We start from the raw sequence: 144179 nt of genomic DNA on the forward strand, positions 1-144179 counted from the left end.
AAACTTCTAAACATTGAATGGAAGTTACATTTAAGATAAGGACAATGATATAAGGACCAGCCACATTTAAATCCAGTCAGGGGCATTCTTCTCCCAGTCAAAACAATTATAATTGAGCTGACTGTATGAAAAATATGAATGCAACTCTACCTTTAAAATGTGTTATTATAAATAAAGCCTGTGATTCAGTTTGCCCTCCATGTGTTTATGTATGTGCAGTCCATGTCTACCATAATCCAAACTTGAACTTTTTTTAGTTGTTCTTTTTCTTCTTCTCCTCCGTGTCTCCAGGCTCCATGCCAGCTGTTGGGTCCGGCTCCTCTGTTTCGTTCCAGGGCAGGAAATGGTAAGACACCAGGGCGGTGAGGAGGTACAGGAGCATGCCGGTGTAGCGGCCCACCACCAGGCAGAGCGGCTGTGCCAGCACAAACAAGCAGAACACGCTGATGGAGGCTCGCTCATCCAGCTCCACGCGGTCCTCCTGGATGCCCCGCAGCACCCCGAAAAAGTACACCAGCGCCACCGCAGGGTAGAAGGCCAGTTCAAACATGGTTCCAGATCCACACTTACACGGGCTAAAACATATGTCTGTGCGCAAAAACGTAAACACTTGTTTGTACAGCACACAATAAATGTCAACTTTTGTCCAGTGGATTTCTTTTCAGGCCTGAATCTTGTTTCTTTGATTGTGGAGATTTTCATCAGAAATAGACTCACGTATTTGTCTTGCAGGTTTGCAAACACTCTCTTGTGCTGTAGAGACACACTGCAATGTGAAGGTGTGTCCTGCAGAGAGAACATTGGACCCTGTGAAACATTAGTAGTCTTTGGCGCCACCAGAGAAAAGATGGGCCTTAACCTGCCTCACAAGCAGAGAGTCTTAATACTACAGTATGCACTATTCTCAGTACTAACCTTGCTTACCATCCAATCTTAACTGAGAATAGAAAGAATTAGAGACCCTCTTTTAGTATATTTGAGCAAGAAAATAATGTAACAATGTTTCCATGCAGGACACCGAGGGTGTTACAGCAGCAGAGATCAAGTGAGGATAAAAAGTAAAAATACAATCAACAAAAAATAAACATATACAGTAATATAAACAATGTGAACATATAAACAATGACAGATTTTCTATAAACAAGGTGCACCTGAAATCGATAAAACAAGCATCCTAGTAGTACATGTGGTTTGTGGGCTGCAATGCAAGACAGTGTCCTGATCCCCAGTAGCAGTTGGTACAACTGTAGGCACTACAAGTACTGCAGGTACTTTAGGCACTGCAGGTACTGCAGGTAATGCAGGTACTGCAGGTACTGTAGGTACTGTAGGTACTGTAGGCACTGCAGGTAATGCAGGTACTGTAGGTACTGTAGGTACTGTAGGTACTGTAGGCACTGCAGGTAATGCAGGTACTGTAGGTACTGTAGGTACTACAGGTAATGCAGGTACTGCAGGTACTGTAGGTACTGCAGGTACTGCAGGTACTGCAGGTACTGTAGGCACTGTAGGCACTGCAGTGTTGTGCACGTTCATACCTCTCATGAACTCGTTCAAAGTTCAGTTCATACAAGTCAATATGAATCGTTCACGTTCATAGTTCACCATTTAAATTCTGAACGGGTTCATAGTTCAGTTCATACAAGTCAATATGAATCGTTCACGTTCATAGTTCACCATTTAAATTCTGAACGCGTTCATAGTTCAGTTCATTTCATAGTTTCAATGCGGAAATTGCAAATTAAAGACTTAACTTGTTTTTTAACACATAGGGTGGCCAGACGTCCTCTTTTACCCGGACATGTCCTCTTTTCAAGACCTAAAAATGCGTCCGGCAGGGTTTTCAAAAACGTCTGGGAGTTCGTCTCGTTGGATGTTTGTGTTTGTCTGGGTCTTGACCACCGTACCATATAACCTACATGTCTTTAACAAACTATTAATTACGCCTTTACAAGTTTTGACAAGTGTATCTCCCTTACGTCCCACCTTCTTGCGCAAGCAAGAAGTGTTGCCAGATGCACGATCATTATCCTCCAAATAGGATAATTAAAATTTAAATTTGAATTGAGCCTTTGGTAGCTACGATACTTCGGCATTTCCAATCTGGCAACACTGAGCACCTTTCCGCCTCCACTAGTTGCATTGTTTATAACAGCAGCCATGCCGAAACGTAAATGTGTCTTTATTTTCTTATTTTAATATGTGGCTATATAAATAATGTATTATTTGTTATATTTATTGCTTTAATATATGGACAAGCCACATAAACAACCACTGAAAGCCACAGAAGCACTGGACTAAATTGCACAAAAAAGATTTGTTTACATTTGTATTTTGCAATTTTGTTAAGGTGATGTCATATAGCCTATGTCATTTGTGTCATTTCATTTGTGACATTTATGCATTCACATGGTCATGGTGCCTATATTGTAAGTTCTAAATATTTCCGACGCTCCCAACCGAGTTAAATATCCGAAATGGAACCTAGCCAGCTTTAGTTAGCTTCCGTTACCTAGCAACCTAGCGTTGCTTGTTTGGTCTACATGTGTGTGGAATGAATCATGGGTAACGTAGTGCGAAGACGAGTTAGTTAGTTTAGGTTAGTCTACATAGCAAACATTTTACGAGCACTGAGCAACTACATGGTGCAAGCATTCGTTTTAGACAGCGTCAGTCCTTAAGAGAAGGAAAACATTCCGTAACGTTTTAGCTAGACCTCCGATAATATGAACGTGTTCACCGTTCAATTCATTATTTGTCATTAAGTTTTGTTCAGTTCATCGTTCTCATAAAAATGAACGTGTTCAATGAATATGTTATCCAGAGCGACTTACAATTCCCCGCGATTCCCCGCTAAGCCAAATTACGTTGTGTCCTTGGGCAAGGCACTTCACCCTACTTGCCTCGGGGGGAATGTCCCTGTACTTACTGTAAGTCGTTCTGGATAAGAGCGTCTGCTAAATGACTAAATGTAAATGTAACATACTCAGGACGGTATGCACTGACAATACGATTCATATATCAGTTCAATGGTCACAATTAATTGCAGGGAGTCAGAAGGCTGAGCGGTTAGGGAATCTGTCTAGTAATCCGGCCGTGCCAAATGATGTTGTTAGGGAGGACAATAGAACGCGTCATTTTTGGCCTAGGCTAACCAACTGTCAAATACTGTGGAACGCCGGTGGCAAACGCATTAAATCGAATGCTAAGTTAGCCTGAATGTAGCTAAGAACGCCACTGAGAATTCTGGCACCGGAATTTTAAGGTCCACGTCCTTTTCTTAGCTCTATAACTAGCGACTACTATCGAGATTTTAAAAACAAACATGCCAGTTAACATGTAGACACTTACCCCTTAATGCTATCAAATGTTGGTTGCAATACATATTGAGGAAGTGTGTGAAAATAATGTTTATACTTTTTGCTGCTTTGGCTACCTTTCATAGAAGGTCGGCACCACCGGGAGACATATCTTAAATGAAAGAGTAGGTTGTTTTCTTCAAAATAAGGTATATTTAGTCAATTTTAAAACATATACATTTTGAGAAAAATCAAGTTGAAGACATGTTGCTGAAAATCCCATAGGAATGCATTGAAATCTGAACGTTCTATCGAGAAAAAGGTTGGTTTTTCCCTTGTAACTTTTTCCCACATGTCGGCACCACCCTGATACTTCCTGGAAAGCAAGGTTACGTAGAAAGACGTCATCAGTCAAATTTTAAAGAAAATCGAAAGACATACATTTTGTGTTTTGGCTCCCTGAATGAGTCTTTCAGAAACCTGTGACGTCAGACGTTTTGAGCCTCTAGAACTCCCGCGCTTGACTCATGCTAGGCTGCTTCCAATGCTCACATCAATTGATTAACAGTATTAGTGTACTACTAGCCTTATTATATATACCCGTATGTGGATGTAAGTATCGGTCATGGTTACTGGTTTGAAAGATAAATATTTTTGACACTTTACATGCATCTTTTCAGTGTGCATAACAAAAAACAAACATTGATGATATAAAAACCACTCTCTTGGTGATTTAAAAAAAAAGAAGTTTCTATCGAAATGATTCATGGTCGTGATATGCAAATGTTGTTGTCACGTAGCACCAATCGGAACCAATCATTACCCTTTTGTCTGTCAGGAAATGCAAATCTATTTTAAAAAAAAGCGCGAATATTCTTTTTTTCCAGCAATCAATTTTGCAAGACAGGAAATTCTATGGCAGATAAAAAGACAAGAACTACTGAAATTGCATTCACAGGTGAGGGGGAGCAACACATGGCCACTTGCAAAAGTTTAGGTATCATTTTAGATCCAAATAGTCTTAGGGTTTGTGGTAAATTACCATTAGAAACATTAACAAATGGGATCATGATCGACATTATCACGCTTTGTCACACATTAGTATTTCAAATGCCAGCGCACCTTGTAACGTTTAATATAATTAAAAATGACTTTAAACTCCACAAGCATTGAAAAGATGTAACTTTACCGGACAAAATGACCAATTTAAATGACCAAATACTGTAGGCCTACTGGCAGGGCCGCCCATAGAAATGGCTGGACCCCTGAAAAGGTCCAGTGAATGAGCCCCCCCTAATAGGTCTTTAGGCTACTTATATTAACGCATGTACGTGTGTGCTCTCTCTCTCTACATTAAACATATGTAAACAGAGAGATACTTACTCAGCGATGGGTGCTACATTATAGAAAAACAAATACATCTTTATACATAAAACTTAAACATAAAGTTTAATAAATATAACTGAGAGGCCTTAACAACTTGTGTGGTGCCGGGCCAGACACACACACATAAAAATAAGAATTTGACATACTGAGATCTGCTACACTCACACCACATTTTCTAGTATAAAATGCAATTTACCTGCCTTCATCTTTGCCTATTATACAGCTATCTTCCTTTTCTTTCTGGATGCAAAGTCTTTTATAATGTGTTTAAAGTCAATTTGTTTAGCCATTTCACACTCAATGGCAAGTATTGTGATTGAGCCTCTCCTGGCTCATTGTGGAGCGCAAGACTTTGAGTTTACTTAAGGACCTTTCTCCTCCTGCCACAGTGAATTGGTTAAGGTAAAGTGCAGAATATCCTCAGAGCAATGAGCAATGCAGAACATGCGCTTTCTCAGTGTCAGCTTTGCTCAAACTAGCTTCCTCTTGGCTAGCAACGTGACTACTGCTGCTCGTCTCTGCCATAGATATATCGATGGTCTCTGCAGCCTGGCTGGGAGCATCTTTTGAAGTTGACTGGAGAGCAAGCAACAACAACCATTATCTAGCGGCTAACTTGGTCTAGCGTTATGTTGTGTAGTCTGTCCTGTACCCTGACTCTGTTTAATAATCAACACTTGGTCCAACCCTGCGTTCGCACCACTCGTTGACTTCACCGGTTAAGTCAACAATACAATGTTTATGTTTGCTTTTTTTAAGTAGACCCTAATCGTGAGTATTTCAGTTCAAAATAAAATTGGTTATAATTTCTTAAAATATTTTGGGACGAACATGATTATTGCTGGCATCGCGGCGTGGCCCCACCACGGCAGGGCCCCAGAAAGTTTTCCCATATATGGGCAGCCCTGCCTACTGAACATGTATTAGCGATGAATGATAGGTGTAGAACGCTTGTTATAAGCTTAGCGAGTGGCAGGCAGACAGCAGGCAGTTTATGAAGGGTCACTCTGTTTGAGGATGTAGACATCCACAGAGGACCCATCTTAGATAAGTTGTTGGAGTCAACGTCAGAGGAGTTTGATGCTATGACTCAACAAGTTCTAGAACTTGTATTTGCTAGTTTAGTGAAAGTTTGCTGTAGGTTGGTAGCGGACCACTTGGAACAAGGACGGTATGATGATGTGTCTGAAGATCAGTATCATGTCCTCAGATCAGTGCCCAAAACAAATGTTTCATGCGAGAGGGATTTTGTGATATTTGATTATTTGATTAGATCAAAGTTCAGGGCAAGTAAAATAGCATTAGAGGGTATGGTCATGTTTAAGAAGAATAGGTCCTGGGAATGGTTGTCAGGGTTAGATCCAGATAGAAGAGCTGAAGTTCTCGCCTCAGCTCGGACATCTGTGAAAGGATTTATAAATAGGTTTGTAGTCTTGCAATGGGTATGTAATATTCAGACTGTATTGGGTAAGTAGTCATTTGTTTGGTTTTAGCATTGTGTTGTCTGATCAAGTGGGCCTGTGCGGCACTGACAGACTTAGCTTTGCAGTGTGTCATTTAGCTATTGGTATGTAATATTCAGGCTTTGTGGTAGCTTGAGGATATTCATGATGGACCATTTTGTGATATGAGACAGGGGGCCCCAGTAGGGGGTGACTCCCTGTTAAGCCAAATGGTCTGCCATAATATCTGATAGCTGCATTGGGTAAGTACTAGTAGTATTTGTTTGGTTTTAGCATTTGGTTGTCTGATCAAGTGGGCCTGTGCGGCAAGGACAGACTTAGCTTTGCAATATTAAAACGGAGTATGTCTATAAAAGTAGATACAGGTAGGATTAAAAGTAAAACAGTTTGGTGATATGAGACAGGGGGCCCTGTAATGGGGTGATTCCCTGTTAAGCCAAACTGTCTAGCTAGTATAGAAGTAATAGATACAAGTTGCTCCCCTGAACCTTCACCATGGATGCAGAGGTGCCCAAGAGAGCTGCCTGAGAGCTATCAACCTGTAGGTTTTTTTCACAGGCAATGACTACATTTTGGACCATAAGTTTCATATCCCTATAAATAAAGTATATTATTTATAATACAATTAGTGTATACTTTTTTTCCATCATAAACAAACAGACGTGTTCAAATCAAGGTATTTGAAAATAATGGGCAATGTCTCAACAAGCACACACAAAAACCCTGTTCAATGTTAAATACACCCCCAAGTGGCCCAATTTACATTACAGCAGTAATGCTAAACGTGACAAACATTTGCATATTCGTGGTCTCGATTTAACATAATTATTTATAGCGAAGTACTGGACACCCCATTAGCTCGCAATGTACAAAGAATGTAAGTCTGGATAAGAGCAGATAATCTGATAATAGCATCTGCTAAATGACAAATGCAAGTCATATTTCCCGCGCTGGCTAGAAGCAGAGCTCTGTGACGTAGAACAATGGCGTTCTTAAAGGGAAGCTTACAGCTTCTCGGTGCCACAAAACTCAAGGCTTAAAGCGGTGGAACGTTTCAAAAAATTACCTAAAATCACGCCTAAAAACTGGATTTGTGAGAAAACTAATAGAGGTAACTGAAATCTGACTTCGGATAAAATTTAAGTTACGTTAGGTTACATACGGAATTGAAAGAAAAACGGAGCAAAACTGATAGGAAATTTTTGGTCTGTCCTCCCTAATGTTGTGTCCTTGGGCAAGGCACTTCACCCTACTTGCCTCAGGGGAAATGTCCCTGTACTTACTGTAAGTCGCTCTGGATAAGAGCGTCTGCTAAAAGACTAAATGTAATTGGACATCCTGAGGGAATGAAGTGACAACAACAGATCTTCGAGATCATTTGAATGGTAATGTTCAGTAAATTAGTGTGCACCGACGCAGGAGATGATAAAAATACCAATGGTTTTCTTGACCTTTGCCACCACTACTCAACTCCCTGAGTCCGGACCTCGTTGTCTGTGTCCCTGAGAGTCTGTTTTGCTTAATTACTCAACAACACAGCGTTATTTTCAGGGGGCATGACGCAAGTGAACAGAAATGTGGCAATTAGATTGCAGGAAGAAGAGCAAAAGAATGGAAGGAACAGAGGAGGGGGCAGTTTCCTGTACCCGCTCATTCGTCATTAGTTGGGGGTGGGAGGGGGACACACTGATTGACCACCTGCTGGGCCACTGTGCGTTGTGAGGAACACGGGCCCCATACGATTCATTTATAGTTCCAAATTTTTTTTAAGTAAATTTGCAACAACAAAATAAAATGAAAGGTGAAAAAAGTATTTTTGAAAGGTGAAAAAAATGAAAGGTTTAATGTTTTTTTGAAAGTTGTAAAATAAAATAAAATGGAAAGGTCTAAAAAATATTTTCTATAAATTGTGTCCTGTGTGTCCTTGTGTCCTGATAAAAATATGGACAAAAAGTTTTGAAAGGTTGAATTTTTTTTTTCGATTTTGTTCTAAAATAGTCTTGCATCATTGATGAGTAATTGATGATGATAAAAAATTGATGATGACTCATCAATGATGCAAAACTATTTTTGAAATAAAAAAAGACATATATTTTCGACCTTTTGAATGTTATTGTCCAAAATATTTGTGATTTTTTTTTTGTCTAAAATACTTGTGATTTTTTTGGGGGGAAAAATATAAGTGAAATTATTTTTCTGCTCTGCTTTACTTAACTCTGTTATAAGCTTCTCTGTTCTCCTCTCACCTTTCATCCTCTCTCCTTTCACTGTGTGTGGATTATTATTATTTTTTTTTAAAAAACTCTTGAATGGTTGTACAAATATTTTAGTAAAAATATTTAAGAAATTACTTTTGAAAGGTAGAATTGTTTTAATAAAAGATGGATGAGACAGAGGAAGTTAGCAATGTCGACATGACTGAGAATATAGACATTCCTGATCACCCATGGCCCATATGAGGGAGCTTCTTCGAAATTGTCGCAGTCAAAAAGAATTATTGTATTAATGTAAGCTATCAATATGATGTGAGGTCCAGTTACCTGCTTGACACTAAAACAGTTGTAGTAATGGAAACGTTTTACTTATATGTCAGAGCCCACACTTCTTTACTTTAACTTGAGGGGAGGGGGTTGGCTTTGGGGGTTGAGCCACGAATCTTTTAGGTAAAAATGTGGGATGTAATTTTAGGCAAATATAACAATAGTCCAACGTAATGTTTATATTACATAAAGCTCAAATTTGCTTTCAAATTAATGCAAAAAAAGCGCTCTCGCATGTGGAAGTTCCGATCTAAGCTCACATCAAACCTTGGTCCTCGGTTGGGGCTAAACCTCTAATGTTTACAACATCTGGCTCCGCCACTGCATAGCCTACTTATTTAAAATAAACCTTCCTATCTGCTACAACTACAGGTGAAACTTCACTGACAATCTGACGGTGTGTGTCTGTGTGTGTGTGTTATGAGGAAGATAGGGGAGTTGTAAAGTAACATGGAGAACTTGGTGCTGATAAATACCAGCGACATATAATATACCTGTTTGTTTGCATGCATGGCAGGATCACTGTTTGCATGCAAATCAAACACCATAGTCTCATGGTTGCATGCAAGGTGCCCGGTCCCGCTACAGAAGCTGCATTCTTACTTCGCAGATCTTTGTATACCTTCCCCAAATGTCAGTCTTCAGGGGTGTGGTTGGATGTGCCGCTAGCGGGGGCTGAGCGAGCGGTGCCGAGATGCTGCGGCGGGTGCAAACACAGTTGCTCCGATGCCAGTTGACGGCTAACTGCTATTAAATACATTAAATGTTTCTACCGATCAAACAGTGGATTGACTAATAAATAAATAAGGACCCTATAGGTTGTCATTATTTCCTGGCTATTGAAAGACAGCAACAGATTAAATAGCCTACATGGCCGATAGATAATTAACTTTTATTATCATTAGTTCATGTCTATATTGGCTAGTGAATTTGGGCATAAGGCGCATACACGCCCTTCTATCAAAACGGATGTCTAGCTATGCATTCCATGATGCATCTTGACCAACTCTGACCAAATGCTTATCGGCGCGTGTCAACTCCAAGCGTTATGGTTGTAGACTACAAACCCTAGCACGAGAAGGGGGGTTAACATTCGTATTTAATGTGTGTGGGAGTGGGTGGAGAGCCTTGACAGCCTTTTTCTCTCCATACGCTTCGCTCTGCGCACAAAGGCGGCGTCGTTCCTGCAAGCTGCTGCTGCTGCTGCTGCTGCTGCCACTGGAATGAAACGTTATTGATCAGTTGATTACAGGTCACTGTTCTGAAGTGATCGGCGGTTTTCTGTGGGCTCTGGTTCCGTTCTAGCCGGCAGGTTCAGGTGGGCGCGCCCGTCTGATTTCATACGCTAGCCTACAGTTTGCCAAGTGCGCTTCTTCAATTCGAAGACGCGATAGTCGGGTCGTCTTGAATTCCTTTACTCTTTTTTTCTCCCCTTTCTCTCTTTCTCTCTTCCCCCAAAGTTTTTGAGGTGGCTGGATCTCCCGGTTGGACCGGGGGCCGAAAGATCTCTGATCTGGTCTCGCGAGTCACCGGGGACACCACGCGCTCAACAGGGGCCAGGCTGTGCGAGTCACGGATCAGTCCGGAGCCTCCACGCGCGCTCGCCCTTGCACTCATGGAGGGGGACGTTATGGACAAGCTGGAGGACATGGCCTCTGTGTACGAGTTCGACCCCATCACGGGGAATATCCCCGCCACCAAGGTGGAGATTACCGTCTCGTGCAGGTGAGTGTTACGAAGACAGTGGTGGCACTCATGCTGATCCCGTAAACTATTCTAGGAAAAGTACAAAAGTTTTCAAACCTGTTACTTTAGAAGTGATCTCGTCATGTATTGAGCTGTGGTCCTTTCATCCAAGAGAACTGGTGTTTGCTTTTGGCACAGTTGAGATTTTTGAAAAGCAAAAAAAACATTTAAGGCATGAAACTACTTTTAACTTCTGCGCGATTCTCACAATAGTCTATGTTTTACGAGGGACGTGTAGTCATTTGAGATTTAGGTCGGATGCAGGCACTGCCCTAACAGTTGGATATAGCTGCAAGTGTAACACTTGTCATGTTATTGTTGATAGTTATAAATATTTTAATGCCACCACCATTATATGCGAAAGGTTTATAACTTTGGTTGTCACTTATTAATGCGCATAAGTAGCCTAATCCATTGTTTGTATTTCACGCGCTCTTAAATAAAAATGTAGGTATCCATACCTCCAATTTGATCATGAAAAAGACTGTCAACGGTTAAATCTAAACAGACGGTCCGTCGCAGAACAGGGGGCCTGCGCTGGGGTGCACCCGCAGTGCGGGAGAGCAGGGGTGTGTGAGAGAGGAGCAGGGTTGAGTGAGAGAGAAGCAGGGGTGAGTGAGAGAGGAGCAGGGGTGTGTGAGAGAGGAGCAGGGGTGTGTGAGAGAGGAGCAGGGGTGAGTGAGAGAGGAGCAGGGGTGAGTGAGACAGGAGCAGGGGTGAGTGAGAGAGGAGCAGGGGTGTGTGAGAGAGGAGCAGGGGTGAGTGAGAGAGGAGCAGGGGTGAGTGAGAGAGGAGCAGGGGTGAGTGAGAGAGGAGCAGGGGTGAGTGAGAGAGGAGCAGGGGTGTGTGAGAGAGGAGCAGGGGTGAGTGAGAGAGGAGCAGGGGTGAGTGAGAGAGGAGCAGGGGTGAGTGAGAGAGGAGGCTACAGTGAACAGTGGCAGGGTTCTCTTTATCATTTGTGTTGTATGGTCAGGGCAGGCCCTGCGTATGGTCTTACACGTGCAAATGTCTTCGCTTTGCTCTTGTCATGGACATGTCTTTTAAAAGTGATGAAAAGATTACATGTTAGATATAAAAATGTTACAGAATTTGCACAGCCATGTCCCTGAATTATATCCGAGCGCCATTCATCATGATTGCTACAACATCTCGTTTTTAGTCAGCACAAAAATGCACGCACAAAAAATGTACTCAAAGGCTTAGGAGGATTTTTTCCATTTGTGTCTATTGAGGGATGTTTAGTATTGAAGGCCAGATTCTTCAGCTACTCTCTCCTCGTTTCTGATGGTGAACTCTGCCTTGCAAGCCTGCACAGTTTATTTTGAGTTTCAACAAGCCAGGTTTTGCATTATTGAACACTATGCCAAAATTGTGCTTTTTAAAAGGATGGGAGTGCTTTGATTCGGTATACGGTCGTTATTTTTTCCTTTGTTCTGTGCCCCTCACAAGAGTATTCACTTGTGCGGCTATATATTTGTTTTTACGCAGGGTTGGGATAGTATGATTTCAGTTAAATAAAAGATCATTTGTAGTCACTTTGCTTGAATGACGTTTAATTTGGAACTACTTAACTCGTACGTTTTTAGACCAAGAAATATTTAGTTCAGTGAAGGTGGATGTATTTAGTCTATAATGATGGGTAAAGAAGCGTGTAAGTGTGTACTCTGTGTGCAGGGGCGGACTGGTCATCAGGGATACTGGGGGAATCCCTGGTGGGCCGACGGGGTTGGGATGATCCAAAATATCGGCCCAATTCTATCACTAACCGGCCTTTCCTCTGACATCGCTAGCATCTCATACTATTCCGTATTACACAGCTTGATAATGTATTTTGCTCTAAGACCTTTAGTAGCCTCCAATCACTGACTGAGATTTATACTTGTCCTCGCAATCTGTATTCACACTCATGGTGCCTATTTTTCGAAAATGTTCTGAAGTGTCTTCTGAAATGTGTTCTTATGGATTTCGGAATTTCAACGTAAGAAATGAAACATGATGTCATTTCTTTGTAATCATCCAAAATAATATTAAGTGTATGGGTATTTTTCCAAGTAGGCCAATGGTCGATACGTGCGATACATTGAGTGGGCAACGCACCGTGTATTGAGTGGACCGGTCTGACAGTATAACTCTCGGGAGTTGAATGCAAGATGTGTGAAGTTAGTGTGCTGGTGTGGGTGGCAGATAATCATATAAAGTTTGTATCATTTGTTTCTGTCAATAACCGGTAACACTTTAGAATAATGGTCCGTTGTTAACAAGTAGCTATGCAGGAAGTAATAGGTAGTTCTACATTAACACCAAATGTAATACTATTAACTAATATGAAACCAAGATTAACTAAGCAGTAAGTAATAGCTCATTTACAACAAATGGTAGTTCCTTGGTAGGTATTTGGTTATTACTATATAAATGTATCTTCTTGTGAACTATGACCAATTAAGAAAGAATAACCAATTAATTACTAATCACTGAAGTAACATGTCTAAAAAGTGAACAATTTGGTTGTTTTCCTCTTAACATGGTCATAACTTTTCAGAAGCTTGTGCCTCAAATGGGTTCTTTATGAAAACCAGTTTATGAATATTATATCCCCCCAAATACGTTAGGTTGAGATTTTGACTACTCTTACCAAAAGGATGGACGTGTGTTCTCTGTTTATTTCAAACTTAAACATGGTATAATACAAATAGTGATAATTTGTTTAACATTTGTAATAATTAGGAAGGGATGCTGACACTCTCATGATTGGATTAGTGTACTATTATGAGCTCTTGAGTGTCAGTTCAATGTTTCAGACTCTAAAGACCTACCTTTATGTTACAGTAGCCGCCTGAGGAGGACTTCTCTTTAGGATATGAATATAAACATTGATGTTCTCTTGTCAAAAACAAATTGCATCCTGCATTTATGTAGCAAAACCACATCTTCCAGATTACAATGTTTGTTAGAATATCACTAGTGCCTCACAGAAATGTATGCCTGTACCGTATGTGTCAAATATAAAATTAGACTTATTATAGGCCTGTTACTTGTGAAAACCAGTATAACTCCTCACTATTTACTCAAGCGTTACCTTGTCATCCTGCAGGAGCTACTTGAGATGTGGACCATTATTTTAAAGTGACAAACATGTTAACTCATCACTAATTACTCAAGCGTTACCTTGTAATCCTGCAGTAACTACTTGTGATGTGGACCATTATTTTAAAGTGACAAACATGTTAACTCTTCACTAATTACTCAAGAGTTACCTTGTCATCCCGCAGTAACTGCAATCTGGACCATTATTTCAAAGTGAAAAACATGTTAACACCTCACTAACATGTCACCTCACAAGATCTACAACATAAAACAACTGCAGTGATTGGATAATTAAAAAATAAATTATATGCACTGGAAGATTTCCATGAAATCGTAAAAGAAAATCCTACATAATGCAAAAATGCACATGGGCATGCAAGAATAAAGCATTTGGTAAAATATGTCTGAATTAAACATTCTTTGTTTGGCACAATCATGAAACCTTAGCCTGGCTGCCAGCCCAATTTATCCCCGCCTACCAAAAAATTTGGTCAGGAAGTTGGGTCTGGAGTAGCTTGGTTGCGGGAAAACTATACCCGAACAGGAGCTGTTCGGACCAATGAAATTGTCAGGGCGGGCTTTATACGATGATGGACAGATGATCAACAGTAACGTAGTCAACCACGTCACCAAAGAGTGCTTGGGTTGAAATTGTTTTCAACAAACAACATATTACGTTGCTCTGATTGGTTGTAGGTCTATCCAATTGAGCAAAGAGGCATCTGTTTTACGAGTTTGGTTGAAACACGCCCCATACTCACAGCCCAACGGAGAGTTATCAGACTCATATTCTGACTAGAATTATGAGTATGACAACGTCAGGCTAATGAAACCTAGCATTTAAACAAAAATTCTGTATTTTGGAATGAAACATTCAACACATTTAACAAACTGTGATGATAAACTGAGTCAAACGTAATGGCTAAATAAGTAATAAGTAAGTACATGGCTAACCCAAATCAACGTATAGGCCAACTCACTACTCACGGGTCTAGCATGGGCCACTACTGCAAAATACAACAGCAACGCAATTCCAAAGGAATAAAAATGATGAAGAGAGCAAATGGTAGGACTGTAAAATAACTTGCTAGATAACCCAATTCAGAGAACAGGAACATGGCCCAAAACGCAAGCTACAGTTGTTGCCAGCTGTATAGCCAGGCTCCAGCTGTCGACTAGCTTGTAAAAAGTCCCTCATACAAACTGTTTAGTATTGCAATCAAAATTGCACTAATTCTACAATTCCAAATTTGCACTTATTATACAATTCAAAATTCTAGTGAAATTCACCCAGTCGTTGTTGACGTATGTTAGCCAAACACTGGATACTTACCATCCATAAAAATGTGCCACTGCCAAATGATTTTGCGCTCCTAACTCACTCATTGGCGTTGCACCAGTATAGGTTTAGGGAAAACATGACATGGATTCAGGACATATAGGTGTCAGTAAGCCATGTCAACTGGATTTGAAAATGGACCGGTCGTGATTTGATATGTTCTGAGCTGCAGAAAGACCTAATAGCAGACACATCGAAATTGCCTGCATAATCATACAGTATGATCAAATATTTGGGGGGACGTGTCCCATAATCATACAGTGGCATGTTATAAAGTTAATATTCATAAACTGGTTTCCACAAAGAACTCATTTCAGGCACAAGCTTTTGAAATGTTATGACCATGTTAAGAGTAAAAAAAACACAATTGTTCACTTTTTAGACATTACACTTGTGATTAGTAATTCATTGGTTATTCTTTCTTAATTGGTCATAGTTCACAAGTAGTTCTCAATGAGGATATATTTATTTAGTAATAATCAAACACCTACCAAGGATCTACCTTTGTACTAAATTCGCTATTACTTACTGCTTAGTTAATCTTGGTTCCATATTAGTTAATAGTATTAAATTCAGTGTTAATGTAGAACTGCCTATTACTTTCTGCATACCTACTCATTAACAACGGACCATTATTCTAAAGTGTTGCCCATAACCTTTTTATTTCAGCCATTGTAGGTGTCACACACTTCTCCTAATGCTCTTTGTGGAACTCCATTGCTCATTTTGGTTCGTGAATACATTGTCCCACAGCTGGCAGAGCAGTAATATTAATACATTGTCCCACAGCTGGCAAAGCAGTAATATTAATACATTGTCCCACAGCTGGCAAAGCAGTAATATTAATACATTCTCCCACAGCTGGCAGAGCAGTAATATTAATACATTGTCCCACAGCTGGCAGAGCAGTAATATTAATACTTTCTCCCACAGCTGGCAGAGCAGTAATATCATTTTTATTGTACCAGTGTCTGGGGCTCCCTTTCTTCTCTTTCTCTCAAGCACACACACACACACACCCTCACTCACACCCGCCCACACACATACACAAGCTCTGCTTCCTCATCACATACACACACACACACACACATACATACACTCAAGCTCTGCTTCCGCACGCGTGCAAACACACGCATACACACGCACACACAGTAGTACTCTGCTAGCTCTATTACTAGTACTAGCTCTGCTCCCAGTGACAGCAGGGTTAGCATGGCTAGCAGGGTTAGCATGGTTAGCAGGGTTAGCATGGTTAGCAGGGTTAGCAGGGTTAGCATAGTTAGCAGGGTTAACATGGTTAGCAAGGTTAGCAGGGTTAGCATGGTTAGCAGGGTTAACAGGGTTAGCAGGGTTAGCATGCTTAGAAGGGTAGGCATGGCAGGTGGTCAGTCTGGGACAGATGTGGAGGGGCCTTGAGATGGGCTTCAGAACATGAACAGGGATAACAGATTCCCTACTTTGATTAGTCAAGTTGTATCCTGTGGGGGTCAGGGTGAGACTGAGCCCTGTAACAATGTTTATGTCATGTCTCTGTAGTGCCACACAGCCCAGCCTGTAGGTCTCCAGTGGAGGTCATAATGATGAGAAATGGTAGTGGCCTTCAGAGTTCTGAGAGACCCCAACCATCCCGGGGTGAAAGCTGAGAAGACGGCCAGGTCGCCTGGGTCATGAGCATTGGGTCAAAGTTCAAACTAATTGAAAAAGGGAGTACCCAATGACATACGTGCATTCCTCTTTTGATCAATACGGAAGTAAGTTGAAACTTGGTTTTCATTGCTCTAACACTAATTGGAGCACCGTTGGCGTTGAAGTGTGATTAATTGAAATGTTTCAGAAGCTCAGACACTGCTGTACACATCGACTCCTGTAGTTAGTTACTGTACATGGAGAGAGAAAGAAGGAACCAGTGGAAGAGAGAGATGAGAAGGATGAGATTTCCTGGGCTCATTTCATCCTTGCACATCGATACAGCTCTTTGATTTAATTCCCAAGCTAAACGCCTGCTCCTACATTAGCATACAGATTTATGCACGGCATATGAGAAGCAGTGCTTCTATCAGATGGCTCCACAGATCTAGGCCAGATTAGAATCAAGTCTCAGCCCTGTCTGAATCAAGTCTCAGCCCTGTCTGAATCAAGTCTCTGCCCTGTCTGAATCAAGTCTCTGCCCTGTCTGAATCAAGTCTCTGCCCTGTCTGAATCAAGTCTCTGCCCTGTCTGAATCAAGTGTCAGCTCTGTCAGAGAGTTAGTTTAGGCTCTCTCTCTCTTCCCGCACGCGCACACTCATACACATGCACACATACGCACATGCACGCATACACTAAATGTTAACAAATATTTTTTTTTAAACTTCTACACATGTTGTACATCATTGGAAAGCTACGATTCTTGTGCCTCCATTGGAATAAATTAATTCAAAATCAAGTCGCAACAGCAAGTACAGTCAACATCTTTGTCCGGTGACCGTTCTTTCAACAAAGCCAGATACTTTTTTTTACTTACCTACCATTACTTTGGAATGTTCCAGGTATGCACACAACCCATCAAAACCTAATCTGCTTACATTCCCAAAGGTCCAAAGTATCTAACCATGTAGAGTAGTTGTCCAAACACTGAATTATATCCACACAGCCACGATCTTGTTGCTTCATTCTTCCTTCGCCAATAACTTTTATTTCAGTCTCTCCCGCACTATCGGTCATAGGAGGAGATGTGGTTCGTAGTACGTAGGAGTGGATAGTCTTGAAATGGCCGCTACACTTTTCCTAGGAGCTTCCATTCCCCGTTGATAGCCCTCTAAAGCCAACTAGGTCTGTGCGTCAGGTAAAGATCTCCAATGTGTTCATGCTTCAGTTTTTGTGTTTCAGTACTACTAATGAGGGATTTAGCTATTATATATGATAGTTCTAAGTACCACCTTTCATTAGAATCAAATCAAATTTATTTGTATAGCCCTTTTTACACGCAGGCATGTCACAGAGGGCTTCACATACGCCCATAGAACTGCCCCTTAACCAACCTAAACCCTCAAGGAAGACAAGGAAAAACTCCCAGAAAAACTCCCAAGAGTTCTATTAGAGATAACAATTATGAAAAAGAATACCTTTTTATCCGAAGAATTTGACCTTGGTTACAAAGGGTCATTCTGGAGTCTCAAAAAGGCCCTTTTAGAAAACGCCTGGATGTACTCTCATAAAAACATGTGTAAAATATGAATATATTGTGGTATTGTGTTTGACTTTTGATTTGAATTGGGTAAAGCTTCAAGCTGTGGTCCAATTCTGTCCTCCAGCTAATACCTACCACCTCTAGGCCTCTTCAGGCCTCTGTTTTCAAAACATAATATAGGCGGAAATAGAAACTTTCACTTTCCTTGTGTTCAAGCTTCTATTACTCAACACCAGTAGGGCTGACAGGGGTCCTGACAACAAGGGAAATAACTTTAGTGTCAGCTTTCAAAAGAGACCATGCATGTACTCCAAATGGTTGAAGAACAGCTTTCCAATTACTTTGGGTATGCTGTTTAAGCGTTTTCAGGCCAATTTAACAGGATTCCTAAAAGGTTAATATATAATACATTAAATATAATTGATTTATCTGAGTGAACGCAACAAAAATCAGCATGGGAAAATGTCAAAACGCGTCAAGAGACTTTGATCTACTCTTTCTCTTGCAATGTCGGTATCTGGTGTAATATTGTGACCCTCCCTCCCTCCCTCCTTCCTTCCTTCCCTCCCTCCCTCCCTCCCTCCCTCCCTCCCTCCCTCCCTCCCTCCCTCCCTCCCTCCCTCCCTCCCTCCCTCCCTCCCTCCCTCCCTCCCTCCCTCCCTCCCTCCCTCCCTCTCCTTTGCTCCTACGCTTTCTGAGTAGGGATGCATCTGGACCTGTCACGGGGGTAATTATAGTAATTTGGCAGCGATTACTGCTTCCTTCATTAAAGCTACTGTCAGAGGAGACAGGGAATCATGACCTGAGAGCAGCTGAGACGAGGGAGGGAGCAGAAGAGAGGACAGAACTGGAGAATGGGGGCGGGAAATGAGAAGGAGGGGGAGAAGGGAAGAGAAAACAGCAACAAAGTGTTCAGATCGTGAGATGGATTTGATTAGAAGTACACAAGGGCTGGCCGAGGGGTTGTTTAAGAGCCAGAAAAACAATCTTCATGAAATCAGTTAATCTAAGGAGGGAGGTTAAATTGGATAAATATTGCAAGACATTAGCCATGATCCCATCCTACTGGAGGGCTGAGGAGGCTGGGATGACGCTGTTGACAGAAACACTGTCACTATCAGTGGCAGTCAATCAAATTAGACAGGAATTCAAACCTTGCCTCTTGTTTCTCCGTGGTTTTGTTTTGTGAAGGTGTACTGTGTGACAGGGTCCGGACCAGGCTATGCACCTGTGCTTTCACACCTGTTCTGTCACACCTGTCCTATCACACCTGTCCTATCACACCTGTCCTCTCTCTTGTCCTATCACACCTGTCATGCCTGTTCTCTTTCCTGTCTCTACTTACCTGCACCTTACACCCTCACACCTGGTTTACACTGTATGTTTATGGACTGTGTGTAACTTTTCAATGAAAACCCAATAACTCTAATGTCTAGAATGTCTTGTGGTCTCTCTCTCTGGCCAGCTAGTGAAGATAAACAGCTTGTTATATCAGAACAAATCCCTTTTGGGTGAGTGATATTCTGAAATAGGCTGCTTTCCATCAGTGAAACAATAACAATATAACCATTTAAAAGTGGTGATATATCTTTAGATCTTCTTTGTCAATCAGTATTTTCATTTTAGCTTGCTCAATAAGATTTTCCTTAATTTGGCGATTATATTATTGCCAATCTCATAGGACGGAAAGTAAGTGCCACATGATCCTACTTAACCTTGTCACTGTTGTAATTACAATAGGATTACAGGTAGGATTAACTCTGTATGATGTCAAATGGAACTGATAGACACAGGTGATAGGAGGCCATTGTGCCTAAACCTAACTGAGTCTCTGAAGTAAAGTCAGAACTCAGATAGTCCTGTTCAGAGTACAGCATGTCGTTCTGGGGTGTACAGATAGTCTTGTTCAGAGTACAGTATGTCGTTCTGGTGTGGAAACAGATGGACAGATCATTCATTATGCTGAGTAGCTGTTCAGAAACCAGCTATCACAAGAGAGACAAACAGCGACTGAGATTTAAACATAGTGTATCTCTGTAAGATCTGAATCAACAATTCGTCACGATTGATCCACTGATTTAACTGCAGCAGTGTGTTAGACGAATCAAGTGCACCAGAGTATTATGTATAAACTGTATGTAGTATATACATGAGGTGTATACATGACTGTATGAGGTGGCAGCCTGACTGAATCTAGAGGGTGTTAGGGTTAGTGTAATATAAGCAAATATATAACCCTTCAACTGTACTTGAAGCATATTTCTTTCAATTCTAGGGACAGCTAAACCATCAAGACAGACATGTTTTAGCTAGTCTGTTTCTTTGGCTGTTTGACTGCTTGAGATAGCCGGCTGGACAGCTGTCTGGGGTGTGTGGTGTTAGTATGTGGGGACACGTATCAAAGATGCCTTCTGTTGCATGGTGTCAGAGGACCATATGATGATAGATAACACTGATGAATGAAGATATAATGTCAATGTGTCAATGATAAAAAACGATCAGTGGCCCATCTCTACCAGCACAGAGACTTTCTGTGTGTGTGTGTGTTCATGTGCGTGTTTGTGTGTGTAGCAATGAGTCAGTTTGTTTGTATTTCCTTTTCTCAGTATGTAGCTGCATGTGTGTATACTCTGTTCTCGTGTGTGTGTGCATGTGCATGCACCCCTAGCTTGGCTGTGTAGGCTATTTATGTCATTTCTCATTCTCACTGTTGAAACATCTTATAAACAGAGTGCCTACATTATGTATTCAACGCAAAGAGGTAAAATAGTTGAATATATATGATTGAATGTGAGAATGTGAAAAGTCTCTTGTTTTACCCTATTGCTGTGAAAGTACCAAGTCAATGAAGTCAGTTGCCAAATACAAGTTAAAGACTAAATCAAAGTATTTATTACATATATGTAAGGTGCAGGTGTCTGATACACTCAAGCTGAGAATCTCAAAGGACTGGACAAAGAATACAGGAATGAAGGCAGTTAAATAGTATCACAATATGGGAGGTCTCATTTCTCATGAGCTAATATAGCAGGATATAGATCAAACATTGTTTATTATATTCAGAACATTCAAGACAGTATAAGAGTCATAAGGTAATCATTAGTTGTAATCTTTAATTATTATTAAAGGATCAATGGTTAATGACAGACCTCTTCAAATGTAAAAATTTACATTTACATTTAGCAGACGCTCTTATCCAGAGCGACTTACAGTAAGTACAGGGACATTCCCCCCGAGGCAAGTAGGGTGAAGTGCCTTGCCCAAGGACACAACGTCATTTGACACGGCGGGGACTCGATCCGGCAACCTTCTGATTACTATCCCAACTCCCTCACCGCTCAGCCATCTGACTCCCCAAAATGACGCAAACACAATTTTAACTATATCCAAACTCGGCCACGTCACACCAAAACAATGTACATGGATAAATAGCATATTTTTCAATGGATAAATGAAACATAAGTATTTTAGATTTTAAGGTGAATTTTCCCTTTACAGTAAATAAATGGGCAGCTATTTTCCCTGTTTCCTTTGTATCACATTGGTGTGCACTGCAGTGCTGCAGAAATGTGTTGGCTGGCACGTTATAGTGGTGGAGTAACTACTCAGGAGCCAGTCAGAAACAAGCCTTGATTCTCTCAGTCTGGTGATATACAATATATATTGTAAGAGTGGACACTTTATTCAAATCAAAAAACAAGATGGAAAAGCAGAGATTTCATGTAACTTGGCTCGAGTCATTTTTGTCTATCCTAGATCATTGTACACTGGATACCCTAAAAACCCAATCACTTCATAATGGTCCTCCAGGTTGTCCTTCAGTACAAGAAACAAGGGAATGTGATAGCTTGAATAAGCTCTTAGCAAAACCCCTTCTCAAACCACAGTCCCCAGCTAATCAGCTCATCCCAATTCCTCTTCCATTTCAGCTGTAATGAAACTCTTCATTTACAGATCTTGGAAACCCTCTTATCCTCTAGTGCCCACTCAATCCACAGTAGAACATACCGTAAGAGATCTCTTAAAGAAGATCATTTGCTGATAAGCGAGACATTTAATGACCTTACAAGCGCTCTATTGGTGGTGAGCAGAGCGCCTGCTCTCTCTGTGAGCGTTAACGAGGGTCTGTGGCCCTGGGGGCCCCGGGGGGGCAGAGCCTGAGATGGGGACAGTGTGATGTCTGCTGGTACTAAGCAGAGCTGTGAGTCTTTGGTGTATGGTGACTTTGGGGGGCAGAATGTGTGTGTGTGAGGTGCAGTGAGGAGGGTGGTTGGTCTCCTCATCAAGGCTGGACACACAATGTTCTGACCGGTGTCAGACACAGAGACAGGCTGGCAGACAGACAGGCTCGGAGAGTGGCAAGATAGATACACCTGCAAGAAAAGAAGAGAGAATTTATAGAGTTGTAAATCATTGGAAACAGAAATGATTAGCGACATAGAGCATCTCTAACCCTCTCTGTGGAGTGTAAATAATATCAGTGCTGCAACAGTATCCAGAGTCTAGAGTAAATATATGCAAAATTGCGTTTGAGAACCTTCAGAGCTCAATGACCTGCATTAGCCCATAAAGATTCTCTGAGGTCACACAATTAGCTTAGCTCTATTGGCTAGCTACTTGCTAACACTATTAGCGTAATTAGCTCGTAAACAGACAGGTCCTTGAAAACTTGTTGAGCTGTCTGAGTCACAGCCATCAGAGTGGATAGCATCTGTCTAGGCCATGTGCTAGCTTGTAATGGGAGCCTAATGTCCTTCTGATAAGGGCTGAGTCACATCTGATAGCTCTTCTACCTGAACCTTCTGTCTCTTTGACAGATTACTCCTGAGGAGCTAATGGGCATTTTTATATAATAAACCCTCTGCAGTCCATATCATTCAGATAACACATGGACAAAACTGAAGAAAAAGGCTAACACAAGGAAGGCTAAGATAATACAACTTTAGGGGAGTAACTTTGGGGCACATCTTAGTGATTTGTAATTCTTAGGGACAAAGACATAAAAATAACTCTATAACTGTGCCTCATGAACTAAAACAATTATCCCTTTTGAGGTTTACATGCTTCAGCTTGATGGTTAAATGAGGAAGGGAACTGTACATGTTTTAACTCTGGGTACATCACAATAGCTATAAACACCGTATTCATACTGAGGAGGAAGAATTGGATTTGTGTTGAGAGACATTTCACCAGCCAGGTGTATAAAAAATGGTGCAAATTAGTCTGGTGAAATGTTCCATGAGGTAATGCAGGAACAGGAATAGGTGAGTACCCAGAGTTCTGTCCTCTTGCAGAAAAATTGTAATTGGCCTTGAAGTTGTGAGGATGTGTGGGAGTCTGCTCTGATTCCACCCAACTGTGAGAAGGCATGCTCTATCTAGGCCAGTCTCCCAGGCTGGCTTTCACACCTTGGAGATGTCTGGTGGTGTGCCCGCGGGGCTGCTGGAACTCTGGCAGGCTGGCGCAGTTCCACCCTGTGTGCCAACTGTGGAGAGGGTGTTTATTAGTGGAGGTAGCGAGTCCACCGTGGGAAGTCAAGTGTGAGATGTGAGGCTGAATGTGTGCGCGACAGCCTGCTGGAAATGACACAGCTATACCTTACCTCCAGGGGGTGTGTGGTATTTTCATGAAAAGTTATCTGAATTTATGGAGATATTTTAAAAGAGGGTGTTTATTGGCGATCAAGCAAGTAAGTAAAAATGTATGTAGGAGAAGGGGAGGGAGGGAAGGACAGCATGAGAGAAAAGAGGTAGTGCGTAACTTTGATCTAAATCCCTAAAGCCGAGATCTGCTGGATCTCATTCAGGCAACCCGCTTGAAGTGGCAGGAAATCGGACAGCGCTGCAGGCAGTACACACACACACGCACACAAAACCTCTTCTCAAATTTGTAACCACACCTCACTAAAATATTCAAACGATGTGTATGACATTGAGTTTTGCCAAACCTGTTAGCTAGCAACAGAGAGTTGAATATGTGCTGTTCTGCCTTGTTCCCTCCCCACCCCAGATCTAATATAGACCTGTAAGGGGAGGATCTTTCATGAAGAGTAGAGTTTAGTGTAGTTTCATGTATAGTCGTTACTGAGATGGGATTTTTCTGGGTGTAAAAGTAAGTAGGAGACACACCAACACTGGACAGAAAAGGCTGATGGTGTCGACACTGCTTTTATAGAAGTGGGAAACGTTTGGGAATGCGTTGCGTCAGATAACACGTAGGTTCAAGTCTCACCAACCCACTCAGAAGTATTGCAAGCCAAGAGGCTAACTTTAGGAAAATGGCTGCCCGCAACATTTCTGCTTTAGAGAAAAGCCCAACAAATTAATAAAATAAAATATTATGAGCAAACATATCCACAGTACAGTATCCTCATACTTAATTTGACCCATTTCTCCTTTTCCTTAACATCTTAAACTCTGTCGAGATATTTTGGAATTTAAGAAGTCCAACTACATATAATCTAGCACCGTGTAACATAGTGTATCACTCTAAGCACACTGAGGGCCTCATTTACTAACATTGCGACCGCAGCTTAATCTGTGCCTTTGCCCAACCGCAAATAGCGCACAGTGTATTTCCGCATTTTGCGTGGTATTTATCAAACCAAATCCTCGTCGGGCAATCAGCGCCTTACTCCGCCCTTTAGTGTTAATTAGCAGGCCGTTAAAAGAAGGTAGAAAATGCCTGCATGTTACTGCCACCATGGGTGATTCGAGGAAAAGAAAAAGAAGGTTCAGCGAACAGGAGATAGAAATATTGGTTCACTAAGTTACAACTAACATTAACATGTTACAAGGAAGAAATACACCTCTCCTCCCATCTCTTTGCGGCACACACCCACTTTCCCTTATACCCTCCCAGCAGCGGAAATCTGCGTTTTTACTCAAGTGCGGTATACGGTTTTATGTCTTTACCCGCTATTTTACGCCCAAAATGGGCACAATCCTGTAAGTAAATGAGGCCCTGAGTACTCTAACACTGGATGGCTGCAACTCAATATGTGCAACCTTACCTAACTGTCCCCTGTTTCCCTCGGTCTGCCAGCTTGGGGAGCCGTCATGTCTGCAATCCCATCAGGGTCTCCCAGAGGAGCACCAGGCCTGGATAATTCAACAGCTGGTGGGAAAAAGGATCCTTGCTTTGCTCTGCCATCAAACCCTATCTGAAACCCCAAGAATGCCGCTGGGTTAATGGGAGAGCGTTGTTAAAAGGATTACTTTAAGGATGATCAGGATAATAATTCTATTGAGGTTTTAGCCATAGATCTACAATGTAGACGGCCTCCCTCTATCAACCCCTTTCATTTTTTTCTCTTTCTTCCTTTCATAACGGTTCCCTCTGTTGTCTTCATTGACAATCTTTTGTAGCCTTATGGCAAGAGCTCCCAGCCCTCCCTCCTCTTCTCCTAGTCTACCTCTCATTCTGCTCTTACCCTCTGAGCAACCCAAATGACTACAGGTCACAGGATTATGCACGTTCAAAGACTCCAAGTATACATTGGCACAGGGATAGCTGATGCGGCTGGGGAGGGCTATGGATAAAGTCCTTGGGGATGGTTCAGGTCTTGAGAGACATAAAGACAATAAATGATCATCTTTCTCTCCTCTTTCTTTTCATAACCCCCCCCCTCCCGATTCGCTGGGAGCAACTCATCCTTACAGATCACAGACCAATCCTCTTGTGTGGAGAACCAGAGGCTAGGACAGTGTAGTGGGAGATTATTGATCGGGGATCTAATTGAAAAGCAGCGAGTCTCTTGTTGTTACTTCAGTGTCCGGAGGGTGTCATGTCCCTGACATGACAGTGTGCTCACTCTGGTGGTGGCTTTGTCTCTCCTCAGTCTCCTGGGATAATAGTAAGATAATAGTAAGATAATAGCAGGGATAAGGTAGTTTTAATGCAAACAGGTTGATGGAATCACCCCTCCCTCTAACACAGGAATAGCCCCCTGCTTCCTTCTCTCCACCTCTCCAATCGTTTTGTTTTTGTGATGTTTAGAAATAATTTCAACACTTTAGACCTTTTGGGCCCACTACACACCTTTAAACATGTTAATATAGACCTATTTAGCCATTTGTCAGGTAATCAAGTCATCAATTAAAAAATTAATTGAACATATTTTGGTATCTGTATCCCCTTTTTAGGACATAGCGACATTGCTTCATGTGGACATCTTCCACCATCTTAGATTCTAATTCAGTGCATGAGCTGTGAGGTCAGTAAGGCAGAGAGGACATGGTGTATGCACCATTCATGTTACACCCATCAGGACATTCAGCTTGTGTTCTCATGGTTAAACTAGGTGGGTGGAAGTGCACTGTAACGACACACATACTGTTGACTTTGGCAACGTCTGTTTTAAGAAACAGTGGGTGCCATTTTGGCTGCAAGCCACAAGAAAATTTGATGACACTGACACTATGATTTTTGCATGTATGTTGAGGGGCTGTTGGTGTTGGAGAAGCTGGTGATGCATGGCACGAACCCCCATGGGGTTCCAGCTACAGAGACCAGGGCCTTTGATGTCAGATACCCAGCTTTCAGACTAGGGTCATCCTTCAAAGTCAGCCAATGACCGACCATATGTTCTAATTATGCCAAAACAAGGTCATGTGTTGACCTGCTGTGCCTGACTGACTGAGAGTCTCCAGTCCTCCTCAGGGTAGTTAGTGGATCATCTCCATGTTTCTCTCACTGGGGCCTGCACTAGGTTTTCATAATGAATTAAAAACTTCAAATTGCTAGTTCATAAAAAGCAGTCTGCATTTGTTTTTATTTGTATTGCTTTCATATAAATTCATGCATGACATTTAACAACATTTTAGTTGCATGCTTATAAGACAGAACTTGCAATCCCAAGGCCCTCCTCTAATCTCATGAGAAGAGCAGAGGGAATTGCACCACAACTGGAGAGGATCTCCCAGCACTGAGCGAAGCATCTCTCCAGAAAGACCATCTCATTATTTCATCCTCTGTCACATTCCCTCTGAACATGCCCCAGTCAACATGCTCTCTAACAACCTCCTGTTTATTTTCAGCATTCAGATACACAGCCTCACAGGGAAACTCTCTCTTTTCATCTCTCTCACTTTCTTCCTCTCCCTCTTATCTTTCAATCTATTTCTCTTTCTCTCTCACTCTCTGTCCCTTTTGCTCTCAATCTATTTCTCTCTTAGCTTTGTTCTAAATTTCCACCAGCTCCTTCCTACCCTAACCTAGCCCAGTACACCAGCTCCCATCCTACCCTAACTTGGCATTCCTACCCTCGCTCACTGGTGACTGCTCCTTGTAGGGTGGATGATGAGCTGGGTTCACCTTACCGTGTCACTGCCCATAGCAGTCATATACAGCTGACACATATATGCATAATTCATTGTGAGTTCTGCTTGCGTAGCATCCTTAACCTACTAGAGCCCCTGTTATAATACTGTCTCTGCCAGGGGGACTGTCTGCCAGGGGTTGTGGGTGCTCCCAGATGCAATGGCTCTACTGCCACCTTTCATAGGTGTTATTTCAAGATTATAGCTGACATGTTATATCAAATATATATGTACACTGAAAGCACAGACAAAACCCTGCTGGAAGTAGGGTCATGAGGTTTTATATATAGTGTAGGCCTGTATGTATGTATTTAAGCAACAAGGTACGAGAGGCAGTACTTTATCATCAATAATGTATGGGTTCCAGGGTTTGCCGGCCCTCCGCGAGTACCTTATTGCTTTTATAATGCGGTTACCAGCGAAATTAGTAATAGTAAAAAATAGTAAGCTGCCTTTCAGCACAAAATAGTTATAGCCAACAAATGTTGCGTATCGCATTTCAGTAGTCGAGAGAAAATAGTCCCGTACGTGTGGTTGTTGCTATGTAACGGACAAACAGCATTGTGAACTTCACGTTTGTTAGCCTAGCTAGATCTTGCACCATCTCATTCATTCTCAATGCTCATTTTATAAAAGTTGCCTTTAAACTAACAACGACAATGGGACACTTTCAATAAAATATTATTTAATTAAATAACATTAATACAATTAATAATAATTAACAATACACAATAATAATTAACATTAGGCCTAAACATTCTAAATAAATCATAAATGTTTTGTAGGCACTGGGTATATGCTAGCTAGCTAGCCTACATATGCTGTAAACTAGTTACGAGTGACTTATGACATTAGGCTGTTGTTAAGGTTAGCTTATGTTGATTTGGATATCTCCATTAATTGTGCAACGCGTTTTTGTTTTAAAACGTGTTGCACAATTAATGGAGATATCCCAATATACCCCATTAAGGCCTATATAAAAGCATCATCAAAACAGCATTTCATGTGACCTTTAATTATATAATAAATATGATATGTTTGTACTGTATATTACAATATTACAGCCAGGGGGGCATCTGCACTTGTGATGGTGTTTCTATAGGAAATGTGTTGGTAGCTTTTGTAGAGTTGAGAAGAAGCCATTTTGCCATTTTGCCATTTTGTGTGTGTGTGTGTGTCATGGAATTTGGATGCGCAGGTTGGGGGAGAAGAGAGTGCTTTGAGGATTTTTCTTGTGACAGACCTCCACACACATACGGCCTGTGGATGAATAATTAATAGTCATGTTGTTTGATGCTCCAGCTGTTGGGTTAGGGTTACTGTTGCTGCAGCCTTTTGTCCTGCCTCAATGTGCTCCAGTTCATGTTGAAACATCCTCCCCATCCAGGCTGGCAAAGACTTGAAAAAGTGTGTGTGTTTGTATGTGCGTGTGTGTGTTTGTACGTGCGTGTGTGCAACCATACACAGACAGGTCCCCTGAACCTCCTTAGACTGGGGTGTTCCTGGGGGTTAGCGGGGGTCAGCCTATTGATGTTGTTGCAGTATGGGTACAATTCCAACACCCACATCCTCCCAGGACTCCTTAATGAAGTCCATTAATGGCAGGGCAACACCTTGATATATTAGGGTTAGGGCTAACCCTAACCCTTGATATATTACTAGCATATACTGTCCAGTGCTTGGGTGCGCTTGATTTAAGATGGTGCTTTGAAACAATAGGTCAGTCCCCTAAGTATGAAGCACATTGAATGAAAAAAGATGACCTCTTTAGTGGTAAACCAAAACAGTATATGCATGAATTCAGGGCCGGCCCAAGCCTTTACGGGGCCTTCAGCAGAATTGATTTGGGGCCCCTGGCATTGTAAATATATATATATTTAAAAACATTAAACTGTAATTTAATGTGCTCTTGGGGGCCCTTTGGTGGCCACGGGGCCCTATGCAGTCGCTTAGTTCGCTTATGCCTTGGGCCGGCCCTGCATTAATTTAATTTATGAAGTAAACCCAGATATGCTGGAATTAATTTCACTCATGGTCTCTCAGGATTAGTTCAGTAGACGGCTGTAGAGGTGGAGAGAGTCAGACACAAGGAGAGGTGATGCTACAAGAACCTTCTAATAAGCAAACAGAAGTTGTGAACCTGCAAAATCTGTGAAACAAGTGTGGAGGTTCTTCAGAGATGTGGAAGAAACTTTAATTTGACAGAACTTTGTGTTAAGTAAAACACATTCTGTTATTTCTTTTAACATCTTCTGTTATTTTGACCACAATTTGACTTGTCAAAATGACTGAGGATAGACGTGGCCAGTTAGCAGGAACACAGACACCCTGTAGGCCTGGTGTGAATAGTGGGGTAGAGGGGTAGCAGGACTCATGCTGACAGGCTGACGGATGGATGCATGTCGATGGAATGAGCCATCACACAGCGTCTTTCATTTCCTCCAGTTGAGCTGCTTATAATGAAATTCTCTGCAAGGCTCCTTTTTACAGGATACAAAACACTCAGTGTTGCATGGCCAGACCGAGGCCAGAGCCCAGCTCTGTGTTGACGCACTCCTCAATATGCAGGATATAATCCCTGAGCCGTAATTGAATCTAGAGTCATGGAAGAGAGTGGGCGAAGAACCAAATTTACACTTGCCAAGCAAAGCATGTAATTTACCAATGTAATCATCGACACCTGCTCCTGTGCTCTCTGGTGTGTAAGATTTTGTGTTTGGGGTGGTAGTGGTGTGTGTGTTTCTGTCTGTGTGTGTCTGTTTGTGTGTCTGTGTAAGTGTGACCAATACTTTTCAGCAGCCCAAGGATAGATAGCATGAAAGATATTTTTAGTATTTTTCATTTCATATCATCACATACTTAATTCTAAGTTCTAAATTCAAAATCCACGCCTTGCTGAATGGGAGCTTAAACACTATTTAAACAGCAACGTTTAAACACACTGTTAACATTTGCAATGTTTTACAGTTTCTTTACACACTAAATCACTATCTGAATCATACATCTGTGAGGTTTTCACATGAAGATGTGAGACCAGTCTAAGCTAGTGTAAACAGCATCCACTGCTTTGTTTGTTTCCAACCTCGTCATTATCTTCCTACTGTTTGACTTGTGATGAATTAGCAAGTGGTTCATGTGGACCTCACCTACTCACACACTGATCCCACTTAAGACCTACTGATTGATGGTGTTGATTTGAAGGGTTAGAACACATCTGGTCAGACAGTGGATAAGCAGCTCTTTGGTGGGGGGGGAGGGGGGAGCCTTCGAAATTCTTGAGCATTACCTTTTCTTGACACGTGCCAAGATGGACAAGTTGCTTCTCAGACAGTATTGTTGAATCTGGGAGAGTTTTAGTCGTAATTCTGTTGCTGTCCTATCTGTTGGTATGGATGAGTATGTATCTGGTGGTATGGATGAGTATGTATCTTGTGGTATGGATGAGTATGTATCTGGTGGTATGGATGAGTATCTAGGGATGATTGTGTTTGACATTTGTGCTTCTCTTTGTCTCTGTTCTCTTAGGAATCTTCTTGACAAAGACACATTCTCCAAGTCCGACCCATGTGAGTATGACTCTATACATTGTAAGCCTAATAAACCAACCCTAATGCTCCTTACCCTTACCCTACATACTAACCCCTATACATACTTACCCATACCACCTCAACCAGGCTTGGCTGCCTCTCACCCTCTTTCTCACTCTGTCTTCCTCTCTTTCTATGTATCCTTTCTTCTAATTCTCCTGACTTCCATCTCTCCCTCTTACTTCACTACCTCATTACATGCCTCTTGCTTCTTCTTTCTCTGTTCCCCCAACATCTCGTCCTCCCTTCCTGTTCCATCGTCTCCTCCAACGCTGTGTCATGGTGATGGTCATGTGACGTGAGGATCGTCTCCTCCCACGCTGTGTCATGGTGATGGTCATGTGACGTGAGGATCGTCTCCTCCCACGCTGTGTCATGGTGATGATCATGTGACGTGAGGATCGTCTCCTCCCACGCTGTGTCATGGTCATGTGACGTGAGGATCGTCTCCTCCCACGCTGTGTCATGATCATGATCATGTGACGTGAGGATCGTCTCCTCCCACGCTGTGTTATGGTCATGTGACGTGAGGATCGTCTCCTCCCACGCTGTGTCATGGTCATGATCATGTGACGTGAGGATCGTCTCCTCTCCCGCTGTGTCATGGTGATGGTCATGTGACGTGAGGATCGTCTCCTCCCACGCTGTGTCATGGTCATGTGACGTGAGGATAGTCTCCTCCCACGCTGTGTCATGGTCATGTGACGTGAGGATCGTCTCCTCCCACGCTGTGTCATGGTCATGTGACGTGAGGATCGTCTCCTCCCACGCTGTGTCATGGTCATGTGACGTGAGGATCGTCTCCTCCCACGCTGTGTCATGGTCATGTGACGTGAGGATCGTCTCCTCCCACGCTGTGTCATGGTGATGGTCATGTGACGTGAGGATTGTCTCCTCCCACGCTGTGTCATGGTCATGTGACGTGAGGATCGTCTCCTCCCACGCTGTGTCATGGTCATGTGACGTGAGGATCGTCTCCTCCCACGCTGTGTCATGGTCATGTGACGTGAGGATCGTCTCCTCCCACGCTGTGTCATGATCATGTGACGTGAGGATCGTCTCCTCCCACGCTGTGTCATGGTCATGTGACGTGAGGATCGTCTCCTCCCACGCTGTGTCATGGTCATGTGACGTGAGGATCGTCTCCTCCCACGCTGTGTCATGGTCATGTGACGTGAGGATCGTCCCCTCCCATGCTGTGTCATGGTCATGGTCATGTGACGTGAGGATCGTCTCCTCCCACGCTGTGTCATGGTCATGGTCATGTGATGTGAGGATCGTCTCCTCCCACGCTGTGTCATGGTCATGTGACGTGAGGATCGTCTCCTCCCACGCTGTGTCATGGTCATGGTCATGTGACGTGAGGATCGTCTCCTCTCCCGCTGTGTCATGGTCATGTGACGTGAGGATCGTCTCCTCCCACGCTGTGTCATGATCATGTGACGTGAGGATCGTCTCCTCTCCCGCTGTGTCATGATCATGGTCATGTCAGTGTGACGGTGAGGAGTATATCTCCATGTTTCTAGCGCTCTAGTGCAGAGCAGTGTGTGTTTGTTCAGCCTGCTGTAGCTAATTCTGTTGTATTGATCTGCACTGCATTTCTCTCTCTCTCCCTCCCTCCTTCAATCTCTCTTTTCTCTTTCTCCCCCCTTTTTCTCCCTCTCTCTCTCTCTCTCTCTCTCTCTCTCTCTCTCTCTCTCTATCTCTTTCTCTTTCCTCCACAGTGTGTGTGCTCTACACCCAAGGAGTGGAAACCAAGCAGTGGAGAGAGGTAAGTGAGTGGTACTTAACAAAAATGCAAACACTGTGTCCTCTGTCTGTGTTGCACTGATAGTGCAGGGTTTCTGCGAGTACTGTGCCTTCTCCTCCTCTCTCTGTTATTTTTATTATATGTTATATAGAGATAAGGTCACACATACACATACACATACACACACACACACACACACAAAACAGACGCCAATTAGTCCCTGGCTGGGCCCTAACAGCAAAAAAGTTTCTCTCTCCTGTCTTCATTGCTCCCTCCTTTGTTTTACCCTTTCATTTATGGTCATCTTTTCTACAGCATAGAGAGTGGGGCCTTTTATGGGGGGTTTTCTTACAAGGAGTTTGGGGTAATTGTAGTTTTTACACGTTATCAACCTATGTTGTTTGTTGTAGATTGTTCTGAACTCAGGAAGATCTTCATGATGTTTCCACATATCAGTGTGTGTCTAGCATACTGTATGCATGTAGGTTTTGGATGAAGACAATAAAGCCAATAAATGCTTCTGATTGAATTGTTGTGTGTGTGAGTGTCATTGTGTGTGTGTGAGTGTATTACCACAAACACACACTCTGAACTGACAAGATGAGAGAAGATCATGAAAGCAGCCAAGCACTAAGAGTTCATCCTCATTGGCTTAATGAGTTTGTCAGGGAGAATGTTTGTGAGGGAGAGAGAGAGATTGTGTGTGTGAGGGAGAGATGGAGTGTGAGGGGGAGAGAGATGGTGTGTGTGAGGAGAGAAGGCCAAGATGGTGTGTGTGAGGGGGAGAGAGATGGTGTGTGTGAGGGGGGGAGAGATGGTGTGTGTGTGGGGGAAAGAGAGATGGTGTGTGTGAGGGGGGGAGAGATGGTGTGTGTGTGGGGGAGAGAGAGATGGTGTGTGTGAGGGGGAGAGAGAGATGGTGTGTGTGAGGGGGGGAGAGAGATGGTGTGAGTGTGAGGAGAGAGAGATGGTGTGTGTGTGGGGGAGAGAGAGATGGTGTGTGTGAGGAGAGAGAGATGGTGTGTGTGAGGGGGAGAGAGAGATGGTGTGTGTGAGGGGGAGAGAGATGGTGTGTGTGTGGGGGAGAGAGAGATGGTGTGTGTGAGGGGGGGAGAGAGATGGTGTGTGTGAGGAGAGAGAGAAAGATGGTGTGTGTGAGGGGGAGAGAGAGATGGTGAGTGTGAGGAGAGAGAGATGGTGTGTGTGTGGGGGAGAGAGAGATGGTGTGTGTGAGGAGAGAGAGATGGTGTGTGTGAGGGGGAGAGAGATGGTGTGTGTGAGGGGGAGAGAGAGATGGTGTGTGTGAGGAGAGAGAGATGGTGTGTGTGAGGGGGAGAGAGATGGTGTATGTGTGGGGGAGAGAGATGGTGTATGTGTGGGGGAGAGAGAGATGGTGTGTGTGTGGAGAGAGAGAGATGGTGTGTGTGAGGGGGGGAGAGATGGTGTGTGTGTGGGGGAGAGAGAGATGGTGTGTGTGAGGAGACAGAGATGGTGTGTGTGAGGGGGAGAGAGATGGTGTGTGTGAGGGGGAGAGAGATGGTGTATGTGTGGGGGAGAGAGATGGTGTATGTGTGGGGGAGAGAGAGATGGTGTGTGTGTGGGGGAGAGAGAGATGGTGTGTGTGTGTGGGGGAGAGAGATGGTGTATGTGTGGGGGAGAGAGATGGTGTATGTGTGGGGGAGAGAGAGATGGTGTGTGTGAGGGGGGGAGAGAGAGAGATGGTGTGTGTGAGGGGGGGAGAGAGATGGTGTGTGTAAGGGGGGAAGAGAGATGGTGTGTGTGAGGGGGAGAGAGATGGTGTGTGTGAGGGGGAGAGAGATGGTGTGTGTGAGGGGGAGAGAGATGGTGTGTGTGTGGGGGAGAGAGAGATGGTGTGTGTGTGGGGGAGAGAGAGATGGTGAGTGTGAGGAGAGAGAGACAGATGGTGTGTGTGAGGGGGAGAGAGATGGTGTATGTGTGGGGGAGAGAGAGATGGTGTGTGTGAGGGGGAGAGAGATGGTGTGTGTGAGGGGGGGAGAGAGAGAGATGGTGTGTGTGAGGGGGGGAGAGAGAGATGGTGTGGGGGGAAGGATATGCAAATGAAGACTTGTTTTCTGGCGATATGACAAGTTTGACCTTTTCCTGCTGTTCTCCACTCGCACTGTCTACTCTACTGGTGATATCACAGAGGCCCGCTCACTAAAGCAGCAGGCCTGCAATGTGTGTGTGTGTGTGAAGGTGTGACTGTGTGTGTGTGTAACCACAGTCCTATTTTTGGTTTGGGGTCAGGAATCATCCATGATGCTGCCTGACATTCCTGAATCATGAGGATGAGGGAAAGAGGGTGTTCACTGCTGTCCAGATCCTTAGCCGTTTATGGGAAAAGCCTGTCTTTGAGTGTGTGTGTGTGTGAGAGAGAGACAAGCCACCACACTCTGTGCACGTCTGTCTGTGTACGTGTGTATGTTACACAGTGAGAAGTTCCCTACAAAGTTTGGCAGGGAGGGGATCGAGAAGGCAGCTGGTGGGTTTTGAGGAATCTGTCAGCTTGATGAACGGTTCAATAGAAATAGGGTTAAAGTGAGTGAGAGCCTCAACATGCAGCATGCTGGGTACAGAGGGAAAATCTGTGTAGATGGCCACTCCTCCAGGACTAGTCTGTAGTTTGTCCTTTATTGCATAGATTTTTTGGTCAAAGAAATCTAAGAAATCATTGGGAGAGAGATCTGAACTAACACTGATTTGGACCTGATGAGGACTTGCTTGTACTCTATTTGGCTGTCCTTCCAGGCCAGGCGGAAAACCTCCAATTTAGTGGTACGCCACTTATGCTCTAATTTTCTAGTGGACCTCTTGACAGTGTCTATATCCTAAGGACTACTGACAAACAGTGTCTGTCTCTTACACAAGCTCTTCTCCTGTCTGGCCCCCCAGTGGTGGAATCAACTCCCCACCTCCATCAGAGACACAGACTGTCTCTCCACCTTCAAGAGAAGGCTCAAGACGCACTTGTTCCGGGAGTACAACGGTACTTAGGAATGGTTTTGCTGAACCCAATGCTAGTTTCCTCAAGGATCACAATGACTCTTGCTTAGAGACTTGTTGCTCTTGTTGGTTAGTGGTAACTGATTTAAACTGTTGTATTCGCTGCAAAATATTCTATTTTAGTTAATTTTATTTTTATTTTTACTGTTGCTTGCTTTTTCTACTGGTAAACTTGCACTTAGATTCATGTTGTTTAATTGTAACTTGCTTAACTACATGCTCTTATGGTTCTTCCCTTTGGCACTTATTTTTTGGTTGTTCACAATATGTGCTTCTTGTTTTTGGCTACCGCAAATGCTTTGGGACTATCTTGTTGTTATTATCAGTGACCTATGCACTTTGTAAAGCTCTCTCTTGGAAGTCGCTTTAGATAAAAGTGTCTGCTAAATGAATAAATGTAAATGTAAATGACTTAAGGACTACAGACAGTTTCTGTCTCCTAAGGACTACTGACAGACAGTGTCTGTCTTTTAAGGACTACAGACAGTGTCTGTCTCTTAAGGACTACAGACAGTGAGAGTGTCAGTGTCTTAAGGACTACAGGCAGTGTCTGTCTCTTAAGGACTACAGACAGTGAGAGTGTCAGTGTCTTAAGGACTACAGACAGTGTCTGTCTCTTAAGGACTACAGACAGTGTCTGTCTCTTAGGGACTACAGACAGCGAGAGTGTCAGTGTCTTAAGGACTACAGACAGAGAGAACTTTCTAAATTGATTAAGTCAGAGAACCATGAACACGTGTGTGGGCATGTGTGTGTGTGTGCATGTGTGTGCGTGTGTGTGTGTGTGCATGTGTGTGTTTATCCCAAGGACTTTGTGGTGGCTTATCATTACATTTCCCACTAGCCCAGGAGTGACTAATAAAGTCCTAATTCAGCCCGCGCGGTAGTTCTTTCCCCTCTCAGACAAATCACACGTCAACTCCTAAGGCACAGTTTACTTTGCTAACATTATTACTGGAGCTTTTCAACATCTAGGATCTGTCTCACAAACAGTTGCAGTGCTCTTCAATATCTATTCCAATCAGTTATAGTTGAAAAAACACATGGACAAGAAATACCCAAATGCCTGAGAGCCTGAACATGACTGTTGTTCCAGGAGAACAGAGGGCATCCCAGCTGAAGATTTGCTGATTGCAAATGTCACCACAGATAATCACATACTGCAGAATCACAAATCACAATTTGTTTTCTTAGAGTGGAATACAAATGAAGCAAAATGCCAGAGAGGAGTTCACCTTCACTCAACTGAGTGTTGTTTCTATGATTAGAATGTTGTCTGTCTGAGTGAAACACATTTAGACACATTTATCTTTTCTTTGTATGTCATTGTTAAAATGACCTTTTTGGTTCAACATAATTTGCATTTAAGTAATGCTGTTAGGGGAAGTTAATTAGTTATCAGTAGTGTTGTTTTTGTTTTAATTTTAGTTTTAGTCCAGTCTTTGGGCCCTATTTTAACGATCTGAAACGCAAGTATCAAAGCGCAAAGCGCACGTGAATTTGTGGGTAGGACTCCGGCGCTGTTGCTATTATACCGGCGGGATAAATGACTTTGCACCTGGCGCAAATCTAAAGTGGGTTGGTCTGAAGTAACTACATTACTCATAGGTGTGGTTTGGGTGTAACGTGCAATACACCAATCAGAGCCTCATCTCACAATCCCTTTAAGAGCAGCGCTTGTTCCATGGCGGATTGCTATTATAACGGCGGATTTGCCAGGCGCACGCCTGGAGCGGTTCACAGCCGAGGAGACCGACGTTCTCGTCAGGGCCATAAAAGATAGAGAAGTGACAATGTATGGGAAAGGCAGAGCAGTTTTCTTATTGCACTAAGTTGCCCACTCATGCTGCTCATTGCTTCAGCATTCCAACCATCGTTCTTTGAATCTTTATTCAACTTCTTAATATTCTTCTATTTCTTCCTTGACGTCTTTCAGCTCCTTCAAATATTCAGCTATTAAAACCCTTCAGCTATCGACAAATTCAAGAGTTTCAGGCTATGACTGCTATGACTTTTCAGCTTTTTACCTCTTATGTTTGAATTAATATAAATCAATATTCCTATTTTTAACATGGTTTTCCAATTGAGTTTTTTTTCCAAGTCCTCTCAATCCTCTTAAACTTCAACTTTCAAATCCTTTTCTTCCTCAATCTTTCAGCTACAGCCACCATTTAAACTTTAAAATGTTAATAATAATCTAAACTATTAAAAAAAAAAATCAGCTTTTTGATATCTATTTAACTTTTTTCAATATCACTGATTATGTTTCATGCAAAAATTGCTATTTTGCAGTTTCAGAAAAACAATTCCGCCACTAACCAGGAAAAATGTAGTCTAAAGTCAGTGGTGCGTTAATCAGATGCTGTTTTAAGGGCGCAAGCTTGGCCCGTGCGCGCTGCTGGCCAGGCCAGGGTCTTCTTTCTGCAAAGATACGTTACATTGTTTTGATTTATGGCGTGTTACATTTCTTCAATGATTATAAAACAAAAATCTTCAGAAATCTCTATGTATGTGAACTTGATTTGTGACAATTTCCTCCCACGCCTGTTTAACCAAAGCTAATTTGGGTGGCTTTCTTCTCCCATCTCCATTAAAATCAGAATTTGGTTTATTCGCCATGTAGCCTATGTTACTTTTTTTAACTTAATTTAAGACCCATATATGTTTATTGTTTGCACCTTCCTGCCAAGGTAAATTCCGTGTTTGTGTAACATAGGCATGGCGAAAAATCAGAATTCTGATTCTGATGGGCATTGGAGAAGAAAGCCACCCAATTTAACTTTGGTTGAACAGGCGTGGGAGGAAATTGCCACAGTTGTTCAAATCAATTTCACATACATACAGATTTCTCATGAAAACTTTTTAATTTAATCATTGACATGAAATAAATGTAACACAGCTAGCCATACAATAAATCAAAACAATATAACGTAGCTTCGCAGGAAGAAGACCCTGGCTTCGCCAGCAGTGAGCACGGGCCAATCTTGGGCCCTTAAAATAGCATCTGAATAATGCGCCAGTGACTTTAGACTACGTTTTTCCTGGTCTGTGGCGGAATTGTTTTTTCTGAAACTGCAAAATAGCACCAGGGAACGTAGGGAGCACAAAGTCATTCCCTAATTTACCGACGTGCGTCTGTGGAGGTAAAAGTCTGCTTTGCGTCGAGTGCAAACTAGGAATGATACTTGCGTCGTTGACAAAGTCAATTGCGCAGGGTGTACAATAGGGCCCATGGTGTCAATCTGTCATTTTAGTTTTTATTATTATTAGCCATGTTCATACTCTATTTAGTCTAGTCAAGTTTCAGTCGACTAAAAGTCTGAGCATTTTAGTCTTATTTTAGTCAGACTTATCTGACTATTTTTGTCTAGTTTTAGTCGACGAAAACTGATGACATTTTGGTCTCGTTTTAGATGACGAAAACTGATAACATTTAGTCTCGTTAATGTTAAAGTTAATGAAAATTTTATTTTAGTCTCTTTTTAATCAAAACAGAAATAGTCTGAGCAGGAGTCTAGGGAGGCATGTTAATGCAAAAAAACATTTGTTCAAATGTATGTATTGGTCTAGAATAAGGTATTCAAAGTCATGTTGTTGATGCCAAATTCAGTTCAGTGTGATTACTATGTGAATGACAAACTAGGTACAGTATTTGGCCAACAAAGGAAACTTAGTACACATGGAGTCAGTCAGTCAGAAAGGAACTAAAAACCCACTTTACACTCTCTTATACTAACCAATATACACACACACACAGTACACACACACAGTACACACACACAGTACACACAATAGTCACACATGTTAACCCACTTTACACTCACAAACAAACACACACACGCTAGTCACACGTTTGTCTCAGTCGTTTTCAGCTCCAGTGGCTAACGGTTAAAGCTAACGTCTAAAGCTAATGTAAAAATGAGACACATTAACCACAGCCTCATGAGTTGGCTAATAATGCTAACGCAACGTTTTTATTTGTCAATGATATTGCATTATACATTTAATTATAGTCATCATCACATGACCAGCATTTACATTGCGTCTTGTTTCGTTTTTGTCACGTGATAAAGGTTTGTTGGTGACGATATTTAGTCATAATATTTGTTGATGAAAGCAACACTAGTTATCAGTTATTTTAAGTTATCAGTTATTTTACAATTTCTTCTATTGATTTGTATGGATTTCATTGTGAATCTTCAGTAGTCAAGACTAAAGTATTACCAACTTTAAGCTAACATTTCTCATATTTTTATTACATACCTTGTTACCATTTTCTCAAATGGCTTTTTGACTGAAGGACACCTAAAAATCATCCAGGAAATAATTAAGTTTCATAGTTTCAAAAGCATTGTATTGGTTGGACCTTCTCTTGAGCTAAACTTTCTATGAAGCAAATGCAATACCCCCTCTGCTTCAAGCTGAGTGGTGAGAGAAGGTTCCTGTACAATTGCAGGAAGTGGTCTGTTATGTTGTGCTGCAATGTCGGTCTCCTCGGCTGTGAACCGCTCCTGGCGTGCGCCTAGCAAATCCGCCGTTATAATAGCAATTCGCCATGGAACAAGTGTTGCTCTTAAAGGGAATGTGAGATGATGCTCTGATTGGTTTATTGCACGTTACGCCCAAACCACACCCATTAGTAATGTAGCTACTTCAGACCAAGCCTTTTTAGATTTGCGCCAAGCGCAAAGTCATTTATCCCGCCGGCAAAATAACAACCAAGCTGAAGTCACGCCCACAAAGTTACTTGCGCTTTGCGTTTTGATACTTGCGTTTCAGATCGTCAAAATAGAGGGGTTGTTGTTTATTCATGCCTTCTGGGATAGCTAGCCATTTTTCTCATACTGAATAATTAATACGTCAACACAAATAGCCGTGTGAACAAACTGTAGCTTCTCCGAGGGCTTACCAAAACTGTAGCCCGACTGGCACATCGTTGGCGTGGAAAGTGTCTTGGGATTGAATGCATTTCCTTGTTAAAGAGTGTTTTCACAGGTCTCCTTGTGTAAAACCATATATTAAATGGAGAGAGTTCTCAGACATCCGCCATGTGTTTATGAGGAGCGCAGCGTCAGTCAGGCTGTCTTCCTTTTAGTCTAGGTGGGGCGGGACTCTTGGGGAAATTCCAGTTCTTTTCTCACTGGCTTTTTTTTCCTGGAACTGTCGCTATAGGAGGGAGAATCTCACAAATTTAGAATGATTCCTCATCACTTCCCCTCTCTCGCTCTCTCTTTTCATCACCTCCTTTCTCTCGCACTCACTCCTTTCATCTCTGCGCTAAGTTTCACTGTTCCTCCCCCCTTCCCTTTACTGAATTCATCCCTTTGCTCTCTTTCTGCCCTCTCTTTCCACCCTTCCCTTCCTCGCCTCTCCCTGCCCCCCCATGCCCCCCCGTCTCTGGATGTGTCGAGTGGGCGGTTTCAGTTCCAGTAATTAGTGGAAGCTGGATACACGTCCTTGGCTTCCTCTGCACAGTGTCACGTCACCTCGGCTAATCAGTCCAGACTGTGTGTGTATGCCGGTGTGTGTGTGTGTGTACGGGTGTGTGTGTGTGTGCGCGGGTGTGTGTGTGTGCGCGGGTGTGTGTCCGGGTGTGTTTGTGTGGGTGTGTGTGTGTGCGTGTGTGATTAGCAATAAAAGTAGAACATCTATAGAGGCAACACTGATCTTGTCCTTTTCAGTAAAGACAATTACATTGTTAACTGTATTTTAATTCCTCCTGCTTTCTGTTTTGTGTATCCCTCCAGTTTGGAAGAACCGAGGTGATTGACAACACCCTGAACCCAGACTTTGTCAGAAAGTACATCCTCGACTACTTCTTTGAGGAGAAACAAAGCCTTCGCTTTGACTTGTGAGTGAAAACCCTTTTGCTGCTTTTGTCCTCAGGAGTCCACAGCAACACATAATCACCCTCCCACGGCTCGCTCTCTCTCTACTTCTCTCTCTACTCTCACTTGGACTTGATGTCCTCACGATTGCGTCGTTTAGAATGGAGAGTAAAGAATCCCCCACTCTTCAACTGAAATAGTAAGGAATATCAGATTAAGATTTCATATTTTTTGTGTTGACCAGATTTCCCATTAGTGTTCACGCTCGATCTCTTGAGTCTTTCGTTTCATCTCTCCCTTGCCCTTTGCCTCTTATTTTCCGGTGCAGTATCTGTTAGCTAGTTAATTGCTAATCTTTAAGATAATGTGTCTGAACTCACAGGAACAAACACACAGACACACAGACAGCGCAGTCAGAGCACTTATGGCCCCTATGATTTATCGCTGCGTTCATAAACCAATCCTGTTTCTTTGAGATGCTCTGGTAAAAGATTCAGCTTTGAACTTCTCAGTAGGGTGACCCTTCACAGCTCCTACTTGTGAGATACAGTAACAGCAGACTGCCCAGAGGGGCAGACTGCCCAGTGAGGCAGACCAGCCAGAGGCAGATCAAAGCTGGGTGTATCTAAGCCCAGAAGAGACCTCTGGCTCCTCTCAGCTGACAACAGCAGCCAGACAGGAAAACATATATACTAGTTGGATACCTCACTCCAATAATGTGAAAACATTTAGAAACATACACACAGAAAAAACTATTGTCCTGATCTTTTCTGAAGAGAGAGTCAACATCCAAGCCGTCTGGGGCTGTAGATCATCCAAGGTTTTGTCTTCACGTAGATTCCCGGTCCTCACATTTTCTGAACCAAGTTTTCACAGTTATATGCTAATATTCTTAGAGACATTTGTGTGGATACATAGACAACAGAATATAATGAATGTCAGATGCCACACACAGGAAATGTTGATGTGTTGGCAAGGACCTGAGATGTTTGCAATATGGTGGAAACATAAAAGGGTTTGAAGCAGACACTTTGTTTAGCTTTTTTTTTTTATATATACTTTGAACATCTAACTGTCAGAAGTCACTGTCTTACTGTTGACTCATATGGTTTTCTCAGGTACGATGTGGATTCCAAAAGTCCAGACCTGTCCAAACACGTGAGTGGTCTCCTCTGGGAGCCAGAGCCATAGGGGAACAGGGCTTGGTCAGCTGATCTCAACAAAAAGCTTTATGATTGGAATTGAAATAAATCTCATTCAAACAAGTGTCTTTTTGTTCTAAGATCTGAGGTACTTCTTTTCTGAACCTATCTCTGATTGGCCAAATTCTTCTTGTCTATGGCTTTGGTGTGAAGGTTGAGCTTGTGGTATGTCACTACTGTCATGGACTTATGCAAATCAATTACCCACAAACCCACCAGGTATCCAAATACACTGAATGTAAAGAATGGTGCCTATGTTGGGGGGTCAGATGGCTGAGCGGTTAGGGAGTCGGGCTAGCAATCAGAAGGTTGTTGGTTCGATTCCCGGCCATGCCAAATGACGTTGTGTCTTTGGGCAAGGTACTTAACCCTTCTTGCCTCGGGGAGAACGTCCCTGTACTTACTGTAAGTCGCTCTGGATAAGAGTGTCTGCTAAATGTAATGTTGTGTCATAATGTTGTTGTAACTTCTGCCTGAACATGTACAGACTAGATTGTCAGTAGCACTTGGCTTGATTCAGTCTCTAACTTGCTCCACCCTCTGAAATGCAATAATATTAGTGGCTTGGTCACGTAGACTAGTATTACACAATGCTTCTGGCCACCAGTCTCCTCTGGCAGCTGGATTGGAACATTCTTCACCACAATTGTTTTCAGATAATTAGCTCATTTAAAAAAAGCATACAAATATGGTGTGCTTGGAGACAGTGGCTACAAAAAGCATTGAGTGAAACATTTTCTGAACAAAATAATCTGTTCCAATGATTATTTTATGTATTTGGATACAGAAGGTTTGCATAACTCCATCAAAAACCAAACTACCTTCTTTCATCCATTCTTCCATCGCATGTTGAGCGTTACTAACACCTGTGACATGGAAAGTTGTAGACTTCCTTCCCAACCTGGTTTGAACTGTGCAAGGTGTATATATAGGTGGGTATGGTGTTTGTTGGTGTGCGTACCTGGTATATGATGTCTTCTGTTGTTGTTGACCCCGCTGCCTGCCCTCCCTTCTGGAAGCCCGCCGACCTCAACGTACGTCTCAGCCTCTCTCACCCTACTACTGTACTCACTCTAGCTGGATTGGCATGTGTTTAAACTCTTGTTCGTCACCCTCTACTCTCTCTAACTAACCACCTTTCCTTAGTGTGTGCCCTCTTCCAGTGCCCTCTACTTCCTCTTTAAAACACCCCTCCTGTTTCTCTACACTGACATCTTCACCACCTTTTGGCCTTTCCAGTCAAGTTTTTAAAACATTTTTAACCATTGCATACGTTGCCTTGTGCTCTCTCTCTCTCTCTCTCTCTCTCTCTCTCTCTTTCTCTCTCTCTCAGGACTTTCTGGGTCAGATGTACTGCACCCTGGGTGAGATCGTTGGCTCGCCTGCCAGCCGACTGGAGAAGCCTCTTGGGTGAGTTCAGACCTCTTGTTGTTCAATTGTCTTGACTCTCTGTTGACAACCTAACAATGGCTGGGTTTAAACATCATCGTGACACTGGCAGTTCATTCATGGTGAACGAAACCTTCCCTCAGCAGCTGAAGTTTAGTTTCAGGTTTGATTGTGTTTTGTGCGTTTTTAAATAAGAATGTGAGCAAACAAATTTAACGCTTAATTCCTAGCGGGCCGAATCTGATTATGGACAAGATGCTGGAAAAGAAGAGAACTATATTTAGAGAAAGTGTGATGGAATTGGAGTTAGAAAAAGACTGAAACTTGGGTGAGAACCTTATAGGGAAAGATAGCTGAAAGAGAAAGAGAGAGAAAGAGAGGGATGAGTGGAGAGACAGACTTATTGACAGACAGAAGGATAGGAAGAGGAGGAGGAGGAGGAGAGAGGGAGGAGGGAATAAAGAGGAGAGGAGAGTGTCTGAGTCCTCCAGATGTTTCCAACAAGATAATAACAGTGAATACAGAAAGGGAGGGGGGATGCTGCAAAACATTGAACCAAATATCAGGATCACACTGCTGCTATTCAGCCAGCATTTGGCCACAACAAAACACTGAGACAACGAACATGACAAGAGTTTAAAGAGATAGGGTATCACCAGTCTTGATATAATCCCTGATTCATGATACACAATCAGACACAGGTAAAGCTTTGCAAAGTAAGCTGATGTAAATAAACAGATTTGTTACTGAGATAACATACTGTAAGAGCAATTCTCACCGACACATATGGAGATGATTGTTGCTTCTCACCGACACATATGGAGATGATAGATGCTTCTCACCGACACATATGGAGATGATAGATGCTTCGCTGCCGGCAAAAAAGTAATCCAGGCGCAAGAGAAGAGCAGGGTTAGGGTTAGTGTTAGACCTAACAGACTTAACCCTCACCCAGTGGATTTCAGAGATAATTATAATTACAGGTACTTTTGCTTTATAACCTTGTTTACTTTTCTGGTGTGTGCTTTTCGTGCTGTCTGCTCTACATACATGTAGAGCAGATTTGGTTTTGAAACTTCTTTAATTATTGGTGCTAGCATGGCTGGTCTGTTAGATGTCTTGGTGCAAGCATGCATAGCTTGGCTGGTCTAAAACATCAGTCTTGAAAGACAAAGGGCCCTATTTTAACGATCTGAAACGCAAGTATCAAAACGCAAAGCGCAAGTGAATTTGTGGGTAGGTAGGACTCCGGCACTGTTGCTATTATACCTGCAGGATAAATGACTCTGCGCCTGGCGCAAATCTAAAATGGGTTGGTCCAAAGTAGCTACATTACTAATGGGTGTGGTTTGGGCGTAACGTGCAATAAACCAATCAGAGCGTCATCTCACATTCCCTTTAAGACCAGCGCTTGTTCCATGGCGGATTGCTATTAAAACGGCGGATTTGCCAGGCGCACGCCAGGAGCGGTTCACAGGTGAAGAGACCGACGTTCTCGTCAGGGCCGTAACAGATAGAGAAGTGACAATGTATGGGAAAGGCAGAGCTGTTTTCTCATTGCACTAAATTCCCCGCTTATGCTGCTCCTTCAAATTTTTATTCTTGTTTTTATATATATTTAATTAGTAAAATTGTTATATTTTTAAATAGTTTAGTTCTTAGAATTAGTTTAACTAATGTACTTTTTTACTTAATTTAAGACCCGTATATGTTTATTGTTTGGACCTTCCTGCAACAGTAAATTCCGTGTTTGTGTAACATATGGCTACATATCGAATAAACCGACTTCTGATTCTGATTAGGATGGGAGGAGAAACCCACCCAAATTAGCTTTGGTTAAACAGGCGTGGGAGGAAATTACCACAATTGTTACAAATCAAGTTCACATACATAGAGATTTCTCATGAAAATATTTTTATAATCATTGAAGAGATGTAACACGCCATAAATCAAAACAATGTAACGTAGCTTCGCAGAAAGAAGACCCTGGCCTTGCCGGCAGTGCGCACGGACCAAGCTTGCACCCTTAAAATAGCATCTGAATAACGCGCCATTGACTTTAGACTACGTTTTTCCTGGTCAGTGGCGGAATTGTTTTTCTGAAACTGCAAAATAGCACCAGGGAATGCGCCTCCTTTTTTCGCTGAACCGCCCCCTGGGTTAACCCTAACCCTAACCCTAGGGTTAACCCTAACCCTAACCCTTAACCCTAACCCCCCCCTGGGGCGCAAAGTCATTTCCTAATTTACCTTTGTGCGTCTGTGGAGGGAAAAGTCCGCTTTGCGTCGAGTGCAAACTAGGAATGAGACTTGCATCGTTGACAAAGTCAATTGCGCTGGGTGCAAGATAGGGCCCAAAGACTAATGCTGGAGATATGCTCACGTTTGATCTGAACAACTGTTAATTACAAATATTTACAGTAACCACTGCTGTCCAGAGATAATGAAAGAATATACAGTAACCACTGCTGTCCAGAGATAATGAAAGAATATACAGTAACCACTGCTGTCCAGAGATAATGAAAGAATATACAGTAACCACTGCTGTCCAAAGATATTGAAAGATACAAACACTGGAACAAAAAGCTTTTCCTGTGTCAATGCCATAAAGTCTGAAATGAGCTTGGATTGATTTGTACAGAGAGATTGAGAGAGACCATTGTTTCTTTCTGCTCAAACACACACATACACACACAGAAACATACACAGACACACAGAAACACACTCTCACAGACAAACACACAGACAGACAGCTTGCACGTATGTCCTGACTCCTCCTAGACTATAGATAGATTTTCTAGACTACAGACGGGTCCTCTCAGATTACAGTATTTCACTCTTGCTCTCTCAATGTATTTCTTTCCTCTCTCTGTCAATCTCTATGTCACCATTGTTTCACCTTTTAACGCACACACAGTTGGAATAGTGTGTCATTTGTTAATCAAACACATCCATAAAAAGCATTGAAATTCTTCACAATGAGTCTTAGAAAAACAGGATGTAGAATGAAAGGAGTTTATTAGGGGGGTGGGGAACAAATCTTACTCTCATACATTTTTTCATTCAAACTCTACTACACCCTAATCTCTCTCCCTCTATCTCTCTCTCTCTCTCTCTTTCTCTCTCTCACACACATACACACACACACACACACACACACACACACACACACACACACACACACTGCACAACACCCCACCTAAGAGGCACACAAAAGCTTTCTGTCTCGTTTCCCCTCCTCTTCTCTTCCTCTTAATTGTAGTGCCTTTAATCTTCAGGAAATTAGGCTTCCCTTAATTAGGAAGCAGTCATTGTGTTTTTCATTATCAAAGAAGAAGCCAGAAGGTAGAAGATAGAATGAGGAGGGAGGGAAGGGGGGCAGAGAGAGAGGGATGGAGGGCAAGAGATAAAGAGGGAATGTGAGCAACAGAGAGAGGGAGTGAGGGACAGGTTGAGTGAGCGAGACAGGAAGCTGGAGACAGGAAGCTGAGGGAAAAGAGAGACCCCCCCTCCGGGAGTACCTTCACCGCCCCAGGCGCCCCCCCCCCCCCCCCCCGGAGTACCTTCACCGCCCCAGGCGCCCCCCCCCCCCGAGGCACTTCGGTATTTGGCGGCCCCCTTTTCATGGCGCCCTAGTTCGCCGATAGCAGCTGCCTAGTTCGCCGATAGCAGCTGCCTAGTTCGCCGATAGCAGCTGCCTAGTTCGCCGATAGCAGCTGCCTAGTTCGCCTAGAGCAAATGCCGGCCCTGGCCACACTACCTTGCCAACCTTGATAAACAGGTGTTACTGATAACTGGTCCCTAGGTGTGAGGGAACAGGTAAATGTGTGAAAGATAGAAAAAAGCCATCTTGCCATTCCATTTTTCAATTATTGCATTGATTCCTTGGAAGATGTAATTACATGTTTTGTGCGTGTCTTCAGAGAAGAGTCAAGAGAAATACTCCTGTAATGAACTCTGCATGTGTAAGCCATGTCCTAACTCTGTGTGTGTTAGCCATGTCCTAACTCTGTGTGTGTTAGCCATGTCCTAACTCTGTGTGTGTTAGCCATGTCCTAACTCTGTGTGTGTTAGCCATGTCTTAACTCTGTGTGTGTTAGCCATGTCCTAACTCTGTGTGTGTTAGCCATGTCCTAACTCTGCGTGTGTTAGCCATGTCCTAACTCTGTGTGTGTTAGCCATGTCCTAACTCTGTGTGTGTTAGCCATGTCCTAACTCTGTGTGTGTTAGCCATGTCCTAACTCTGTGTGTGTTAGCCATGTCTTAACTCTGTGTGTGTTAGCCATGTCCTAACTCTGTGTGTGTTAGCAATGTACTAACTCTGTGTGTGTTAGCCATGTCCTAACTCTGTGTGTGTTAGCCATGTCCTAGCTCTGTGTGTGTTAGCCATGTCCTAACCCTGTTTGTGTTAGCCATGTCCTAACTCTGTGTGTGTTAGCCATGTCCTAACTCTGTGTGTGTTAGCCATGTCCTAACTCTGTGTGTGTTAGCCATGTCCGAGCCCTATGGGCTTTCAACATAGTTGGGGGATTCTTTGTAATTACAGTTTATTCTTAATTAATTGTCTTCAAGTGCACACACACACACACTGCATAAACCCATATACACATACACTCCCCGCACACACACACATACTGTACAATGCTTGCACACAAATACACACACTTGCAGATGTAGGCATGGACACATGCATGGATTTACACTGAGTGCGTCTGTCTTAGTGTATCTGTGTGTGCTTGACCGTGTCTTTGTGTGAGTGTGTGTGTGACTGTGTTTGTGTTAGATTGTGAATTCAGATTGACCATTGGCCTACACACTTGACAAATATCATGAAGGTACAAAAAAAAGATAATGTTGATGAAGTTGGATCTGCCAGATGACACTGGATCAATGGAACACACAGATACAGCATGTGCCCGTGCACACACACATACAAACACACAAAAACAAGCACTAAATACACTCACAGCCACGAGCCATAAACTTTGTCCAACTTGGTCTGAGACAGCTGCCAGGAATTTCAAGTCAATTATAATCTAGTTACAATGTAAATTAGGATGACATTGAATTGGAGAGTAGAGCCAAAATGGTGGATGATGTCTCTTTCTCTGAGGGCTGGTCATCTCTCCCAGCCAAGGGCCTATATCCTTTTGGATGCACAATCACAGCATCCAAACTGTCAAAGCACTCTTGCTCTTTTACTTCCAAAACCAGATGGTGTTGAGTAAGTGCCTGTTCTGACCATGATTCAATTCATTTAGTTTGATAACCGTGTGGCATGATCGATAGTTATTCATCATTACACGTTCGGGTGTTTAGGAACCCACAATTTGCTAAGGTGCTGAACCACTTTGATAACCACTTTCATAACCCCTTGGCTAACTACTACAAGGTGATGACACAGACCTGCTTGGGGGGAAGTTGGTGAAAATTGGAGAGGGAGGAAAACAGAGATACAAAGTTAGAGAGACAGGGATAGTGAGAGATACACAGAGAGAAAGAGACAGTGACAGTGAGAGAGAGAGAGACAGGGACAGTGAGAGATACAGAGAGAGAGACCAAATGAGAGAGAGGTGGAGAAAAACATTACCGTCACAAAAATAATTTGTTTAATCTCAACATCAAACTTCTTTTTACTGTCAGGATTATTACTGCTGTCTTGCTCTGGCTCTGGATGCATATTTCATAGATTATATATTTAAATAGCTGGAAAGAAAAATGTGCTTTGTATGGATTGGTGTACAAAATACATGAAAATATAAAAAATGTTTAGTTTAGAAAATCACAGTGAAAGCAGTGGTAAATAGCATAGTTGAGGTGGATTGTCAACAACACCTCAAAACTCCTCCTGAATAGACCTGAGCAGGTTACGGGAGTAGTGCCAAGGTCTTGTCCTGCCCAACATTATGGAGTACTACCACACAACACCTTGTTTTGGACATCCTTTTCACAGGGTCCGGTAACACGTTCTTTTCCCTTGCCTCTCACCAGCTTTATGTATGACAGAAATAATTACATTGATGTTGGGTTGTGAGGGGCAAAGGTGGTGGTCATTTAGTTGCTTAGTTACTAGGTTAATTAGCCAGATGAAAGCTGCGTTTTCCAACTGTGAGACATCCACAGGTAGCTTATCCATACATAAACACACACACAACAGACACATAGGAGGTGAAAAGGGGAAATTACCCTGTTACCTTGATTACCATTGCTGCTTATTTGCCGAGCTAACACACAGGTACTTTTCAGTATTGAAACAAAAAACTGTTCATGCTTGGGTGGACTGGTTATCTGGAGGGCTCAGGGTGGGCTGTATCTGAGGCAAAGGAGGCGTCGCTGTCAAGTCTGGAAAATCCACCGGATGTTTTCATTTCACAACATGCAGAAGAAACATGAATGATTTTGGTGAACCATCCATGTCTTGATGCCATCTCCCAAAACAGGGGCAGAGTTTCTGAGCTTAGTTGTGTTCTAACCTTGGATGCTGTACATGTAGCCAGAATCACACAGGTGTAAATGACAATCATTCAACAGGTAATTAACCATCTGGGTGATCCTGTCTCTCATTCAGTTACATAAAGGAGGCTAATGACAGTCAGCTGTAAGTGCTGATGTGTAAATAATCACCTTTCTGGAGGTGACTGCGCCCAGGCTGGGTACATGAAGTCAGAGAGAAAGAAAAGATCAGGCTGTGGAACAGCCTGTCTCCATTCAATTACAATTTTCAATTCAATTTTATTGAGAATCAACTCGCAGTGCACAATGTGTCGAGCATGTACCACTGAATTATGTTGATTTTACACAGATTACTACAGTACATATTAAAATCAGACAGTGATAACTAAATTCACAAGTACATAGATACATAGAAATGGGCAGATTCAATATAAAGATATTTATAGATGACTAATGTGTCCTCAGCCATTTGACTCATTGTACAGGCGGATAGCCTGATGGAGGGATGAATTGCTGAGTCTTTTTGTACGGGCTGTTGGAATGGTGAGTTCTGAGCTATTTCTTAGAGTCCGCCCTGTGGCCCTAGTCCTTGTTGGTGGACCGAGGTCATGCAGAGGGTGGCTTTCCTCAAGCATGTCTTTCAGCAGTTTCACTGCAGCCATCTCCCGTCTTTCCTCCAGGGTTGGTAGAGACATGTCTCCATGTCACAGTGCTCTGCATGTTGTATCTCTAGCAGGAGACGTGGACAGTTTTAACAGTTTGAGCCCTCAGAGACGCTTGTCATAGCTTAGTGACCTGAAAGAACATCTGCCATTTTAAGGTGATAGACAACTCTGATCACATGAGATTATCACTGCTGGTGAGGAGACTGAGGGTACATTCAACACTCATGTTTATATATTAGAGCAGAGGTCTTCAACCCTGGTCCTCAAGGACCCCGTCCTGCACATTTTAGATGTTTCCCTGCTCCAACACACCTGATTCAAATGAATGGGTCGTTATCTAGTTATGCAGAAGCCTGTTAACGACCATTCATTTGAATCAGGTGTGTCTCAAATGTCAGGGAAACATCTCAAATGTGCTGGACAGGGGGTCCCCCTAATAAAAAAAAAAGTTTTTTAATTGCCAATTAAAAACAAATAATTATTTGATTCTTGATTAATACTTAACATTCTGAAATGTATTACTAATCCAAGTGTATAACTATGTACCCCTACTGTGCATCTGGGTTCTGGGAACATTGTACAATGTAACGTGACAGTAAAATACCTGTGGACAACTCTTACTTTCAAATATAACAAAATAATTTTCACATGGACACTGAATAGGTTGTCAGTTAGTTTGTTAGAGAGGATGGAAGGAGAAATAGTTTTCTGGCAACATAAGTGACAGAGTATATTGAAGACAACCCGAACAGAGTCCATCCCTCCCATCTCTCAGACGCCACAGGAAACCACGTTTATCACGACTCACCTTTCGAAAGCGAAAATAGACGGGCTGCTCGCATAATTCTGAAATGCTACAAAAAGGCCAAGCTGTCCATAGGCCAGGAGAGGGAGGAGGGTGTGTGTGTTGGGGAGGGGGGAGGGTGTGTGTGTTGGGGAGGGAGGAGGGTGTGTGTGTTGGGGAGGGGGGAGGCTGTGTGTGTTGGGGAGGGGGGAAGGTGTGTGTGTTGGGGAGGGGGGAGGGTATGTGTGTTGGGGAGGGGGGAGGGTGTGTGTGTTGGGGAGGGGGGAGGGTGTGTGTGTTGGGGAGGGGGGGAGGGTGTGTGTGTTGGGGAGGGGGGGAGGGTGTGTGTGTTGGGGAGGGAGGAGGGTGTGTGTGTTGGGGACGGGGGAGGGTGTGTGTGTTGGGGAGGGGGGAGGGTGTGTGTGTTGGGGAGGGGGGAGGGTGTGGTGGGTGGGTGGGGGGAGGGAGGGGGGAGGGTACTGCTGTGATATCATTCAGATTTTAAACCAGGGGTCCCCAAACTTTTTTCTGCGAGGGCCAGATAATTTTTCCTTTCTTTAATGTGGGGCCGGGTCGGTCTGTAACAGACAATTACATGGGCCGGAGTGACTACCAGTATTATTGTGGAGATTTTATTTAGATGTTATGTTGAATTTACCATTCTGTTTGTGGGTGAATCTACCAAATAATTTGTTTAGGTTAATAATTCTAATTCAACTTTCATTATCAAATCCAGATATGATATGATTCACATATATAGGCCTCTGGCATTATATAATATGCCTCTGGCATTGTTTAGAGGGACGGTCCAAATGTGTGGTCGGGCCATAGTTTGGGGACCCCTGTTTTAACTGTCAAAGAACACACCTTTGCTGAGATGTGTTTGGACCCATTTGGCACGTTCTGCGAAAAAAAGCAATTCTAAAATGCCACAGACTATTTGTGTGGAGAGGCAAGGAAATCAGAGTGAAGAGGTGGTGGGCTTCACCTGAAATTAAACCTCTAGAGCTTTTCAGAAGGTGTTAATATCCCAACACCTATACAGGGGGGGCCACCTGCTGGAGTTCACACTGAAAAAGAGCAACACACAAGATTGATTTCCCCTCAAGTACCACTGCTGCACAAGACCAGACGTTTGACAGATATTGCTTTCGTTTTGTCTAATGTGGAAAATAAAGCAGGGTTCACACAGGGGAAAGAGGATATTATACTTTTTGTTCTTTTTTTTCGCCATCTGTCGGCATGAGGACGCTGAAGGTTTTTTCTATGATGGTTTGTACCTGGTGGGCCAGTGTATCAGCTGAACAGCTCTCTGGTGGGCCAGTGTATCAGCTGAGCAGCTGAACAGCTCTCTGGTGGGCCAGTGTATCAGCTGAGCAGCTGAACAGCTCTCTGGTGGGCCAGTGTATCAGCTGAGCTGCTGAACAGCTCTCTGGTGGGCCAGTGTATCAGCTGAGCTGCTGTACAGCTCTCTGGTGGGCCAGTGTATCAGCTGAGCAGCTGAACAGCTCTCTGGTGGGCCAGTGTATCAGCTGAGCTGCTGAACAGCTCTCTGGTGGGCCAGTGTATCAGCTGAGCTGCTGTACAGCTCTCTGGTGGGCCAGTGTATCAGCTGAGCTGCTGAACAGCTCTCTGGTGGGCCAGTGTATCAGCTGAGCAGCTGAACAGCTCTCTGGTGGGTCAGTGTATCAGCTGAGCAGCTGGGAAGCGAAGCTTTGGGCAGAGCAAAGTTACTCTCTTATAGTTCTGATGTAGGAACGTCCTTACCCTTCTGGGCAATGGGATGTGATTTGGTAGTGGCCCAATGGGAGGTGATTTGGTATTGGCCCAATGGGAGGTGATTTGGTAGTGGCCCAATGGGAGGTGATTTGGTAGTGGCCCAATACAGGCAGAGAACCTGAGTGGTCATGCTTCATTTCATGACCACCTTTCTGTCTTTGCAGACTTTCCTTCCCTTACTTTCCTTAACCTGTCCTTCACTTTTCTCAAATCCTCTTCCAGTGTAAAGATCATTTTCACACTGTGTTGCCAGAATTTGATCACAAGTCTAAATTTAACCTTTGACTTTGGTTGAATCTCTGCCTGCAATGTATTAATAGTTGTCTCCTTGATTTCCTTTTGCACTGTATTGATCTGTCTCTTCATAGGGGTCACACCAGCATGCCAAGTCTCAGTTTTAGCAGAGCCTTGGAATGAAGTGACCTCACGTCTTCTCACTTTCTTCTCTCTTCAATTTTCTCTGTTCCTCCTTCCTGTTTGCCCTCAACAATGTCTCTCTCTTTCTCTCATTTATAAATTCCCCGAGGTAGCCTGTGGGGGATCAACAGATACCGGACTCAGACAGGGTCCACATGTAAGGGATTTGCCTTTCAATCTTTAAGGGCAAGAATCTCTCCCACATTCCGACTAAGGAAAGCTTGGAGGGTTTCTTGCCAAGTTACAACAGATGTTGGCACTCTATGATGCTATAAGACCTTAATCATTTGGGGGTTTCTTTTCTGGCCTCTTGTGCATATATACACATGTAAGCAAGACACACACACACAGCAAGCCAACCAAAGGAGGTAAAGATTAAAAGCGCAAGCTGGAGTTGCAAGGCTGCCAATGTGCCCTGGCAAGATCCCACACCACCACTCTGGTGAAGAGGGACATCCCTACTGAATCATATCACCCCCACCCCTAGACACACAAACAAACACATACCAACACAAACACAGATACTCAGTCACACACCCTCCAGCACAGGGTCCCAACAGAGATCCAGAATTGTGACATGATAGAGCTGTCACTGCTCTCTCTCTTCTGCTCTGCTAAACTCACAACACAAGCCCAGCCAGGCTCAGGCAACAACCAAAGCATCTCTCTGCATATTCTACAGTGGGTATGGGCCCCCATGGAGTTGTGACACAAAGTTTTACAAAGACTTCTCAGCAACTTCACATTAAACATGTGCTGACATGATCAACTGTATACAGTTGTCATTCTAGACTTCAGGTGGTCTGCTCAGTCATACGTCTCTTAGCCCTCTGTAACTAAACTTGTGGCAAGGAAAACCAGAGTGGGATGTGCGCTTTCTGTGTTTCGTTCGTACTAGGGATGGTCTGTTTGAAAACAAATGTGGACTGATAACCGATGCTTGTGAACGGTCATTAACCGTTAACCAACAAGATTAAAAATGTAAAATGGTGTCAGTGACCCATTTGAAAAATACCAATACAACACACAAAATTCCCGTAAGTAGTTGATTTTTAAATAGCATCATAGACAACGACAGAACAAAAACAGATTAACAAACACATTGAATCCGAGAGCGCTTGTTGTACCTACTTGATTGGCAGCAATAATAACATGTACAAGTACAGTTATTTTGCTGCTGCTCAACAACAAAAACGGAAGATGCCAAAATACTAGATTAGTTGCTAGTTGTTAGATACAACTTTTTTCACTTGTGGAGGTGAAAGTTGATAAATGTAGTGACATTGTCGCTAAATTGGCAACCACTGTTTGACCGGTAAACATTTGTGTTGTCAATAAACGGTCACACGGTTTATTATGAGCATCCCTAACCCTATCCCTAGGTTCGTACACAACGTTTTCATGTTATTCTGCAGTTTTATAAATGAGCCCCTTGGTGATTTGTGGTCTGTGTTTTAGTAAGGGTTAAATGGGGGGTGGGGGGTGACAGTATGTGTGTTGTGTGGGCCAAAGAAGAGTAATGGCAAAGAGTGTAATTATCACCAGAGGGTCTCTTTTTTACCCCTCCCCTTCTATCTCCCCTCCATCCCCCTCTTTAAGTTGTGTGTTGATGGATGGCCTGTGGTTGTACTGGACCTGTTACATCTCCAGGGAGGTGTAAAGAGAGCAAAATAAGTTTCTCATTCGGTGCTGCAGAGATCAGTGATGGACCTTTAAATTGTACTGTAGAGTGTGTGAGTCCTTGAGGTTTTAGGTTGGTTGAGGGGCAGTTCTATGGGCGTTTGTGAAGCCTTCTGTGACATACTTGCGTGTAAAAAGGGCTATACAAATAAATGTTGATTTGATTTGTGTGTGTGTGTATGTCTCAAGGAGAAGGAATGTTCTTGTGAATAAGGAAGGAGTGTATTAGTGTGTGCATGCTTCAGGTGGTGTGTCTTGTGCACCTGATAGAAGCGGGATGATTTATTCACTTAATGCAGAACTGTGGTACCATGGTCTTGTTGAGGTGGAAAAGAGTATAGGGGTGACCGACAAAAAGATGATTGAGAAAGAAAGAGTTCAACAATTAATGAGTGAAAAAAAGAAATGAGGAATAAAACTGAAAAATACAAATCATTTGCGTATTTGGTAGTGGTCGCGCTTGGCAAGTCAGAGGTCGAGTCTTTGAACCCAGCGAGCGACGAACGATACCTTGTTATGATGGAGCGTGGCTACGTCTGTTTCATACCGTCACATCTGCTTCTCCTCCACCTGCCCTTCATTCTGTCTGCTTCTCCTGCACCTGCCCCTCTGTGAGTCTGCGAGAATGCAGTGACGAGGGGTGACAGGCAGTGAGGGCTGGGTTGTGTCTGAGGTCTGTGTGATCTTCTCTATGAAGTAAATCGGGAGGGACCAGGGTTCAGAGTTCAGACCTCTGCAGAGCCTCTGGGAAGAGAATCAGAACTATCAACATGTCAGCGCTAGCTCTGCCACCTGCCCACCCTTTGGCCCTAATGGGTGATCTGGTTTTTGGCTTTCCTCTGGAAAATGTGTGTAAAACATAAGTGTTCGTATTCCCCCCCCCTTCTCTCCCTCTGTGAAGCTAGCTCCTGAGACTTCTCACCAAAAGAATGAAGGGGAACCTTCGATTAAGACATGTTCGTAGGTACCTAGCGAGAAGTAGCATCAACTTTCCTAGACCTTTAGCTACGGCACTACATTTACATTTATGCATTTAGCAGACGCTTTTATCCAAAGCGACTTCCAAGAGAGAGCTTTACAAAAGAGCATAGGTCACTGATCATAACAACGAGGTAGTCCCAAACATTGCAAGCAGCCAAAACATGAAGCATACATTGTGAAAAAACTAAACTAGTGCCAAAGGGAAGACCCATAAGAGCATGCAGTTATACAAGTTACAAATTAAAACAACATGAATCACAAAAAGTTCAGGACTGTACCTGTAGAAGAACAATTAACAGTAAAATATTTCACAGCGAGTACAAGACTTATCTTCGTTATAACTAACCTACAAGGCACTAATGCTGAAGGCTCGCTGATTTCGCTGTCGGTCTTACTAGAACGGCGTATGTATGCATCGTTGCTAACGTGTGCTGACGTTGTGACTGTGTGCGTATGTGAGAAAGACGCGTGAGACGCATCTCTGACAGTGACGAGTCAGCCTACAGAGAGGAGGTTGACACCCTGACATCATGGTGTCAGGACAACAACCTCTCTCTTAACATCAGCAAGACCAAGGAGATGATTGTGGACTATAGGAGGCGGCAGGAGGAGGAACATGCACCCCTATTCATCAATGGATCGGAAGTGGAGAAGGTCAGCTGCTTCAAGTTCCTTGGGGTGAACATCAGCAATGACCTCACCTGGTCTGTTCAAACGGACAAGGTGGTCAAAGCGGCCCGTAAGCGCCTCTTCTTCCTGAGGAGACTGAAGAAGTTTGGTATGGACTCAGACATCCTCACTAACTTTTACAGAAGCACTATAGAGAGCATTCTGACTGGTTGTATCACAGTGTGGTATGGGAGCTGCACAGACCGGGACCGCAAGGCCCTACGAAGTGTGGTCCATTCTGCTGAGTTCATCATCGGCAGGAAGCTCCCAGCCCTACAGGACACCTACCACACACGTTGCCTAAGGAAAGCCAGCAGGATTCTAAGAGACTGTTCCCACCCTTCAGTCTCTTTACCCCGTTGCCTTCTGGCAGGCGTTACCGCAGCATCCGGTCGCGCACACGCAGACTGGACACCAGTTTCTACCCAAGGGTCATCAGGCTTCTCAATGGACACTGATATGGACATTTTTACTGCACACTAGTCACTTATACACTGCCACTTTCAGCTACTGGTTGCTCTTTCAGTAACATTGCACTACTGTACCTCACTGCACCTCGACACCAGGCTCCTGTTTGGTCATTGACATAGTCACTGATCTGCAAATTTGCATTATTGCACTGTACTCCACTTAGGTTAGAATAGGTTATAGGGTTGAAACAGGTTTTTTGTGCATTAGGGTTAGTACAGCGTACTATTTATTGTTATCTGTAATTTAGGAAGTTTTAGTGTTAGGGTTAGTATAGTCGTTTATTTATTGCTATCTGTATATTTAGGAAGTTCACTTATCTAAGCTCAGCATAGATGTAAATTTGTTCCGTGTCAGAATCAGAATCAGAATGGGATTTATTCGCCATGAAAGTTTGCACTGACAAGGAATTTGCTTTGGCAGGAAGGTGCATACAATAAACATATAGGAATCGTAAATTTAAATATGTGGTCTAACTATACTAAAACTAGCAGTAATAAGTGGAATACACTAAAATAGAATAAAATGTACTTATATGTTATGTTATGCCAGGTGCTTGCGTTGTCTTGTCTTAAGAATTTCAGTGCCCAGTCTAACCTTGTGTTGTTCTGTGCATCTGACAAATAAAAGACTTGAACTTGAACTTGAGTGACAGAGAGACGGAGGGAGAGCAGGGGAAGGAAACGCTGCGTGTTTTAACCTAAATAGTGAAAAAGAAATTGGGGGGGAAACGCAATATGTGGCGGCCGGTGTTGATTCTGTGGCGCACCGCCACTAATTAGTCTATGTGTGGGAAACACTGCACCATTTCATATTTAAATCCCTTAGCACGGACTATTACAATAAATCAAACAGATTTAATTTGAGATTAATTGGAGGGATTGGTAGCAAATTGCTATGGGCAAACTTTCATTTTAAAGCATGGAAATACAGCTGGTAGGAAACATAAAATAGTGTCCAGAAATGCTGACTGTTGGACAGCAGGTTTTAGGGCAGACAGATGGCATACGAATATTTCCCTGCAGGCTTTGCAGAGCTATCAACAGACTGAGGTTTGGTTACAAAGCAGAGCCAATGAGGGCTAACAAATGCTAATATCCAACTGTTATGCTAATTTAGCAGCTTTGCAACATAGTAAACAAAAAAAAGCTACCTCAGAACGATTGTTAAGCTTTGAGGAGTTTGAATGGATGTTAAAAGGGATGAAGGAAATCGGTTGGCTTTAATTAAAGGAAATTAACGTATTCATACATGTGGTAGGGAAATTGTTTTGTTGTTACTTTTTGGAAGAGATGTAATTATTTTAACACATCAAATAGAAAATAACAACATTTACATTTCTTAAAGGTTTCAATTCTTGCTGCTCAACTGTTCAGTTATCGGCCAAGGTCATTTCTCAGTTTAGTTACAGATTGTGAAAGTGCAGATTGTAAGCTTTGAAATGATGTGTCATACATTGAAATCTTAATAGAATTTTATGAAGTGCATTTGCTTCACTACATAGCCATTTGTGTCTAATGTCTAATGTTATGACATTAGCGGCAATAATAATTGTAATGGCCAACTTGATTTATCAAATGCAAATTTCGTCTGCACACAATGCGCTACTGCTCAATGTTACAGTAATGAATAAAAGGACGAATTTCAGAAGAAATTTGAGAATTTCCAAATAAGTTACACTTGCCTCTCATAATGTCTCCCGTTCATAATGTGAGGCTATGCATGTATAGATGAACTGCAGTCTAACCCTCATTAGGAGACCATTGACCCCCCGTTTGCAAATCAAATCACATCGTGCATGACGTGCCCACAACTCAACTGGAAGCATAGGTAAACAAGAACAAATTATGAGTATTCAGTGATCCTAGACTTGTTGTTTAATATTTTCAGTGACTTCTTCAACACTTTAACTTTTGTAATATGCAAGAAAAGGAAAACAAAAAAAACAAAAAAAACAATGGCCCCTTTTCACCAGTGTGTGTCACATAGTTGAAACAAGCAATGCATGATTATTCTTTTACTAACAGTTTTTGTTATGGCACAGGGCATGCCCTTTCCATACCCCACAGACTTACCTGTCTCAGAGCAACATACAATTTCTTCTTCTTAGACTGTCCTAAAAACGAATCATTTTTTAGTGAGGCAGTGCTCATATTTCCGTGCCCTTGTCTGTGCAACCACAGTTCAATCAATCCTCCAGTGGCAGGAAGCTGCTACCTTAACTGAAGTGATTCAGGGGGGTTCTCTGGAGGGGATGTATGGAACATTAAAGGTCTCATCGAGTCACTTCCTGGTCAACCTTTGATCTCTCATTTCAGACTAGACCTCACTGTGGTGAGGGGGGAATGACTTGATCCCAATAAACCTTGTTGATAATCTGCAGATGTTCAGACACAGAGGGTTCTCTTTAGAACAGAAAGCGACAGAGCAGGGCCCAGGAGAAGGAGACAGCAATTTTATCAAAAAGTACATTTTCCTTCAGAACAGCTAATTAAAAAAAACACAGTTAGCACTGACTACAATCAAATGATTCAATAGTTTGGCAGCTGGTTGAGCAGAGCTAATTGTCTGGTGTAATTTTCTTGCAAAAACTGTTGTGAAAACAAAAATTTGCCTTTGAGTCTTCCCTGCTTGTCTGTGTCGGTGTTTGTGCCGGACAGAGTATTGTGTTGTTTTCTGGAACATACAGGGTCCAGACAATAGTATCCTTCATTTGACTAGTTTGGGGATATTTGATTACAGAGTTATTATACATCAAGAGTGCTTTTACTGCCTGGAGGGACAACCCTTCAGACTGGGTTAGGGTTACTGCATTAGCTAACAGTTGGAATAATAAAACACATTAATCTTGGTCATGGAAGTAATTATCTCTCAATTTAATTTGACTGCCTTCACCTCTCAGTGTTAATAGACGTGCCCATGAAGCTCCCCTCAGAAAGACAAAGCAGAACTGCCTCTAAGCTGCCTCTGAGCTGCCTCTGAGCTGCCTCCTCTGAGCTGCTTCCTCTGAGCTGCCTCCTCTGAGCTGCTTCCTCTGAGCTGCCTCCTCTGAGCTGCCTCCTCTAAGCTGCCTCTGAGCTGCCTCCTCTGAGCTGCCTCCTCTGAGCTGCCTCCTCTGAGCTGCCTCCTCTGAGCTGCTTCCTCTGAGCTGCCTCCTCTGAGCTGCCTCCTCTGAGCTGCCTCCTCTGAGCTGCCTCCTCTGAGCTGCCTCCTCTAAGCTGCCTCCTCTGAGCTGCCTCTGAGCTGCCTCTGAGCTGCCTCCTCTGAGCTGCCTCCTCTGAGCTGCCTCCTCTGAGCTGCCTCCTCTGAGCTGCTGGGCGGGGCACTGCTCCTTCTTACAAGACACAAGCTCCCATGTGGAAAACAAACCATAATTTAAATCTAATTTAAAGCTATTAAAATAAAGCATAATACATTTTAATTTAATTTTTAAATTTTACATGAATTTTTTTTAACAAAAATACATGTACAGATGTTCTATATTTAAAGGCATATTGACAGCTTTAATACATATACGTTTGTTTGTTCTTCTACTTAGTATTCTTCAAGTTTTACATTTTGTTTTTTGAGACAAAAGAGCCTCTGCAGCCATCTGGGTTCTCAGAGCTTCCTTGGTCTAGTGTGCAGTGGAGGGGCCCCCTTTCCTCACTCTTATTCTCTCCAGTCGGAACAGTAATAAAGTCAAATGAGCTTTCTGGTGGATTGGGCTTTGAAGAATCAGCAGTGTTGAGCTGAGGAGTTCCCCTGTGAGCCTGAGTCTGTCTGTGAGGTTGCAGGTTCCATTTAAAGGCTTGGCTGTGAATTAGTGCTTTGAGTTCCTTTAGCTGAGTTTGTGAAGTTAGTGAAGTGAGGTGAAGTAGTGCAGTCCTTGCATTTTATGGTTTCGTTGACTCCAGTGCCTTGTTCGAAAGAAAAATAAATGTCAATGTTACAAAAACCTGCCCTGTAATAGGCTTATCGAAGTGAACAGAGAGGCCTGTTGAAGTCGAAGTGAACAGAGAGAGTGGTCAGACAAGTTTTTGTCTTATTTGACCTGATGTATTGATTCCCAGATTTCAATACTTGACCCTGTCTGTCAGGAAGTTGTTCTTCAAACCACCATGTGGGAGGTGACCTCTGTTCAGCAATGATTGGCCACGAAGATCAACACACTGTCAGTCTTACCGAAAGGGGGTGATGAAGGAGGTAATGGAGGAGGAAGAGGTGATGGAGGTGAGGAAAAGGTGATGAACGAGATGAGGAGGTGATGGTGAGAAAGGGGTGATGGAGAAAATCACGGAGTTGATTGATCATTCTTCTTTCCCATTCCACCAGGTTTCTGCTCTTTGTTGGAATTTAAACTTTTTAGACATTGGATATGAATTGTAAGTCAAAAATGCTTTTTGATGTGGTTTTCACTGCAAATGATATTTGTGCTGAGATATGTGCTGCGATTATGTGTGTGTGTGTGTGTATGAGTGTATTATGTGTGTGTGTGTGTATGAGTGTATTATGGGTGTGTGTGTGTGTGTATGAGTGTATTATGTGTGTGTGTGTGTGTGTATGAGTGTAGTATGTGTGTGTGTGTGTGTGTGTATGAGTGTATTATGTGTGTGTGTGTGTGTGTGTATGAGTGTATTATGTGTGTGTGTGTGAGTGTTTCTGCTCACGTCCCTCTGCTGTGTAGTCCTTCACCAGCCTTTCAAAACCATCTGATTCCCAGACGAGGTCACGTCTTCCTTTAGGCTAGATCATAGCACCAATCAGCACATGGGACAAATGGCCAATAGAAAGTGAATGAAACTTGTAAGCCAATCACAATAGGTCAAGGGTTAATAGACAATTCTTAGCTTTTGAAGTTTGCATTGAACTTTTCACCTCCTCTCTAACCTGTCTGTGAGCCCCAGGAGAGGCGGATGGGGCTTCTGGGAGATTACTGCATATACTGAGTAAGAACAGAACAAGGACTGGTAGTCTGAGTTCCCATTCAAAGCTAATTTAGAAGTACTGCATCATTCCAACTCAGGTCATTAATTTGCCTACGAGGCTCTGAGGGACACGCTTCCATGAAGCTCCACACTAAGACTTCAGCTTGGGCTGATTAGTGCAATATACATCACCCCCTGTGATTGGTGCAATATACATCACCCCCTGTGATTGGTGCAATATACATCACCCCCTTTGATTGGTGCAATATAAATCACCCCCTGTGATTGGTGCAATATACATCACCCCCTGTGATTAGTGCAATATACATCACCCCCTATGATTGGTGCAATATACATCACCCCCTATGATTGGTGCAATATACATCACCCCCTGTGATTGGTGCACTATACATCACCCCCTGTGATTGGTGCAATATACTTCACCCCCTATGATTGGTGCAATATACATCACCCCCTGTGATTGGTGCAATATACATCAACCCCTGTGATTGGTGCAATATACATCACCCCCTATGATTGGTGCAATATACATCACCCCCTGTGATTGGTGCAATATACATCAACCCCTGTGATTGGTGCAATATACATCACCCCGTATGATTGGTGCAATATACATCACACCCTGTGGGTCACCATGATGTCACACCCTGTGGGTCACCATAATGTCACACCCTGTGGGTCACCATGATGTCACACCCTGTGGGTCACCATGATGTCACACCCTGTGGGTCACCACAATGTCAGCCCCTGTGGCTTCTTTGACTTCTTATTGACCAACTCGACCAACATCCAATGTCTTAATTCACCAAAGCAGTGAGGTCGTAGTGGCCATTTCACGCTCCGACAACAAAGCATAATGACCAGCTGAGGAACATCAACAGGATGTGCTTGCCCTCCAACATGCTTTGTTAGCATGAGCAAGTGAGCTTCAATGGCCCAACCGGCTTTGCAAACACCCGTGAAATTACCTGATTGGAGTTAGGCTTGTTAGACGCCAGGGAATGTCTGATGATGATAAAATTGTTGTGTGTATTCGCCCACACCCCGCATTTCCCTTCGCCTGCCTGCCCTAAAGGAAGGAGATACTTCCTGCTGTATTCCTCCCACTTGAAACAGATAGACATCGTCTTCTGCACTCTGAACTGCTGCCAGTAATCATCAGCTCTTGCCCTCTCCTCCTCCCACTCTGGTCCTTCCAATCTGGGCTGGTGCGGTACGGGCCGCCATGGCCGCCACTGGGGCGCTTGCTGGGACAGTTTCATTCTTAATCATGGTGTGAAAAGGAGGTTGAAAAAGTAAATGGATGAGTGAGCTGCTCTCATCTTGGATCTTTGTTTAGACTGAGTTCAGGGTTTCAGTACAAATCAAAATCCCAGAGACGGAATCAGATATCCCCGACTAGCAACCTAAGCCACACACTTGCCAAAAATAAATGGACGTCTGTGTTTTGTCTCCGAGTCTTCCTCCCTAGGGTTCGATGGATTGATGTTCAGCGTCTAAAATGGTGGAGAGACTAGAGTTAGCAAACCCTCTCTTCAGTCTCTCCACCATTTTAGGATTAACAGGTGAACATCAATCCATCGAAGCGTCAACCATTTTAGGATACTTCTTTCATCAAATTGTCCTCATTCCATTCAGGTGCCACCTTCTATTGTCTTTCTCCTCTTCCCTCACCTGTGTGTTTGGAATGGTGCAAATGTTTTTAATTTTTTTACACAAATATCTGTACTTTCTACTTCTTACATTTTCAAGCCAGGCTCGTTGCTCTAGTTTTAATCTGTGTTTGGTGGCATGATCGATATTATTTCTTGTCTCTACTCGACTCTACTCAATTGTGCTCTGCTCTGCTTTACTTTTCTCAGTTTTAGGCTTTTAAGTTCTCCTCTCCTTTCCTTTTACTGTGTATGTGAATTTTTTTACGGCCCGTCACACCATATTGTTCTGGTCAACGTTCTCTGAACGTTCTAATCATTCATTTTCGAGCGTTCTAGGGCGAGGTGGACACATCTGGCATGTGATTAACGTGTGACTAACGCATGACTAGCGTGAGACTAACGTATGACTAGCGTGGAACTGACGCGTCAAGTGTGTGTGCATGTGCATGTTTGTGCACTTGTGGATTTGTGTCCAGTCCTAAAAGATCATTACCATTCAAATGTGATCCAATTATTTGTTCTGCAGGATATAAAAATGTATCTTGATGTATAATATTACAACAGCAAGTTTTGTAGTTCTGTTTCACTGCAGGCAGATTAGTACTGAGTTGCATTGCTTGCATAGCCGAGAAAAATTCAACCAGAGCTTTACATTACAAAATGAGTGGAAATACTGTTTAGGCTACAGGTGTGTTACAGGGTTAAAACTGGTAAATTGGAACATTATACATATTAGATTTACCAAGGTAATACTCCCAGGGTTAGGGAGTTGCCATGGTAATACTCCCAGGGTTAGGGAGTTGCCATGGTAATACTCCCAGGGTTAGGGAGTTGCCATGGTAATACTCCCAGGGTTAGGAAGTTGCCATGGTAATACTCCCAGGGTTAGGGAGTTGCCAGGTAAAGATTTGTGCAGCTGGGTTTTTCTCGCTGCTTTCTTTCTGTGTCTGATGAGATTTCCTTTACTCAGTGGTTTGTGTGTTCGTTTTCTCTTGTTTTCCTCCAAAGACTGGTGTAATTAAAAATTCATTCCGTTGTTCAGAGGCGAGGCGGTATGTGTGTCTATTAGGTGTGTCTAGAGATCTATCTTTCACACAGACTTTACTCCGCAGCTCTCCAGCAAACACCCACGCACAAAACCCTCATCTCGTTTCTTCCTGGTCCACAATTGCATTTCAACAGTGAGGTTCCTCTGTAAAATCCCCCTTTAATATCAGTTTGATAACAAGCCTGTCTCATTCCCTCCAGGCCTCTAAAGCCTCATGGGCTACTGGAAGCATTATGCATGCAGGGAGGGGGAGGATGCACACTGACTCCGCTTTCACACTGTTCCCAATAGAGCACAGCTCTTCAGGGTGGAAGAGGGGCACAGTTTAATCTCATCAGGAACAGTTCTAAGACCAAAAGTCTTATTGCCTTGGCTATCTGGTGGTTACAAGGCTCTGGGATTTTCAATAATAGAGGGGAACAATAACCTTTTGCTACCCTCAGTGTTGGAGAAGCCTGAACTCCCCTAGTGCACTGCTGGTAACGAAGCTGTGTGCTACATGTTTCTACCTCGTGTGGAGACAACACGATGAGGAACACACTTCTGTGCCTCAGTCATGTGTTCAGCGTGAGGATGTTGAGGGAGCCGGTGCTCATCTTCTCCACTAGGGGACATAAGAGGAGTAGGAGGACGGGGGTCCAGGTACCTCTGTTGTCCCTCTTTGTTTCTGGGTATCGAGCTGCAGAGAGGCCTGAATGGGCTCTGATTCAATCATTGCCTGCCTCCCTCGCTTCTCTCCACAGGCCCAGCTACACAACATTATCTGCATTCACACGATCAGATTGGGGCAAGGGTTTGGATGTTACAGGGATGCAGATTGCGCTGCAGATTCATATCCTTCCTGGAGAGCTGATGCAGTGAAACGATAAATCACGTATTCATGAAACAGCTGCTCACCCCTGGGGATGGAGGGAGCTTGTTGATCGCACACATACGACAAACAGCATCTCTGAAACCCATATATCATGAAATGAAGACTAAAGGCCCTTGCTCACTGAGTCCGAAATTCGTGTCCAAAATGTTCGCACGTAAAAAAATACATTTACATGTTTTCCTTTAGCAGACACTTTTATCCAAAGCGACTTCCAAGAGAGACCTTAGAGTGCATAGGTCACTGATAATAACAACAAGATAGCCCTAAAAACATTGCTGGTAGCCAAAACATGAAGCACATATTGTGAACAACCAAAAATAAGTGCCAAAGGTAGAGCATGTAATTAAGCAAGTTACAATTAAACAACATGAATCGCTTGTGTACCTGCAAGTGTACCTGTTGAAAAGCAAGCAACAGTAAAAAATATTTCACAGCGAGTACAACAATTTAAATCAGTTACCACTAACCAACAAGAGCAGTCTCTAAGCAAGAGTCATTGTGATTCTTGAGGAAACTAACATTGGGTCCAGCAAACCATTCCTAAGTACCGCTGTACTCTCAGAACAAGTGCGTCTTGAGCATTTTCTTGAAGGTGGAGAGACAGTCAGTGTCTCCGATGGAGGTGGGGAGTTGATTCCACCACTGGGGGGCCAGACAGGAGAAGTTTGTGTTGGGACTGGGCTGTCTTGAGCGGTGGGACCACCAGACGGTTGTCAGAAGCAGGGCCGGATTAAGACATTTTGAGGCCTGGGGCTGATTACCAGGATGAGGCCCCTACATCGCCCCGACGCACATCATGACACGCACACGAACCCACGCCAGGTGCACTGACACATCAGTGCTTTGAAATCCACAGAACCACTCTATAAATATGATCAGTTTAAATATGTGACTCACCATCATCACATCAGTGATATTAAAAGGTCCGTTTTCTGCTCTTTCTCAATGCAAACTCATCAATGAGCTCTTCAAAGTAGAGAAGAAGTTGAAAGAAAAGAAAGAAGTTGGCACAGAATGTCATGCTCTATTGACTAGGGATGCACCGAATCCAGGATTCGGTCGAATATTGGGCTTTTGGACGGGATTTGGTTTCGGCCGAACCATACATTTTTTCCCACCGAACCCGAACCCTACGCTTGCACTGCGCCGGTTACGCTGATCGAAATAATGGAATATACAACCCAAATGTTTACCTGAAAGATTCAGGGCTTTTGAGAAAACATATTGTTCCCACCCTTGCAGGAACCTAGATTTATGAAGTGACAGATCTTTCTTTTTTTACCTGGCTTTTTCAGTTGTTCCTCCCGGCATCTTTTCCCCTTCCATTTTATTCTTCTCTGGACGCTCTGCATCTCTGGGAGTGAATGGAGGAGTGGGCTGGCCTGGACGCTGGGCTTCTGCTTGATGATTGGAGGGTGTGTCGAAAGACTGCATGATTGACAACGATTTTGTACTATAAAAAGTCGCCGAAGCTATTCGAGTTTAGTCCCATCGAAGATTTTGGCTACACTCTCTGCTTTCCTTGACCGGACATTTTTGCACGTTATTTTTGTTTTCACTCTGAATTTTTCTGATGTAATGCGCAGTGCCGGTGACTCATTCGACATCGGGCAACCTGAGGCCCCCCTGGTGGCCATACAATACTAGCCATGTGACGAAGCTCATTAGGCGGTGGTCTGTTGGGGTCAGATAGCTAAAGCTCCATTTGGGCTCTTCTGTTTGCCTCCATTGCTGTTTCACATCATTATGAAACCCTGCTATTTCTGGTTGGCCCAGAGTAGAAATTGATTTGGAAATGGATGAGTGGAGAGGTGAGGGAGGAGGTAAAGAAAGGAAGCTGGGGGGGTTGTGGTGTGTGTGTTTGTGTGTGTATGTGTGTGTGGGTGATGGTGGTGGGGTGCTCAGAAGTGTTAGAAGACTTTGCCCGGGCATTTCCTGCTTCACTAATGCCTATAGCCCTGGTCCTGTGGATCTGTAGATGTTTCTTGATTCACATACAACCCCCCCACCTACTTCCTGCACTCGCACGCACACACACTGTCACACACACTCTCTCACACACACACACACACACACACACACACAACTTCTATGTTTCCTAATGGCCTGACACAGCTGGAGTGCACCCTTTCTGGCCCTTTCCGTCTTCAAGTGCTTGTGTTGAGGAGAACAGATCTGTGTGATCTTTCGCATGGAAGATCTAACCTAACCCTTTCGCATGGAGAAAATCCATACTGATGTAAATTCTCTCAACCCTCAACTTACAAAAATGCTTGTGAGTATACATACAGACACACCAGTGGTCATTTAGATAAGGGATGGAAAAAGGACTTTAAATAAAAGATCAGAGAGGGAGAGTGCATGAATAGAAAACAAACAAGATAGACTGCATCAACATGTTTGGAGGTCTGCTTGTGTTCTGAAGCCTGAAGAGACTGTGTGCTTGTGAGGGGAAAACAAAACTAAAACATTGAAAAGGGAATACCATTTGGTATGGTAATAATTTAAGTTGTTACATTTTAACCTTTTGAACAAGATTTTCATCAGAAATGTAACAAAAAAACATTGATTACAATGTAGGTACCACAAAGCACTGCCACAGTAATGGTTGGGTTGTGGATATTAATGTAGCTGCTAGACTTGGTGGGCAATGACCAGGTAATGCCTGGCAAGTCTCTTATTGAGTGATCTAAATGTGTGTGGTTGTGTTTGTATGGGTACATACTCCTCTCCTTTTCCATCCCCATTGAAGCTATGTTTGACAGCAGCAATATGTATTAAACCCACAGCTGTTCTCAATTGCCTCAGGGACCTTAAACCAGACCTTGGAGGATGAGGAGGAATAGAGGAGACAGGAGAAGACAGATATACAGAGAGAGAGAAGACAGAAATACGGAGAGATTGCAGATATACAGAGAGAGAGAGGATGTGGAGAGAGAGGGAGAGGAAGTGGAGAGAGGGAGAATGGTAGGATCTGTGAAAGAGTATTTTATATTCCTTTGGATCCCTCTTTATTAGCGGATAGCCTTGGGTTTGACACGCATGCATACACTCTCTCTCTCTCTCTCTCTCTCTCTCTCTCTCTCTCTCTCTCTCTCTCTCTCTCTCTCTCTCTCTCTCTCTCTCTCTCTCTCACGCACACACACTGCTCTCCCAGTAGAAAGAGGTCCCAGCTTGATGAATGAGCCAATTATAAACATAATCAATGGAAACACTAAAAAATCCAGATCATACAGATTGACAGAGTATAGAGGGTATCATCCTCTCTCTCACACACAAAGAGAGAGGGGAGTCAGATGGCTGAGCGGTTAGGGAATCGGACTAGTAATCTGAAGGTTGCCAGATCGATTCCCTATGCCAAATGACGTTGTGTCCTTGGGCAAGGCACTTCACCCAAACACAGAGTCTACAGTTAGGGTTCCATATCGAGGTTAATGAGAAGAAATGCAGGTGTTTAGAGACAGTACATTAAAGACAGATGCAGCTGCAGTTATGGTTTGGTCAGCACTTTCAGTGAAATTCTCTCCAAAAACAATGACTGAAACATACACAATTCAGTGAGTTGGATTGCTATGACATCAGATAATTTGGGTAATATAGAGTACCAGTGCACCAGCTGGTTAGGTTGAGTTAATCAATGTTTTCCTGATTTATGTATTTGTATGGACAGAGATAGTGAAGAGTGACAGAATATGTACAATAAAGAAAGGGGATGACATGTCCGTTGGTTTCAGGCTAGCGTTTCAGAGAATATCAACTGTAATTAACTCATAGAAGTAGGTACCTAATTCTAGCAGTTACAATCCTGTTGTTTATGGTTATTCTATAGATAGCATGGAAGAAAACATTTGTATTTTCATATTGGAATTGTAATCATATTGGATGAAGAGGAGCAACAACTGGGGAGGTCTATAACATTGGACAATGCCATCTAGAGACTTGGAGATTGGTTGCATGCTTTTGACATTGCTTTAAAGGTGAAATAGTGTTCAAGTTCAAGTCTTTTATTTGTCAGGTGCACAGAGCAACACAAGGTTAGACTGGGCACTGAAATTCTTAAGACAAGACAACGCAAGCACTTGGCATAACATAACATATAAGTACACAGAAGAAATTTACATCTATGCTGAGCTTAGATAAGTGAACTTCCTAAATATACAGATAGCAATAAATAAACGACTATACTAACCCTAACACTAAAACTTCCTAAATTACAGATAAATAGTATAATAGATAATAGATAGATAATAGATAGTGGTACATTTAATAGTGGTAATAGATAATAGATAGTGGTACATTTGAGTATATCCAAAAAGAAAGAGGGGCAGTTCGAGATAACAGAGAAAATTGAATATTTACCAATGTGTTTTGTTAAGAGGATACATTTATAACTAGAGATGGTACAATTTCTGGGGAAATTGTAGGGTGTGCTTGCTTACTTGTGTTGGTTGCAGGGGTCCGTATTTAAATTACATTTCTGTATATTTTATATTAAAATGCATAGCCTACTTATTATTTATAAAGATGACATAGATTTAAAAGCATATTTTTTTCTGCTCATTTACAACTCAAAATACTAAGAGTGAAGAGTAGGATGAAATAGTTGTCTTCTCATTTCCCCTGCAAGAGGGAATGGTGATCAGCAACCTCATAGTTGAATCAAAACGAATACATTTGGCAGACCGGTGTAAAAATTGACCTAATCTCTATGATTTAAACGTCATTGTAAGTTTTTCCATTCTCGTGATATTTTCAGGCATTTAGCCTACTCATATTGCATTAATTCATTAATAAAGAACCCCCTTTGAAATGTAGTTTAACAACAACGTTACCAGCAGTAGCTAGCTATCTCAGATGGAATCGCGATTCAAATAGTATCATCTGCTAACTGAAAGTATGCTCCAAAAAACGTAAATAAGCTTGACATTTATTTAGGGGAAAATCACTCATTCATAAGAATGTCAGTGGTAGCGATCATTGTCAGTAACAAGGCAAAATGCGATATAGCCCTGTATTGGAGAAGAATGTTTATTTTAACGATTGAAAACAGATGCATCATAGACCGCTGTAGTATGTGTTGCCCGGGCAACAGAGGCTAATGTCATGATGCTAATGCTTCAGTGAAATAGTAGACTACTGTTTCCGAAAGTAGACGTAACTGCTTCCTTATATCAGCTTATATTGTACATTACACTCCACAATTGTGTTTCATATCACAAAGTAAAAGTATCTCAAAGTAAAATGAGTAAATAGTTATCACCCTGGCCTATTTGCTTGTGGCGTTTCTGCTCCTCCCTTGCAGTAAAGCAGTTAGCCTAGCTATCTCCCAGAAGTTAACGAGCTGCTAAACTAATGTTCTGCTAGAGGTAGTCACGCGATATTTCGTGACGTTAGTGACGTCAGTAGCGTCAGTGACTGTGGCTAGCAAGTTAGCCACCGTTAGCTTCACTTTTGCCACAAAAACTTAGTTAAAACCTAAACCGTGCAACGGAACATAAATCCCAATAGAACCAACGCAATCGCGACCAAGACGAACCTTTTGACATCAACGTTGTCTATGTAGTCCAAATATTGACTGAGCCTTAGGGGCGCGAAAATAAACAATAATAATAATAATATATATGTGAGATAACAATGGTTTGTGCTCGCCGAAAGGCAAGCACACCCCAATAACACATTACATTATTTTTTTAAATGCCAAGCTGAAGGCAGAATGCACCATTGCTTCACTGGACATCTCAGTGGATTTATTTTAAAATGTCTGGGATGCCCAAGTGGCTCTCTGGATAAGTGCACTTACCACAACAGCCAGGGTTTGAATCCTGCCCTGGCCCTTTGCTGTGTGTCATCCCTCTCTCTATCCCTACATTTCCTGTTGCTATATACTGTCTCAACAAAGGCAGAAATTGGCAAAAAATAGGTCTTCCCAAAAGAATTCCGTAATTTTGCAGGCATTGCTCTTCAATTTCAACTGTCAGACGGTGACCTGAGGAGCTTTGTCTGCTACTGCTGAGAACTCAAGACAAGCTGTCATTACACACTGAGGAAGAAGAAAGACATGATGTGTGTATCAACATGTGTATAGTGTGTGTGTCTGTGTGTAAACATGTGGACAGTGTATGTGTGCCCATGTGTGCATTGTGAATAAAGCCTAGGTACCAGTGCATCTGCATTGATGTGTGTATGTGCACATGGAAGGGAGATTCAGAGCTGTGGAGAAAGTGTTTTGATCTCATGCCTCAGGTACCTGCCTGTGACTGTTTCTGTTCATCTATACAAGTGTTGCTTCTGTTCTCTATTAGCTTTATGTCTAGGAAGCATTTATTGAGCAGTAAAACCTCAAATCAGAAGTCTCATAACAAAGCACTAAAACCTCAAAGATTTGCTCAATGAAAACATTAAAAATAAAATGTCATTTAGCCAAGCTTACAGATATGGAGATGGAGGACAGAGCTATTGTGTGGTAATGACACACTGGGACTGAAGATTGCTTGTGACAGTGTGCAACTGTCTGTACAATTCTCCCTGTTCCCTGAGAACATGTGATTCTGAAGTACTTTCATAAACTGCCTTAGGTTCCAATGACTGTGAGGCAGTCGGTGGTCTTGTTAGAACATAAAATGATCTGTTCAGAACCATGGACAGCAACAGACTTCAGTTTGAATAGGATCTGTTCAGAACCATGGACAGCAACAGACTTCAGTTTGAATAGGATCTGTTCAGAACCATGGACAGCAGAAAACTTCAGCACCATATCCTCACAGACTTCACTGCAATAACAATAATATCAAACACCCCTCCTGGGGCCATTCTGGTTCTCCTCCGGGCCCCACAATGAGGGTCTTGGCATCAATGACCTTCACTGGTCACAATATCGCCAGGAACCAATTATAACCTTTCACTCTTCTTTTACTACGGGTGTTAAGAAAATATTTTGCAAAGCAAAAGACTGAGATGATTTTGTTTTGATTTGTTTTTGATCCAACTGCTGTGATATGTTTGAATGATATGTTTGTATGATATGTTTGTATGATATTGTGTTGCTGGTTTCAACTGATGATGCCCCTTGCTGTTGTGTCCTCCACAGAGGGATCCTAGGGAAGAAATGTGGCTCCATCATCTTGTCTGCAGAGGAGCTGGGAAACTGCAGAGTGAGCAATACAGCCTACACACTTCTCCCAGTGTACTATTACACCCTTCAAACTGCACCCGTACAGTACTTTTACACCTTTCAAATTGCACCCTACAGCCTACACTGTCATACTGTGCTATTACACTGTCATACTGTGCGTTTCATACGTAAAACATTTGTTGGCGGGGGGGGTGTTTAGTGTGTGATATGGAGAAGGACTGTGTTTAGTGTGTTTAGTGTGTGATATGGAGAAGGACTGTGTTTTGTGTGTGATATGGAGAAGGACTGTGTTTAGTGTGTTTAGTGTGTGATATGGAGAAGGACTGTGTTTTGTGTGTGATATGGAGAAGGACTGTGTTTACTGTGTTTAGTGTGTGATATGGAGAAGGAGAGTGGAGAGACAGAGAAAGATGGAGAGAGAGGGAAAGGTAGAGAGACAGAGAGAAGAATCACTATGTTAATTAATATTCTCTAATTTCCCACTTGGTGTAACCACCCCTGCAGCTACAATAGAAGGGTGGGGATCATAACCCAGGCCTGAATGGTGCTGCTAATTTAAACTCAGACCTCTGGATGACCTTTCTAGCTCACAGTCTGGGGAAATATGACCACCAAAATGACACTAGATACTAAGACATTTGCGCTCAGTGTCTTACACATAAACAAATGCACCTATCCACTTAATACAAATAAACACACCAACCCATATCTTCCACACACATTAACCCCCAATCCCCATGTACTGAAATACGAACCTACAGGAAGGAGAGGTTTCTGTGATACAGTCTCTTAGATCTTTGCTGTATGTCAGAGAGCAGTTTGGATCCTGGGCTTTGGGGCTGTGGTCTGTGCTTGTGGCTCATGGGGGCCTATTTGAGACTGAGTCAAATCAGCTTCTGTCAGGTTCCATTAGAAGGTTTTTGTTTGATGGGCCCCATAGGCCAGTGCCTGTGACAGACAGGCACTCACCATTCAAAGCTATTTTTAAGTGAATCACCCGAATACATAGAACCACAGCAGAAAGCTGAAACAGACATATGGTAGAGTTGATGAATCGTGGGTAGGGATGTGCTTGATGGAGTACCCACAATCTAGGCATGTGTGCACACACAAACACACACACACTTTCATTCAATTTTAAACTTGAGAGTCTGCTTTATGTCCGGCACATCAATGGCAAGTAATTTCAGGGTCTTTTGTCTCTTCGACACGCACACACCTTCGTCACAGTCGCTCAGGCATCAATCGAATCTGGCAAGATTTCTTACCTTGTTTATTCCCTTCTGTCTCTCTCATCCCTTTCTTTTTTGTACTCCTGGGCTTTGATTCACTCTCTCCTTTCTTTTCCTCCCACAATTCTCCCTATTCCATTCATCTTTTATGCCCCCTCTTACATTAAAGCGATGGTTGTAGACTGCGATTCAAAAGGGAAGCCCTGTTCTTTTCTGTTCTAATTGAACGGCAACCATTTTGGACTGGAGAGACCACTCTTACTACAGCTTACTACATGTCTTTGTATAAACAGTTAAAACCTGCTCATAAGTTCTTTGTTGGTCATCATGACTTGTTATTTAAAACCAGAGTTTTATATTGTGTAATCATAGCCAAAATAATATGCATGTTTTTAAAAATTCTGTTTGAAAGAGGGTTGCTTTCTGGGTTGTTTTCAGTAAATGGAATAGGGTCTTTACTCTTCCCTCCTAATTGCTTGTTCTATTTGTCATGTTTTCTATTTGTATTGACTATTCTTTTTCTGTCCACCATCTTTTCCTGTGCACTATTTTATAGTACACTAATGCACCAACAAGAACTCTGCAGTACACACACACACACACACACACACACACACACACACACACACAGCACTCACTGTGTCCATGTGAACTCAGTATTCCCTGGGGAGTTTTTTCCCCACCTCCTTGTTAAATATTGATGCACTCATTTTCTTCTCCTTAAGTACTGGCAGTTGATCACAGAGTTTTACGTGTTTGCCTGCCACTGTTTCCTAATGATCAAGAACAGCTGAATATTTAATGCACACGACAGAATTCCATCAACAGAAACGTTTTATGTACCTCCTGTGTGTGTTTGGTTCCCTCCTGTGTGTGTGGTTCCAGCCTTGTGAGGGACAGACAGTAAACCATTAGCAGAAGCAGCTAGCCTGTATTGTTATCACCCACCATCTGTGCATCTGCACAAAATAGTTTAAGTACTGAATGACCTTTTCTCATTTTCCCACAAATTGGTGGATAATTGAGAGGAACTCAAAGCGTGAGTTTACATGAGTTGCATTTAAGCCACAAAAAAACAGACTAATGACTTGTGATTTCATACCTGATTTAGACACTAGTTTAGGGATGGAACAATGCATGTCAGTGGTGGAAGAATACCTTTCGATGAATAGGATCTCCTTGTTTAACTGGTTAATGTTTTTAAGTTTTCAGTTCTGCATCCAATCACTTTATGGGTTGGTGTTAGGAAAAGACAGCTTTGGAAAAAGTGTGTGTTCCTTTACATCTGACTGCACCCCAAAACAACAGTGTTTCTTGCTGCAACCGACAGCTCTATGGCTCAATTTTGGCCCAAAAGCTCACTTTTATATAATATATTATAATGGCTCACTTATTTTTGGCCCACAAAAATAGCATGTGTGTACATTTTTGCAGCTATTGCAAATTTGCGCGTGTTTGTTACTGTTGAAAGAACCAGTAGTTTAGTGGCATATATTCAAAGATAACTTGTGCTGGGTCTAAATCAGGCAATGTTCAGTCAGGTTAATTTCTGAATCCCAGAAATGTATTTGAATCCCAACTTGATCAGATACCTTTCTCTAAATAGTAGAGTTTGGTCTTTCTTTATTTGGCAGTCCTCTGTAGGGTTTGCTGGTTTATGCGATACATTGGCAGCATAGTTGGCACCAGTGGTGTTCATGGCACTTGTTATTTGCTACTGTATAATGTGTTTTTGTGGTAAATAGTTTTTGTTCACCTTAGTTTAATTGTTTTGTACATATGTGTCGCCTATGCAAAATTGTTTTAGTTTTATACATACGTAAATCTTATTTTCCCCTTAGTGTACATCCCATGTTCAGCCCGGTGTACATCTTGTGTGTTTTGGATCAGTTTTTTTTTCTTTTACTTTTCTGTGTGTATTTTCAAAAGTAGTCACGCACGTTGGTACTTTATTAATCCTCAAGATAAATTGTGGCGTTACATATCAGTTAGCATTATTCGTTAGATTGCCTGACATGTGTTTTGATGACAGGGACAACCCTGACAGGACAACAAATGTCATTTTCAAGTATATTTATTTTTGCAGCAGAAAGATATGTATTTCCAAAAGGAACAAAATCCTTCTCTTGATTAGACCTATGACCAATGACCTGACTTGGACTGTACCTCAAAGTGTCAAGACTGGAATGGATCTCCACCTCCACTTTATGCCTCATTATTCGGACCATGTCCTTTTAAAGGATCAGGATAAGGATCATTTTATTGTCATTCAAAAAATGTGCAGGAGCCGGAACAAAATTTGGTACTGAGGTCCGGTTTAAACCACTCACAAATAAATAACTAAACTACCCATCTTCAATAAATACAGACAACCAATCATACACACACATGGATAAAATAACCTGAGAAATTAGCAGCATAGTAGAAACAATTCAGTGTAACAGTTTTGTCAGTTCTGGGGTGTGGCAGAGTTAGTAAGTCTGACAGCTTCTGGGAAGAAGCTGTTCTTTAACCTGGTTGTTCTGGTTCTGGGATGTGGCAGAGTTAGTAAGTCTGACAGCTTGTGGGAGAAGCTGTTCTTTAACCTGGTTGTTCTGTTCTTTAACCTGGTTGTTCTGTTCTTTAACCTGGTTGTTCTGGTTCTGATGCTGCGCAGCCTCCTGCCTGAGGGGAGAGGGACAAATAATCAATTCGCAGGGTGGGAAAAGTCTTTCATGATGCTGGTAGACCTGGATCTGTATCTGTTGATGTATGTGTCACCGATTGCCGGGAGACTGCATCCAGTAACTTTCTCTGCCGTCTTAACCACCCGCTGCAGGGCCTTCCTATCTGTACCAGAGCAGTTTCCATACCACACTGTAACACACTAGGTGAGAATGCTTGTAAACTTGTACTAGTGCATAAAGGTAATAGGTCCACATTCTATTGCTTTGACAAAAAAGGAACAGTTATACACACACCAGCTATGTTTTCTTGATGAAAGGCTGTTTTCAGTTTTTCCTGGCGTCTTGAGCTGTCAATGTATTTTTCTCCTTCTCTCGCCCTGTTCTTTCTCTCGCCCTGTTCTTTCTCTTGCTTAGTCTGTCTCTCTTGGTCCCAAACACACACCTCTGTTTGTTCACAGAGCATTGCAAGGACTGAAGGAGCAAAATTCACAATGTCCCTAACCCTATGTCCTAAAGCAGACCTTCCATTACAGTCAGGACACAGTTAAACCCTGTAGAGGAAAGAGCTCACAATGTTTCCATAACCCAAACACAGCTCCACAGGCCCGGCTCCACCGGCCCGGCCCCACCGGCCCAGCCCCACAGGCCCGGCCAAGCCTACGGGTGAAGTGTGGCACGTAGAAGAGGGGCTTCAAATGTATCAGTAAGAGGGAGAGAGAATTCCCCAGAGAAAGGAAACAAAACAATATGTATGGCAGCAAGAGATGGATGAGGAGGTTTTGGTCCATGGTGCCAGCGGGGGTGTCAGGGAGCAGATAACTGCCTCTCTGTGAGGCATGGTGGGATGGCTGGAGGTCTGATGGTGGGTGGGGGTGGAAGGTTGTTGATAAACTCTCTGGCTCTGCCAGTGGAGCAGAGTTGAGTGCCCACGGCCTTCTGGAGCAGAGTGTGTTTAAGCCTAGTGAAGCCTGTCTCAGTGTGATAATATAATATGGGCCATCATCAGGACGCACTCGTTTGCACACTTCCTGTACACATTTGCTCACATACAACTATCTTGTACTGGAACGCTTACTGGCAGAAAGACTCAGAAGCGTACACAGTGACAGCCAAACACACTCATTCTACATCCCTTCTTCCCACACCACACACACACACCAAACTTGTCACACCCCCCTCCAACACACACACGGGCTTGAGGTGCTACAACATTAAAAAGCCATTAGCCTGTCATTACTGGCCCTGATGCTGTCCAGCAGAGCCCTGCAGCTCCACAACAACACCCAGTGCTGCTAAAGCCCCACTGTTCCAGCCAGCCAGCTAGCCCACCTGCCCTACCCCACCACCTACGCTGCTTCATCTCTATAAAGAAGATCCCACTCCAAACACCGCACTTCCACACTGGCACAGTCACACTGATTGCTGAGAGAATGCAAGGATGGAGAACAATATTCTAGTGGACGAGTAAAAGGCTCACTTGGGGATGATTTATATTTGTCACGGTTTGAGATAATGAATGAGTGCAAAGAAAGCGCAGTCAGCCTTGTTTGAAAAAGTTGCAAAAAAAGGATTGAACTTTATTGTTACAATTTATCTCAGGCCGTTTTGTCTTTAATTTATTCAAAGTGTTTGCCATGACAGTTTGTGCAAATTTGTCATAATAAACAATAATTTTAATAAGCTTCTGGAGAAGGTTGTCCAAGATTCACGGATATTCAACATTTGATGCATCTTTTGTCTTGCCAACAAAACATATGCATGCTAATTTGCATTCCTGCTAGGATATCTGCCTAATGGAGGCTTACAAACTAACCATGATGGCTCCTCTAGAGATTAGATGGGCCAATATTCCTTGAAACAAATCACTGTCTCAATATGGGTGTTCATTAGGAGTGCACACACACTCAGATACACACACACTCAGATACACACACACATTCAGATGAACACACCCCAAATTACAAATGCATCTGGTTTGGCAAAGCATTACAAAAGACATTTGCAATTTATACCCCTGTGAATATTGTATAGCAAATACACTTTGCACCATCATTCACTCTGGCAGGAAAGTGACAGTAGATTGGTTGATTGAAGCTTTTTTTGTGTCTGTGTCAGAAGTAACGACCATAAAAATCAGTGTATCAGATAAATAGCAGGAGTGGATACTTAGCAACACACTTACTTTATAACACAACATGAGGTCTGGGCATGAATTTTATTTATGAGCGTAAGTCATGCTAGGTGGCCTTGCAGTGATTTAATGCAGTGGTCAGGACCATTAGTGTTAGTGGTGTTACTGGTGAGAGCACATCATGGAGGATTTACAAACCCACAGACTGAAGAATACAGAACAGCATGCAGACACACTGGCACTGCACCCCTAGAGTGTTAGACAGGAAATTCAAGAAAGTACATAACATACTCAGGCTTTACTAAACTGAAGAGTAGCATCACACAATTTACATTTTACTTCACTGCCTTTCTGGAAGAAATGGTCCAACACCAAGCTTGTTTTAGCGCACTTCATTTGTACTGCTAGCTAGTGGGCTATGATTAGCTGAGTGTGTACGCTCATTACCTTATAAACTGTCAATGATGTCTTCTTCCACACACACGGTGGCCCTGCAGGGTATGAGGCATGGTTAGGATGTAGGCCAGGGTTAGGGTTAGGGTATGAGGCATGGTTAGGACGTAGGCCAGGGTTAGGGTTAGGGTATGAGGCATGGTTAGGACGTAGGCCAGGGTTAGGGTTAGGGTATGAGGCATGGTTAGGACGTAGGCCAGGGTTAGGGTTAGGGTATGAGGCATGGTTAGGGTAACCCCCTCGTCATTTTTAGTTGTGGTTTTCCATCCAGGGACGTGCCTGCAGAGGGCCTGCTACAGCTAAGGCCAGACACACACACACACGTTCCCTCCTCTCTCATCTCTTCTCTTCCATCTCAATCCCCTTCATTCTCCATCCAGCCAATAACAGTCCCAGTGATGAAACATTCAATTAGACATCTCATTCATCTGCCTGATCAAAGACAACTCTACAGTTTGCTTCTCTATAGAAATGCTTCACTATTGTGCCTTCCTGCTACCAGAGATAGCAGTTCAGGGCTATGATGAGTATGTGTAACGTGTGTGTCTGTGTGTTTGGAAGGGTAGGTGCGGTTGTGATGGTTAGTCATTTTTATCTGTGTAAGAAGACACATACACACATGCTTGCACAAAAAACACAACAAACAATTTTGAGACGCATGCACATTTGCGCAAATAATACACCCACACAAAGACAAAACCTCATGTTCATCATCAGTGAGATGACACACACACCTACACACACAAACAATACATATATTATCACATTGTTATTCATGCTTGCACCAAGAGATGAAGGAGAGTACAGCTGGTGTTGTGTTCATTAGGATGCAGAATATTAGATTTAGGATTCATTCTTGTGTTCTCTCACTGCTAATAAAGATGAAGTCAACATTCACATTTGTTCCCCTGCTTTTTTTTCCACCCTCAAATCAGGACAGCGCAACTATGCAGTTTTGTGCCAACAAGCTGGACAAGAAGGATTTCTTTGGCAAGTCAGACCCTTTTATGGTGTTCTACAGAAGCAATGAGGATGGAACGTAAGTTCTGTGATGTGGTTCTGTGATGTGGTTCTGTGTCATGTTAAGAAAAGTTGTTCCTATGGACTAGCTTTCTGGACTCACTTTCTGGACTAGGCCATCAAATGTGCAAATGGCTGTACACGCTGTGGACATCACAGAAACCAACGAACAACATGCACTACGAGTACACCACTGACACTGCAGTGTAGTTAGTGAACAACATGCACTACGAGTACACCACTGACACTGCAGTGTAGTTAGTGAACAACATGCACTACGAGTACACCACTGACACTGCAGTGTAGTTAGTGAACAACATGCACTACGAGTACACCACTGACACTGCAGTGTAGTTAGTGAACAACATGCACTACGAGTACACCACTGACACTGCAGTGTAGGTAGTGAACAACATGCACTACATGTACACCACTGACACTGCAGTGTAGGTAGTGAACAGAAGAACTGCAGGGAAATCATCTCCACAATCCCTACAGTACCCATTAAGCACAAGACACCCTCCCCACACAGCCATGCACTCATCTCTCCAGTATGTTTTCCAGATTTCCAGACAGTACTACCTCACCATCAAACCCCCCCCAAAACAGTCCTGTGGACTGTCTGCGGACTCCCCCCAAAAAGTTGTCTGCATAGACTGTTCCAGCCAAGGACATATTTAAGGCCTGTGAGGCTTCCTCCCCCACCTACAAACACACAACCATAACATGCATGTGTTACAAGTCATTCCCAACTGAACGACTTCATACAGGATGTACAACACTATCAAGGGGACAGAGTAAGTACCAGAACATGGAGATTCATAACAAGTGCAGATGGATTCTTTGGGCATCACTTGTCACTGACCCCATGTAGATCAGAATAAATGTCTCTGGAAAGAGATGGAGAGAAAATATGGGGGGGGTGTCTGAAGGAAGGTGCAGTAGGTACATCTGGAAATACATCAAATTTGGTGCTGGCTGGAGATACTTTGAGGCATTGCATTGACGTATGGTGCACATACACAGACATGCACAGTCACACACTGAACTGCATCATCCATCTGGCCATTTTACCAAGCAACAGAGAGACAAATACCAGCATGATACAATTAAGAAAACATACGGGACGAAAACACTTTGTGGTCTCATAAATATAGAACACACAGGCTCTCACACCAAACGTCCAGGGAGCGTGGCTCACTGGCTCAGGGTGGCTCAGGGTGGCTCAGGGTGGCTCAGGGTGGCTCAGGGTGGCTCAGCGTGGCCAGTGGAGTGGGAGTGACCCTACTGCCACGGGGTCATAAGCTCTGTGTGTCTGTGTGTCTGTGTGTCTGTGTGTCTGTGTGTCTGTGTGTCTGTGTGTAGGGGCTCAATTTAGCAGATGTGTCAAACTATGAAAACAACACAATGCAAATGTCCAATATCTGTGCGAGAGGGATGCAAGAGCAGGCATGAGTAAAAGGGCAGTGTAAAGATGGTTGTTTATAGAAAGCTCATTTACACAGGTCTACATTTCTGTGAATTGCAATGAGATCTTTCAATCTCTGTCCATGTGTGTCTCTCCACTAATCATTTCTCTGTCAAACTTCTCTCTCCCTCCTTTGACATTTCTGTGCTCTGTGATCTTTTTCCCTTTGCTATTCTTCTTACCATTTTCTACTTCTCATCACGACCACTCTCCTTCCTTTCTCCCCTTTCTCTGTCTCCTTCTCTCTCTCCACCCCAGGTTTACCATCTGCCATAAAACAGAGGTGGTGAAGAACACTTTAAACCCGGTCTGGCAGTCCTTTACCATCCCAGTCAGAGCGCTTTGCAATGGGGACTTTGACAGGTTTGAGTCTTTCGTCCTCCTCTCCCTTCCTCCTCTCCCCCTCTCTCAACCTCTGCACCCCACCCCAAGCTGTATATATATGTCAACACAGACCCTGTAGTTTAATCCACCCCTCTCACTGACCGGTTCATCTGTCTCTTACCCCTGGGCAGGGTTGGGTAGGTTACTTTTTAAATGTAATCCATTACAGTTACTAGTTACCCATTCACAATTGTAATCAGTAACGTAACTTTTGGATTACCCAGACTCAGTAATGTAATCTGATTACTTTTCATTACTTTCAAAACCTAGTTCATAACCAGTTGAAGTTTGTTTACATAACCTGGAATAAGACAAAATAAATAAATACCCTTGAAACTGTTGCAGCAGGACATACAAAATAAATCGAAAGGTCACCCCAATTTGTGTCAATAAGGGCATTACTGTTAGGCAAATGTGAAACGTCACAGAGAAAATGACCAATGATAAAACAGCCAATTTTGCAATTAAAAGGATACATTTTTCAAGAGAAAATCGACTACTCCCAAATGTAAAAGTATCTGAAAGTAAATATTTTTCAAAACGTATCTGTAATCCGAAAAAAAGTAGTAAAGTAACAAATTACAGTTACAATTATTTTGTAATCAGAATACAGTAATCCGATTACTTGTAATCCGTCACTCCCTGCCCCTGGGCCAGCCCCTGTCACTGACCGGCTGGTCAGTATCTTACCCCTGGGCTAGCCCCTGTCACTGACCGGCTGGTCAGTATCTTACCCCTGGGCTAGCCCCTGTCACTGACCGGCTGGTCAGTATCTTACCCCTGGGCTAGCCCCTGTCACTGACCGGCTGGTCAGTATCTTACCCCTGGGCTAGCCCCTGTCACTGACCGGCTGGTCAGTATCTTACCCCTGGGCTAGCCCCTGTCACTGACCGGCTGGTCAGTATTTTACCCCTGGGCTAGCCCCTGTCACTGACCGGCTGGTCAGTATCTTACCCCTGGGCTAGCCCCTGTCACTGACCGGCTGGTCAGTATCTTACCCCTGGGCTAGCCCCTGTCACTGACCGGCTGGTCAGTATCTTACCCCTGGGCTAGCCCCTGTCACTGACCGGCTGGTCAGTATCTTACCCTAACCCTAACACTGGGCCACCAGTTCACCATCTTTTTTAGTATCCCCCTGTCCTCTTCTTCTTTTTTCGTATCTTGTCAGGTTTTATTTTTTCCACCTGCCTCGCATGTCCACACTTCCTTTAAACACTCTTTAAACCACTTATTAATATCTGTCGCCTCTTTGGTTTCTCCACGCTCAAAACTGTTATCAACATGTCTTAGCATACTGATGGATCTCAACATTTACAGTTACATTTATTCATTTAGCTTTTATCCAAAGTGACTTCCAAGAGAGAGCTTTACAAAAGTGCATAGGTCACTGATCATAACAACGAGATAGCCCCAAACATTGCGAGTAGCCATAACATGAAGCATAAGTGCCAAAGGGAAGAACCATAAGAGCATGTCGTTAAACAAGTTACAATTAAACAACATGAACCTCAAAAAGTGCAAGAGTGTACCAGTAGAAAAGCAAGCAACAGTAAAATATTTCACAGCGAGTACAATTATTTTTTATCAGTTACAACTAACCAACAAGACCAACAAGTCTCTCAATAAGAGTCATTATGATCCTGGAGGAAACTAACATCATGTCCAGCAAATCATTCCTAAGTACCGTTGTAGTCCCGGAACAAGTGCGTCTTAAGCCTTTTCTTGAAGGTGGAGAGACAGTCAGTGTCTCTGATGGAAGTTGGGAGTTGATTCCACCATTGGGGGGCCAGACAGGAGAAGAGCTTGTGTTGGGACCGGGCGCTCTTGAGTGGTGGGACCACCAGACGGTTGTCAGAAGAAGACCGTGGGTGGCGGGTGGGGGTATAAGGCTGGAGGAGAGATTTGACGTAGTCGGGTGCAGTCCCGTTCACCGCTCGGAAAGTCAGTACCAGGGACTTGAATCTGATACGGGCCGCGATGGGTAGCCAGTGAAGGGAGATGAGGAGCAGGGTAACATGGGAGCGTCTGGGTAGGTTGAAGACCAGGCGGGTTGCTGCGTTCTGAATCCTCTGGAGAGGGCGGGTTGCGCATGCTGGGAGACCGGCGAGCAGCAAGTTGCAGTGGTCCAAGTTTGAGAGGACAAGTGCTTGGACTAGCAATAATGCAGTCGGCCTGTTAATGCAAAGAAATAGAAGAACCCATACCCAAAGGATAATGTGGTGGTGTAGGGAACGTGGCCTTCAGCCCCTCACATATTCTATTCTGTTGCTGAATCAGTTTCAACAGGGCGTGGTCCGTTCATGGTTTCTTCATAGTTAACAGATTGGGGAATTTCCACAAGTCCCTTTGTAACTGTGTGGAGGTGTGTGTGTGTGGAGGGTGGAGGTGTGTGTATGTGGAGGGTGGAGGTGTGTGTGTGGAGAGAGAAGGTGTGTGTGTGTGTGGAGGTGTGTGTGTGTGTGTGTGGAGGTGTGTGTGTGTGGAGGGTGGAGGTGTGTGTGTGCAGAGGGTGGAGGTGTGTGTGTGTGTGTGTGGAGGTGTGTGTGTGTGTGTGGAGGGTGGAGGTGTGTTTTGTGTGTGTGTGTGTGTGTGTGAGGTGTGTGTGTGTGAGGAGAGAAGATGTGTGTGTGTGGAGGTTGGAGGTGTGTGGAGGGGGAGAAGCATGAAACAGAAAGATGAATTAGAGATGATTTAGATGAGAATGAGAGAGAAGAAGGCTGCGATAATGTGATGATGTTCCTGGTCTAACAGGTTGGGAGAGCATCTCTCTCTCCTCCTCTCTCTCGTCATTTCCTCCTCCCCATTCTTATCATTCTTGGTCCAGGGATTCCTCCAGGTCTTATTGTAGTGCTCTGCGACCAATGTGTCTGCAGCCAGTGTCTGTATACTGCAGCTGGAACATCCCCAACGTGGTTCTTGGTGCTTAAGCCTGGAGGTGGAGAGAGAGATGGAAGGGGAGTGTCTCTAAGGGCTGTAACTGGGCTGGGGTCATAGGGTTCTCCAACCAATCATGCGTTAACCTATGTGTGGGTCGTCACCCTGTCAGAACCAATCGGACGCAAGGGATTGAGACTTGTATTAGAGGCACCTCGTAGAATACACCAATGCATGCACACGTCACACACACCCTTCCTGGTTCTGTGGTGTGTGTACCCTGTCTCCCTCTCGGTGTGAGTCTAATGGGATCTGACAGGTGAAGACATGACATACAGCCTGGAAACACTGCACATGTCATCATCACACAGTGACAGCCCAGCTCCCAGGTTAGTCCAAACTGTGTATGTGTGTGTGAGAGATTAATATGTGTATTAAGAAAGCAATAAATGCTTGTATGTGTGTGCGTGTATCTGCACATGCTCGTGTGTGTAAGAGTTTTGTGTGTCAGAAGGAAGGAAGGATGTGTGTGCACATATTTGGACAGGCTTGTGTATGTGTGTTTAGAAGAAACAGATTGAGCGTCTGTCATGGGAAGGCCTTGTCTCTGGCACATCCACATCATCAGACAAACAGCCTGTTATTTACAGCCATAAAATCAGCCCTGCAGCCAGCCTAATCTATGAACGCACATGCCAAACCTTCACTTCTGTCCAACTCCAGCAGCCTGTGGGTTTCAGATGATCAGACACAGGGGGGTTTGTGAAAACCCTTAACTCAAGGATATCCAGTACTCTGCAATGAAGCACCAATTTGTTTCCCCCACAAGACGTTCTCATAGTGTGTTGGGAAAGGTGTTCTGCCTGACTGAGCATGGAGGGAGGAGAGGAGAGGAGGAGGGGAGGAGGAGGGGAGGTAGAGGAGAGGGGAGGTAGAGGAGGTAGAGAGGAGGGGAGGTAGAAAGAGGAGGAAGGAGAGGAGGTAGAGAGGGGGGGGAGGTAGAGAGAGGAGGGGAAGAGAGGAGGTAGAGAGGAGGGGAGGTAGAAAGAGGAGGGAGGAGAGGAGGGGAGGTAGAAAGAGGAGGAAGGAGAGGAGGTAGAGGGGAAGAGAGGGGAGGAGAGGAGGAGGGGAGGAGAAGGGTAGGAGAGGAGGTAGAGAGGAGGGGAGGTGGACAGAGGAGGGGAGGTAGAGAGAGGAGGGGAAGAGGTAAAGTGGAGAGGAGGGGAGGAGAGGAGGTAGAGAGAGGAGGGGAAGAGAGGAGGTAGAGAGAGGAGGGGAGGTAGAGAGAGGAGGGGAGGTAGAGAGAGGAGGGAAGGAGAGGAGATAGAGGGGAGGGGAGGTAGAGAGAGGAGGGAGGAGAGGAGGTAAAGAGAGGAGGGGGGAGAGAAGGTAGAGTGGAGGGGATAAGAGGAGAGGAGAAAAGGAAGGGGGCAGGTAGGTATTTTAAATGAAATACAGGAGTGGATATTTCGCCCTGTAACATCAGATCACACACCAGGGCCCAGAGGGCAGCTGCAAAGGCCAGCCCCCCCAGTCTGCTTGACAGGAACTCTAACTGTATGAATGAACACGCTGGGGAGCAGAGAGGAAGAGGATAGAGAGGAGGGTGTTTTTCTATGTCGAGCCCCCCCCCCCCCCCCCCCCCCAGGAAATGATAGCGTAACACCCACTAACTGATTAGCAAGCTAATGTGGGTGAGTCAGAGTCTATTTACGTCTCTGGCAAAAGATCAGTAACCAGGAAGCCCTTGTGCTTTATTTAACTTCCTGTCATTTCTGCTCCCAATGTGAAATTAAACGTGTTTCACAGGCAATATGTGTGACGACGTCTTTAAATGTTTGGATGTATACCTTTTTTGGCAGTCATTTAGACTTTCCTTGTCATCGAAAGCAGTTAGATACAGCAAAAAGACAAACCTTAAAATGTTAGTTCAAGGAAGAGAAGTCTGACTCATCTAAAGTGAGCGGCCACTACTCAACCCTAAAAACATGTATACACTGTTTTGACAATACAACCAACACAAATCAACCAACAATACCAGGCATACAAACTTGACATGGGGACTTGTAAGTTCTTCAGGGATGTCCTGTTGTGTAGTTTTGACTACAGTGTATGGCTCAGGTGTAACAGCAATGTCTATCTGCAGCTGGTGTTGTAGCCTTCCTGCTTGCTTCTGAGTATGAATTAGTCAGCGGCAACATCTCTCTCTCTCTCTCTTTCTCTCTCTTTCTCTCTCTCTCTCTCTCTCTCTCTCTCTCTGAAGCTCCATCATCCTCCTTCTGTCACACTCAGGTAACTGGAATTCCTCTCGCTACCTTGAAGATAAACTCAAGGGTGCAAGCTGCCAGCACAGTGAGCTAGCAGGCAGCAGGAAGAGGAAGTGAGGCTTATTTTAGTCATCCCCCCTCTCCTCTCCTCTCTTCCTCGACGACAAGGAATCTTTGATGTCTTTAGCGTGTTGTTGTCTGGGTGGGCTGCGGGGGCAGGAAGGGGGGAAGAGGGGAGAGCAGGAGATCAATGGAAAGAAGGTATGGAAAGGAGAAAGTTTTGTCAGGCAAACGGAAGAAACTGAAACTTTTCTGATGGTAACGTGTCCCCATTAACAATTTGTCATATGTTTTCTGTTTTAAAAGATAGATGGAAGGAGTTTTTAGTAAAAGGTGCAGCACTGTTGTTGCAAGACATTCCATTTCCACATGAACAAAGGTCTAAAAATAAATATAAGATGTCATTAGAAAAACTTTGAGATGCAAACCTGGTGAAACTGAATTGATGATGGTTGATTTGACTGTCAGCTACTGTATGGGCTAGGGTTAGGGTAAGGGTTAGGCCTTCTAGATTAAAATGTATTTGACTGTTTCTTCTGGAAGTAACATTGTAGAAAAACCTTTAGGTAATATTTTCAAATAGACTATGTTGGACTGAATATTTTGTCTTGTTACTGAATGATAAAAAAATAAATAGATTTGAAATGATTAGTATTGTCTGTGTTGGATTCAAATACAGAGGCACCAAGCCTTGAAATTGAACAGGAGTTGAGGCTTCGCTCATAGCTTGTTTTTGTTGTTGTCAAAGTTCCTGATTTAGTTCCAGCACTGAAGCCTTGGCGGAGCTAATGAGCTCGTAGGAGAGTTGGTTGTTTTTGGTCCTGCTCTGTTGATGTTTATCTTCTGCTGGATGCTACATCTTTTTATCAGTTTGAACCTGCGGGAACATTGAGTCTGTCTGTGTGTGTGTGTGTGTGTGTGTGTGTATCTGATTGAATGTCATCATGTATCTACAGTAAATTAATACACCAAAATGATAATTAAAACAATAATGATTTGATCATGCAGTGAGTGTTGAAGTCCACATGTGAATGACGGCTACAGTCAGGTCACCCAGTGCTGCTGCAGTGGCTTTAAGCACCATCTGTGATTCTCTCTTACAGAACAATCAAGGTGGAGGTGTATGATTGGGACCGAGACGGCAGGTAGGTATCTTTAGGTTTCCACTAGCTTGCTAGTGTTTCATTGATCCATGCCTACGTAATAAATCAGTCCAAAAGTTTAGTTTCCACCACAACTTTCAGCCTCCTCAATGTGTTATTTACTTGAAATTTACTTGACACATTTAGTCTCCTTCTGACTTCCCTGACAGTCATGACTTCATCGGGGAGTTCACCACCAGCTACAGGGAGCTTGCTCGAGGGCAGAGCCAATTCAATGTTTATGAGGTGAGTAACTTCACATGTTTAAAAGCTCAGAATCTTGAACTTCAATCCTTAAGAAAATGTTTCCGAAATTCACCTTGAATGACAAGGTTAAGGTGGGTAAGTTAGGATCAAGATCAGAAGTTGTTTTACCATGAAATTGAATCTTGGTTTCTAAAACATGTGGGTGGTATTCAACCAAAGAACACGAATACTAGCCTAATTCATAAAATTATATGACACTAGTGTCATTCTGTTATCTCACAGTCCTGTCACACCCCAATCCTCCTCGATTGATTATAATGTAGCTAGAGTGCTAATCAGCCATCTATTCTAATCTCCTAAATTATTCAAGACACAAAACACTGTCTGTCAGGATTTGAAAAACCATCACAGAATATTGTCTTTAGCTCTGTCTAGTAAAATAAATTATTCCATGCATTAATAATTCCCTTTGTTAGAGTGTTTGTTTTCTCAGTGTAAATCCTGCACCTGTGGTGACATATCTAGAGTGAGATGGCTTTGCATTATTGTCTCCCCAACCTGCACCTTGGATTGGTTTGTGCTTGATGTGAACACACACTCTGCACACAGTACTGACACACACACAAACGGACAGGCCCATTAGCCGGAGTGTGAAATGGGATTAACAGCAGAGCGTTCCCAGGGATTCTGAATTATTATGGTTATTTCCCACAATCCATCTTGGCGGTATCCCACCTCACCCACTCTTCTTCTTCCTCAACCTCACATCCTCTCTGCATGCTTCCCAGGGACGAGGGGCTGATTGAATAAACATGTCTAGGATACTGATCATATCCTCAGGGAGAGCGGCTTGGAAGCAATCAGGTCACATTGTTGTGATTGATGCGTAGTGTAAGCATGACCACTTATTACTTATTTGAGTGTTATAGAATTTGGTATGGCAGCAGTTTAAAATACATTCAACAAAATGCATAACCTTTTCAGCAATCCAGGTTATGAATTAACATCTTGTACCAAATAATTTAATTTATTGTCAGTTCTATTATGGTTCGTTACACGGAGCTTACCTTAAACAGTAATGTTGTTCGGACACTCCGAAAGCCACATAATAATAGAGACACAGGTTTCTCCTCAGCCCAGGGCCCCTGAACATTAGCCCCTCTTCATTTGCCATTTTCTATTAGTCACTAGCTCACAATCTGACAAGACCGTCCTGCACTTTCTCTCTTTTTTTTGCATCAGCAAGTCTTTTCTGTGTGTCAAACAAATTGCTTTCTGTCCATTTTAAATTAGGCTCTGTCACTTTCATGGTTGCTATGGTTGCTAACTGTACGGAGCTAATAAGACAAGGCATATTTGATCTTCAGGTGAGAACAGGCAGGTAAAGTCCAACTTTGATTATTGTAGTTTGCTGTAACTTTCCTAACCAGCTACATTCTTTGACAACATTCTCTGGCTCTACATAGCTTAACTTTTAAGAATAGCATGCTTCAGATATGGATACAATCCATAGGCATGCCCAGAGTAAGAACCAAAAGCCATTTGTGTGTCCTATATATTAAAAAATATATATATGTAAACTGTGTACAAAGTACAGTACAGAAACCTTGCTTGTTGTGTAAGGTCAGTCTGTGATCTGTGTCTCTGTAGGTTTTACTGCTATATTGTTTTAGGTTTGTTTTAGCATTTATTGAGCACAGTCAACAATCAGCTGTCATTAAAAGTCAATATGTTGTATGAAACTACTAATCCTTGAAGTGTGCGCTTAGTATCCCCATCATGCAGACATGTACGCACACGCACACACACACACACACACACACACATTCACACACTTGTACATGCAGACATTTATCTCTCATCCATCTTCCCTCCTCAACTCTGTCAATAATATAGATTTACCCATCACTCATCCTGTCTGAGTTCAGCTGTAACGGTGGTGTGTACCACTCGGCCTCTTATCGTCACAAACACACATATGCTGATTATCTGATTTTCAATTAGATATACATGGATATGGACTACAGAAGGTGTGTGTGTAGCAGAGGGAGAAGGAGTGAGCAATATCAAAAAAGATTTGCGATGGGGAATTTCTTTTTTTTTTAAGCACCTGAATTTCATGGATTACTCAAGCGTTTCATTTGACACTTGACATTTGTGCTGTAAATGAGACAGTGCTCTAAATGAGACTATGCTGTAAATGAGACAGTGCTCTAAATGAGACAGTGCTGTAAATGACACAGTGCTGTAAATGAGACAGTGCTGTAAATGACATAGTGCTGTAAATGAGACAGTGCTGTAAATGAGACAGTACTGTTAATGACACAGTGCTGTAAATGAGACAGTGCTGTAAATGACATAGTGCTGTAAATGAGACAGTGCTGTAAATGACATAGTGCTGTAAATGAGACAGTGCTGTAAATGAGACAGTACTGTAAATTACACAGTGCTGTAAATGACACAGTGCTGTAAATGATACAGTGTTGTAAATGACACAGTGCTGTAAATGACACAGTGCTGTAAATGACACAGTGCTGTAAATGAGACAGCCGCAGCACATCCACAGGATAGTTGGTCAGATTATTCCTTTATTTGGTTCCTTGGAAGGAACTTCTGCCCCACGGAGAACTTCAAAACTGTTCATCAGATGGAATTCAGATACATCTGATGAATACCATACTCACTGTGAATTTGTTTTGTCTTTTTATAGGTGATGAATCCCAAAAAGAAAATGAAGAAAAAGAAGTATGTACATTCGGGAACGGTGAGTAAGCTTGTCACAGTGGAGCAGAACAGCTGCCATTCCTATCCCTCGTCCTCCCCTTCCTTCTCTTCCTCCCCTTCCTATTCCTCCCCCACTTCTCCTCCTCCTCCCCTTCCCCCTCCTCCCTACCTCTTCTTCCTCCTCCTCCCCTTCCTCCTCCTCCACCCTTCCTTCTCTTCCTCCCCTTCCTCCTCCTCCCTACTTCTTCTCTTCCTCCTCCTCCCCCCTTTCTCTTCCTCCTCCCCTTCCTCTTCTTCTTCCCCCCTTCTTTCTTTTCCCCATTCTAATAATTACCATGGCATTTCCAACTCTTGGAGAAGGTTCGCAGTGCTTTCATTTTGAGTGTGAATGTAGCTTTTCCTCATTAATTGGTATCTCCCCTCACCAGCTTATTAATTACAATTATAAAAAAGGAAGGAAGAAATCAAAAAAGTGCAAGCAATTGTATTTATTTATTTGTTGGAGCAGCTTTCTAAAGACAATTGTGCCTTGATCCTCCAGTCATTCAGAACAACCCTTTGCATTGACAACTACTTAGGGGCATGTTTTTTTTGTTAACACTGACATGTGATGTCAAGAGTAAGAAGGCTAACAAGTAGAATGGAAAATAAATACTAAAATGGGGACCCAGATTATGGATGTAGAAGGCAGTGACGTGGTGAACTTTAACAGTGCCAGGGAAGCATAGGAGGGACAGTGGGAAGGATGTGAAAGCTCTGCACAGAGCGATCAGAGACTAAGCTTGTTAGCAAGCGGTAAAGGTGGCTAATGTGATAACCTGTCTTTATGATAGAATGTAGCATTGTGGAGGTGGCTAATGTGATAACCTGTCTTTATGATAGCATGTAGCATTGTGGAAGTGGCTAATGTGATGACCTGTCTTTATGATAGCATGTAGCATTGTGGAGGTGGCTAATGTGATGACCTGTCTTTATGATAGCATGTAGCATTGTGGAGGTGGCTAATGTGATTGAGGGACCCATGCTTCCTCTTTTTTTCCACAACTTTCCTCTACTTTCTCCCTTTCCCTCTTACTAACTCTTGCTTTTTCTTTCCCTCTCTCGGTTGCCCCTCTCGCTTTCCACACACCCAGCCAGCTTTTAACAAAAACATCCTGTCTCTGGGTTTTCTCAAGCGGCCAAAATTAACTCATCAGTCACGGTGTAACATTAAGCTAACAGATGTTGTTTTTCTCAATCACAGGTGACTCTGCTCTCGTTCTCGGTCGAAGCGGAGTGCACTTTCCTGGACTACATCAAAGGAGGGTGAGTGAATGTTCATTTACACACTGTGGATCCCTAACCTTAGTATACATGTGTGTGTCCAGTACACGTGTGTGTGTGTGTGCTTAAAAATTGGGCAAACTACCGTCAATCACATGCTATAAGTTACTTAAAAAGGTTGTTTATGGTCTATAAGTTCGATTCTATTAGTATCCCTCAATTTCCCCAAAACTGGAGAGCTCATGTCAGTCTTTCACATCCAATTAGGCCTTCGGAGTCTGTCTGTCTCTTCTAAGGATCAAAAAACAACTGACAAACTTTGTATTTTGAGGTGAGCTGCTCCAGGCGGCATGGACAGCACTGATCGCTGTCTGTTCGGACACTCTGACCATGGTAGATGTTGACAGGCATATTTGACGAGCGTGACACATCTGGAAGCTTTTGGGCTGGCCAAGTTTGGCAACCCCGTGGCAAAGGTTTCTAACCTTCTAAAGTATCAGTTAAACCTGACAGCTAGTTGCAGCTATTTGGAGTGACAGTTAAGGTGAGAGATATTACTGAACATTCGGGTTGAGATATTACTGCACATCCCAGACACATTTATAATTATTATTATAATAATAACAGCTTTAAAGAAGATATTTGGTCTCTAAGAATTTGACTTCTGACCATTACATATCATTTGAAAGCCACCCTAAACATTGAATATGACCGTAGACGGGCGTGAGTTTATTCAGACTGTTATATAATCTTATATACCCGTATCTTGGCAAGATTGTGCTTGCTTTCTTTTTCTGTGAGTCACTATTATGGTGCGTTCCATAGAGCCAGGGAAGAGGAGCAGAGGCAGGGGGGTCTGAAGGACACTGTAGCAGAAGAATAGAAGAATAAAATGTATTTAGAGTAAATGACAAGCAGTCATTAGGACAGCCTAGATTGTGAAATGTAGATGAGTTTAATTCTACTTGCCGAGATTTAAGGTTTAGCTTTATTGTTGTAAATAGGAATGAGACAAAGGATTTTAGGTGTATGTGTGTTAAGTAGCAAGTGAAAGCAGGTGCAGAAACAGTGACAGTAAACTGATTAAGCTCCAGGCTCAATCAGTAGAGGAAATTGCCACTCAAGCAGAAGTACCGGATTTAGTGCAAATACTAGAATCAGTGTCAAAATACGTCACCATAAACAGATGTTACACACAATATGCACTCAACACAACCACACCCATACACCCATACACACACACACACACACAAACTGAAGGGCTCTTGATGAACAGTTCAGACACCGTGAAAGAGAAGGGTCTCTCAGGAGCCAGTGGGCGGGAGGAAGGGGGAGGGAGGAGGAGGAAAGAAAGCATGTCAGTTTGACAGACAAACTGTCAAATCATAGTTACAGTCAAATAATTAAAACATGGAGGAAATCAACATAATTCCCAGGACATTACTTCATACTGCATATTTTATACCAATAAATTGGAATTTCCACTCATAAAAACATTAGTACATTTATTTTCCAGCCGGGCTATGAGTTTGGCAATAGGTTCTCCCACACTTATCATGAATGGATAATAACATTAATAAATACTGACCACGTTAACATCCAGCTTACCTAGCCTGGAAGGTTAACAGGATTATTATCTCCCCCCCCCCCCCCCTATTGTCTCTGACTGAATAGCTAATGGTTTGCGTTTATCCTTCTCTAAAAAGCCATGTCTCGCTCATGAAGATTATTGCAGCCAAAGTGTTTCATCAGGGAGAAAATTTAATTATGATTTGTTCATAAGGGCTCCATCAGTTTAATTGCTTGTCATTCAGTTTAGTGCATGTTCCTTTTCCTCTCCTTCTCCTCCTTCTCCTTCTCCTCCTTCTCCTTCTCCTTCTGCTGTCTGTAAGAAGGGCAGATGCTCCTGCTGTCTGTAAGAGGGGCAGATGATACGGTTGGTATTATCTAGCTTCAGTCAGAATGCTGCTGCTATCAAAGACAAAACAGTTTCTCAAATCTCTGTTTCTCAAATCTCTGCATTGGCTCCCGGTGTGGCAGAGAGTTGATTTAAAACACTGCTGCTCACTTATTCACTAAATGGTTTGGGGCCAAAATACATCTCTGAAATGCTTTTACAAAATGAACTCTCTAGAACCCTCAGGTCATCTGGGACCCGTCTGTTAACTGTCCCCAGAGTTTAAACAAAACATGGAAAAGCAGCATTTAGCTACTATGCAAGATTTAAGACTTGCGCCAACATTGACTACGTTTTATTCCAGACTAAAACATTTATGTTCAACATTGCTTTCTGATATATTACAAAACTTGCACTTAGCATTTTGCTCATTAATTTAAATACTTATACTCTTTCTCTTTTATTATTACATTAATTTTACACATTCTTTTTCAAATGTTGTTTCATCGTATGACATGTTGTGCGAAGCACATGACGTCTGCCTTATGTATGACTATGTCTATGTGACTTGTCTATGTGCTTGATGAAAAGTATCTTGATACAAGGGCACACACACACACGTTCACAAAAACACCCCTATCAGGAGTAAATCATTAGTAATTGAATTCATATGTGATATGGACTGCATTTGTGTATGTTTGTCAATATGTGTGTGTGTATGTGTGTTAGTATGTGTGTGTACGTACAATACTGTGTGTGTGTTTGTGTGTGTGCTTGTGTGATCAGCTTTTACTTGATCTTCTCTCCATCCCAATTTCAGAACACAGATCAATTTCACTGTGGCCATCGATTTCACTGCTTCTAATGGTGAGTGATTCTAAAGGGGACATAGGGGTTGGGTGCTGGGGATGAATGGAGATGCTCTGGTCTCACTGCTGTCAGTCCAGGGTTAAGTTAACCCTCTCAGTCCAGGGTTAAGTTAAAACTCTCAGTCCAGGGTTAAGTTAACCCTCTGTGTTTCTCTCTCACACACATATTCCAACTCTTTCCCCTGTCTCTGTCTCTACCTAGCCATCCACACACCCCTCATCCTCTGCACCCCTCATCCTCTGCACTCCTCATCCTCTGCACCCCTCATCCTCTGCACCTGTTCAAATATTTACATTTACATGTATGCATTTAGCAGACACTTTTATCCAAAGCGACTTCCAAGAGAAAGCTTCACAAAAGAGCATAGGTCACTGATCATAACAACGAGATAGCCCCAAACATTGCAAGCAGCCTAAACATGAAGCATACATTGTGAAAAACCAAATAATTGCCAATGGGAAGAACTATAAGAGCATGCAGTTAAACAAGTTACAATTAAACAACATGAAACTCAAAAACGTGCAAGTACAATTAAACAATATGACACCCAAAAAGTGCAAGAGTGTTCCTGTAGAAGAACAATCAACAGTAAAATATTCCACAGCGAGTACAAAAGTTCAAATCCGTTATAACTAACCAACAAGAGCAACATGTCTCTCAATAAGAGTCATTGTGAACCTGGAGGAAACTAACATCAGGTCCAGACAAGCATTCCTAAGTGCCGTTGTACTCCCGGAACAAGTGCGTCTTGAGCCTTTTTCTTGAAGGTGGGGAGACAGTCAGTGTCCCTGATGGAGGTGGGGAGCTGATTCCACCATTGGGGGGCGAGACCGGGCGGTCTTGAGCGGTGGGACCACCAGACGGTTGTCAGAAGAAGACCGTAGGTGGCGGGTGGGGGTGTAAGGCTGGAGGAGAGACTTGATGTAGTCGAGTGCAGTCCCGTTCACCGCTCGGAAGGTCAGTACCAGAGTCTTGAGTCTGATATGGGCCGTGATGGGAAGCCAGTGGAGGGAGATGAGGAGCGGGGTAACATGGGAGCGTCTGGGTAGATTGAAGACCAGACGGGCCGCCGCGTTCTAAATCCTCTGGAGAGGGCGGGTTGCGCATGCTGGGAGACCGGCGAGCAGCGAGTTGCAGTAGTCCAACTTTGAGAGGGCAAGTGCTTGGACTAGCAGCTGGGTGGAATACTGGTATCTCCTGATCTTCCGGACGTTGTAGAGGGTGAATTTACAAGACTGGGAGACCGCAGCAATGTGGGCAGTGAAGGAAAGCTGGTCATCCATGGTCAACCCCGAGGTTCCTGGCCGAGGATGAAGGGGTCACCGTAGCCGATCCCAGAGTGATTGTGGGAGATGAAGGGTTTGGCAGGGATGATGAGGAGTTCTGTTTTGGCGAGGTTCAGCTGGAGGTGGTGCTTGGTCATCCAGGCGGAGATGTCTGTGAGGCAGGCATCCATCCTAGCTGAGATCCCCGGATCAGTCAGGGGGAACGACAGGTTCAGCTGCGTGTCATCAGGTTGCAGTGGTAGGAGAAACCATGGGAGGTGATTGGTCCAAGCGAGGTGGTGTACAGGGAGAAGAGGAGGGGTCCGAAGACGGAACCTTGTGGGACACCAGTAGAGAGCTGGCGGGGGGCCGACCTTTTGCCTCCCCAGGAGACCTGGTAGGATCTTCCTGACAGGTAGGATGAGATCCACCGAAGTGCAGTGCCAGTGATGCCCATCTCAGAAAGTCTGGCGAGCAGGATTTGATGGTTAACCGTATCAAAAGCTGCAGAAAGGTCCAGCAGAATGATGACGGATGACCTCGAAGCCGCTCTGGCAGACTGGAGGGCAGTGGTGACTGACAGGAGGGCAGTTTTCGTGGAGTGCCAGGTTGTTCTGAGAGAGAAAGTTTCACAGTTGGTTAGATACAGCTCGTTCAATTGTTTTAGAAAAGAACGGTAGCAGTGATACTGGTCTGTAGTTCTGGAGGACGGCTGGGTTAAGGGAGCGTTTTTTGAGTAGGGGGCTAACTCTGGCCTGTTTGAAGGCAGAGAGGAAAGTGCCGGAACTAAGAGAAGAGTTAAGTACATGTAACAGAAAAGTTAAGATGGAGGGAGAGATGGTTTGAAAGAGAGGGGAGGGGACTATATACATAAATATACATAACCAGGATGGAAGAGTTAGGGATTGACTAGGGTTAGGCAGAGGGTTATGGATAGACATAGGGGTTGGGTTACGCAGAGGGTTACGGATACACTAGGGTTAGACTTAGGCAGAGGGTTATGGATATAGTCTTGTAGTCTTTGTTCCTGTGCGCCTGGTCACACGCTGTGACTCAGCTCGGATGAGATGGCTGCACAAGCCCTCAGCTTCACAGAAGGACCCCAGGCTGAAAGCCACACTTATGGCTAATGACTCTACTTACAGCCAGTAATTATGGCTAAGAGTTAAGCTTTCTATGGCAGTTAGAGACAAAATGGGGATTTACTTCCCAAAGGATTGAGGAAGGGATCCTAAACGCCTGTTATTTGGAGCAGTATGCAGCCTTTCCAGTGCTCAGCATGACCTGCAATTAATCCAAGACCATTGTTATGTTGTGTTGCTTCAAAGGATACTTTGAGGTCCATATAATATAGACCTGCAAAGTCCCCCATAAATAATCATATTTATAATCCCAGAAGGATAATAGTCCTACATGATATGGACACACCCTATTCAGTAGTGATGGCAGGCTTGCTCACAAAACAGTTGCTATAGTTTAGATGCAATTCTTTTAAAGCTTTGTTCCCTTCTAACCAACTGTAGTTTGTAGAGGTCATTGGGTATTTATTTTGCATGCTAATGTTTGGCTGATGTTGAAAACCACATTCATTCGTTTGCAAATGCTCACCACTGTATTCAAGGTCCCACCGCTGATCTGAATGTCCTCATCACCGCATTTTCTGGAGGAACTCCACACAACTTCTTATTGACATTACCTCCTGACTTTTGACCCACTCAGGTAACCCTTCGCAGTCCACCTCCCTCCACTACATGAACCCGTACCAGATGAATGCCTACGCCATGGCCCTGAAGGCTGTGGGCGAGATCATCCAGGACTATGACAGTGATAAGATGTTCCCTGCCCTGGGCTTTGGGGCCAAGCTGCCCCCTGATGGGAGGGTGTCACATGAGTTCCCCCTGGTAAGTAACTAGTGTGAGTGTGTTGTATCTATGTTTCTTTGATATGAAAAGTTTGTCTTCAACCTGCTGCATTATTACGAGGGGAACAAGACATCCCCTTTTATCCGACTGAACTCCTGTCCTCTCCAGAATGGCAACATGGACAACCCCTACTGTAACGGCATAGAGGGAATCCTGGAGGCCTACCACCAGAGTCTAAAGACCGTACAACTCTACGGTCCAACCAACTTCGCCCCTGTTGTGAACCATGTTGCCAGGTAAGGTCATAACCTGCACCTACTTCAGGCATAGAGTAACGTAAAGTACTGCATAACGCTAAGAACATTCAAATGATGTGCCATGTTCTTAATTTGTCTTTCCTTTTTAAAAGCGATTAACTGCAACACAAATTTAAGATTTATTAATTTTCATCTATGAATTATTCATTGTTAAATCACCATAAACATGACACATGATCTATTCAATAACTTTCGACACTTTTGAAAACATTGTATACACTTTTGTAATCGCATCAATGAACAAAGTAATGCTGTGAATCAGTCGCATCGTTGATAAGTACTTGATACTCTACTCTATAAGTACTTGATACTCTACTCTATAAGTACTTGATACTCTGCTCTATAAGTACTTGATACTCTACTCTATAAGTACTTGATACTCTACTCTATTGTACTCTGCTCTGTTTTAGGCTCATCTGTTCTCTCCCCTCTCCTCCTGTCTCCTTTACTTTCACTGTGTGTGTGTAAAAAAACGTAGGAAAAACTAAAATAAACGGTACATTATGGATGACACAGAGCATCCAATGTCGACATGACTGAGAATAGAGACATTCCTGATTACCCATGGCCATAAATTAGGGAGATGTTTGAAATTGTCACCATCAAAAAGGATCCCTGGCAAATGTGCTGAGCGTCTATAGTATCTATAGTGTCTAGTGTATTTTTGTATTAATATGATGAGAGGTCCAATTACCTGCGTGACACTAAAACAGGTGTAGTAATGTCTACTTTTTACTTAGGTATATGTCAAAGCCCACACTTCTTTACTTTAACTCGAGTGAAAACGTGTAGTCAGTACAACAACTTTTACCAGTCTTTTTAAACATGAGTATCTGTACTTCTACTTGAGTGAAGGACATGTGTACTTTTGCCATCTCTGGCCATCATAAGATGACCATCATAACATGGCCATCATAACATGATCCACACAGCTTTGTTAGCTGTTAGCTATCGCTGTGTCCTAGCCCCTCAGTCTTCCAGCCCTCCAGCTACCGGCGTTTTGGATCACTGGCCATGACCGTCTGCCTTTTACTGGGCACAAAATAACAGGATACAACATGTATTTACCATACTGAGATCAGATTAGAGAAAAGAGTATCTCTATCTTGCTCTCTTCATTCAGTTAGATAAGCCCTTTCTCACTCTCTTCTTTTTCCTTTTATTCTAGAGCTATATGATTCCCTCCTCAGCGGTGGTTAAGAATGTCATCCTGATAGAGCTGAATTAGACTTTCTAAGTTGCAGCAGGGGTAGGGCTAGGGTTACCCTAACCTAGCAGTGATGAAGGCCTCCCATACATTCTAAAAGACAGAGGTGAAGTGCAGGCGGAAGGTTGAGGTGAGGGTTGATTGGAGTGGAATGAACTAGAAGGTAGATAGTGCTATAAAATTCCCATGTTTCTAAATTCCCCTAAAAAGAGAGACGAGGCGACTGGCAAGATAATTGTAAATACACGAGCCGACAGTTATCGCATCACTTAGCATCTGAATAGGTCTGAAAAGAGGATGTTAGCTGGAGCGAGGGCATGAACAGAGAGAAGCTAGCGTCATAATCACATTTATTTGAGTCCTAGGTCATAGCGTTCTTTTGTGATAGGATAATAAGAAATTATTCATTTAATGGTGATTAAGGATCTGACGATCGGCAAATAAAGGTTGCAAGACTAAATCTTGAGCTCTGTGTGTGTGTGTGTGTGCGTGCATGTGTGTGTGTGTGAGAGCATGTGTGTGCGTGTTTTCTCACAGATATGCAGCGGCAGTTCAGGATGGTTCCCAGTACTTTGTGCTTCTCATCATCACAGATGGCGTCATCTCAGACATGGCCCAAACCAAGGAGGCCATCGTCAACGTGAGTATCAGACACCAGCAGCACTGCTGAACTCAGAGGTTAGAGGCAGCGTACCTTGGCAGTGAAAACACCAATGTCAGGCTAAACATTGGTTTCAAAGTGATGTTTGAAAAACTATCAAAAAAGTAAACGAAAAAAAAGGCGAGAGAAGGTAGGACAGGATAAAGAGGGAGCAAGAAAAGGAAGAAGATGGAAAAGGAGAAGATTAAATAGTGAGGGAGAGAAAAGGACAAATAAAGAAAGAGCATCGGGGGTGTAATGAAAGACAAAGACAGCTAAATGGAGTGAGGGAGGACACGTGTGTGGAGGAGGGATGAAATAGAAAGAGACCGAGTCAACGAAGAAGGGACATTGAAAAAGGGGAAAAAAGAGGGCTGAAATAAAGTGACAGAATGACTTATCGATTTATAATGTCAACTGCCAACTCTTCACATATTGGTCTGACCTTCTAAGTTGACATAGCCATTCTCTGTCTCTGAGCTGTGAAACAACTGTTCTGGATAGCAGACTGTCATCATGTTTTCTGTCCTCTGACGGGGCGCCTCATCAAGCTAGGCCCTCCTAAGATGCCAGTGGTGCCACCCCGAGACACCAGACCACCCAGCAAACTGGATTTAAAGGGAATTTGCGACTGTTAGTCAAACCGTTAGAACAGCCACACCTTCCTTTTAAGATCTTGCCTGCTGCTCTATCTTACCTGGCCGTGGCTCTGCCCCCCTGCTTGACTCCATCCACCTGACTACACCCTCCACACTGCACCTGGCGTAACTCCGCTTTACCTTATACCTGCATCATCTGGCTGTGTTACCGACTACTGTGCTACACTGCTTCTGTTTATTGGACTTCTCTTACTTCATGTAACACATTGGTGGAGGTTGTGTAATGTGCTTAGTAGTGAAAGTGTGCTGGAATGTCTGCACAGTCAAAGTGTTTGATTTGGAGTGTGTGGACATTCACATGTATGATTGAATCTGTATTTGTATAAGCATGTATAAACATATCTAGTTTATGGATTATGTTTGTGCATGTGAGCTTCTGTAAGTGTGTGTGTTTTCCGTGTGTATGTGTGTTTGTGAGAGAGAGTGTGTGCACCTTCCCCTAGCCCATCCTGTCCCCAGAGGAGTTTCAGGAACACTGACCCACTTGGTCTCCTTTCTTCTGCTGCTGTGAAGGTTATGCATCATTTAGAGGAAGAGATGCTCCCTCTAGTAGCTGTTCTTGAGATGATCCTCTTACTTTCTCCTTTTGTCTGTCTCTTCACTTTCTCTTGTTCTCCCTCTCTCAGTCTTTCCCTCAGTGAAAAATGACAGTCTCAGTTTTCTCTCATTCTTTCCTTTCCATTCACATCCTTTTTCTCTTACTTCCTCCTAAAAATCATTCTCTCTGGCTTTGTTTTGTGTTGCACCTTCTCATTTCCCTTTCTTCCATCTTTCATGTGTTTTTCTCTCCTTTCCATCCACCGTTCACTCCTCGCTCGTGTTTCTCTTCCCCTTCCCCCTAACCCTACTGCTCTCACTGAACATCGTGCTCTGCCCTAACCCTACTGCTATCACTGAACATCCTGCTCTGCCCTAACCCTACTGCTCTCACTGAACATCGTGCTCTGCCCTAACTGAACATCCTGCTCTGCCCTAACCCTACTGCTCTCACTGAACATCCTGCTCTGCCCTAACCCTACTGCTCTCACTGAACATCGTGCTCTGCCCTAACCCTACTGCTATCACTGAACATCCTGCTCTGCCCTAACCCTACTGCTCTCACTGAACATCGTGCTCTGCCCTAACCCTACTGCTCTCACTGAACATCCTGCTCTGCCCTAACCCTACTGCTCTCACTGTATTCAGGAGAGGGTGAGTCATGGGTTGTCAGATGTGACTTCAGTCCAGTGTTACCAAACTAACCAACAGTCTGACACAGGCGTAAGATGCATCGTGGGTTTTGTTTGGTGTGAACATGGAGGAAGGCAGTGACAGCGCTCATTTTGTAACCTTGTAGCGGCCAGAATATATAATACTGACCATGATCATTTTGGTCACTACATTCGTGATCCAAAGATGGCGCCGCAGATGGCAGCCACGGCCAGTCGGTGCGGGTTAGTTAGGGTTAGTTACCCTAACCCGGTCTGTTTGTTAGGGTTAGTTAGGGTTAGTTACCCTAACCCGGTCTGTTTGTTTGGTTAGTTAGGGTTAGTTACCCTAACCCGGTCTGTTTGTTAGGGTTAGTTAGGGTTAGTTACCCTAACCCGGTCTGTTTGTTAGGGTTAGTTACCCTAACCCGGTCTGTTTGTTAGGGTTAGTTAGGGTTAGTTACCCTAACCCGGTCTGTTTGTTAGGGTTAGTTAGGGTTAGTTACCCTAGCCCGGTCTGTTTGTTAGGGTTAGTTAGGGTTAGTTACCCTAACCCGGTCTGTTTGTTTGGTTAGTTTCATTCCGTGCTCTGCCAGGATTCCCTGAGTTCTCTCACCAGGGACAAGCTCCTAAACACAGAGAACCCTAACCCTAACCCAGGGACAAGCTCCTAAACACAGAGAACCCTAACCCTAACCCAGGGACAAGCTCCTAAACACAGAGAACCCTAACCCTAACATTAGGGAACGTTTTTGACACGACTGGCACTAAACTAGGATTTGACACTTACAGAGAACAGAGACTGGCTTCCTCCAATCCCATTCTTGCTTAATATCTGGGAACCAGTTTAATTAGTATTAAAAAGCCTTCTCTGTACTGACAACAATCCGCCCTGAGGCCCCACATAAACCATCTGCCTGCTGGAGATAATAGAGCCATAGAAGGTGTAAATACCACATGAGCGTGGAAGCCCAAGTGGCCACAGGTGATCTTTTATTCTACGTGTCCAGAATATTATAGGATGGTATTTTTCCCCCTTCTTCTTTGGACAGGAGCGGTTTATATCTGGTGTGAGTGCAGTGCGATTACCGTGGCGGTAACTGGTGTTGATTGACGCATTGTTTTGTTTTCTTATTACCGTTCTTCACAGCTGCCAATCACAGTTGGAGAAGGTGGCATAAATGGGGCAATGATGCATGGGTTATTTTAGGTGCCGTTTGATGTGTGTGGCGTGTGTTTGTATGTATGTACATACGTGTCTTTTTCATGCATTGTGTGGGTGGTGTGTATGTGTGTGCAAGTTTCTTAGTGACTCGTGTGTGTGAGTGGGAGGACTGACAGGAGCTATGTTGAACACTGATCATTTGGGCATGTCAGTCTGTTCCAGCGCAGGCTGAGATGCCGAAGCAGCTCCCGCCCCCGTAGCAAATTAGGTTGGCTGACTTGCTATGTTAAGTCTTGTCCCGGAGATAAAAATGTACTTGTTCAATAAAATTGTCTTCCTGAGAATACGTAGCAACAGGAAGCGCTTTAGACAGACTGACTAAGTCTGAACAATTACGAAGTGTAAACCTGAAAATGAAGCAAAAAAAGAGCAAGGTTTGGATGAGGCATTACCTGCTATTCCTTAACAGACGAACATGCTCGTACACAGTCAGTCAAACGTGCACATGCACACCTCAACACAAACACTTTGACTAGGCAACGCCCTTTACTTCCAATCACATATACATATCCTCCACCAATGTATTGCATCAAGTAAGAGCACACCAACAGAGAGAATCGGTCCAGCAAACAAGTCAGTAACACACACCATGTTATATTTGTTTGTTTGCAGTTAACATGCAAACACTTATTGCATGTTTCTTAATGTAAATATGTCCTTTTTCTAAGTGGGTATAATTGTGCCAATATTTACAGTGAAGTACGGTAGAATGTCCTGCCTTGCATGGTGTGTGTTGGGAGGGGCTGCAGGGTTCTGGTGTGTGTTGGGAGTGGCTGCAGGGTTCTGGTGTGTGTTGGGAGTGGGGGAGTGGCTGCAGGGTTCTGGTGTGTGTTGGGAGTGGCTGCAGGGTTCTGGTGTTTGGTAGGAGGGGCTGCAGGGTTCTGGTGTGTGTTAGGAGGGGTTGCAGGGTTCTGGTGTGTGTTGGGAGGGGCTGCAGGGTTCTGGTGTGTGTTGGGAGTGGCTGCAGGGTTCTGGTGTGTGTTGGGAGTGGCTGCAGGGTTCTGGTGTGTGTTGGGAGTGGCTGCAGGGTTCTGGTGTGTGTTGGGAGTGGGGGAGTGGCTGCAGGGTTCTGGTGTGTGTTGGGAGTGGCTGCAGGGTTCTGGTGTTTGGTAGGAGGGGCTGCAGGGTTCTGGTGTGTGTTAGGAGGGGTTGCAGGGTTCTGGTGTGTGTTAGGAGGGGCTGCAGGGTTCTGGTGTGTGTTAGGAGGGGCTGCAGGGTTCTGGTGTGTGTTGGGAGGGGCTGCAGGGTTCTGGTGTGTGTTGGGAGTGGCTGCAGGGTTCTGGTGTGTGTTAGGAGAGGCTGCAGGGTTCTGGTGTGTGTTGGGAGGGGCTGCAGGGTTCTGGTGTTTGGTAGGAGGGGCTGCAGGGTTCTGGTGTGTGTTGGGAGTGGCTGCAGGGTTCTGGTGTTTGGTAGGAGGGGCTGCAGGGTTCTGGTGTGTGTTAGGAGGGGCTGCAGGGTTCTGGTGTGTGTTGGGAGGGGCTGCAGGGTTCTGGTGTGTGTTGGGAGGGGCTGCAGGGTTCTGGTGTGTGTTGGGAGTGGCTGCAGGGTTCTGGTGTTTGGTAGGAGGGGCTGCAGGGTTCTGGTGTGTGTTAGGAAGGGCTGCAGGGTTCTGGTGTGTGTTGGGAGGGGCTGCAGGGTTCTGGTGTGTGTTGGGAGTGGCTGCAGGGTTCTGGTGTTTGGTAGGAGGGGCTGCAGGGTTCTGGTGTGTGTTAGGAGGGGCTGCAGGGTTCTGGTGTGTGTTAGGAGAAGCTGCAGGGTTCTGGTGTGTGTTGGGAGGGGCTGCAGGGTTCTGGTGTGTGTTGGGAGTGGCTACAGGGTTCTGGTGTTTGGTAGGAGGGGCTGCAGGGTTCTGGTGTGTGTTAGGAGGGGCTGCAGGGTTCTGGTGTGTGTTGGGAGGGGCTGCAGGGTTCTGGTGTGTGTTGGGAGTGGTTGCAGGGTTCTGGTGTTTGGTAGGAGTGGCTGCCGGGTTCTGGTGTGTGTTGGGAGTGGCTGCAGGGTTCTGGTGTTTGGTAGGAGGGGCTGCAGGGTTCTGGTGTGTGTTAGGAGGGGCTGCAGGGTTCTGGTGTGTGTTGGGAGGGGCTGCAGGGTTCCGGTGTGTGTTGGGAGGGGCTGCAGGGTTCTGGTGTGTGTTGGGAGTGGGGGAGTGGCTGCAGGGTTCTGGTGTGTGTTGGGAGTGGGGGAGTGGCTGCAGGGTTCTGGTGTGTGTTGGGAGGGGCTGCAGGGTTCTGGTGTGTGTTGGGAGGGGCTGCAGGGTTCTGGTGTGTGTTGGGAGTGGCTGCAGGGTTCTGGTGTTTGGTAGGAGGGGCTGCAGGGTTCTGGTGTGTGTTAGGAGGGGCTGCAGGGTTCTGGTGTGTGTTGGGAGGGGCTGCAGGGTTCTGGTGTGTGTTGGGAGTGGTTGCAGGGTTCTGGTGTTTGGTAGGAGGGGCTGCAGGGTTCTGGTGTGTGTTAGGAGGGGCTGCAGGGTTCTGGTGTGTGTTAGGAGAGGCTGCAGGGTTCTGGTGTGTGTTGGGAGGGGCTGCAGGGTTCTGGTGTGTGTTGGGAGTGGCTGCAGGGTTCTGGTGTTTGGTAGGAGGGGCTGCAGGGTTCTGGTGTGTGTTAGGAGGGGTTGCAGGGTTCTGGTGTGTGTTGGGAGGGGCTGCAGGGTTCTGGCGTGTGTTGGGAGTGGCTGCAGGGTTCTGGTGTTTGGTAGGAGTGGCTGCCGGGTTCTGGTGTGTGTTGGGAGTGGCTGCAGGGTTCTGGTGTTTGGTAGGAGGGGCTGCAGGGTTCTGGTGTGTGTTAGGAGGGGCTGCAGGGTTCTGGTGTTTGGTAGGAGGGGCTGCAGGGTTCTGGTGTGTGTTGGGAGTGGCTGCAGGGTTCTGGTGTGTGTTGGGAGTGGGGGAGTGGCTGCAGGGTTCTGGTGTGTGTTGGGAGTGGCTGCAGGGTTCTGGTGTTTGGTAGGAGGGGCTGCAGGGTTCTGGTGTGTGTTAGGAGGGGTTGCAGGGTTCTGGTGTGTGTTGGGAGTGGCTGCAGGGTTCTGGTGTTTGGTAAGAGGGGCTGCAGGGTTCTGGTGTGTGTTAGGAGGGGCTGCAGGGTTCTGGTGTGTGTTGGGAGGGGCTGCAGGGTTCTGGTGTGTGTTGGGAGGGGCTGCAGGGTTCTGGTGTGTGTTGGGAGTGGCTGCAGGGTTCTGGTGTGTGTTGGGAGTGGCTGCAGGGTTCTGGTGTTTGGTAGGAGGGGCTGCAGGGTTCTGGTGTGTGTTAGGAGGGGCTGCAGGGTTCTGGTGTGTGTTGGGAGGGGCTGCAGGGTTCTGGTGTGTGTTGGGAGTGGCTGCAGGGTTTTGGTGTTTGGTAGGAGGGGCTGCAGGGTTCTGGTGTGTGTTAGGAGGGGCTGCAGGGTTCTGGTGTGTGTTAGGAGAGGCTGCAGGGTTCTGGTGTGTGTTGGGAGGGGCTGCAGGGTTCTGGTGTGTGTTGGGAGTGGCTGCAGGGTTCTGGTGTTTGGTAGGAGGGGCTGCAGGGTTCTGGTGTGTGTTAGGAGGGGTTGCAGGGTTCTGGTGTGTGTTGGGAGGGGCTGCAGGGTTCTGGCGTGTCTTGGGAGTGGCTGCAGGGTTCTGGTGTTTGGTAGGAGTGGCTGCCGGGTTCTGGTGTGTGTTGGGAGTGGCTGCAGGGTTCTGGTGTTTGGTAGGAGGGGCTGCAGGGTTCTGGTGTTTGGTAGGAGGGGCTGCAGGGTTCTGGTGTGTGTTGGGAGTGGCTGCAGGGTTCTGGTGTGTGTTGGGAGTGGGGGAGTGGCTGCAGGGTTCTGGTGTGTGTTGGGAGTGGCTGCAGGGTTCTGGTGTTTGGTAGGAGGGGCTGCAGGGTTCTGGTGTGTGTTAGGAGAGGCTGCAGGGTTCTGGTGTGTGTTGGGAGGGGCTGCAGGGTTCTGGTGTTTGGTAGGAGGGGCTGCAGGGTTCTGGTGTGTGTTGGGAGTGGCTGCAGGGTTCTGGTGTGTGTTGGGAGTGGCTGCAGGGTTCTGGTGTTTGGTAGGAGGGGCTGCAGGGTTCTGGTGTGTGTTAGGAGGGGCTGCAGGGTTCTGGTGTGTGTTAGGAGAGGCTGCAGGGTTCTGGTGTGTGTTGGGAGGGGCTGCAGGGTTCTGGTGTGTGTTGGGAGTGGCTACAGGGTTCTGGTGTTTGGTAGGAGGGGCTGCAGGGTTCTGGTGTGTGTTAGGAGGGGCTGCAGGGTTCTGGTGTGTGTTGGGAGGGGCTGCAGGGTTCTGGTGTGTGTTGTGAGGGGCTGCAGGGTTCTGGTGTGTGTTGGGAGGGGCTGCAGGGTTCTGGTGTTTGGTAGGAGGGGCTGCAGGGTTCTGGTGTGTGTTGGGAGGGGCTGCAGGGTTCTGGTGTGTGTTGGGAGGGGCTGCAGGGTTCTGGTGTGTGTTAGGAGAGGCTGCAGGGTTCTGGTGTGTGTTGGGAGTGGCTGGGAGGGTTCTGGTAAGATGGGCGCCCAAGCTGTGTAGTTGGTCCCACCTTCCTCTCTCTCCACTCCCGGCCCACAAAGTCTCCAGTTCCCAACATCACACTTTATTAACACCTTCCCCTCTGGTAACAGAAGTGTTTTTGCTGTTTCCTCAGTACTGTTCAGCTGACACGTGTGTCTGTGAGACACGTGAGGGTCTGTGTCATCAGGTTTTTCTAAACGTTATCGTACCAGTGTAGATTGTTGTTATTTTGCACTTGGCTTGTTATTTTACTTCATGAAGGTATTAGAAACAATCTGAATAATTAGGGTTAGAGTTAAGTAACAAAGATCAGTGCTGAATCAGACCTGGTGCTGGTCTGACCTGGCAGCTCAGGGGACTCCCTCTGGCCTAAAGGCTCTCCGTAAAGAGTCAGGATTTACTGAGCAAACAGAGGTTTTTAACATATAAGATGAGCGGGCCGATTGAAAAAGTGCAAAATTGGATTTGAGGCTCAGAATACACATGGGATCACACTGATCAAGATTGGGTCCTGTTCATCGTCCCCTTTCAGACAGATAAGATGTCAAGATGTTAGGGATTCACCAAAACATACAACCTTTCTATCAGCCATCTGCAAATTCCCTATTCTTCCATTGCAGAGGGGTCATTGCTGATAAAGTGCTGCAGATAAATCACCAGAATCCTTCACAATCTCCACTGGATTAAGACAAACTAAGAATAAGCAGTGTCACGTTAGCATTAGCCTGCTCCTTCAGACTTAGTACGTCTGAATAGCAGTACCGACGTGTTCACTGTTACTGGACCTTCTGCTGATGCTCCTGCTGATTGACAGAACCTCAGCGCTTACGTACCCGTGTCAGTCTGATTGGCTGATTGTCAGAGCCGGGTCACCGATAATGAAACGATCACTTTGCTCACAGTTGATGAAATGAAAAAACATGGTTCCCTTAGCGATGGTATAGAAGTGCACCGTGGTTTGGCATGTGTACTTTCTTTATATATATATATACAATTTATATTTGTGTAATTCCCCAAAACCATGTATACACCACTTCAACACCATGTCTGGTACACTGTTGAGATCCTTTTTAATAAAATAAAAGTATAGGAATGAATGTTTGTATTAAAGTAGTAGTGTCTCTTCCACAGGGTGCTAAGCTCCCCATGTCCATCATCATCGTGGGAGTGGGGCAGGCTGAGTTTGATGGTAAAGAGGCATCTTTTTTAACAACATTCATCAGTTACCCATAACCTTAGCCTTAAGTACATATAAACAAAAAATATGATAGATTAACTACAGACAACTGTCTATATCCTTATCTACTACATTTTGTTCGTTCCAAACAAATAAGAGACTGTTTAGCAACAGCTAACAAAATGTATCCACCAATGTTGATACTCATAATGAGTGAGGTAAGTTAGGTGCTAACCTTGAACCCCTAATAGAAAGCTTTCACCTTTTCAATGCCTGAGAATTGTTAGTTGGAGTGCAGAATTACCATACAGTGGGCTGCCGACCCACATTCTCATCCTCAACATGAACTCAGAGAATGAAATGACTGATACAGGGCCAATGTATTCATACACTCACTCAACTTGGAACAGTTCACAGCCAGGTAGTGCAACCACTCTCCTTTACAACAATTAGTCAGAAGTAACTGTAAAGGAAATCACTATTTGGTTCAATAGAGGGGAGCAGAGTAAGTGGATGTGTGCAGTTTGTTTATGATGGTTTGGGCTAATGCTGGGTTCACAGTACCCTGGACAAATTAGTAACCGGATATTTTTTAGTCATCTGATTGCAAATGTTAGGAGGGAGGATTTTTTACATACAGTATTCTTATAGGATAATTAATATTGATTGAACTGCATAACCTGAGGAATGAGTCATTTGGTTCCAATTTGGAGATAAAAAAGTTATCTAGAGAAAAAAAATCCTGTGTCTGTGCCCTCATGAATGCTAACACGTACATGTGGCTTCATGTGCGTCTGTCTGCTGTGCCGTCTGCAGCCATGGTAGAGCTAGATGGAGATGACATCAGGATTTCCTCCAGAGGAAAGCTGGCAGAGCGAGACATAGTTCAGGTGACCCACATCATTACCTGCAAACTCTATTGATTTATAGTGTACAGACTACAAAACATCTATCATTTAAATGGTTAAATGGCTCAACGTTAAAAAGTCCTGTCTAGTCATAGACCCGTCTTTTTGTGGTGAGAATTCCTAATCTTTCTACTCCACTCTGTCTCTGCCTCTGTCTGTATTTCCCTCCCTCTCCTCCACGCTGGCTTCCTTCCTCCCTTGTAGTTTGTCCCATTCCGAGACTACATGGACCGGACAGGCAACCATGTGTTGAGCATGGCTCGTCTGGCCAAAGACGTGCTAGCAGAGATCCCAGACCAGTTCATCTCCTATATGAAGAGCAGAGGGATCAAGCCCAACCCTGCCCCGCCCCCCTACACGCCCCCAGGACACACCCACCACACACAGATCTGAGCCCCACTTTAACCGAGCACTGATGGGAGATAAGATTTTGGCCAACTTAGGCAGCCCACTGGGAAACTTCCCATGAATATATAACAAAGAGAAGTGACATACAAGTGGGAGGAAATGTTTGTGTTAGTACCTCCCAGTGACTCCTCAAGAGGTGGTTTCTCTTTGTCATGGTTTTATCTGTTTTGTTTTGTTTTGAAGGAGTGACAAAGATTGTGAGGGAAAGAGGAAAATGCTGTATCAGGTCTTGAATGAACAGTGAACTAGTGAACTAAACGTCTTTTTATCAAATTAAGACTGTGACTGTTTCATGTCTGGTGTGAGAGCAGGTCGCTTTGAGGTCATGTGGTTGAAACTTGTGCCTGTTTATTGTTATTGTTAAATGTATTAGGACAAGTGCGCCCTCATCCAAACTTTGACCTTGGCTGACCTTGGTGTGGCTTCTCATAGCCTGTTTAAGGTGACATTTTTAGACACCTCAATAAATATATTTGTTTTAGGTTTGAGGTTCAAATAATTTTAGTCAGATTCAGTTTGAAGTGTTGCAGTGGGTTAGGATGTCTGGTGGGGATTCCCGTGGTGTTGACAGGGAGCCACCTCTTGACGCGTGGGTTTATAGAAGCATGTTGGTCATTCAGATGAAGTTAAGGCATCGTATTTATTCTTTAACAATTTCAAAAGTTGCATGTTTATATAATAGATATGTACAAAACATGTTTCTATATGAACGTCCCTGATAGATTTCTACTACAGAGCTCAGAAATATTTCAACAATTTTGCACTTTTCACAAGATGTGTCTAAAAGCACAAGTAACAGATCATTTTACATAAAAAAATAATTGTTTAATATTTACGCTAACTTGTTCTTTCCATTGTCTCCAATTGTCCCCTTCGGTCCAACTATGGTTCCTCATCCCAACTGTTTAAAAAGCAGTGTTTTTATCAATTAATTCTGTGACAGATGTGTTCTTGCTGTCACCATACCAATAATGTATTGTATGAATACCAGGAGAACCCAATTTTTTTATTTAATCTCCACTTTGGCCACTGAGTGATGTTTATTGATCAAGCCACACAAACACGATGCATGGAGCCACAAGGGAAATGCATTGGACACACATGTTGGTCAATACTCTGATTGCTGTTAATGTTACGAATTGGATACTAAATTAAAAGCAATTTACACTTATAAACCATAATTCACACAGAAATATGTGATTGACTATGTGGTTCTCACTTTCAGTCTCCTTTCTATGCAGTTCTGTGTTGACACTCAGCCACTCAATAAGACTGTTTAGAACACTAAACACAACTACTTCATTTTCAGTATATCTGAAAGGACCATTTTAATTGTCTTTTATCCACCAGTTGATTGCTTTACTGCTGCCTTAGAAGACATTAAAAGTTCATATTAAGATAAGAGGAGACTACATGTCAGAATCAGAATTGGTGTTTATTCGCCATGAAAGTTTGCACAGACAAGGAATTTACTTTGGCAGGAGAGCCTACCTAGGCAGCCATTTTCGGTGCCAAATGTCCACGATGTAGCAAAAAGATGGATCTCTTCCATGACAGTGCTATCTCGTACCTAACTCTAACCCTGCTCTGTGATACCTAACTCTAACCGTTCTCTCTGATATCTAACTCTAACCCTGCTCTCTGATACCTAAGTCTCACCCTGCTCTCTGATACCTAAGTCTCACCCTACTCTCTGATACCTAACTCTAACCCTACTCTCTGATACCTAACTCTAACCGTTCTCTCTTATATCTAACTCTAACCTTGCTCTCTGATACCTAACTCTAACCCTACTCGCTGATACCTAACTCTAACCGTTCTCTCTTATATCTAACTCTAACCTTGCTCTCTGATACCTAACTCTAACCATGCTCTCTGATACCTAAGTCTCACCCTGCTCTCTGATACCTAACTCTAACCCTGCTCTCTGATACCTAAGTCTCACCCTGCTCTCTGATACCCAACTCTAACCCTACTCTCTGATACCTAACTCTAACCGTTCTCTCTTATATCTAACTCTAACTTTGCTCTCTGATACCTAACTCTAACCCTACTCTCTGATACCTAACTCTAACCCTACTCTCTGATACCTAACTCTAACCGTTCTCTCTTATATCTAACTCTAACCTTGCTCTCTGATACCTAACTCTAACCCTACTCTCTGATACCTAACTCTAACCCTACTCTCTGATACCTAACTCTAACCCTACTCTCTGATACCTAACTCTAACCCTGCTCTCTGGTTCCTCAAGTACAATGGAAAATAGAACTCTGCCCATGTCAACAAATCACACCCCATGAGTAAGACATTTTCAATGAATGAGCAAGTGAGATTAATGGGGCGAAATTGGTGTTAACTTATCATTATTTTGGTACGATTTTGTGTATATGGGAGTTAATAAGAGATGATCTGTACACTGAAACCTACTGATAGATTTTCTCATTAAGAGTTGTGTAGACCTGGAGATCCGGAGTGTGTTTATGAGTAATTTACATATTTCTCACAGGCAACTTTAAGGGAAGCACTTTATCCCTTTCCGTTAACAGACATGCTTCAATTGTAAATGTTTTGTTATTATTTTTGGAGATGATCGTCTTACTATATATACAATATCTACAATATCTTTTTTTTCTGGAATGTGTAATGATAAGCCATTTAACCTGCCGATTATGCCACATCACCTGCCCACGTCACAGTTTAAACTGTCTCTGACGTGGGGATGTAGGGTTGTGTTCGTGAAAAATCATGAAGAATAAAGAGTGTTTGTACTCTGTGCCAACACCTGGAACATAGAGACCATTCCATCTGGATTATGTGCATGTTAGTGCCAAATATGGCAGCAAGAACTGGACTGTTTGCTTTCTCTTCTCTTGTGCCAAAAAACTGAAGCTGTAGCGGACCAGCATGTTGCATTAATAAGAATGTATATTTTCACAATGTTACGTCACATTCTGGGACCCTAATGGGCAGGTGAAAAAATATGAAGGTCTAATATTTTTGCTTTCCGTCTTACTTAAAAAAAGGTATTGATAAAAGATGTTTAACAAGACCCTCAACGTTGTCAGCACGATTCTATATCCATGACCAAGCCCAAACGAAATTCAGTAGTGGTTTGAACCGAAACTGTACTGTACTGTAGCTAGTGGTACGTGGCAGTGGAGCGAGTGGTACGCAACAGTAGCTAGTGGTACATGCCAGTGCCTCCACTGGCACCTAGTGGTACGTGCCAGTGCCTCCACTGTTACATGACAGTTACTGTTCTGTTGATAGTGGTACGCAAGTGTCCCGTGGCAGTTGCATTGGGTGTCTTGCAGCTTTTGTTTACTGTCATGTAGCCTAACTGCGCCGCGGCCATTTTACATTTACATTACATTTACATTTAGTCATTTAGCAGACGCTCTTATCCAAAGCGACTTACAGTAAGTACAGGGACATTCTCCCCGAGGCAAGTAGGGTGAATAGGGTGTCATTTATTGACATGATACTTCATATGAAAATAATGAACCATTATTAACAACTATATTTACTCAAGAGAATTGAAATGCATGCTTTATACTAAAATGGCCGCGGGGCAGTTAGGCTACATGACAGTAAACAAAAGCTGCAAAACACCCAATGCAACTGCCACGGGACACTTGCGTACCACTATCAACAGAACAGTAACTGTCATGTAACAGTGGAGGCACTGGCACGTACCACTAGCTACTGTCGCGTACCACTCGTTCCACTGTCACATACCACTAGCTACAGTACAGTACAGTTTCGGTTCTAACTGCCTCTCACGAAATTTGCGACCGCTGAATTCCGACAAAAACATGCGGAATATCAAATTGAACGTATTGGCCTGAGGCAAATTTTTTATAAACTAGTCAACTCATTGTAGCCTGTCTCGATTCTTTAGAAATATTTGACCTGTAGACAGAGCCCATTGCCATAAGTGAAGGTAGATCTATGTAGTAGCAAGCAAAGGAAGTCTGTCAACCCTGAAACGGATACAGTAACGTTCACGTTAGACTAGCTACTGTAGCCACGATTAAAACGTTAGCCTAAAATCTGAGATTCAGCCCTGAATAATTGAGACGGAAACATGGGCGTATCCAGCCCTATTTTGGGGGGGCTGGAGCCCCTTTTAAAAATATACATATATTTTAAATCTAAATGTGTTAATATCTCTTTTTAAAACCCACTAGAGGACACTATTTAAAAGGATATTTTCAAAAATCTATTGTGGGGGAACATGCCCCCAGACCCCCCTAGTTTTGCTGGGTCACAGGAAAAATAATAGGTTTTATCTAGGGGCTTGGCCCCCCCAAAAGTGGTAACCTAGATTTGCCCAGGGACGGAAACCCTTATTAAACAAAATTACAGCAAGAGACAAGGCCAGGGAGTTTTCAGGCGATATTTATTAGGATAGAGGAATCTTGCAATAAAATTATCCAGAAGATTGAATCTCTTTAAAGCTATATCAACTTCATCTGCAGAATTCCACAGATTTTCAGTCTTGAATAACCGCAGATTTGTATTTATTTGTACAAATCAGCAGGTTCAGTTTGGGCTTGCCCATGACCCAGTCGCAGAGCCAGCAGGGCGGCCTGGGTGGCATGACCTTCGGCACCTGGCACTGTCTACTCACCAAGGCTTGGTTCATTCATGCCTGGCCGCGCCCATCAAATCAAGTTTACAAAATCAAACATCACACATCAGACATTGCATCACTCTTTCTCCATCTCATAAATGGGGATGAGTTTTCTGATAGAATATTTGACTACAGATCAAGATAGAGCACATTCAATTCCCCATGTATGTTCGTTCTGATAAGTGTCTGCTAAATTATTACATTATTGTTGATGTTACACCCCCTGACACACAGCCTTTAAAAATGCTATCTGGGGAAATGCAAATATATAAGACTTTCACTCTCTTTAGTCCAGCTTCTCATAGGGGTCTTTCTGAAATAAACATTATTTATTATTATTAAGTAATACTTAATAATAGTATTGACAATATAATTAGTATTGAGTAATACTCAACATACGGATCTCCAGACAAAGGCACCATAAGGTGATGTCATCGTCCCTGTTCCATCTCTGCCCCTCGTCTGAAGATCATGGTTTGGGGTTAGGGTTACTGTATGGATCCTGGCTTTGCACTCCACCGTCCACATGGAAGGATTGAAACAAACACCAACAACTCAAAGCTTTCCAAAGGTATTACTGGGAAAAACTAGCAATTTAGAAGGCTAGCAATGTAAGATTATTATAATGATATAGATCTATTATTGGTTTCATATCTGAAATGTAATTCAATTATCAACGTGCGATACAATTTTATTTGTTAGAAGCAACTTATCATTTATCGTTTCCTTTACATTCTGGTCCCCAATATTCACCCATTCATCTCTGAGAGGGTGACTAAATATTCACCCAGTCATCTGTGAAAGGGTGACTAAATATTCACCCATTCATATGTGAGAGGGTGATTAAATATTCACCCAGTCATCTGTGAAAGGGTGACTAAAGCAGGTGTCAGGTGGCTGAGCGGTTAGGGAATCAGGCTAGTAATCTGAAGGTTGCCAGTTTGAATCTTGGCCGTGCCAAAATGACGTTATGTCTTTGGGCAAGGCACTTCACCCTACTTGCCTCGGGGGAATGTCCCTGTACTTACTGTAAGTCGCTCTGGATAAGAGCGTCTGCTAAATGACTAAATGTAAATATCCACCCATTCTTCTGTGAGAGGATTAACATGATTTGGCAATGACCAGTTTTTCTCCTCCCCATTTCAACTTTGTGGTTGATCTGTGTGACCAGTGTTGATGGCCGTCACACTAACCGTACAGCCAGCTTCATCCGTCACACTAACCCTACAGCCAGCTGCATCAGGCTATCTGCATGCTTCCCTTTAGTTATCTTTTCTTTTTTTAACAAGTTTTTATTGTACATGATTGTTGTCATACGGTGGGTTGTGAAATGCTTTGTATTGGATTGCCTTAAATTAAAACGAATAAAAAGGAATGACTACTTTTATAAACATTGTTGATTTATACTTTTGTGGCAATAATGAGGATGATGGGGGCAAAGGTGAAGCTGATAATGGCAATAATAGTGATGAGTCACCCAGAGGGAATGCTAGACATGATGACACAAAGGTCTTCCTTGGTGAGGTACAGTTGTGTTCCTACACTACAAAAACCCGTAGATGTATAGATACTAAAGTAAAAAAAAAAACGAAATACACAAGTTCTGTTACATATTTGATATTTAGGAAATTAGCAGTGGACAAAAAATATCTACTTTTCACCATCTCATGGGAATATTTGTAAGGTTTTTTATTTATTGAATGTAACCAACTATATTTCTATATTTCTTTTTTCTTTTTGCTAAACTTCAGATCTTAAGGGATAGGGTTATGCTGATGTGTTACACAGCAGACTGACGCCTGCATCGTCTGTCAAAGCAAACACAGACTTGATTATTTTTGTTTCTATTGAAGTGTTACCTGACGTATGCCAGCGCTAGAAAATCACCTTTGACCTGCATCTGGCAGCTCCTGAGCTGTGGAACTGTGCTTGCACCATACCAACACCATCAAAATAGATAATGCACTCACAACCCATGCCATGGTCAGCTTTTATCAGACTCTTACATTGTCATGAACTCCACTAATCGAGGACATACACAGCAGGACATTTCTATGTGAGATATACTGTACATTTGACATTGACTTATTTGTGATAGTGACTGGGTTTGTTTTAGTGGTATTGCATGTTCAAGATTGCTTTTGGTTGTGGAAGGTGTGAGGACAGGAGGTTTCCAAAAAGATGTGTCCTGTAAATAAAGCAAATCTGTGCTGCTGGATTAGACAAAACAATGGAACAAAATATAGCTGCAAGCAGTGTTGCCGGTTCCTCTGCAAAATACTATAAAAATGTACAATGTAGAAGCAAAACGACATCATGTTGGGCCAACAACAATAGGCTGAATGAGGATTTGAACTCATGAGCCAAAGGTCTGTCTCTCTATCCTCTCTGCTACACACCAACTGTTGAGATGTAATCAATAGAAAGGGCAGAGTATTACCTTTGGTCAGCTTTTATTTATTTAGTAATTTTAGTCATTTGGGACAAAGAAACTGTCTACATTTCAATGTCAAATTGCAAATTAATAAGAACAATACGAATATTAACAACAACAATAGGTTTCCTCCTATCGGAAGAACCCTAAATATCCATAAATATTAGGGAAGCAAACACGCTAGACATTTTTTAAAGACAGCTTAAAACCTACCTTTTTACCAAAGTATTTAACTGATTTTATCTCAGAAAAGTTTTACAACTTTTAGTAGTTATATTATTGTTTTTATATATTTGCTTTGGATTCCCGCAAAGATCGCGGCTTGTTTTTTGACTTGCACTATTGCTTATGTGTTACATTTTATTTATTTTGTTGACTTACGTTTTATTTATATTGGGAAACCACAAAGACTGTGGCTCGAGATACCCCAAAGATTACAGCTCGAGATACCGCAAAGATTACAGCTCGAGATACCCCACAGATTACAGCTCGAGATACCCCAAAGATTACAGCTCGAGATACCGCAAAGATTACAGCTCGAGATACCGCAAAGACGGCGGCTTGTGTGTTTTGGATTCCCGCAAAGACTGCGGATTGTATTTTGTTGAGTTACATTCTTCTTTTATTTGTATTATTATTTTTATAATTATCATATCTTGTTTATTTTTTATTATTATTATTATTATTAGGGTTCGGGTTATTTTTGGTTTTTATTTTATTTTATTGGGAAACCACAAAGACTGTGTATCGAGATACCGCAAAGACTGCGACTTGTGGTTTGTGGAGTGTGTTTTGTTGTGTTATATGTTTTGGAAACTGCACTTGGCAGCTCAGATCTAGGGCGGATTCGAGAGACCGCAGATAAAGTGCAGCTAGTCTGGTTTGTTATATGTGTGGAAACTGCAAGTGCAGCTCGGATCTAAGACGGATTCGAGAGACCGCAGATAGAGTGCCTAATATAGCCCTAATAATAATTGTATTTGTAATGCACTTTATATTTAGCTAAAGTGCTACAGGTTAAAAACAAGAAAGGGCTCAAATAGTGACAGTTTTCCACTCCGCCGACTTTCTTTTGTTGCTAATACCTGATGACAGGACACATTTTCTCGCCTCCACCTCTGTTTTTAGAACCTTGATCTCACAGTCTGTGAAAAAAGGTAATTTCTTTGTTGGAATTAAAATGGCTAGCCATTTTAATTCCAACAAAGAAATGACCTCAGGAGTGCATTTATAGCCATCTGCATATTCATTTATGGGAGGAGGCATGGCGGGGTCAGTGGCTCGTTCACGTGTGGTCAACCTCACGCTGATTGTGATTTATCAAGGAAAGGTGCGCAAGACCTGGCGTACGACCGGTTTTATACATTGTCTTAGAAAATTCTAACGGCACTGTGTAGATTTGAACATAGTCAAAATGGCGGTTTCAATATAATTTATTTAGTTTGCACAAACTTAAGATTAAACAAAGTACTTTGTGATCAGTCATTACGAAGGGTGTGCTAGTCACAAATTGTTCGCAAGAGTGATAGAGAACTATCACACATGCACTGCCTTATATAAACTTTAGATCAAATGGCATTCTATAAGGTCATTCTATAAAGTCAATCAATGTAGCAAACTCTGTGATTGGCTAACTCAACTCAGTGATAGTTTGAAACAAACCATCTCCATACCAATTGTCTCACGGTTCTTTGATGTGGCATCTCTCTGCAAAGCAGTAGATAATACAGCCACAGGGGTTGGCCAGCCAAATGGTCAACTGTCGTTTGTGTGGTCATCTTCAAACAATACTTTAATTAACATAAACAATGAAACAGAACACAGTCCTTCTCTAGCCGAAGTTCAGAGCCACTGCCTCATTGACCCCTTACACTGACCAGAGGACAGAAGGCCATATAAGATGCTTCACCCATCCCCCAGGGCAAGCTGCCCACAGAGCCATCAGCACCTCACATTCCTTTGAACTCAACTTAATTATTACATTTACATTTATGCAATTAGCAGACGCTTTTATCCAAAGCGACTTCCAAGATAGAGCTTTACAAAAGAGCATAGGTCACTGATCATAACAACGAGGTAGTCCCAAACATTGCAAGCAGCCAAAACATGAAGCATACATTGTGAAAAAACTAAACAAGTGCTAAAAGGGAAGACCCATAAGAGCATGCAGTTATACAAGTTACAAATTAAAACAACATGAACCACAAAAAAGTGCAGGACTGTACCTGTAGAAGAACAATCAATAGTAAAATATTTCACAGCGAGTACAAGACTTAACTTCGTTATAACTAACCTACAAGAGCAACAAGTCACTCAATAAGAGTCATTGTGATCCTGGAGGAAACTAACAACAGGTCCAGCCAAGCATTCCTAAGTGCCGTTGTACTCCCGGAACAAGTGCGTCTTGAGCCTTTTCTTGAAGGTGGGGAGACAGTGTCCCTGATGGAGGTGGGGAGCTGGTTCCACCATTGGGGGGCCAGGCAGGAGAAGAGCTTGTGTTGGGACCGGGCAGTCTTTAACGGTGGGACCACCAGGCGGTTGTCTGAGGAAGACCGTAGGTGACGGGTGGGGGTGTAAGGTTGCAGGAGAGACTTGATGTAGTCGGGTGCAGTCCCGTTCACTGCTCGGAAGGCCAGTACCAGGGTCTTGAATCTGATACGGGCATTGATGGGTAGCCTGTGGATTTTATTATCTTCCCTTCCTGTCTCTTACCAATGAACATAGAAGCTTATAGATTTCATACACATACATCTATGCATATGACCAACATTTGTACCACAACATGTGAATATTTCTGTGCGTAGGTACAAGTTTTGGCCGTACGCCATTTTCTGGTATGAAAGCTGCGCAATCTTCGACAAGGCCCCAGGACTTCTTTGTGCGTGCTGCAGTGGCTATTTGGCAAGCTCAGAAGAGCGCGCTGACATGGAATTCGGCGGGCATCGGTTTGTGTTGTCAGTTCAACTGCTTTTATTTTACAAGCGTTGATTGGGATACTGCGTTTATTAGATTATCAATCTAAATGAATGCACTGACTAAAAGTAAATTGTTAAAACTCTTTTTACTGGGGCACGTACCAAGTATTTGTGAAATTTTACAACTGATATTTCTGTATATTTTAAATAAGTATGCATACTTATTATTTGTAAAGATGGCATAGATTAAAAAGCATACATTTGTTGCTGCTCATTTACACTTCAAAATACTAAGAGTGTAGAATGAAACAATGTCTCTTTGTCGAAGTGAATGCATTCTCACTTACAAACCCATCATCAGGATATCACGGTGTAATCTCCCTCTGAACCCTTCTCATGTTATTCTGCAATGTTATGTATGTCTGTCACACGCAATTGCTTTGAGACCTAGTAGAGTAACCCATCCTGTGGGGGAATCAGTTTCACATTGATTAATTTAGTGGCTAAATGTCTTATTTTGAAGAGGGACACATGCAAAGTCATGTAGACAACTAAATGTTATGTAAGGTATGACTTTAGTGTTATTGTCATGTATGGGTGTGGTTACTCTGCGGGAAATGTGGGAAAATGTCTCATTAGAAATCAAACAGTACCATCTTCTGGTCACATCATGGGTTTACAGTAAGGTTGCACATTGAAACGCACTCTCATTAAAATCTCGATTTTTTAACCGCAATTCCACAATTATTGCAGTTGTCACGCAACTGAGATAAGCTTGACACAAGCCAAATAGTTTCAGGGGTCTCTTGAGGCACCTAAATCCCTTAGAGCGTCATGGACGTCCATATGGACGTCCGTCGCTAGGGGGAGCATAGAGCATGGACGGGCGGCGATGGTAGGGATTGCAGAGTATGGACGGCGATGATGTCAGTGCCGTCCCTGATTAGCATGGACGGACGGTGATAGCACCTGAATGGTTGAGAGGGACGCCATGTTTTGCAGGATGTTGAGCTAAACCAGAGCCATTGAAGGCTACTATAGAATATAGCTAAAGCAACCTTGGATTAGTCAATAACTTTTGTCACGTTATTTTTATGAATTACATTTATGTGTAGGCTATTTATGTACATATATACCTTTATTTGTTTTTTTACATAAATAAGTAGGCCAATCAACAATAACATCTCATGACAATATAGATATGAAAAACAAACTATAATATATATAGGGTTAGCCTAGATATAGGCTACACATATTGTAATTATTTAGTGAATTGTTCCTAAAGACTTGTTTAAACATTTAAACATTGTGTTTTGACCCTTTGATATACATTGCCTTTTAGGTCTTTTAAGCAGTTTCAAAGTTTTAGGGGTGGATTTGGAGCCGCCAATCAGTCACTTCAAATTTGTGCATCAACCACTTTGAGCGGAGACAAATCTAAACAATACCATGCTCTACGACAAGTCAAGTTTTGAAAATATGCATTTATCCTTGTAGCAGCAGCAAAAGTAGTTTTTGACTATGGATCCGGCGACATGTTATCTGACACGATAAAGGTAACATTGAGCCAGAAGCTCTACAGTTATTTAAACATCATAAATTGACATTGCTGTTCAATACACATAGCCTATATAGGTCATTCAATGAAGTTGTTAGTAGACCAATTACGATAGCAGAAACAAAACTTTAGAGGCCCTTTTTTCGCTTGGACGGACGGCCAACAGCAGGGATGTTGAGGGCCGTCCCTGTTTAGCATGGACGTCCGCCGCTAGGGGAGCCCAGAGCGTGGACGGACGGCGATGTCAGCTGAATGTTGACAGGGCCGTCACTGTGTAGCATGGACGGACAATGTTGAACAAGATGTAGGCTACAGTTGGACGGACGGTCGGGGAGGGATGTAGATGTGAGCCGGTTGTAGTTGTGGCCTGCCGTAGCCTACTCAGAATCCATATCTAGCATGAACATTGCCTTGAATAAAAAATGTGCAAATAGCAGTGTAAGCCAAAAGCAGATAAGTAGGCCAAATAAAACTGCACTTGACATTATATGCATGATCATAGGACCTCCAAAACAATAAAAGCATAATAACCGTACAATTAAATAAAGACAAAAAAAGTGTTTGGCTTTTAATGTTTTATTCAAAAACCCCACCATCAATATTAAATCAAACAATGTGACATAAATAAAAGCATAGAACCAGTCTCCTAAATAGCTTTCCTACTATTGATCAGCCATAGGGGCACATTGCTGGCATTCCATGCCTGTAAAGTATTCTTATCATGACCTAAAACAAGAACATTTCAATTAAAAATAAAACTGCGAAAATACATTGTTATTGCATTTGATGTTGGTGACACCGGCTACATAAGCATGGTAATGAATATAACATTTCTAACAAAATAACATGACAAAAATTATTGAGTCATCCAAGGTTGCTGTAGCTACATTCTATGGTAGCCTTCAATGGCTGTGGTTTAGCTCAACACCCTGCTAAACATTAGCCTGACGTTGTCATACTCATAATTCTAGTCAGAATATGAGTCTGATACTGCTCCATTGGGCTGTGATTATGGGGCGTGTTTCAACCAAACCCAGAAAAAAATAGCCTCTTAGCTCAATTGGATACACCTACAACCAATCAGAGCCGAATACCGAATCCCGTAGGAAGGACGGCAAAAACATATTTTCGATCGACAAATGCCTTGATCGCGTTTCTCTGTTCATCTTTCAAAATTAATAGGCTGTCGATTGTCTTCTAAAACAGACTTGATGGAAGAATCTACACATCTCAGCTCAGCTGATGATCATCTGTCCATCATCGTATAAAGCCCGCCCTGACAATTCGGCATGGTTCTTCCCCAACGGAGCAATGCCAGACCGAACTTCCTAACCTAAAATGTTGTGGGCGGGGCCAAGTTCGGCTGGCACCCATGCTGTTGTGGGTGGGGCCAAGTTCGGCTGGCACTCATGCTAGCTAAACATGGCCGTCCCTCTCAACCATTCAGGTGCTGTCGCCGTCCGTCCATGCTAATCAGGGACGGCACTCTGAACATCATCGCCGTCCATGCTCTGCGATCCTTGCCATCGCCGTCCGTCCATGCTCTATGCTCCCCCTAGCGACGGACGTCCATGCTAAACAGGGACGGCACTCTGAACATTATCGCCGTCCATGCTCTATGCTCCCCCTAGCGACAGACGTCCATGCTAATCAGGGACGGCACTCTGAACAGCATCGCCATCCGTCCGTCCATGCAAAGATCAAGCAGCCATTGCTGTCCATGTGAAAACTCTTCCTAGCAAGGACGTCCATATTGACGTCCATGACGCTCTGAGGGATTTAGCCCCTACTGGGTCTCTTTCAAGCTAGCTAGCAAGAGAAAGCTATGGCTGCTCATCAGTGGTGGTTCTAGACAAATGTTACTGGGGGGGGCAGTCTTAATCAGAGGGGCACATTAAAAAATGGAAACAAGATATTTAAACATTAAATACTTTAATTTTGCTTTACATTAAAATCATACAAACGGCCCTGGCTCTCCCTCTTCCAGCTCCTCAGCCCTCTCAACACCTTGATATGTTTCTCTAAATTTGTTATTTATGGGGGCAAAAAAGGCTTCAATGTCCCTTCCTAGTTTCATGATGACTACTAGAAGAAAAACTTCTTTTTTATTCAGTCAGCTAAAGGGGGCCACAGGGGGGTCCTGGGACATTTTTACAGGAGCACTGGCCCCTGTAGGCCCCTGAGTAGAACCGCCCCTGCTGCTCATTGTAGTTTTAGCACACAGAAACATATACTTTTATCTCCATATCTACCTATTTAGTTTGCTTAGAAATTGTTGCTTAAGGCCCTTTTTATAGTAAGAAGTTACTTGTGAAAAATGTGGTACATGATTCAACGCAGTCTTCCGCTAGTTGCATCAAGACATCGTCTTCTATCGCCAGCTGCATCAGGACAGGTATGTTGCTAGCTACATCAGGACAGGTATGTTGCTAGCTGCAGCAGGACAGGTACGTTGGTAGCTGCATCAGGACAGGTATGTGTATGTTGCTAGCTGCATCAATACAGGTATGTTGCTAGCTGCATCAGGACAGGTACGTTTCTAGCTGCATCAGGACAGGTATGTTGCTAGCTGCATCTGGACAGGTATGTGGGGACATGTAATGATGACTCCCAACCTTTGCACAAATAATTGGACAAAGGTTTACTCGTTTTTATGTGTGTGTGTGTGTTTATCTTGCCTGAATGAGATAAAACATTTACACTTTTTGAAAACAGTTTAATAAAACATTCAGTAGGGCTGACAGTGTGCAACCCTGATCGTCATGTTCCCCTCAGCCTTCACTAAATACAGTTCTTTTAAAACAACTGAAATGGAATGGAGTTTTTTATTTATCAGCTGAAATCTTGCCAGCATACTACAAATAATGTGTTTTAGGATATATAAATTGCAGGGAGAATACTTACAAGCATAACATGAAATATTGTGTGATTTATTTTTATGAAATGGCTTTTTGAAAAGTCGCAAAGTGCCAGTCAGGGCTCAGTTCTATATTCTTTGTCCATGTTATAAAACAACCTTCCAGTGACACAGGAGGGGCAAATAGGACTTGTGCACACATCCAACCCATACACAAGTTGTAAAAACGTTTGAAAAAACACACACAGACAATACTCTGTAAACACCCTGGCAGGCATGTCCGAGCGCACCAAATCACAAACTGCCAGATCTCAGGACTCTGGTACTACGTTAACCCAACACATTTACCGCATGTATTGTAAATGTCAAAGACTGTAAAAACACGCTGGAAATGTTTAAGGAATGAATCCTGCCAATATTAGGCCTGGACATAAATACACAATAAGTTCAGCTACAAAACAGCCAGACCTGCAGCTGCTCTGAGTCCCCTTCCACCCATCAGCGTATTCAGTAGGTTCCTGTGAGTCTATGCAGGATGGATACAGGCAGGTTCTTTTTTACGGGATGTAACTCAAGTCTTTCATTCCAGTACCAGTATGTTGTAGTCAAAGGTCCAAAATAAATAATCAATAAATAGACACGTTTACAAACATAACAAATATCTGATTTGGTTGCTCGTTTCTTCAAACCTGGAATCTTGAGACGCCAACTGAAAATGATGGTCAAAGGTGGATGTCAAAAAGGAACACGGGGTTGTGAGTTGAACACCAGAAGAGAACACTTCTCACTTCACAGTCTGGGGAAAACACATGACCAGGCCCAAGTCCAGTCCTACACTCTAGGCAACACACTGGAGGACACTCAGGCTGTACTCTGAACCCAAACTCAGATGGAGGAAGAGATTACAGGACGCCTTCACCACAGGACATGTAGGGGACAGGGTTAGAGGTCGAGCTGCACGTAGGGGCCCGGGTCGCAGACCTACCAAGGTGAAGGGTGGGTGAGGGTCAGGGGATCCCGTCCTTCCTCTGGCAGCACTGCGAGGGGGGGACGCCCCAGTCATACACATAGGAGAGCCTGAGCTTGACCTCCTCCCTGCAGAGACGGCTGTCCCTCTGCAGGGTCTGATGCTTCTCCAGCATGTCCTCCAGACTCTGCTTGTGAGTCACCAAGTACTTGTTGCTGCAGCCCCGGGACTTGTACTCTGTGTCAAAGCGAGGGTCGTGGGTCCGCCGCACATCCACGGGCGCCAGCCATGCCCCCAGAGACACGTCCTCGCTCTGCCAGATCTTCAGGTAAGCGGCGTTGATGCGGACGTAGTGGACCAGGTCGGCCGACAGCAGGTACCCTCCGCCCAGTGCGTACGGCAGGTAGAAGTCACACAGCTCCCAGGCGCTCTCACGCCACTTTCCCGCCGTCTTGACGCGGCCGCGACCGGAGAAGAAGCCCCAGTACAGCCTGCTGGGCTCCCGGCCCTTCAGCTCCTCCTTCAGCAGGTCCAGGCGGGCAAAGGTGTCGTCATCCGCCTTCAGGACGAACTTGAAGTCCACGTGGTTGTCCAGCCAGGAGTACATGTGCAGCAGCTTGAGGGTGAGGTTCTCGTACGAGTCCCTCAGCTCCGGCAGCAGCAGCAGGTCCTTGTGTCGGCCCTGCTCCGTGTTCAGGTTCTGCAGCTCTTCTGCAGACAGGCCCTCAGTTCCCACCACAAACATGGCCAGGACCTCTGAGTCGTGTCGGGACAGCCAGGTGCTGCGGATGATGCTCCTGCGCTCTGTGTACTTGGGCCCCGTGGTGATGAGAACCACCAGGAAGGCAGACAGATCTTTGGGGCGCAAGGGGGGGTTGGGGTTGTCTGGGCGCGTCTGCAGGGCACTGTGGGCCTGGGGGGCCAGCCCGGGGGGGTCAGCCTGCCCCCGTTTTAGGGTCTCTGAGGTGCACTTGGCAAGGAAGAGGAGGACCACTGCAAACATGCACAGACCTCCGATGGCAAGGGCCGTCTTGTGGCGACACACGAGGCGTAGCAGGTTCATGGTACTGTGGCGGAGGGAGGGAGACGGTTAGTTACTCTCTAAACGCCTACACATTCATTCAGATGTAATTATGATAGCCATGCCACAAAAAGTCTGCACAGGGTGCAGTGGAGCTGATGCTTTGCATTTCATGATGAGTAGCGTTAACTAGGCTGACAGCGTGCAGTAACACTGTGTTACGTTCAATTGTATCACCCAGAAAATCTGTCTGTTGTCGTTGTGTTAGTGGGCTAAAATAAACGCTTGTGTACACTAAATGTATTAGCAGGCAGAACATTAGCTATTAGCTAGTAGGACGCATCTCACAGCTTCTTCAGACAACATAAATCACAATACAGTACCTGACAATGTCACACAACGCGAGTTGGATGTTCAAAGCACTAATAATGTTACCTGGTCATTGACTGCTATTTGCTGATAGCTAATCGCTAGTATACGACGTTGCTAGCCGGTCTGGTTAAAAGCTATCGAGGAACTAGGATATCCTGCTATGCTCTCTTAGCGAGCTGTCTACAACAAGCTGAACAAAATCCGACTCATTGATGGTAGGGTTTCCTCCAAGCTTCTTGGGGGCTCTGTGTTAATATACACTTGCGTGTTTTTGCAAGTTCAGATAAATAGCTATCAGGATTCATTTTTGTTCCCCACAAGCAGTAAACACTGACAGAAGGACGAGGCATCAGGTGATGACGCAGGCAGTTATTGACTGGCCATTTTGCGCCACCTAGTGGATTATCTCTAGATTAGCTGCTTTGTCGATGACGTATGGTGAAAAAAGGCGATAGCGACCTGGGTTGATAATAGTAATAACCAATAAATGATGGTGTTTAAATATGTACTAATTGTGGCTTTTTCATGGTCTGAGAATATTAACTGACATTACCAAATTTAGAATCCAATCAAATTAACATTTCCATGAAATGCGGGAGTCCACTAGGTGGTTGCTAAGGACCATTGTCAAGTACGTTGCATGAGAAGAAGTCTGTCGCTACCTGAATCTAGAGCCGGCCGAACCGCTGGTCACCGCCTGAACATGGACGACAGGACGGGAGCAAAGAGTCTCTCAGACTACTTGACAACTGACTTTGGAGACAACCTGCAGAAACATCTGTTGTGAGTACAAAGAATGCATACATCGACCTTCTCACAATAGAATGTCGGCAATAAAAGTTGTAATAGGAGAATAGGGTAATACCCTATTACCCAAATTAGATGAATTAATGTGTATTTGTGTGTGTTTACACAGGACAGCTTATCCGTCCACAGACATCGTTCTAGCCCCGACCATGCGCCTCATTCAGAAGAGGAGAGAAGAGATGGAAACACAGAAGACCTTAGGAGCCTGTAGACAGGTGCCAGCCATCACAGACCTTAGGCTGTAGAGAGGACAGACACTCAGGCATTCCTCAGTGCTCCAACACCCCTGTCTGACCTGCAGGGGCATAGCCAGGACATTATGTCTGGGGGGGCCAGTCTTTTATTTGGGGTGGCACTTGATTGTCAAAAACTACTGTTTTAAAACTCACACACTGCATCACTCAGAGCAGCAGTTTTCTAACAGTATCCAGTGGTTAGCTGCTAGTCTCCATTGAAGCGCTGTCAGAATGCAGGCACGTTGATGGGGGCGTGGCCCAACGTGTTGCGAATATGGGGCTTGTAGCCTAAGTGACAAATTACAATATAAAACGACTTGATAAAAAAAATACTAATGCATTTATTTCAGCTTTATACTGTTGCTGTTCAGGATGTTATTTTTTATTTATTTGTGCCATCAGGTTGGGGAGGGGGGGGGGGGGGGGGCAGGGTGGCCATTCTCTGACCAATGTTGGCTATGGTCCCCCCTGGCCAACACGTGGCCACGCCCCTGCTGACCTCTGACCTGTGTGTGAGTTGGTGACAGAAGTTTGACCAGAAGCTGTCGGCCCAGCGAGTGAGAAAGGAGGGGCTGGAGCAGAAGGAGGCCGACATAAAGGATTATCTGAGGAACTTTGACAGTTTTCTTAAGGTCAAGATTTCACTCTGGGCCAAATGTCAGTTTCAGGGCCTGATATTTGTGTTTTCAACCAAGTCGAACTGTGAGATAAGACGTATTTTAGGTTCAGATAGACGGATTGGATGAGAGAGCATAAAACATAGCTAGTTATCATGCCTTTAAACCACCAGTACCTTTTGAAGATGTCACCAAACCAATATACTTGACATACCTGCTAAAAGCACTTGAAAAAAAAAGGTATACATATAAGACAATATTCATGGAAAGAAATCTTGAGTGCTTAAGACTTCTGCACGGTACTGTGTTTATTCAAAGATGAGTAACCTGCATCTCTGTCCAGCCAGTAATCCAGCCCTCTGTGCCTGATCCAGGAGAGTCAGCTGAAGTGGAGCCAGGCGGCGAGGAGGGCTGTGAGGGAGCAGGCGTTGGCAGCCCAGGCTGCAGCACAGCTGGCCTTCCTGAGGAGAGAGCTGAAGGAACTCACATTGAAGAAAGAAAAACTGTTGACTTTGGTACAGAAGCACAAAATATTCCCCTGCTATCTAGATCAAGTGGTCAGAGCCAGTGAGCAGGTAAGGATCCTGTCTCCTCTCCAAGGGGGGCAGGTTTGGATGAGGAGTGTTCAGTCTGAGGATTACTTCTCATAGATTTTACCTTAGACATTAGACCACCTAATGCAATCTGTGCCATTTGGTGAACAAAACACTCAAGAAACCAGGTTTCAGTCAAGAGTGTCAAAATAATCTCCCTTTTGTAGTCAGAAAAACAGAAATAATGAGTGAAATTTAAATAAAACTATTCACACACTAGCAAACTAAATTATTACTATAATAAATGATCTAATCTCATTATGTAAACCTATACTAGCTGCCTGTGTTGAGCATCCAGTCAGGGAATCAACTGCACTCTAGTCTAAAGCAAGAGTTGAACTCTAAAAGTTCAACGCTAAAAACGTCAGTAGGGTTTCCCCACATGGGAATAACTTTCCTTCCTGTCCTGGACTGACACCAGACTACAACTCTGCCTGTCCGCTGCAGTTCCAGGAGGCCTGGCAGGCAACGTCCCGGATGGACACGCTGCTGCAGACCAGGGAGGATCTTCTGAGCAGCACTCAGCAGAACGAGAGCTGCTCCCAGGGGATCCGCGTCCAGCTCCGGCACATCCAGGACCAGACCAGCGGCACGCTGCTGCTGCTCAACAATCAGTTGGCCAGCCTGCAGGTGGAGCTGGACCGGGCCCGGCATCACACCTCCGTGTGGGTAAGTTCACGACACACTAAGCTCACCACACACACACACACACGTCTGTTCTGAACAGCCTTATGCATTCGCTCTAGGACAACCGGTGGGCTCACATCCAAAACACCGCAGCCAAGGACACCCTGTTGTTGGGAACCATCAAAGTCGCCATTTTAAACCTGTATCAAATCACCAGCAAGAAAACCAAAGATGGCAAAGAGACTGTGGCCCTCGAGGACACAGCCACACAGCTGGAGAAGGTGCATGTCGGGGGGGCGGGGAGTAGAGCAACAGGAAGTATTCTATTGTACAGCAAAGAATGAAATAGCTCAAGGGCCAATCCATGAAACTGCCGTCTTGATACATCACTTACCCTGTTTAACCCTGTTTTAAATGGATACGCCCACTCAAAACGTAGTTTGTCAGACGCATTTATAAAACAATTAGGCACGTTGGCCAAAATGTCTCCACCTGGTAAATGGTAAACATGTCCAGTATGACAGTGGTTTCTGTTGCAGGTCCAGACGTACCTCAGGAATCTTTCGGCTGTCTGGGAGGAGGTGAACCAACGCTGACTTCTTCATGAGGATCTTTTAACTCCATATGAACCAGTCTGAAATAAGTAGTCTAACAGTCATGACATGGACTTCTGGTTCTTTTATTGGGAAACAATGCTAGCAGGTTGTAAACAGGGGGATCCACAGTTCAAGCCCTCCTGACTGATGTGTGCATGTGGTGAGACAAGATGGAACAAGAATAGACCAACATTTTTAAGGACACACAAGTCTGTTTGACTGAACCCCAAAAGTGATGGTGTTTCCACGGTCTCTGGCTGCTGCTGTCTGACAGCCAGAGCACACCACAACCAGGCTTCAGTCTGACACTACAGTCCAATTTTCATTACCCCTTGAAATTATTTTTCTGTTTCTTAAATCTATCCCAGCCAGTAAGGTATGATAATGCACCTCCAACCTCCATAAATACATTCAGCAATCACAACACAAAAGGAAACAAACATTAAAAGTTGTCAGTGTTGTTTGACAATGTTACGACATTATTACCATGGTGAAAAAACTAACACTTTTTTTTTTGCTTCAAAAAGTAACAACAAAATCCATCACAGTGTAAAACCATCCTCCTCTACTTGTCTTTCACTTGCCTCTAACTGCACCCAACACTATTCCTCCACATCCCTGATCCTCCTTCGTGACACCTCACAATAACTAATGACATAATTTAGTCACAATATTAGATAGACTATGAAGTGTGGTAAAACTAAAAACACACATATATATATATATATATGAGAGAGAGCGACATTAAAGAGGAGACAGGTGAGATATCACTGGACCATTCTATATAATTTAAAGAAACAAAAACAGGATGCCTCAGGGCTCTCTTTATGTTAGCTAAGCTAGCATTTCGCTAGCCCCCTGTGCTAGCCACAGGCTCATGTCGCTAGCCCCCTGTGCTAGCCACAGGCTCTCATGTTAGCTGGCATGTCGCTAGCCCCCTGTGCTAGCCACAGGCTCTCATGTTAGCTGGCATGTCGCTAGCCCCCTGTGCTAGCCACAGGCTCTCATGTTAGCTGGCATGTCGCTAGCCCCCTGTGCTAGCCACAGGCTCTCATGTTAGCTGGCATGTCGCTAGCCCCCTGTGCTAGCCACAGGCTCGCTGGAAGGGTTGTGGGGATCAAGGCTTCATGTCAGAGGAGTTCTTCTAACACAAAGCCTCCTCATTTAAACAACACATGGTCAGACACATTTACCACAACGCTTCCTTCACAAGCCCAGAGATATAGGGAATAAAAACAAGCAGACTAAAGGTAAAAAAAAATTGGTACAATATCACATAATCCCTTGGATACCGTTGCTTTTTAAAAATGTACTAAAAGTCTTGGACTGAAAGTCCAAAAAGACAGTAAAATGGGTTGGAAGTGAAATCACTGTTGCAGCAGAACTCCACTCTTCCCTCAATCTTCCCTCCCTCTTCCCTCAATCTTCCCTCCCCCCTGGCTCCCTAAGAACGTCTGACCGTCCAGTGATGTTCGTCTGAGGGTATCCCCTCCTCATAGGTAGGGGTATTGGGGCAGGCTGCGGGGGCTCAGCTGGTAGGCGCCGTATGCCTCAGCCCGCGGAGTGGCATAGGGCGACCCGCTGAACGGGTGCTGGAAGGCAGCCAGCGCGGGGACCAGGCCCCCCCCGTCCTTCCTGCCCTGGTCCCGGCGGGGGGCGGGGTAGGCGGGCAGGGCCGGGCCCAGCAGCTGCTCCAGGGCCTGCGAGGCCGAGGCCAGCGCCGCCGAGGCTGGGTAGCTGTAGAGGCCGGGGGCTGAGCCCAGGGGGGGCACCTCCTGGAAGCTGTAGTGGGAAGCGGGGGGGCAGGTCTGCTGTCGACGCAGTAAGCGCTCCTGAGACGACGACACCACTGGCTGTACCTGAGCGACACACACGGTTCAATTGCAATCAACTGTCTGACAAACTTTCGTGCATCTAGTTGGAACCCTGCCTCTACAGTCTGTAGAATAACCACCATAAAATGGTAAGCACTAGCTACCTTCTAGACGACATGATTGGCTGAGACGCTCACCTGGCTGAGATTGAGAGGGTGTGATTGGCTGGGAGCAAGCCGGTCGACGCCCTCTCCTGAGCTGCACGGCTGCCGGTTGGACGTCCTCTTGGGCTTCATGTATCCTGGACACAAGTGTTAAGGAAGAGGAATGGCTATAATATCTGGTCAGTATTAAGGCCCGTGGCACAATTCCATAATACCGTGTATGTTGGTGTGTGTGGAGGGGGCCGCAAGTGTGTGTGTGGTTCTCACCCGAGGTGGCCAGGTTCTCGGAGGGCTGGGTCTTGAGGGAGGGAGCGACCACAGCCAGCGACCGGGCTGGGCCGGAGGAGGGAGGTAGGTGGGAGGGGGGCAGGCGAGGGCGGGGCGTGAGGGGGCTAGTTGTGGATGAGTCTGAGTCGTGGACTGTCACACAGCTGATCACATTAGCACGCTGGGTCACACCATAGCTGTGGAAACACACCATAAGATTACAAAACACTGTATTATGTATAAAAACAATAAGATTACAAAACACTTTCATACCTATAAAAACGCAATAAAACGACACTGGTCTGCAGCAGAAAGTACAGTCACCTGGCAGGGTGGAACTTTCTGTCATCCTCTGTGTCCGTGTCGCTGTGTATAGTGATGATGCTGAGGGCGGGGCTTGGTGTGTCGGAGATGATGATTGGCTGGGAGAGCGCAGCACTGCAGCTGTGATTTGTCGCACCCGTGTTGCCAAGCAACAAAGTGGCAGACACATTTCTGATAAGATGGGAACAAAATTATATTTTCATATGCAGAATCTTACATTTGATAAACACAAACATTTTCAGCAAACATGTCATGAGAAGGGCTACATCAGCAGGATGAACAGTGAAGGTCTCACCTGCTCCTGCTGTCGCCCCGCCCCGCCTTCACCCTCTTCCTGTCCTGCAGGGCTCTGCTCTGGACCACTCCCCTGCAGAGGGCAGAGGAGTTCAACTGGCTCTCATACAGGCCCCTTGATAACAGGACACATTTGTGTGGTGTGTGTGTGGTGTGGTGTGTGTGTCTCACCTCCAGCCGTGTGTGTGCTGTGTCGCAGCGTCAGCGAGCAGTGTCTCAATGTGTGACTCGGAGGCTGATTGACCGGCTGCACTGTGGACTGCCACGCCCGGAACCTGTTGCCAGGACGAGGGGATGAGGATCTGCTGGGCGCTGGTGGGCCAGGCCTGCTGAACAGAACATCAATAAACCAGACGCCCTTGGTCACAACAGCAGCTAACATCTAGACACCAGGCCTGGGAGCCCCCGCCACACACACACTAGACACCAGGCCTGGGAGCGCCCTCCACACACACACACACACACTAGACACCAGGCTGGGGGAGGCATCGCCATGAGTGAAGGGAGCCATGCTGAGAGAGATCAGAGGAACAGACAAGACAGGAGGCTGACGGCAGGCTCCCTCCTCCAGACAGTAACCCTCTGGGAGCATGACAGTGTCCAGGGCACCCCCTGGGAGCAGGACAGTGTCCAGGGCACCCTCTGGGAGCAGGACAGTGTCCAGGGCACCCCCTGGGAGCATGACAGTGTCCAGGGCACCCTCTGGGAGCAGGACAGTGTCCAGGGCACCCCCTGGGAGCATGACAGTGTCCAGGGGCACCCTCTGGGAGCAGGACAGTGTCCAGGGCACCCTCTGGGAGCAGGACAGTGTCCAGGGCACCCCCTGGGAGCATGACAGTGTCCAGGGCACCCTCTGGGAGCAGGACAGTGTCCAGGGGCACCCCCTGGGAGCAGGACAGTGTCCAGGGCACCCCCTGGGAGCAGGACAGTGTCCAGGGCACCACCTGGGAGCAGGACAGTGTCCAGGGCACCCTCTGGGAGCAGGACAGTGTCCAGGGGCACCCTCTGGGAGCAGGACAGTGTCCAGGGCACCCCCTGGGAGCATGACAGTGTCCAGGGCACCCTCTGGGAGCAGGACAGGGTCCAGGGCACCCCCTGGGAGCAGGACAGTGTTCAGGGCACCCTCTGGGAGCAGGGCAGTGTCCAGGGCACCCCCTGGGAGCATGACAGTGTCCAGGGCACCCTCTGGGAGCATGACAGTGTCCAGGGCACCCTCTGGGAGCAGGACGCCTGTGCCGTTTACATGTTCAGTCAATACAGCAACAACAGCCAAGTGCTTGATAAGGTCATGCATAGCAGTCATGATGCACAGGACAGGACCCAAACCATGTGAACTATACACAGCCTGTTAAAAAGGAGAGAGAGATTAGTTAGTCATGGATGACAGTAGGGGATGAGAGGGATGAGGTAATGGATGAGAGGGATGAGATAGTCGTGGATGAGAGTAGGGGATGAGAGGGATGAGGTAGTCATGGATGAGAGTAGGGGATGAGATAGTCGTGGATGAGAGTAGGGGATGAGGTAGTCATGGATGAGAGTAGGGGGTGAGAGGGATGAGGTAGTCATGAATGAGAGTAGGGGATGAGAGGGATGAGGTAGTCATGGATGAGAGTATGGGATGAGAGGGATGAGGTAGTAATGGATGAGAGTAGGGGATGAAAGGGGTGAGGTAGTCATGGATGAGAGGGATGAGGTAGTCATGGATGAGAGGGATGAGGTAGTCATGGATGAGAGTAGGGGATGAAAGGGGTGAGGTAGTCATGGATGAGAAGGATGAGGTAGTCATGGATGAGAGTAGGGGATGAAAGGGGTAAGGTATTCATGAATGAGAGGGATGACGTAGTCATGGATGAGAGTAGGGGATGAGAGGGATGAGGAAGTCATGGATGAGAGAAGGGGATGAGAGGGATGAGGTAGTCATGGATGAGAGTAGGGGATGAGAGTAGGGGATGAGGTAGTCATGGATGAGAGTAGGGGATGAGAGTAGGGGATGAGAGGGATGAGGTAGTCATGGATGAGAGTAGGGGATGAGAAGGAGGAAGTAGTCATGGATGAGGGAGAAGGGTTAGGGGATGGAGCAGCCTAGCTCCATGACACCGGTCATGCCAGGAACCATACACTATGGTGTGTGTGTGTGTGTGTGTGTGTGTGTGTGTGTGTGTGTGTGTGTGTGAACAGACCCCGTCCTCTTTACTGCAATGGAAGGAGGGAACACAAAGCAAAGCCAGACCAGACAGCCCATGCACTACTCCACGTCCTCAGCACACCTACAGAGATGGAGGGAGGAGGAAAGAGATGGGAGGGAGACAGAGAGGAAGGGAGAGGATGAAAACGGCAAGAGAAAGTCTGTGGCAGTCTGTAACCCAGAAGAGTATTTTGAAAGAGGGAGAGAGCAGCACAAATGAAATAGATTATCAGTGAAGGGAAGGACAGAGAGAGTAGAGAGAGAGTGAAGGGTGGGGGAGGGTGTGGTTAGTCATGGGTGAGTCCAGGCTCCAGGTGGGAGGGATTTACCAGCACGGTGGCCATGTGCTCCAGCAGGGGGGGCCGCCCTCCGGTGGCCCCCAGGGGCAGGGAGTACTGGGGGACTACAGAGGGGGGGTGCAGGGTGGCCACCATCAGGGGCGTACAGGAGCCCTGGGGGGGGGGGGAGAAGTTTAGGGTTGGTGTATCTGCACTGACGGTCTGTGGGGGACGCAAATCTGTGGAGACGTGAGGGAGACCTGGACGAGACAAACCCCTGTGACCTCCCTTAGGGTTAGCCCTCTGACATGGAGAGAAAACACACTGCAGGTGAAACACTGACCGGCTCAGGGAAGGACAGTTTGGTCCCCTGGAAGGGTTTAGTCAACACAAACACCTGCTTTTACACAATTGCTTTGGACTTTGTTAATCCATTTCCAGAATCGGAATCAGCTATATTTGCGATGCAAGTTCACACAAACAAGGAATATACTGTGGCATGAAGGTGCATACAGGGGGGCCGTATAGGGGGGAAACTTTATGACAAATCTGAGGGCCCAAAAAACGAATAGAAATTATAACCTTTTTTTTTTGTGGGGCCCGAAATTCCTGGCAGCGCCCCTGGGTGCATACCATAAGAATCTTAAAAAGTACAACAGTCTAAATAAATATTGTACTTGTACTCGCTGTAATTTATATTATTGTTGTTGCTTTCCTACAGCTACACTCACCAGGACACACACCAGACCTAACCCTAAGCCACACCAGACACACATGAGACACAGACCAGACACACACACTAGACACAGACCAGGACACACACACTGCACACAGACCAGACACACACCAGAGACAGTGGACACACACCAGGCCTCAAGTTTTACCTGTGCCAGAACACCAGGCTGGATCTGCAGCGAGGGCCCCGTCTGGTTCTGAGGCCCCATGGGTACGGAGCTGTCCATCCTCACGGGGAAACTGGAGCCCTTACTGGACGCCTGCAGCCCTGGGGACCAGCACAACCACACCACGTTACCACACACAGAAACCACACCACTTTACAACACACAGAACCCACACCACGTTACCACACACAGCACCCACACGTTACCACATGCAGAACCACACCACGTTACCACACGCAGAACCCACATCATGTTACCACACGCAGAACCCAACGTTAACGCCAGGATGAGACTGACAGAAGAAAGCAGTGCTGTGAGACTGTAACCCTGATGGGAGGTGGAGCACCTTGGAGGGTGGAGGGGGGACAGACGATGAGGGTCTGCTGGAAGGGGGGAGCCTGGCTGCAGAGGGCGGGGCGGCCCTGCAGGGGGCCGCTGGGCGGGGCCAGACCCGGGATGTTGATGGTGGCCTGCTGGTACAGGGCCGGCTGGTAGTTCAGCAACGGAACCGCTCCCCCCGCGGAAGGCACCTGATGGATTGGTCCACAAATGGTAAGTATAGAAATCATCCCAGAGGGAGATACCACTTTCAGGAGGTAGGGGGGTATACTAGCCTGGTTGTGCTGATTGAGCTGGCTGCTGAAGGTGACCGTGAGGTTGCCGGCAGCGGAGCCTGGCACGGTGTTGGTGGAGAAGAGGGTCTTGCTGCTGTCGAACGAAGAGCTCCGCCGCTTACACACCTCCATGTTCTGGAAGCAGGACTTCACACTGGAACACGAAGCAGCCAGGGGCATCAACATCAACAGCATTCACAATACAATCTGACACAAACACAATCATGTGTACCAGTTTTAAGGTTGTCAACAAAAATTGATATTATTCGCAGACCACCTTTTCTCTGTGAGAAAGACAGGAAAAAAAATCTGTTGAGATTTAAATGTTACAGGAATAGACATTTCGTTGAAAGGATATTTACTAACCACATTCAGGAGATTCTAATAATAAAGTTAAAGTGTACATCTATCTCTAGCGTTTAGTGGTAGAAACAATATGGTTGTCCTTAAGATTTTTTTATTATCTAATTTATCTAATGCTGTCATTTCCAGTGGATGAAATCAATGCTGTGGCGCTGTGACGACTTGACTCACTGGGAGCTGTGAGGGAAGTCCAAAAGGTGCGTCATGGAGACGAAAGCGTGGCCTAGAGTCTTAGTGGGCGTGATCCTTTTGTCGGCGTCCAATCGGAGCATGCGCTTCAGCAGGTCGATGAACTCTCGTCGGTCGGCCTTCTCCGCCAGCATGTCTGTCCCTTCCAGGTGAGACGACAGGTTGACCTGGCAGAGAGCAACCAGGAGGTCAGGCTGCTGGATCTATGACCACACGCTACAGGAACAAGACCACACGCTACCTGCTACAGGCACAAGACCACACGCTACACGCTACAGGCACAAGACCACACGCTACACGCTACAGGCACAAGACCACACGCTACAGGCACAAGACCACATGCTACAGGCACAACACCACATGATACACGCTACAGGCACAACACCACACGCTACAGGCACAAGACCACATGCTACAGGCACAAGACCACACGCTACAGGCACAAGACCACATGCTACAGGCACAAGACCACACGCTACAGGCACAAGACCACACGCTACAGGCACAACAGCACACGCTACACACTACAGGCACAACAGCACACGCTACAGGCACAACAGCACAAGCTACACGCTACAAGCACAACAGCACAAGCTACACACTACAGGCACAACAGCACACGCTAGACACCACAGGCACAACAGCACACGCTACACGCTACAGGCACAACAGCACACGCTACACACTACAGGCACAACAGCACACGCTAAAGGCACAGCAGCACACGCTACAGGCACAACACCACATGCTAGAGGCACAAAAGTTTACACTTCCCGCGTGTTCTGTCGGTCATATAACCCTAACCCTCATCTTACCCTAACCCATCTAACCCTAAACCTCATCTTACCTGCATCATGTCATCCAGGCAGTTGAAGATGTACTTCCTCGCCTCCTTGGACTTGATACCCATCTCCACCTCATGCTCTGAGGGAGTCTAGAACACAAACACACAGGTTAGTTTTTTATCCTAATGGGACCTGTGGTCCCAACACACACATACCACACACCACTTCAACTGCTGTCTGTGGACATGTTGCTACGATGTTAGTAGGCCTGTGTGTGAAATACGAAAAAGCAACTTTGAGGATCAAGCAACTTTGACAACAATTAGTTGACAAAGTCCCTCCTCCAGGTGTGGGATTGTTGGCAGGGTGTGGTGGAAATGTTTGGTTAAATAAAACTTTAAAGCTCCTTTGTTCATTAATAATGGACAGCCAGTGACTAGTTTAAGTAAGGTTTTGAGGTGCTGACAGCTCTGTGGGACAATTTACCCTGGAGAATGGGTGTAGTACCTTATATGGCCTTTTATCTTGTAATGAATGAAGTCTGATTGTCTTATGGTAGTGGTTCCCAAACTGGTGCGCAGACTGACCAACGTATTTAACTGGGGTAAACTTTTACGACGGTGTATTAGGGCCATGTAGGTAAAAACCTACAACCTTTTTTTTTTAAACGCCGGAGGAAGGAGGATAATATTCTTAGATTAAAGACGTACATTTGCAAGAAAAAGTCAGAGATTCTCAGAGTTTATAAAGTCACAAATTTGCGAGAAAAAGTCAGAATTATACTTTTCAATAGGATTCAGCAATAAGGAAATAAGCTGCCTCGGCCTACTCCTAATTTTTGCAGAACCACCAGATTGTAAAAAGCATTCAGACTGTAAAGACATTGCCGTGATTTGGGCCTGTTCAGAAGGAAACATCATACTTATTTGGATAAGGTGATATAGCTTTTACATTTACATTTAGTCATTTAGGAGATGCTCTTATCCAGAGCAACTTACAGTAAATACAGGGACATTCTTTCCGAGGCAAGCAGGGTGAAGTGCCTTGCCCGTGGACACAACGTCATTTTTCGAACCAACAACCTTCTGATTCATAGCCCGACTCCCTAACCACTCAGCCATCTGACCCACTTTAGTGCATCAGGAATTACAATGCAATGGACAGATGCAAGGACATCGCTGGTTACATCTACAATTTAAATTTGATTTGTGGTTTAACAGGACACAATACATCAGATCCTCAAATTACTCGATCCTCAAGGTGTGGATCAGCTTAGAAGAGCGCAGCATCTTGGCTGTGTCCTGTTGAACCACAAACCTATTGAAAAGCATAATTTGATCAGGTCATCCTTTACTGCAGGCTTTATACATGGCAAGCAGCTGTGCTGTGATGAGGTTGACCATACAAAGTAAAGCGATGAGGTTCCTTGAAGAAAAATATCCATATTTTCGACTTTATAATGTCGGAGAATCTCAGAGTTTTTTTCTCGCAAAATTGCTAGTTTTTTGTCTCGCACATTTTTGACTTTATAAACTCAGGGAATCTCCGACTAAGTTTGGGAACCACTGTCTTAAGGTATTTATGACCTGAGGGGAAAGTTCTAGTAAAGGTCAATGAATGAACTTTTGAATAGAGATCTTTTCCTGTTTCATTGTTTGTATTGAATTAATTCTTGTTTGAAAATGACCACACAAAGGACAGTTGGCCATTTGGATGGTCTGCTTCCTGCAGCTTTATCATCTGCTGTTCTGGGGAGAGATGTAACATCAAAGGAGGCTGGGACACCAGGTCCTGAGGCTCTGTTGTTATAACTGTCACTGTATTGTGATAGTTCTAGGTTGAGTTTATTGTTTGTTATGAGTTTATATAAGACTCTCTGTGAATTGTGAACAGGACCTCTCTGCCGAACGATTGTAGCCTCCTCCGGTATACACGGGTCACAGAGTACTCTGTTTCCTGCTGTAATATTTGAATAAATAATTTGTATCAATCCGGCAAATCGTATCAATCTAGAATTATAGTGTCGTCGGAAGACTTCCTTTCCAAGGGTCACCTTGAGCCTCCACAGAGGATAGCTGGAGTCAGGTCCTCTGTTGAAGAAGCGTCTGGTCTTGGTGCCTGCGCTCAGCAAGTACTCAGCAGGAAGCCCCTGGGTCTGGGAGATGTAGCGGATCTGGAGGAGACACTCTGTTACACTCCCACCACCAACAAGCATCAGCAGAACACAGCAATCAAAACACCTCCAGCGGATTATCTAGGAAGGGAGAGAGGGAAGAGAGAGAGAGGGAGGGAGGAGAGAGTGGGAGAAGAGGAAGTGAGGAGAGGGGGAGGGAGGGGGAGAGAGGGAGGGAGAAAGGGAGAAGAGGGAGTGAGGAGAGTGGAGAGAGAAGGACAAGGAGAGCGAGGGAGAAGAAATGGAGGAGGGAGAGGGAAGGGGATAGGGAGGAGAGAGAAGGAGGAGAGAGATGGGGAGAGGGAGTGAGGAGGGAAGAGAGAGATGGGGAGAGGGAGTGAGAAGAGAGGGAGTGAGAAGAGAGGGAGGAGAGAGGGAGGGGTTACCTGGTCGTACTCGGACGCCCCGGGGTAGAGAGGCCAGCCCAGGAAGAGCTCAGCAATCACACAGCCCAGGGACCACATGTCGATGGCCTCGCAGAACGGCAGACCCAGGATGATCTCTGGAGCTCTGCAGACCAGGGAACATCAGAACACATTGGTTACTCATCACAAGCATGCGGCCACGCTCGGCAGCATCACAGAACCTCAGGGGTGTTTAAGGCAGTGACCTGTAGTATCGCGACTGCAGGTAGGTGGAACAGACAGCCTTGGACACGTGGCTGGCCGAGCCGAAATCTATGACCTTGACCCTGTAGGGCTGTCTGAGGGGGTCCACCAGCATGATGTTTTCTGGCTTCAGGTCTGCGTGGATCAGGCCCAGGCTCTTCAGCTTCATCAGGGCTGTGGCCACCTGGGGAACACACAGGAACACGCTTCAACATCACTGTTACTAGCACCTGGGGAACACACAGGAACACGCTTCAACATCACTGTTACTAGCACCTGGGGAACACACAGGAACACGCTTCAACATCACTGTTACTAGCACCTGGGGAACACACAGGAACACGCTTCAACATCACTGTTACTAGCACCTAGACTCATTTGTGGCGGTGCACCACAGAATCAACACCGGCTGGCACATATGGTGTTTTATTATAATGTACATCTTCAACTGCCTGGATTTTTTTTTTTACGCTATCTTAAACACGCAGCTATCTTGGTGAGCAGTCTCAGGAGCCCTACTTACCCGTCGTCATAAAGCCGACCAGCTAAATAGTTATTTAGCATTAGCGTTGCTACCTGCATATATGCAGAAATTGTTTAAAATATTTTCAGGCTTCAACCAGTGCTGCTCAAACATAAAGGCAGGGTCAGGGAGAGAAAGAGATAGAGTAGTTAGGCATTGAAGAAAGAGTAGGAGAGGACAGCATCCAACATAACTAATACATATATATTTAATAGAAAATAAGTTCTGTGTAACGAATGACCCCCCCCCGCCACAAATTGCTTTCTAATCTGTGGGAAACACTGAGCACCAATAACCAACGGATTTTGTTTTCCAAGTTACAGTAATCAATGCATGGAAATAGATTGAAAGAGATGGCTGCATTAATTAAATGTGTTATTGAAAACCAATAGAGCTGCTGCTACCAGAAGGCCGTACCTGCTGCAGGATGGGTCTGATGTTCCTGAGAGGAAGAGGGCTGAACTTGCTGTGTTTCAGGAAGTCATACAGGTTCTGCTCCAGCATCTCAAACACCAGGCAGGTGTGGCCTTTGTGCTGGAAGCACTCGTATGAACGCACAAAGTTAAACTCGTCAGCGTTCTCCGCGCTTAGCCGGTTCAGGATACCCACCTGAGGAGGGATAGCAAGTTAGGAACCACACACACTTCCAATGCCCCTCTGGGTGAGAGCCACCAGGGGGTGAGAGGGTAAACAGCAGGGGGTAAGAGGGTAAACAGCAGGGAGGGAGTGAGAGGGTAAACAGCAGGGGGTGAGAGGGTAAACTGCAGGGAGTGAGAGGGTAAACAGCAGGGAGGGGGTGAGAGGGTAAACAGCAGGGAGGGGGTGAGAGGGTAAACAGCAGGGAG

At 44.3% G+C, this 144179-nt stretch overlaps 4 protein-coding genes across 13 annotated transcripts in view; 2 read left to right on the forward strand and 2 right to left on the reverse strand.

Annotated features, from left to right (window-relative positions):
- The first annotated feature begins 9808 nt into the window (after positions 1–9808).
- Positions 9809–114727, forward strand: cpne5b (copine Vb). Of its 5 annotated transcripts, none has more exons than XM_047025983.1 (21): positions 9809–10006; positions 10149–10413; positions 30872–30912; positions 32658–32704; positions 41455–41558; positions 42654–42693; positions 44071–44147; positions 73614–73677; positions 81076–81179; positions 82887–82991; positions 89317–89358; positions 89526–89601; positions 92273–92326; positions 93530–93591; positions 96267–96313; positions 99301–99482; positions 99612–99739; positions 101505–101607; positions 110253–110310; positions 111115–111188; positions 111411–114727. In XM_047025983.1, exons 2-21 carry the CDS (start codon positions 10304–10306, stop codon positions 111597–111599), a joined length of 1707 nt encoding a protein of 568 aa, XP_046881939.1. In that variant the 5' UTR covers positions 9809–10006; positions 10149–10303; the 3' UTR covers positions 111600–114727. The 5 variants fall into 5 exon arrangements, with proteins under 5 accessions (XP_046881939.1, XP_046881940.1, XP_046881941.1 ...); XM_047025984.1 differs by lacking the exon at positions 9809–10006 and adding an exon at positions 43757–43771 and having other exon boundaries at positions 10127–10413; XM_047025985.1 differs by lacking the exon at positions 9809–10006 and having other exon boundaries at positions 10127–10413.
- A 10384-nt stretch (positions 114728–125111) lies between these two features.
- Positions 125112–128725, reverse strand: b3galt6 (UDP-Gal:betaGal beta 1,3-galactosyltransferase polypeptide 6). 2 transcript variants are annotated; one of them, XM_047025118.1, is made up of 2 exons: positions 128439–128725; positions 125112–128049 (listed from the first exon to the last, which is right to left on the reverse strand). In XM_047025118.1, the coding sequence occupies exons 1-2, from the start codon at positions 128444–128446 to the stop codon at positions 127023–127025; spliced, it is 1035 nt and encodes a 344-aa protein (XP_046881074.1). In that variant the 5' UTR covers positions 128447–128725; the 3' UTR covers positions 125112–127022. The 2 variants fall into 2 exon arrangements, with proteins under 2 accessions (XP_046881074.1, XP_046881075.1); XM_047025119.1 differs by having other exon boundaries at positions 128387–128725.
- Positions 128726–129692: 967 nt separating this feature from the next.
- LOC124471881 (coiled-coil domain-containing protein 42-like) lies at positions 129693–132033 on the forward strand. The gene is made up of 6 exons (XM_047026538.1): positions 129693–129701; positions 129946–130050; positions 130410–130610; positions 131076–131297; positions 131375–131536; positions 131795–132033. Exons 1-6 carry the CDS (start codon positions 129693–129695, stop codon positions 131849–131851), a joined length of 756 nt encoding a protein of 251 aa, XP_046882494.1. The 3' UTR covers positions 131852–132033.
- Positions 132034–132629: 596 nt separating this feature from the next.
- hipk1b (homeodomain interacting protein kinase 1b) overlaps positions 132630–144179 on the reverse strand; it is a 15632-nt gene continuing 4082 nt past the window's right edge. Inside the window, exons 3-18 of one of the 5 annotated variants that reach the window (XM_047025159.1) lie at positions 143752–143943; positions 142814–142995; positions 142590–142713; positions 142084–142203; positions 140093–140179; positions 139228–139412; positions 138694–138847; positions 138426–138609; positions 138062–138180; positions 137229–137351; positions 134886–135043; positions 134716–134787; positions 134421–134591; positions 134097–134293; positions 133863–133966; positions 132630–133710 (exon numbers count right to left, since the gene is read on the reverse strand). In XM_047025159.1, coding sequence (XP_046881115.1) covers positions 133345–133710; positions 133863–133966; positions 134097–134293; positions 134421–134591; positions 134716–134787; positions 134886–135043; positions 137229–137351; positions 138062–138180; positions 138426–138609; positions 138694–138847; positions 139228–139412; positions 140093–140179; positions 142084–142203; positions 142590–142713; positions 142814–142995; positions 143752–143943 — 2538 coding nt within the window. In that variant the 3' untranslated portion in view covers positions 132630–133344. Of the gene's footprint in view, positions 133711–133862; positions 133967–134096; positions 134294–134420; positions 134592–134715; positions 134788–134885; positions 135044–137228; positions 137352–138061; positions 138181–138425; positions 138848–139227; positions 139413–140092; positions 140180–142083; positions 142204–142589; positions 142714–142813; positions 142996–143751; positions 143944–144179 lie in introns of all 5 variants that reach the window. The other 4 variants (XM_047025161.1, XM_047025158.1, XM_047025157.1 and 1 more) reach the window with 4 other exon arrangements.

This window comes from Hypomesus transpacificus, chromosome 9 (genome assembly GCF_021917145.1).
Source record: "Hypomesus transpacificus isolate Combined female chromosome 9, fHypTra1, whole genome shotgun sequence".
NCBI classification, from domain to species: domain Eukaryota; kingdom Metazoa; phylum Chordata; class Actinopteri; order Osmeriformes; family Osmeridae; genus Hypomesus; species Hypomesus transpacificus.

What these genes read in the sequence shown, in the direction of transcription:
- cpne5b (XM_047025984.1), top strand. Translation starts at nt 10,304, where the DNA reads ATGGAGGGGGACGTTATGGACAAGCTGGAGGACATGGCCTCTGTGTAC. An exon ending in CAAAGCCTTCGCTTTGACTT is followed by an intron (nt 41,559 to 42,653) that starts GTGAGTGAAAAC and finishes TGGTTTTCTCAG; the next exon opens with GTACGATGTGGATTCCAAAA. An exon ending in CAGAGCGAGACATAGTTCAG is followed by an intron (nt 111,189 to 111,410) that starts GTGACCCACATC and finishes CCTCCCTTGTAG; the next exon opens with TTTGTCCCATTCCGAGACTA.
- LOC124471881 (XM_047026538.1), top strand. An exon ending in TGGTCAGAGCCAGTGAGCAG is followed by an intron (nt 130,611 to 131,075) that starts GTAAGGATCCTG and finishes TGTCCGCTGCAG; the next exon opens with TTCCAGGAGGCCTGGCAGGC. An exon ending in GGCATCACACCTCCGTGTGG is followed by an intron (nt 131,298 to 131,374) that starts GTAAGTTCACGA and finishes CATTCGCTCTAG; the next exon opens with GACAACCGGTGGGCTCACAT.